Source organism: Bombina bombina, chromosome 3 (genome assembly GCF_027579735.1).
Source record: "Bombina bombina isolate aBomBom1 chromosome 3, aBomBom1.pri, whole genome shotgun sequence".
In the NCBI taxonomy this organism is placed as follows: domain Eukaryota; kingdom Metazoa; phylum Chordata; class Amphibia; order Anura; family Bombinatoridae; genus Bombina; species Bombina bombina.
In genome coordinates, this window is record NC_069501.1 from 100,578,378 (window position 1) to 100,688,377 (window position 110,000).

The 110,000-nt window shown below is 38.9% G+C and overlaps 1 protein-coding gene across 4 annotated transcripts; it reads left to right on the top strand.

The window, feature by feature from the left end:
* The first annotated feature begins 13,876 nt into the window (after positions 1 to 13,876).
* On the top strand, positions 13,877 to 94,031 carry PIGP (phosphatidylinositol glycan anchor biosynthesis class P). 4 transcript variants are annotated; one of them, XM_053705938.1, is made up of 6 exons: positions 17,978 to 17,998; positions 21,794 to 21,955; positions 69,068 to 69,157; positions 78,828 to 78,900; positions 92,469 to 92,587; positions 93,327 to 94,031. In XM_053705938.1, exons 2-6 carry the CDS (start codon positions 21,811 to 21,813, stop codon positions 93,464 to 93,466), a joined length of 567 nt encoding a protein of 188 aa, XP_053561913.1. In that variant the 5' UTR covers positions 17,978 to 17,998; positions 21,794 to 21,810; the 3' UTR covers positions 93,467 to 94,031. The 4 variants fall into 4 exon arrangements, with proteins under 4 accessions (XP_053561916.1, XP_053561915.1, XP_053561913.1 ...); XM_053705941.1 differs by lacking the exons at positions 17,978 to 17,998; positions 21,794 to 21,955 and adding an exon at positions 13,877 to 14,195; XM_053705940.1 differs by lacking the exon at positions 21,794 to 21,955 and having other exon boundaries at positions 17,909 to 17,998.
* Positions 94,032 to 110,000: the final 15,969 nt, after the last annotated feature.

The window sequence follows — 110,000 nt, forward strand, 5'->3', positions numbered from 1 at the left end:
TACATATATATCTCTCAAATGGCAGCAAACTTGCTGACACTCAATTCAATATCAAAAAATGTTTCCCTATAATATGTGACAATACACACCATATTAAAAATGGCGTGAATGAATATAGAATTACATACATATTACTACATACAACAAAGTTTATAAAAAATGTTGTGTCACAAATAGAGAGATCATTCTTGATTGACAGCAATAAGACCAAGTGGTCATATCAATGTGGACTACGTGTACCAAACCAAGTTCCCAATTGGAACTAGGTTCTAGGACCAACAAAACTGACCACCCATCTAGTAAGTATCCCAGAGATGTTAGGGTTATATTACATAGGGCAAATGTGCCCTTAAGGTTCCTTTTTTATTTACTTGTATATAGTTCAGATATATATTTCAAGTATATATATTTTTCTCCTCTCAAATGGACAGCTCAACACAGAGAAGTCAAAAATCAACAACTGGAAACTAAATACACAATTAAATATAGATGTATTTAAGTTTCCCATATAGAGAAACTTAGTTAAATTATTTCCAATAGTTAATTAAATCGTACTCTGAGTTTAGCCCCTTGGGTACCCTAGTTTTTAATTTAAAAACCCAAAACATTTCACGTTTGCCCAGAATTTTATCCCTGTCACCTCCCCTGAGGGGGGATTTGATATATTCAATGGCTTGCCATCTAAAGGTGTCATTTCTTTTGTGATGTACATTCTTGAAATGTTTAACAAAGGGGGTAGTAGCCTCGACACATGTAATGAGGTAGATAACATAGGAGGATGTACAGTTGAGGCAGGACTGGATCTTAAACTCCTCTCCTGTGACTAATGACCGGAACGTATCTGAAAAGATACAAAACTCACACGGTCTGCACCTGCCGCATCTATACATCCCCCTATGTATATATATATATATATATATATATATATATATATATATATATATATATATATATATATATATATATATATATATATATATATATATATATATATATAAATTAATAATAATTAATAATAATTTAAAGGAATGTTGTTGCATGCTTTTATTTTTGTTTCAGATCTGATAAATAAAAATGTGGAATTGTTTTTTCAGCAAGACATTACAGTCAGAGAAGGAGGTTATAAATGAGAGAACAATGTTCATAAAGTTCCTTCATTACTTACCAAGACGCATCTATTTTTAACAAGTCCAGTAAAGCTGGAAAATTGTGAGCAAAACACTCCGTCCATTGTTGAGGAATTGCTAGAATAAAATAGATAAAAATAAATACATGAGGAGACAGAAACAGAGAGCAGAAAAACAAACCAAACAAAAACAGACACTGAGCACAATTCACTTTGAACATTGTAAGAAGTACCCACAGTTGTGTTTGACCTGAAAGAGTCAAAGTTGTCACATTTGGAATCTTTGGGGGTCGCTTTATTAAAGGCTTTGTAAGCCTTTTGACCCACTACAGCTGCAGGTTCTCACAAGAGAACCTGCATGCCGTATTTAACAAGCAGCGGTCATCAGACCGCTGCTTCCCTAATCTTTCGCCACCTCTAAAGTGGCAAAATTCAATCTCTGCGGTCTCATCCGACCGGGGAGATTGACAGCTCCTGGCCGCGCACGATTGGCTGTGCGCGGGCGGGATTGCATGCAAGCGCAAAATAGCGCTAGTGTGTAATGCTGAATTCCGCCATGGGAATTCAGCAGGCCAGAGGCAAACTGTGACGGACAGGGGCGCGTATGTGCCCCCCTGTCCGCCTCAGCTTGATAAATCGCCCTCTTATTCTTTTCAAATACAAACTCCATCACCAGAGACAGTGCTGGATATTTCTGATGCCTAAAAGTGTTTGTTTTGAATACATACAAACTACCATTCCTAATCTACAAATAAAGATGGCTCATGTGTTTGATATAATTTTTTAATCACAAAACAGAGCAATAATATTATTGTAATTTTGTTATATCTTTTTGCGCACCAGATATACAAAACTATAGATCCCACATGCCATATTCACTGAAACACATTGCCAAAGCGTCTACTCATCAATGCAAGACTGCCCTGATGTGGGGGTGTTCTAAAAGAAGTTGTATACCACATAGGAATGCGCGACCTACGTCACTTCCAGTGACGTGAATCAGCTTCTGGAGGTTTGTGGTGCTCTGTGCGCATGCGCAAGAGGCCCAACCTCCTCCAAACAGCTGTTTAAGGCGACATGTTAGAACAACGGGTCAAGGAATTCTATGGGCCGTGCCGCGCATGCGCACACGGCCCTACTCTTCACTCATCAGACAAGGCACTAGCGGCACACTGGACCCTATTGGATGTACAGCCACTGACTTCACGGACCAATCAGATAATGCAGTAACGCTTTTTTGCTATGTATTATCTGATCGGTCCGTAGTTCGTTTGATTTGCCCGCCTCCATTCAATTTCCAAAGTGTTCCTTCACACGCCGCCGACTTGCCTTAAGGGGGTTACAGGGGGTGCTGAAGGGGCTTATGTAGGTTACCCCTTCTGTAACCTACATAAGCCCCATCAGTACCCACTGTAACCCCCATAAGCACCCCCTGTATAACTTACGTAAGCACCATCAGCACCCCTTGTAAACCCCATAAGCACAACCCCCCCTCCCCCGGGCACGGCAAGTCAGCGGCATGTGATGGAACAATTTGGAAATTGAATGGAGGTGGGCAAATCAAACGGACTACGGACCGATCAGATAATACATAGTAAAAAAGCGTTACTGCATTATCTGATTGGTCCGTGTGTCAGTAAAGTCCGTAAAGTCTCCCTTCTTCAATTCAATGTTAGAGTATTCCTAAAGAATTCTATTATCAAATTTTCTTCGTTCTATTCCTATCTTTATTTAAAGAGCAGGAATGTAAAGCTTAGGAGCCGGACCAATTTTGGTTCATAACCTGGGTTACGCTTGCTTATTGGTGGTTAAATGTAGCCACCAATAAGCAAGTGCAATCCAGGGTTCTGCACCTAAAATGGTCCGGCTCCTAAGCTTTACATTCCTGCTTTTTAAATTAAGATAGCAAAAGAACAAATTGATAATAGGAGTAAATTAGAAAGTTGCTTAAAATCGCATGCTGTATCTGAATCATGAAAGAAAAAAAATAAATAATACATTTTAAAACTAAGCAACTGGTAGAACAGATTATTGGAAGCTCATTAAAGGGACACTGAACACATTTTTTATTTTGTGATTCAGATAGAGAATGCAATTTTAAACAACTTTCTAATTTACTCCTATTATCAAATAGTCTTCATTCTCTTGGTATCTTTATTTGAAAAGCAAGAATGTAAGTTTAGATGCCGGCCCATTTTTGGGTAACAACCTGGGTTGTACTTGCCGATTGGTGGATAAATTCACTCAACAATAAACAAGTGCTGCCCAGTGTACTGAACCACAATTTGACTGGCTCCTTAGCTTAGACGCCTTCTTTTTCAAATAAAGATAGCAATAAAACAAAAATAATAGGAGTAAATTAGAAAGTTGCTTAAAATAGCATGCTCCATCTGAATCGCGCAACAAAAAATATGGGTTCAGTGTCCCTTTAATGAGCTTCCAATAATCTGTTCTACCAGTTGCTTAGTTTAAAATGTATTATTATTGCTATTATCATTAGGTATTTGTAGAGCGCCAACAGATTCCGCAGCGCTAAAGTATAATAAATTGCTCATTTCGGTTTATCTTTGTATGAGATAGCGGTTTCAGAAACCAGAACAGCTGAGCTAGCTCTGGCAAGAGATCTTATTAACTTGTCACACAAACACAAAGGCTCATCTCTGAGATAATTATAATGAACATTTTACCACTACCCCTCTCTCACCCCTACTGGGAGTTTCATTTATTTAGCTAAATCTTATTTACATATCTTTTATGTATCCATTTCTGCAGTCCTGAAATTTTCAGTATAGGCGGCAGTTTCAACAGGCAAAAACAGCTGCTTCAAAAGACCAAAATAAAAGGTAACAGAGCTATTTGTATACACCTTAACGACCAAGGATGTACAGGGTACGTCCTACAAAAAATGTCAGTTAACGACCAAGGACGTACCCTGTACGTCCTTAGGGGTTTGAAGCGGTGGAAGCGATCCTGATCGCTTCCAGCCGCTTTCATGGTATTGCAGTGATGCCTCGATATTGAGGCATCCTGCAATACCATTTTTTTTTATTTTATTTTTTTACACACCGATGCAGAAAGAGCCACTCTGTGGCCCTCTCTGTACCGGCAGCGATGGTGCCGATCGTTGGTGGGTGGGCGCCCCATCGTTACTTAACATCCGGTTCCTGTATTTGGAATGTGCACGCCGGGTGTCAGGAGCATGTGGGGGGTGCGCCCATGCGTAACAATTACAACTATCAACTTGAAAATGTAAGCGGGAGAGGGAGAATAAATGATAACCAAAGGCTCTGGGAGGGGGGTAGGGTATTGAGGGGGAGCAGCTACACTTCAGAAAAATTATAGGTAGTGGGGGATCCATCACAGCTGAATATATATTTTTAAAAAAATTAAATAAAAAAAAAAAACCTTTTATTTTAGTACTGGCAGACTTTCTGCCAGTACTTAAGATGGTGGGTTGGGGGAGGGAAGAGAGCTGTTTGGAAGGGATCAGGGGATGGGATGTGTCAGGTGGGAGGCTGATCTCTACACTAAAGCTAAAATTAACCCCTTCACTGCAGGGCATAATACAAGTGTGGTGCACAGCGGCATTTATCAGCCTTCTAATTATCAAAAAGCAATGCCAAAGCCATATATGTCTGCTATTTCTGAACAAAGGGGATCCCAGAGAAGCATTTACAACCACTTGTGCCATAATTGTACAAGCTGTTTGTAAAAAAAAAAATTCAGTGAGAAACCTAAAGTTTGTCAAAAAGTGAACAATTTGTATTTATTTTTTGATCGCATTTGGCAGTGAAATGGTGGCATGAAATAACAATTTATGCTTACCTGATAAATTTATTTCTCTTGTAGTGTAGTCAGTCCACGGGTCATCCATTACTTATGGAATATATCTCTTCCTAACAGGAAGCTGCAAGAGGATCACCCAAGCAGAGCTGCTATATAGCTCCTCCCCTCACATGTCATATTCAGTCATTCGACCAAAGCAGACGAGAAAGGAGAAACCATAGGGTGCAGTGGTGACTGGAGTTTAATTAAAATTTAGATCTGCCTTAAAGACAGGGCGGGCCGTGGACTGACTACACTACAAGAAAAATAAATTTATCAGGTAAGCATAAATTATGTTTTCTCTTGTTAAGTGTGTTCAGTCCACGGGTCATCCATTACTTATGGGATACCAATACCAAAGCTTAAGTACACGGATGATGGGAGGGACAAGGCAGGAACATTAAACAGAAGGAACCACTGCCTGAAGTACCTTTCTCCCAAAAATAGCCTCCAAAGAAGCAAAAGTGTCAAATTTGTAAAATTTTGAAAAAGTGTGAAGTGAAGACCAAGTTGCAGCCTTGCAAATCTGTTCAACAGAGGCCTCATTTTTAAAGGCCCAGGTGGAAGCCAGAGCTCTAGTAGAATGAGCTGTAATCCTTTCAGGAGGCTGCTGTCCAGCAGTCTCATAGGCTAAACGTATTATGCTACGAAGCCAAAAAGAGAGAGAGGTAGCCGAAGCCTTTTGACCTCTTCTCTGTCCAGAGTAAACGACAAACAGGGAAGAAGTTTGACGAAAATCTTTAGTTGCCTGCAAATAGAACTTCAGGGCACGGACTACGTCCAGATTATGCAAAAGTCGTTCCTTCTTTGAAGAAGGGTTAGGACACAGTGATGGAACAACAATCTCTTGATTGATATTCCTGTTAGTAACTACCTTAGGTAAGAACCCAGGTTTAGTACATAGAACTACCTTGTCTGAATGAAAAATCAGATAAGGAGAATCACAATGTAAGGCAGATAACTCAGAGACTCTTCGAGCCGAGGAAATAGCCATCAAAAACAGAACCTTCCAGGATAACAGCTTGATATCAATGGAATGAAGGGGTTCAAATGGAACGCCTTGAAGAACGTTAAGAACTAAGTTTAAGCTCCACGGCGGAGCAACAGTCTTAAACACAGGCTTAATCCTAGCTAAAGCCTGACAAAAAGCCTGAACGTCTGGAACTTCAGCCAGACGTTTGTGTAGAAGAATAGACAGAGCAGAAATCTGTCCCTTTAACGAACTAGCAGATAAGCCCTTTTCTAAACCCTCTTGTAGAAAGGACAATATCCTAGGAATCCTAACCTTACTCCATGAGTAACTCTTGGATTCGCACCAATATAAATATTTACGCCATATCTTATGGTAAATTTTTCTGGTAACAGGCTTCCTAGCCTGTATTAAGGTATCAATAACCGACTCCGAGAAGCCACGCTTTGATAGAATCAAGCGTTCAATCTCCATGCAGTCAGCCTCAGAGAAATTAGATTTGGATGGTTGAAAGGACCTTGTATTAGAAGGTCCTGCCTCAGAGGCAGAGTCCATGGTGGAAGAGAGGACATGTCCACTAGGTCTGCATACCAGGTCCTGCGTGGCCACGCAGGCGCTATCAGAATCACCGAAGCTCTCTCCTGTTTGATCTTGGCAATCAAACGAGGAAGCATCGGAAATGGTGGAAACACATAAGCCATGTTGAAGACCCAAGGGGCTGTCAGAGCATCTATCAGCACCGCTCCCGGGTCCCTGGACCTGGATCCGTAACAAGGAAGCTTGGCGTTCTGGCGAGACGCCATGAGATCCAGATCTGGTTTGCCCCAACGATGAATCAGTTGAGCAAAGACCTCCGGATGAAGTTCCCACTCCCCCGGATGAAAAGTCTGGCGACTTAGAAAATCCGCCTCCCAGTTCTCCACGCCTGGGATGTAAATCGCTGACAGGTGGCAAGAGTGAGACTCTGCCCAGCGAATTATCTTTGAGACTTCCAACATCGCTAGGGAACTTCTGGTTCCCCCTTGATGGTTGATGTAAGCCACAGTCGTGATGTCCGACTGAAATCTGATGAACCTCAGAGTTGCTAACTGAGGCCAAGCTAGGAGAGCATTGAATATTGCTCTTAATTCCAGAATATTTATTGGGAGGAGTTTCTCCTCCTGAGTCCATAATCCCTGAGCCTTCAGGGAGTTCCAGACTGCGCCCCAGCCTAGAAGGCTGGCGTCTGTTACAATCGTCCAATCTGGCCTGCGAAAGGTCATCCCCTTGGACAGATGTGGCCGAGAAAGCCACCATAGAAGAGAATCTCTGGTCTCTTGATCCAGATTTAGTAGGGGGGACAAATCTGAGTAATCCCCATTCCACTGATTTAGCATGCACAATTGCAGCGGTCTGAGATGCAGGCGCGCAAATGGTACTATGTCCATTGCCACTACCATTAAGCCGATTACTTCCATGCACTGAGCTACTGACGGGTGTGGAATGGAATGAAGGACACGGCAAGCATTTAGAAGTTTTGATAACCTGGCCTCTGTCAGGTAAATTTTCATCTCTACAGAATCTATAAGAGTCCCTAGAAAGGGAACCCTTGTAAGTGGTAATAGAGAACTCTTTTCCACGTTCACCTTCCACCCATGCGACCTCAGAAATGCCAGAACTATCTCTGTATGAGACTTGGCAGTTTGAAAACTTGACGCTTGTATCAGAATGTCGTCTAGGTACGGAGTCACCGCTATGCCTCGCGGTCTTAGTACCGCCAGAAGTGAGCCCAGAACTTTTGTAAAGATTCTTGGAGCCGTAGCTAATCCGAAGGGAAGAGCTACAAACTGGTAATGCCTGTCTAGGAAAGCAAATCTTAGGTACAGATAATGATCCTTGTGAATCGGTATGTGAAGGTAGGCATCCTTTAAGTCCACTGTGGTCATGTACTGACCCTCTTGGATCATGGGAAGGATGGTTTGAATAGTTTCCATTTTGAATGATGGAACTCTTAGGAATTTGTTTAGGATTTTTAAGTCCAAGATTGGTCTGAAGGTTCCCTCTTTCTTGGGAACCACAAATAGATTTGAATAGAATCCTTGCCCGTGTTCCGTCCGCGGAACTGGGTGGATCACCCCCATTAGTAAGAGGTCATGTACACAGCGTAGAAACGCCTCTTTCTTTATTTGGTTTGCTGATAACCTTGAAAGATGAAATCTCCCTCGTGGAGGAGATGTTTTGAAGTCCAGGCGATATCCCTGAGATATGATCTCCAACGCCCAGGGATCCTGGACATCTCTTGCCCAAGCCTGGGCGAAGAGAGAAAGTCTGCCCCCCACTAGATCCGTTTCCGGATAGGGGGCCCTCTCTTCATGCTGTCTTAGGGGCAGCAGCAGGTTTCTTGGCCTGCTTGCCCTTGTTCCAGGACTGGTTAACTTTCCAGCCCTGCCTGTAACGAGCAACAGCTCCTTCCTGTTTTGGAGCGGAGGAAGTTGATGCTGCTCCTGCCTTGAAGTTACGAAAGGCACGGAAATTAGACTGTTTGGCCTTTGATTTGGCCCTGTCCTGAGGTAGAGCATGGCCCTTACCTCCCGTAATGTCAGCTATAATTTCTTTCAAGCCGGGCCCGAATAAGGTCTGCCCTTTGAAAGGAATATTAAGCAATTTAGATTTAGAAGTCACGTCAGCTGACCAGGATTTAAGCCATAGCGCTCTGCGCGCTTGGATGGCGAATCCGGAGTTCTTAGCCGCAAGTTTGGTTAAATGTACGACGGCATAAGAAACAAATGCGTTAGCTAGCTTAAGTGCTTTAAGCTTGTTCATAATTTCATCCAATGGAGCTGTGCGAATGGCCTCTTCCAGAGACTCAAACCAGAATGCCGCCGCAGCAGTGACAGGCGCAATGCATGCAAGGGGCTGTAAGATAAAACCTTGTTGAACAAACATTTTCTTAAGGTAACCCTCTAATTTCTTATCCATTGGATCGGAAAAGGCACAACTATCCTCCACCGGGATAGTGGTACACTTAGCTAAAGTAGAAACTGCTCCCTCCACCTTAGGGACCGTCTGCCATAAGTCTCGTGTGGTGGCGTCTATAGGAAACATTTTCCTAAATATGGGAGGAGGGGAAAAAGGCACACCAGGTCTATCCCACTCCTTGCTAATAATCTCTGTAAGCCTTTTAGGTATAGGAAACACGTCAGTACACACCGGTACCGCATAGTATCTATCCAACCTACATAATTTTTCTGGAATTGCAACCGTGTTACAATCATTCAGAGCCGCTAATACCTCCCCTAGCAATATGCGGAGGTTCTCAAGCTTAAATTTAAAATTAGAAATCTCTGAATTCAGTCTCCCTGGATCAGATCCGTCACCCACAGAATGAAGCTCTCCGTCTTCATGTTCTGCAAACTGTGACGCAGTATCTGACATGGCTCTCACCTCATCCGCGCGCTCTGTCCTTAACCCAGAGCTATCGCGCTTGCCTCTTAATTCTGGCAATTTAGATAATACTTCTGTCATAACAGTAGCCATGTCTTGCAAAGTGATTTGTAAGGGCCTCCCTGATGTACTTGGCGCCACCAAATCACGCACCTCCTGAGCGGGAGGCGAAGGTACTGACACGTGAGGAGAGTTAGTCGGCATAACTTCCCCCTCGTTGTCTGGTGATAATTTCTTTACATGTAAAGATTGACTTTTATTTAAAGTAACATCAATGCAATTAGTACAGAAATTTCTATTGGGCTCCAGATTGGCCTTTAAACATAGTGAACAAAGATTCATCTGTGTCAGACATGTTTAAACAGACTAGCAATGAGACTAGCAAGCTTGGAAATACTTTTCTAAATAAATTTACAAGCAATATAAAAAACGCTACTGTGCCTTTAAGAAGCACAAAAAGCTGTCACAGTTGAAATAACAATGAACCAAAATAGTTATAGCAACCAATTTTTCACAGTAAATGTATTAAGTTAGCAAAGGATTGCACCCACCAGCAAATGGATGATTAACCCCTTAATACCCATAAACGGATAACAATTTAATAATTAACGTTTTTCTCACAGTCAAAACACACTGTCACAGGTCTGCTGTGACTGATTACCTCCCTCAAAATGAATTTTGAAGACCCCTGAGCTCTCTAGAGACGATCTGGATCATGGAGGATGAAGTAGACAGATTGTGACTGAATTTTTACTGCGCAAAAAAGCGCTAAAATAGGCCCCTCCCACTCATATTACAACAGTGGGGAAGCTCAGATAACTGTTTCTATGCAGAAAACAAAGATGGCCATGTGGTAAAAATCATGCCCCAATAAATTTTATCACCAAGTACCTCACAAAAAACGATTAACATGCCAGTAAACGTTTTAAACATACATTTGAAAAGTTATGAAGTGTTATTAATAAGCCTGCTACCAGTCGCTTTTACTGCAGTTAAGGCTCATACATTATTTCAGTATTAACAGTATTTTCAGAGTCAATTCCATTCCTTAGAAAAATACATTCAGTGTACACACACTCATCAGACTAATACCAGTCGCTATCACTGCATTTAAGGCTGAACTTACGTTACATTGGTATCAGCAGTATTTTCTCAGTCAATTCCATTCCTCAGAAAAATAATTTACTGCACATACCTCATTTGCAGGGGGGCCCTGCATGCTATTCCCCTTTTCTGAAGTTACCTCACTCCTCAGATGAGAACAGCCAGTGGATCTTAGTTACGTCTGCTAAGATCATAGAAAACGCAGGCAGATTCTTCTTCTAATGCTGCCTGAGAACAAACAGCACACTCCGGTGCCATTTAAAATAACAAACTTTTGATTGAAGAAATAAACTAAGTTAAAAAACACCACAGACCTCTCACAGCGACCTATCTTTAGTTAGGCTGCAAGAGAATGACTGAATATGACATGTGAGGGGAGGAGCTATATAGCAGCTCTGCTTGGGTGATCCTCTTGCAGCTTCCTGTTAGGAAGAGATATATTCCATAAGTAATGGATGACCCGTGGACTGACTACACTTAACAAGAGAAATACCAAAATGGGCCTAGATCAATACTTTGGGTTGTCTACTAAAAAAAATATATTTACATGTGAAGCGATATTCAGGGATTCCTGACAGATATCAGTGTTCCAATGTAATTATCGCTAAATTTGAAAAAAAAAAAAATGGTTTGGAAATAGCAAAGTGCTACTTGTACTTATTGCAATATAACTTGCAAAAAAAGCAAAGAACATGTAAACATTGGGTATTTCTAAACTCAGGACAAAATTTAGAAACTATTTAGCATGGATGTTTTTTGGTGGTTGTAGATGTGTAAGATTTTGGGGGTCAAAGTTAGAAAAAGTGTGTTTTTTTCCATTTTTTCATCATATTTTATTTAAAAAATTATAGTAAGATAAAATGAAAATAATGGTATCTTTAGAAAGTCCATTTAATGGCAAGAAAAAAACGGTATATAATATGTGTGGGTACAGTAAATGAGTAAGAGGAAAATTACAGCTAAACACAAACACAGCAGAAATGTAAAAATAGCCCTGGTCCCAAACGGTCAGAAAATTGAAAAGTGGTCTGGTCACTAAGGGGTTAAAGGAATAGTCTAGTCAAATTCAACTTTCATGATTTTGATGGAGTATGCCATTTTAAGTAACTTTCTAATTTACTCCTATTATCAATTTTTATTTGTTCTCTTGGTATCTTTATTTAAATTTAAGCTTAAGAGACGGCCCATTTTTGGTTCAGAACCAGGGTAGCGCTTGCTGATTGGTAGCTACACTTAGACACCAATCAGAAAGTGCTACCCAGGTGCTGAACCAAAAATGAGCTGGCTCCTATGCTTACATTCTTGCTTTTTCAAATAAAGTTACCAAGAGAACTAAACCAATTTGATAATAGAAGTAAATTAGAAAGTTGCTTAAAGGGACAGTCTACACCAGAATTTTTATTGTTTTAAAAGATAGATAATCCCTTTAATGTCCATTCCCCATTTTTGCATAACCAACACAGTTATATTAATATACTTTTAACCTCTGTGATTATCTTGTATCTAAGTCTCTGCAAACTGCTCCTTTATTTCAGTTCTTTTGACAGACTTGCAGTTTAGCCAATCAGTGCCTGCTCCCAGATAACTTCACGTGCACAAGCACAGTGTTATCTATATGAAATACGTGAACTAACACCCTCTAGTGGTGAAAAACTGTTCAAATGCATTCTGAAAAGAGGTGGCCTTCAAGATCTAAGAAATTAGCATACGAACCTCCTAGGTTAAGCTTTCAACTAAGAATACCAAGAGAACAAAGCAAAATTGGTGATAAAAGTAAATTGGAAAATTGTTTAAAATTACATGTTCTATCTGAATCATGAAAGTTTATTTTAGCCTAGACTGTCCCTTTAAATTCGTCTGCTCTATCTGAATCACAAAAGTTTAATTTTGACTAGACCATTCCTTTAATACAGTTTGAGACAAACCTGGACGCAAGTGCACCCCTTCGGCCTTAAAAATAGGACTTGGCAGCCTAGGTTAAAACCCTAAGACACCCATGGGTGCTGCCCACTTACCCTCCCAAGCCAACAGGTGCAGTAGTCAACCGAATCTAAATTTGAGCCAAATACAGCTGGATACTGTCTAGGCCACTTGGCTGAAAACTACTATTCCCAGAATTGCCAACCATGTACGGTGGTTCTGCTGCACAGCTCCCCGATATGATCTTAGCCTCTTCTACTGTATACAGTGGTCCTTTCTCCTACTTTTGAAAGACTCATGATGCTTATTCTTGGATACTGCTCCTCATCTAACTAAGCTGCTGGGAGAGAGGGTAAATAAATAGGGCAGAGTATTGCCTTTTTGTTAGCCATCGGGTTAACTGTTCCAGTTTAGCAGCTATAGGCCTGCTGTGTGTCTGTCCTCAGTGTGGGAAGAGTTGCTTTACAGACCACAGAAGTTTGATTTACAGTTTATTGGTGGTGGTGGGTGGGCTTGTCTGGGGCTGCTCAGTGCTAGGCTGCTGGATTTTTAATTAACAACATTCTAGTATCTGTAATACAGTGATTTTTGTCCATGCAACAGTGAGCCTGTGATCTAATAATGCTAAAATGAGCGGCTCAAATCTAAAATTTGTTGTGAGTTTCAAATTATTAAGTTAAAGGGATAGTAAACCCAAAAAATATTTTTAACTCATGAAAAACTTCTTAAAATAATAAATACATTTGCAATTGGTACCTTTGTAAAGTTTTCCTTCCATTTTTTGTAATTTCAATTGGAAACTTAGTACTGCGCCAAACCCATTTTTTAACCATTATATGGGGCCTGTTACGATGTTCTACCTAGGTAGAAACATCATGGCAGCCCGCATGCGCATTACAACTATTTTATGAGCAACGCATGCGCAGACTCGCCCCCCAGTCTCCAGCAGTTTACTGACAGGAGCACAAGTTCTTTCAAGCAGGCACGGGCTAATCAGGGTATTATAGTCACATCACAGATTTTGTTCACAGAATCTTATGATTTGCACTATGTGACTCTCTTGATGCCGGGAGATGAGAATCTCATCTCCCGGCATCAAGAGAGTCACAGAGTGCAAATCATAAGCATCGCTTAGAGGGGCAGCCTCACACTTGCAAATGAGACATTTAGGAGAGCAGCGTGTATACTAGTATTCTTCCCTGCCTGTGATGAAGTCCATCTGTGTTTAAGACGTTAAATACGGCAGTGAGTTTGAGAGCTATGTTTATTTAACTGTCGGGCTCATCTCCCCCCTCCCTCTGGCTGTTTTTGCTTGATTAGTGACAGTGAGAGCCCCGTTTCCACATGAAAGCAAAAACAGCCAGAGGGAGGGGGGAGATGAGCCCGACAGTTAAATAAACATAGCTCTCAAACTCACTGCCGTATTTAACGTCTTAAACACAGATGGACTTCATCACAGGCAGGGAAGAATACTAGTATACACGCTGCTCTCCTTAGTGCAGGGTTTAAGTGTAGGACAGAAGCAGCTTGTAAAGTCTTGCACAGCTCTCATCATAAACTTGCATCGTGAAGTGTGGAGTTCCTGTTTATATTGTTCCCTGTCTCCTCTTACTTGCCGGTTTTCAACCAATAGGATCAATAAGCTTTAAACAGCTGTGCTTTAATGTCAGTACTGCGCATGCGATGCTGACAATCTAATATTTAAATTAAGGGGCACAGCAGCTTTGCCATTGGTTGGGGGGCGGATGCTGGATAATATGAGCCATGCCTCATTTCATGGGCAGTCATTACCGCACATTTTATGACAAATTATCCTTTAAAATTAAGGTATGTAAAAGCTTAATTTAATGTAAAAACTATTTTAAATGATTACATTTATAATAGTTATTATAATAATATATTTTAATTATGTTCACATGGAAATCAATTTCTAACCCTTTAATATAACTGACATTCTTGATTGCCTTTAGATCAATTAATACAGATAGACAATGCTGTCTAATGATTTCACACATACAGAGTTCTTACTATAATGGATATTATTGGTCAGCAAGATGATGTTAATTCGAAAGATCCTAGATATTAGTAATGTTTTTGATTTTTTAAAGAGCACATGTATTTATCAAATTATATTTTATTTTGCCACATAGGCATTAACACATTGTGTGTGTGTATATATATATATATATATATATATATATATATATATATATATATATATATATATATATATATATATATATATATATAATGTAATTGCTACAGCAAGTAAAATGAATCATTGAGATACAAATTGAAGGAACAGAAAACGCCAAAATTTTCTTTCATGATTTGAATAAAAAATACAATTTTAAAACAATTTTCCAATTTACTTCTATTACCAAATTTGCTTAATTCTCTTGTTATCCTTTGCTGAAGTAACAGCATTGCACTGGCAGCTAGCTGAACACATCTAGTTAGCCAATCACAAGAGACAAATGTGTGCAGGAACCAATCAGCAGCTCGCTCCCACTAGTGTAGGATATATGCTCTATCTAAATCATGCCAGTTTAATTTTGCCTTTCCTATCCCATTAAAGGGAAGAAAATGTTACAGTACACAGACCCTTTTAATTATACCATTATCATCCTAGAGGAATTAAATACATTTACAATGACAGAGACAAACAGTCAGACAACAAAAAAACAAAAAGGAACCTGAAATACAAGATTGCTAAAATTGTGGAGTAAGCAGCTGTTCAGCACAGGGCAGCAACAGGCTAAGCGCTATATTAAGAAATGTGAGTGATCATCAAGACACATGAATCACCTCCTAAATAATGTTAGACTGGTTTAACCCTTTCACTAAAGTCCTAAAAGAACATTTTCTTCTTAAAAGGATAATAGAAGTACATTGGAACGTTATTTAAAATTGTAGGCACTATCTGAATCATGAAAGAAAAAAAATTGGGTTTCTTGTCCCTTTAATGCCTTTCCAATGACTTGTTAAACCAGCTGCAAATTTTAAAATGTATGGGAATTTGCTCCATTAGATTTAGTTATATATAAATATTAATTTTTTTTTATTAAAGGGATACTAAACCCAAAAATTTTCTTTCATGATTCAGATAGAGAATACAAATTTAAACAATATTACAATTTACTTCTATTATTTATTTTGCTTCATTTTTTAGATATCCTTAGTTGAAGAAAAAGCAATCCACATGGGTGAGCCAATCACGCAAGGCTTCTATGTGCAGGAACCAATTAGCAGCTACAAAGCCTATCTAGATATGCTTTTCAGCCAAGAATATCAAGAGAATAAAACAGATTATATAATAGAAGTAAATTAGGAAGTTGTTTAAAATCGTATGCACTTTTTAAATCATGAGAGAAAAAATGTGGGTTTCATGTCCCTTTAAGTAGCTATTTCTTCTAATTGAAACCAGAACCCAATCAAATGGGATGAGCTTGCAGGGACAGCAAACGTCATTAGCTTATCTCTCTATATATACACAAAATCACCCTTATCTTGTCTCACTGTATAAACAATAAGAACAATACCTAATCAACAATGATCTAAAGCTCTCTGCTCAGGCGGCATTATCTTATAAGTGTAAGTACTTCAAAGTCCCTCAAATATGTAAATTTTATCTACCAATACAAAAAGTTATGGGTGTGATGGGCATAAACATACATTGTAATAGAACGCTCCAAAAAAGGTCCATCTGTGTCAGAGTTTTTGATCATCAGCCCATTAGAAAGAACAATGGCAAGACATTTTACTGTCTATACGACCCACCAACACAGAGAGTGGTTCTTCTAAACTTTGCCTATATAGCTTTTCTGTTACTAGTATTAAAGGGATACTGAACCCAATTTTTTTTTCTTTCGTGATTCAGATAGAGCATGCAATTTTAAGCAACTTTAATTTACTCCTATTATCAAATTGTCTTCATTCTCTTGGTATCTTTATTAGAAAAGCAAGAATGTAAGTTTAGATGCTGGCCCATTTTTGGTGAACAGCCTGGGTTGTTCTTGCTGATTGGTGGATAAATTCATCCACCAATAAACAAATTGCTTTCCAGGGGCTGAACCAAAAAAATAGCTTAGATGCCTTCTTTTTCAAATAAAGATAGCAAGAGAACGAATAAAAATTGATAATAGGAGTACATTAGAAAGTTGCTTAAAATTGCATGCTCTATCTGAATCACGAAAGAAAATTGGGTTCAGTGTCCCTTTAATGTATAGGCATTTTCAGTACAGGCGGGGATACAATGGGCAAAATGAGTAATTTTATTTAACAAAATAAAGGTTAAAGTGCTATATGTAAACACACACTCCAGGTAACAAGGATCATTTTGAACACATTAAAGGGATAGTCTAGTCAAAGATAAACTTTCATTATTCAGATAGAGCATGCATTAAGCAACTTTCTAATTTACTCATCAATTTTTCTTCATTCTCTTTGTATTTTTGTTTTAAAAAGCAAGAATGTAAGCTTAGAAGCCGGCCAATTTTGGTTCAGCACCTGGGTAGCGCTTGCTGGTTGGATAGCTACATTTAGACACTAATCAGCAAGCGCTACCCAGGTTCTGAACAAAAAATGGGCCAGCTTTTAAGCTTACATTCCTGCTTTTTAAAATAAAGATACCAAGAGAATGAAGAAAATTGATAATAGGAGTGAATTAGAAAGTTGCTTAAAATAGCATGCGCTATCTGAATCATGAAAGTTTAATTTTGACTATCCTTTTATTACCCTACCCCAGTTTTGCATAACCAACAATTATATTAATATACTTTTTACCTATGTGATTACTTTGTATTTAAAGATCTGCAGTTTGCCCCCTTATTTCAGCTGTTCTTACTGACTTAAACTTCAGTGGTGACTCATAAATAACTCCACATGAGTGAGCACAATGTTATCTACATGGCACACATGAACTTTCTCTGTGTAGCTTTGATTATTTTTTTTTATGCACTGAAATAAGAGGTGGCCTTCAAGGGCTAAGAAGTTAGCATATGGGCATTTCTATGTTTAGCTTTCTATAAAGAATACCAAGAGAACAAAGCAAATGTGATGCTAAAAGTAAATAGAAAAGTTGTTAAAAATTACACGATCTATCAAACGCCTTTATTTTCCTAACTATACTGGCACTTTCAGGGAGATGGGAACCACTTAGTTGTGAAGCTTACCCATAAGACTTAAATGTGTACATGAAAAGTCTAGGCGGAAACCCGCTTTAATAGAAGAAGCAAATAGTGTCCCACTGCTACTGTTTCCTAATCACGCACATTTTAGTGCCCAAGTGACTGCTGCCATAACACATGAGCAAAAGTATGAAACTTTACTTGACCACGTGACACTGCAATTCGTGAACGTACCTGCGGCTCATCCACACCGCTCCCTCTGGCTGCTGTGACTACAATTTCTGGCCGAGACTTTCCCACCAGCTACTGCGAGCGCTCGGTGATGACGTCACGAAACATAGCACCACCTGGGAACTCACTACAGGACCACCGTCACGTGGGAGATGACGTCACTAAGTCAAATTAATTCAAATCAGGGTGAGGTGTGGAACGCAAAGTGCGCGTCTCGCGTTTAATGACGAGTTTCTCTGCATATATGAGCCGGAAGTGGATAATTTCGAGGTTAGTACGGAAGTCGTGACATATTTTTGTACTGTTATCTGGTTTTTATCGCTTTCGTGTATTAAATATTTTTTCTCCGTGTCTATCACTTGCTAGGTTTGTTAGGATTTTTTTTTAAATTAATAGAAAGTATTAGTTTCTAACAATAAACTAATTGAGGTGCTATTATTGTTGGCATAAATACGGATGCTTCTGTAAGGCTCCTTTGCATAAAATATTGCTTCGTTAGTTCGTTTTATTGTAAAATATATTTTATATATTCTAAGTCGCTAAAGGGACATTATATTAAAAATATATTTCTATTCAGATTAATGTAATTAATAAAGTTGTCTGGAAATGCCTAATTCTTATATTAAAGGGACAGTCAAGTCCAAAAAAAACTTTCATGTTTCAAATAGGGCATGTAATTTTAAACAACTTTCCAATTTACTTTTATCACCAATTTTGCTTTGTTCTTTTGGTATTCTTAGTTGAAAGCTAGACCTAGGAAGGCTCATATGATAATTGCTAATCCCTTGAAGGCCGCCTCTAATCACATGCTTTTGTATTTGCTTTTCACAGCAGGGGAGAGCTTGTTTAAGTAAACCCTATAGATAACATTGTGAGCACGCCTGTGAATTGTGGCAGACACTGCACTAATTGGCTAAATTAAAAGTCAATAGATAATAAATAAAATGTCATGTGATCAGGGGGCTGTCAGAAGATGTTTAGATACAAGCTAATCACAAAGGTAAAAAGTACATTAATATAACTGTGTTAGTTATGCAAAACTGGGGAATGGGTAAGAAAGGGATTATCTATCTTTTAAAACAACAAACATTCTGGTGTTGACTGCCCCTTTAACCCCTTAATGACCGGACCATTTTTCAATTTTCTTACCCTTAATGACAATGGCTATTTTTACATTTCTGCGGTGTTTGTGTTTAGCTGTAATTTTCCTCTTACTCATTTACTGTACCCACACATATTATATACTGTTTTTCTCGCCATTAAATGGACTTTCTAAAGATACCATTATTTTCATCATATCTTATAATTTACTAAAAAAAAAATATGAGGAAAAAATTGAAAAAAACACACTTTTTCTAACTTTGACCCCCAAAATCTGTTACACATCTACAATCACCAAAAAACACTCATGCTAAATAGTTTCTAAATTTTGTCCTGAGTTTAGAAATACCCAATGTTTACACGTTCTTTGCTTTTTTTGCAAGTTATAGGGCACTAAATACAAGTAGCACTTCGCTATTTCCAAACCACTTTTTTTCAAAATTAGCGCTAGTTACATTGGAACCCTGATATCTGTCAGGAATACCTGAATATCCCTTGACATGTATATATTTTTTTTTAGAAGACAACCCAAAGTATTGATCTAGGCCCATTTTGGTATATTTCATGCCACCATTTCACCGCCAAATGCGATCAAAAAAAAAAAAAGTTCACTTTTTCACAAAATTTGTCACAAACTTTAGGTTTCCCACTGAAATTATTTATAAACAGCTTCTGCAATTATGGCACAAATGGTTGTAAATGCTTCTCTGGGATCCCCTTTTTTCAGAAATAGCAGACATATATGACTTTGGGGTTGCTTTTTGGTAATTAGAAGGCCGCTAAATGCCGCTGCACACCACACGTGTTTTATGCCCAGGAGTGAAGGGGTTAATTAGGGAGCTTGTAGGGTTAATTTTAGCTTTAGTGTAGTGTAGTAGACAACCCCAAGTATTGATCTAGGCCCATTTTGGTATATTTTATGCCACCATTTCACCGCCAAATGCGAGCAAATAAAAAAAAATCGCTAACTTTTTCACTATTTTAAGTTTCTTACTGAAATTATTTACAAACAGCTTGTGCTATTATGGCAGAAATTGTTGTAAAAGCTTCTCTGGGATCCCCTTTGTTCATAAATAGCAGACTTATATGGCTTTGGCGTTGCTTTTTGGTAATTAGAAGGCCGCTAAATGCTGCTGCGCACCACACGTTAATTATGCCCAGCAGTGAAGGGGTTAAATTAGGTAGCTTGTAGGGAGCTTGCAGGGTTAATTTTAGAGATCAGCTTCCCACCTGACACATCCCACCCCCTGATCCCTCCCAAACAGCTCTCTTCCCTCCCCCACCCCACAATTGTTCCCGCCATCTTAATTACTGGCAGAAAGTCTGCCAGTACTAAATAAGAGTTTTTTTTTTTTAAATAAAAATAATAAAATATTTTAGCTGTGATGGACCCCTGCCTTAGCCCCAACCTCCCTGATTCCCCCCCCCCCTCCAGCTCTCTAACCCTCTCCCCTACCTAATTACCGCCATCTTGGGTACTGGCAGCTGTCTGCCAGTACCCAGTTTGGCCCCAAACCCCCCCAAAAAGTATTTTTATTTAATTTTTTAACTTTAAAACTATTTCTGTAGTGTAGCAGCCCCACTACAATACCCCCACCCCCTCCCAGATCCTTTTATATTTGATTTTTTTTTTTTTTAACTTTTTCTCCCTTTCTGCCTGATTCATTGGTGTCAGTGTGGCTGTGTGCACGTGCACATGCATGCGCGCCCCGTGCACGAGCCCATGCACGTGCACCCTTGTGCACGCACGCTTACTCTCACACCCGGACAGTGCACTACCAGACACTGGCACCATTGCTACCGGTGCAGAGAGGGCCACAGAGTGGCTCTCTCTGCATCGGAGGCTTGTAAAGTGGTATTGCAGGATGCCTCCATATCGAGGCATCACTGCAATACCCTCAGAGCTGCTGGAAGCATTTGTGATCGCTTCCAGCACTCTGTTAGACAACTGACGTACCAGGTACGTCCATTGTCATTAACTGCTAGTTTTTGCATGACGTACCTGGTACGTCAGTTGTCATTAAGGGGTTAATGTTGGCATTTTAAAATGCCTGAATATATTCGAAATTCTCATATATTTATGAAAAGTGGTGCATGTAATAGTCACTGGTTTTTTTTCAATTTGTAGGTTGCGAGGTCGCAAAAAAAAAAAGCGATATTGTTTGGAGGGAAAATTGAAACATTTATTGTTCTTGCCATAATGACTTTATCGTGGGTTAGAAATCACCCACAACAAGGCGTGGAACCTGAATAATAATAAGCAATTAAATAACTAAAAAGGTATATACAGATTTATAAAAAAAAGTAAAATAATTTAAAAAGTGCATTTGAAATAAGTGTATAAAAAGAACAAAGATAAGCTAAAAAAAAACGGACAATCTTCCTCAATGAAAAAGAGCCAAAGATGAGGCAGAATAAAAATAACTTTAATATGTAATGAATAAACAATCACATAATTTATTTATTCTGTTATAATACAATAAAACCATTTACCGGTGGCTAAAGTTAAAGTGCCATAAAACAGGTTGAGATCTGTGCATATCCTAAAAGGGCTAATTAAAGTGAAAGTAAATCCTAGTGTTTTACAAACGCTAGGGTTGACTATTGAAACAAATAAAGGGCACTTTCATTCATGAAGTATAAGATACTTCATGTAGAAAGCTCCTTTATTTGATTCAATCGATCGCCGCTCTTAACTCTTACAGCAGCCCACGGCTAAAAAAAAAATTTTTGGCTAAGAGGTGACGTTTTCACCTCTTAGCCAATAGCCGTGCGGTAAATCCGGCTTGGCGCCGCATTAAAAATTTGTTTTAAAATTGCTGCCAAGTATTTTAAATAATTTGAAAAAAAAAAAGCAAAATGACTTACATAGCCATGCTGTCTAGAGTAGGCTGATCCACCCCTATCAGTGTTTAGCTTCAGAAACACAGGCATTGTATTTCACAGCTGCTTATTTGCTTCTAGGTGTGCCCCAGCAGATAATGACTGTGCAGCTCTGCATTCTACCAAACAAAGACAGATATAGATACAGCCATAGAAGGAAATATCTGGGGGGAGTTAGAGCTTTACAATTCGGAAACTTAAAAGCAAGGGTTAATGACGAGGCACTGCAGTATAAATTTGCAGGTAAAGTAATTAAAGTACATATTTTATTATTTTGTCTCTATCTCAACTTGTTTTATGTCCCTTTTGAGATTGATAAATAAAGTGAAAACAATATTTCTGCAAGAAAACTAGATCAGCCATTTACTTGGCATCGCAAAAAAATATGATCCAAAAATGTCTCAAGAATTTTGATAAATACTGGTGACATTTTTGACTTCACACATTGCGAACTATTGCGGAAATAATCGTGACTTTTTACACACATTTTTTGGGGGCTTAATAAATTTTGCCCATAGTGTTGCTGTGTAACCTCTTTACCCTTAACATAATCACAGAAGACATTTGGTGGAGTTGCACACTTGCCTTGTGGCTCTCTTACAGACATGGCTGGATTGGCCTACCAAGACACCAAGAGATTTCCCTGTTGGCTGCTTGAGGCTGACCAACTACAATTTAAAGGGACACTGAACCCAAATTTTTTCTTTTGTAATTCAGAAAGAGCATGCAATTTTAAGCAACTTTCTAATTTACTCCTATTTTCAAATTTTCTTCGTTCTCTTGCTATCATTATTTGAAAAAGAAGGCATCTAAGCTTTTTTTTGGTTTTAGTACTCTGGACAGCACTTTTTTATTGGTGGATGAATTTATCCACCAATCAGCAAGGACAACCCAGGTTGTTCACCAAAAATGGGCCGGCATCTAAACTTACATTCTTGCATTTGAAATAAAGATACCAAGAGAATGAAGAAAATTTGATAATAGGAGTAAATTAGAAATTTGCTTAAAATTTCGTGCTCAATCTGAATCACAAAATATTTTTTTTGGGTACAGTGTCCCTTTAAGGTGGTTGTGCTACTGTTCAGACGATGCAGCTGTATCATTTCTCTTGTTTTCTCCTCTGAGCTATACTTAAAGGGACATGAAACACAAAAAAAATATTTCATAATTCAGATAGAGAGTATAATTTTAAACAACTTTCTAATTTACTTCCATTATCTAATTTGTTTCATTCTCTTGGTATCATTTGTTGAAGGAGCAGCAATGCACTACTGGTTTCTAACTGAACACATGAGCGAGCCAATAATAATCATTATATATCTGTAGCCACCAATCAGTAGCTAGAACCTAGGTTCTTGCTGCTCCTGAGCTTACCTAGATAAACCTTTCAGCAAACGGTAACAAGAGAAGGAAGCAAATTAAATAAAATTGGAAAGTTGTTTAAAATTGTGTCTAAATCATAAAAGAAACATTTTGTGTTTCATGTCTCTTTAAGGTCAAAGTATTTCCTTGTAAGTTTTCTTTCCTAGACCATGTAACATTTTGTAGTCCTCTTTTGAATGGTCTCTAGTGTTTAGTTAAGTCACAGCGTGAGACAGTATGACACATTGTTTTGCAGATCACACTATGAATAATTATGTTTACACTGTGAAAGAGTATGAAAGAATGAAATTGAGTTATAGGGTGCCTATATAACAACAATCTGGCATTGTAGTCAGAGCAAACTAATATTATTTAATTCCGAAAAAAATATTGGTGGAAGGAGTATCCCAGTAATCCCCTTGAGAAAAATGTGCATTCTATAGACTTAAAGTGAATGTAAATTTTGATGCTAAAGTGCCCGGTTTTTAAAAATTCTATTAAAAACAGGGGCACTTTAATTCATCAAAATTTACATTTCACTTGTGTTGTGAAAAAAAAGCTTACCTTTTAAACTTGACAGCAGCTTCAGCTTCCTCCGGTCGTCGCAAGCCATTTCTGATGTCAGAAATAACGTATAGGTCATCCTCCAATCACTGCTTCCCCCTGGGGGAATCAGTGTTTGATTCAACGCTGTGATTGGAGGAAGCCTGATTCCTCATTTTAGTCCCAGGAAGAGACTTTGCGACAGGTGGAGGAAGCTGGAGCTGCTGTCAAGTTTAAAAGGTAAGTGTTTTTTTTTTCACAGCACGAGTGAAGGGCTTTTTGCGGGGCATTGCCCCAAAGTAATCAGCTCTTTTACCTGTAAAAGAAAATACAAGACCCCCCCCCAACATTACAGCCCACCACCCACACACCCCTACTCTAAAACCCACCCGATTCCCCACCTTAAAAAAAAACCTAACACTACCCCATTGAAGATCACCCTACCTTAAACCGTGTTCACCCACCCGGTCAATGATGGGCCAGAAGAGGACATCCGGACCGGCAGAAGTCTTCCTCCGATCGGGACAGAAGAGGTCCTCCATCCAGCAGAAGTCTTCATCCAAGCGACATCAACTCTATTGGCTGATCCAATCGGATTGAACTTCAATCCGATTGGCTGATTAAATCAACCAATCAGATTTTTCCTACCTTAATTCCGATTGGCTGATAGAATCCTATCAGCCAATCGGAATTCGAGGGACGCCATCTTGGATGACGTCATTTAAAGGAACCTTCATTCGACGTTAGTCGTCGGGGAGAAGAGGATGCTCCGCGTCGGATGTCTTGAAAATGGACCCGCTCTGCACGGGATGGATGAAGATAGAAGATGCCGCTTGGATGAAGTCTTCTGCTGGATGGAGGACCTCTTCTGCCCCGATCGGATGAAGACTTCTGCTGGTCCGGATGTCCTCTTCTGGCCCATCGTTGCCCGGCTGGGTGAACACGGCTCAAGGTAGGGTGATCTTCAATAGGGTAGTGTTAGGTTTTTTAAGGGGGGATCGGGTGGGTTTTAGAGTAGGGGTGTGTGGGTGGTGGGTTGTAATGTTGGGGGGGTCTTGTATTTTCTTTTACAGGTAAAAGAGCTGATTACTTTGGGGCAATGCCCCGCAAAAAGCCATTTTAAGGGCTGGTAAAAGAGCTGATTACTTTTGTAATTTAGGGTAGGGAATTTTATTATTTTGGGGGGCTTTTTATTTTATTAGGGGGCTTAGATTAGGTGTAATTAGATTAAAATTCTTGTAATATTTTTTTATTTTTTGTAATTTAGTGTTTGTTTTTGTAATATAGTTTAGTTTATTTAATTGTATTTTAGTTTAGATCATTGTAGGTAATTTATTGATAGTGTAGTGTTAGGTGTATTTGTAATTTAGGTTAGGATTTATTTTACAGGTAATTTTGTAATTATTTTAACTAGGTAGCTATTAAATAGTTATTAACTATTTAATAGCTATTGTACCTAGTTAAATTAAATAGAAAGTTGCCTGTAAAATAAATATAAATCCTAAAATAGCTACAATGTAACTATAAGTTATATTTTAGCTATCTTAGGGTTTATTTTATAGGTAAGTATTTAGTTTTAAATAGGAATAATTTATTTAATTATACTAATTTTATTTAGATTTATTTAAATTATATTTAACTTAGGGGGGTGTTAGGGTTAGACTTAGGTTTAGGAGTTAATAACTTTATTATAGTGGCGGCGACGTTGGGGGCGGGCGATTAGGGGTTAATAATAATAGGTAGGTGGCAGCGACGTTGAGGGTGGCAGTTTAGGGGTTAATAAATATAATTTAGGTGTCGGCGATGTTAGGGGCAGCAGATTAGTGGTTCATAGGTATAATGTAGGTGGCGGCGATGTCTGGTCGGCAGATTAGGGGTTAAATAATTTTATTATAGTGTTTGCTATGTGGGGGGCCTCGGTTTAGGGGTTAATAGGTAGTTTATGGGTGTTAGTGTACTTTGTAGCACTTTAGTTAAGAGCTTTATGTTCCGGCGTTAGCCCATAAAACTCTTAACTACTGACTTTTTTTTATGCGGTAGGAGTCTTGGAGGTAGAGGCTGTACCGCTCACTTCTTCCAAGACTCGTAATACCGGCGTTAGGCAAATCCCATTAAAAAGATAGGATACGCAATTGACGTAAGGGGATTTGCGGTAGCCAAAAGTCGCAGAAGAAAAGTGAGTGGTACACCTGTACCTGCCATACTCGTAATACCAGCCGGCGTTAAAAAGCAGCGTTAGGACCCCTTAACGCTGCTTTTTAAGGCTAACGCAGAACTTGTAATCTAGGCAAAACTTTTTCTTTCATGATTCAGATAGAGAATGCAATCGTAAACATAATGCTGCCCTCTAGTGGTCTTGCTAATGTATAACATTCTTGCAAAACTGCTGCCGTATAATACTGCAGACACATTATTATCATTATTATTATTATTATCGTTTATCTGTATAGCACCACAAAATTCCGTAGAAAAACATGTGATAATAGAAGTAAATTGGAAAGTTGCTTATAATTGTATGCTCTATCTGAATCATGAACAAAGGGTTTTATGTCCCTTTAATGTTATTTATTGAACTGTAAGTGGGCCCTGATCATCAGGATTCTTAAAACATTACTTTCTGCTCTTTGCTCCCCTTTTTAAGATATGTTTTTAGAACTCAGCTAGATTTTAGGAGCCAACATGTTTTTGGTTTCTGAGATGTGTAGGAGTGCATATGATATATAACAGGACTAAACAAACACAGGATCCTAGGAGCCACAGGCACCTGGAATTTTACCCCTAGCTCCTAACTTTTTGGGTTATTCTCGATTAAATCTATATACAAATTCCACTGCTTGGCTACTAAAAATATTCCTGGCTCCTAAATAATTTTGCTGGCTCCAAAATTTTAAACATATTTATCAATCCCTGATTTATTGTCTTTGTAAATCACAAACTGATTTTGTAGCTTTATAAATGTTGTACAATAAATAAAGACAAGGAAGGTTGAAGGTAGATTATTATCATTTATTTGTATATCGCCACAAAATTCTGTAGCGCTGGGTACAGAGATAGGGGTATACAATGACAAGGATTTGCGATAAGATACAAAAACATAATAGAGTAAACAAATCTAGTACAGGTGGAAGAGTACCGTCTACAGGTTGAGGGTGCAGAGTCATGAGGTTTGGGGTAGCTTGTCACGTGGATTGTAGTTGCAGCAGTGAGTCAAGGCGGGAGAGGGACATAGAAATAATATGAGTGGCGAGACGTAGGTCATTGGTTGATTGAAGAGGATGGGTCGGGGAGTATTTTGAGATGCTAGGGAAAGTATAGTTGGGAGTGAGGCTGTTGAGTGCTCTATAGGTTATTTTGAATGTTATTGTTATCATATATATATATATTGGATTCCCTTTGTTGCCGATTCCTGCCTGTTTTCCGGTCCTTCTATTGGTTTAGCCTTGAACTGCCATACCGCTGGATTCCCTACCTGTTGCTGCCAAAGACTACCCTGCCTATTGTGAGTACCGCTTACCTCATTTTGAGAACTTTCTCTGCTCTGGGATATTCTCTATCATTCCAGCTTGACACCGGGATAAGAAGACTACTGGCCAAGTTTGGTCTGATAGTGGAATATCCCACGAGATTTACAGAACGTACCTGAGGAAGTTCTGATAGAGGAATCCAGGAGCAGGTATCGGCACATCCTTACGTATATCCTTTACTGATATGGTCTGGATTTTGTGAACAGGCTTGTCGAGAGATAGGCACGGGTGCCACAAGGAGAATACCTTGAAAGGTCAGAGAAATCCAAGAGTCAGCCAGGAAAACCATCCACCAAGGGATTATAACAAAAGAAGTCCAGAGTCCAGGCCAGATGTAAAGCAACAGATCCAGAAAAAACTCCAAAGGGGTCTGGTTAGGAAGCAGAGTCTCAGATAACAGCCAGGGGTCCCGAAGCCAGAGGAACTGATAAAGCACATTCTGAGGGACTCTGGGTGTGTTTGTTGCTGTTCTTCCTTGCTGCTGCTTTGAAAGTGGGCATGAAGCTGACTGGGGCCCAGGTTACAAGAGCTTGTCAACTGGCCAATCACAGGCAGAATGGAAAGCCAGTAATGGGCTACAAGAGGTGTGAGCTTAGACAAATATAATAAATAAGATCACTTAGTTTTGCTTTGTAGATAATACATGCTCTCAACACAGGTGTGTATTGCAAGATACAAGCTTCCATAACAATCTGAAAAACTTTAAGTATGTGTACGTGCACTTTTTTTTTAGAGATCCATTTAGTCGTCTTGCTTCAGCAGGTAATTAGGTCAGGGTTTTATAGGAAAACAATAGTCTTGGTGTTTCCTCTTACGGTAGATAAGAGTTCAGTCTACAGTAACTGACAAAGCTAGCGTTCCTATTGTATAAGCCAGGTTAGCAGGCTGTGGTGTGTCCATTCCTCCATCGTCAGACGGCACTGGAGCTTTCTAGGAACTGGGGCTCATGGAGGGGTATTGGCTGTATTACTGTCTAAGAAAGGCTTCATGGGAGAATATGAGCTGTGCAACCTATAAAATATGTAGTGCTTTACACAAACTATTTTATGGGTTATAGATAACATGATTTAAAAAAAAATAATCTTTCATGATTCAGATAGACGTAATTTGGAAAGTTGTATGCTCTATCTTCTAATTAGCTTACTTCTCTTGGTATCCTTTGCTGAAAAGTATGCCTAGGAAGGCTCAGGAGCAGCAATACAGTACTGATAACTAGCTGCTGATTGGTGACTGCCCATATATTCCTCTTGCCATTGGCTCAGCATATATGTTAATCTAGCTAACAGTAGTACTTTGCTACTCCTTTAACAAAGGATACAAAGAGAACGAAGCAAATTTGATAACAGAAGTAATTTGGAAAATTATTTAAAATTCTAGGTTCTATCTTAATCGTGAAAGAGAAAATTTTGGGGTTTTGTGTCCCTTTAAAGAAGGTTGATATCCCTTTGCTTTTATTATTTTAGTAAGTACAGTAGTATTAGTTTAAAATAAATGTGTACATAATGAAAGCTGTGCTGCCTCCCAAATAATTCTGTCTCTTAGGTTTTGTGGGTTAATGTTTTACAAATCAAGTTCTCACTCAAATGCAAAAATCCATGGAAACTCCTGATTTCAGCTCTCTTCTCAGAAAAATGAACATTTACTTTTGGATAAGGTGGGGTCTTATTTTTTCTGTTTGCACATTGAGAGACTCTATACGTGTTGCAGTCATATACCAACCCCCTGGCTCCTTAACTCAATTTCTAGATCACTTGGCTGCCTGGCTGCCTTATTTCCTTTCTTCAGACACCCCTGCCATCATTCTTGGTGGCTTTAACATCCCTCTTGACAATCCCACTGCTTCATCTGCAAAACAACTTCTGCAACTCACTTCCTCTTTCGGTTTGTCACAATGGACTGATTCTCCCACTCACACAGACGGTCACTCCCTTGACCTGATCTTTAGCTATCGATGCACCCTCTCAAACTTCACAAACTCCTGCTTTCCTCTTTCTGACCACCATCTCCTTACTTGCAACATATCATCCCTCCCTACAACTCTCCCTCCTTCTACTCCACACACCAAACTTCACAGAAGCATTATGTCATTAGATCAGCAACAGATTGCCAATTCCCTCAAACCTCTCCTCTCATCCTTCTCCTCCTTTTCCTGCCCTGACCAATCTATCTACCACTATAATTCCACCCTTACATCCGTCCTTGACATCCGTCCTTAACAATCTGGCCCCTCTTACTATAGCTCGGAAATCACACACTCATCCTCAGCCCTGGCATACTCCTCTGACACGGTACCTATGCAGATGTTCCCGTACTGCCGAGTGGCTCTGGAGAAAATCTCGGAGTTCAGCTGATTTTCTTCATTACAAATTCATCTTGAACTCCTACTATTCTGCCCTTAATCTGCATAAGCAACACTACTTCTCTACTCTTCTCTCTAATCTTTCTTCAAACCCAAAACGGATGTTCTCCATTTTCAGTACTCTTCTCCGCCCTCCCCCACCTCCTAATACAACTTCTCTGTCTGCTCAAGATTTTGCCAGCCACTTCATCTATAAAATCGACTCTATCAGAAACGAAATCAGCTCTCAACATAATTCCATTCTCTCACCCCTCAAATGCTCTCAATCAACCACAACCCACATAACCTTAAACTTAGCTCATTCTCCCCTGTTACTGAGGAAGAAGTTTCAGCACTTATACTGCGCTTACACCTCATTACCTGTCCCCTTGACCCTATACCCTCACAGCTACTCCCCTCCCTCTCTGCTACCATTACCGCTATACTCTCACCTCAGCACCGGTATATTTCCCTCATCTCTGAAACATGCACTAGTCACACCTATCCTCAAAAAACCTTCCCTTGATCCTACCTCCCCATCCAACTACCGCCCTATTTCCCTCTTATCTCTTGCCTCAAAGCTTCTTGAAATACTAGTATATGTACGCCTATCCCATTTCCTTACATCAAACTCCCTCCTTGACCCACTGCAATCTGGATTTCATCCCCATCACTCCACAGAGACAGCAATTGTTAAGGTTACCAACTACCTACTTACAGCAAAATCAAAAGGCCACTTTTCTCTGCTTATCCTCCTTGATGTGTCCACAGCCTTTGACACTGTTGACCACCCTCTTTTGCTCCAAATCTTCCAATCCTTCAGCATCTGTGACACAGCCCTCTCGTGGCTCTCTTCCTACCTGTACCTTTAGTGTAGCCTTCTCTGCCCCGTCACCACTTTCTTTCGGAGTACCACAAGACTCTGTCCTCGGTCCCCTTCTCTTCTCAATCTACACGTCATCACTAGGTTTCCTAATAAAGTACCACGGTTTCCAATATCATTTGTATGCCGACGACACCCAAATCTACTTCTCTGCACCAGACCTATCTCCTTCCTTGCTAACCCATGTCACTAACTGCCTTTCTCACATCTCTTCCTGGATGTACTCTCACTACCTCAAACTAAATCTCTCCAAAACTGAGCTCCTTATTTTCTCCCCTTCTTCAAAACTCTCCACCCCCAATCTCTCTATAACTGTCGACTACTCCATCATTACCCCTACCCCGCATGCCCGATGTCTCTGGGTCACATTTGACTCAGATCTTTCTTTCACTCCTCACATTCAGTCCTGCCGCTTCCACCTTAAAAACATCTCTAAAATTAGACACTTTCATACACAAGACACAACTAAGATTTTAATCCACTCTCTCATCCTTTCCCGTCTCGATTACTGCAACTATGTCCTCTCTGGTCTCCCCACCTGCCACCTAGCTCCTTTACAATCCATAATGAATGCCTCTGCCAGGCTCATCTTCCTTACACGTCGCTCTTCATCTGCTGCACCTCTCTGCCAATCCCTTCACTGGCTTCCTCTAGGATCAAACACAAAATTCTCACTCTGACATACAAAGCCCTCAACTGCACTGCTCCCCCCATATCGTAGACCTTGTCTCCAGATACTCTCCCTCCCATCCCCTTCGCTCTGCTCATGACCTCCTACTCTCCTCCTCTTTTCTTACCTCATCACACTCCCTTTTACAGGACTTCTTCAGACTGGCTCCCATCTTGTGGAACTCTCTGCCTCACTCCACAAGACTCCCCCCTAGTTTTGAAAGCTTCAAGCGCTCCCTAAAGACTATACTGTTCAGGGATGCATACAACCTACCCTAACCTTTCCTAATACCAGTTCCTCTCCTACACTGCAATCCCCTGAACCCTCTTAGCATGTAAGCCTAAAAGTCCAGCTGTTTGTAGATCACCTTCTTAAGCGCTGACTACAACAGTGCAACTCATGGCAGGACCCTCTACTCATTTGATCCATATAATTGTTTTGTTGTACTCCGCATTTGTTTATAGGGCTGCGGAATCTGTTGGTGCTCTACAAATAACCGATAATAATAATAACAGGACAGTGTTTGTCTCAAATTTCCAGTAAAAGAACTGAAACCAGGATGTATCTACTGATGTCTGTTTGAGTAAGAACTCTTAGGGTTTGATGATATAAACATCGCCAGCTCAAACCTAGTTTTTCTCGCCGACTCTCGCAGGGCTGCCCTGGTGGAATGATCGTAAAAAAGGGGCAGTCCCTGCGAGTGGCGAAATGGCTCCTATTGAAAGTAATGGATTTTGCTGGATAAGAACACTTCGCTCCTTAGAGCGAAGTTAGCTGGTGGCGCACTTTAAAAATTAAATCCTGCAGTCAATATAAATCACATTATGCTGTTTTCTGCATAGAGCATCTTACATTCACCTATATTTTAGTATGCATTTGTTTTTCTATTGGGGTTATAGAAGTATTCATATTGTTTTGAGAAAAGTTTGCCACCTTTTAGTTGGTCAAGAAAAAACTGTGAGATCTGCAGAGTTGTATAGAATAACCCTGGGATTACAGAGACATTTTCATATACACCCATGTTCAGCCCATTTTATAAAAAATGATTACACTCTGCATTTTGTATTTATAAGTACACATTTCTGTGTGATTTTTACACATCCAGTCAGTGTACTACGATTTACGCTGTGCATATTTAATACAATTTATTCCTGTGTAAATTACATACAAATTTTAGGTTTTTGTTAAAATATGATTTTTGATGCACCTTAACAATACAATTTTTAAGACAAATGGAAATAAAAAGAAGGCGCCTCTTGGTGCAATAAAATTTCACAATATAGAATTCTTTCTTCTTTGCGGAAAATAATATACTCCCAAGTGGAGCAGCACCAAACGTGCTGATTGAAGCAGACTGTGATCTCACAGTGTCTCAGCTCACTGAACCAGGGTGTGGAGTCTGCTACTCCCAGCTGGGCTCAATCAGCCTCATAGGAATGATGATGTGAACACAAATGGTTTTAAACAAGTAAAACACCATTTATTAAAAGCATGTTAAAATCTTATAGAGCTAATCAGCATATCTAGCTCTTAAAACAGGTACGCAACGCGTTTCTCAGTCTTGCTGGCTGTTTCCTCAGGCACAATATCTAAAGGTATATATATATTATATAGTGTAGTTCATTAACAAATCTAGACAGGCCCAGAGGCTTGTTTTCCCACAGAAAACCTCTGCATTACATTGTTTCCAATGCAGCAAAGGATTCTGGGTAAGATATGCAAATTAAGTACACAATGACACACCTTTTTACTTCAGTCTGCTTTTCAGCAGGTTCCCTTTACGCCAAAGTATCGCTGTTCACACAGCTTATAAACTTAGCTAGGGTTAGTGCAGTGATTCATAACCATCCCAGGACAGACTGTTTCGTGGTTTTTGCCACTCATCAGCTGGGAGAAGGTTAGAATCACTGCTGGGTGAAGTTCATTCCAGGCAGGATACAACAACATTTTAAATTAGGGGGAGATAAAAGGCGAGTTTAAAATCCTCCACTACGCACAAAATATAGAAAAAATAACTCATTGTGTAGTTCATTAACAAATCTAGACAGGCCCAGAGGCTTGTTTTCCCACAGAATATATATATATATATATATTGTGAGGGAAGGGGTTTACATTAGCAGGCGCTTATAGAGAGCAATTTTCCCCTGCAACTTAAGAGTTAAATCTGTTGGGTCAGTTTCACAGCTGCTCCCTATTAAGTTAGCTCAGGCCTTTATAAGCAGCTCTCTAGGAACTGTATGTGTCTCAGGGAGAAGGCTGTTTTCCAGAGTGAAAGAGAGGCTGGAGACCAGTTAGCATGGCTGACTGCCTGTAAAGAGACACACCGGTGAGACAAACTTGTTTTGATTTGTTTTGTATTTTTCTTATGGGAAAGCATATATATATAGTTAGGCTCCTGACAGGAGTAGGCTTTTTATTTGTGTGCTTTGTTTTGCTGGCTGCTTTGGAGTTGCTGTATTTAAAGAGACAGTGCACCTGTTATGTTAAAATACTTATTTTACTTTTTTTTTTTGCTTTTCCTCTGAATAAAACTGTTTGAAAATACAGTTACCATGCCATTGAGATTGTTCTTCCAGTGACCTTGCCACAATATATACTGTATGTGTGTGTGTGTGTATAATAAATATAAATATATACATACATATATACATACATACATCACTACAGTTTACTAGTCAGGAGTTAAAAGCTACTAGCTCAGAGGGAAAAAGTTAGTAGTGCACTCAATGTTAAAAATAAGAAAAAGTGAAATTTCTTAGTTGTACGCTGCAATTATAAGTCACACACATACACTCACCTGCCACTTTATTAGGTACACCTTGCTAGTACCTGGTTGGACCCCCTTTTGCCTTCAGAACTGCCTTAATTCTTAATTCAGCATTTAAACGATGCTCAATTGGTACTAAGGGGCCCAAAGTGTGCCAAGAAAATATCCCCCACACCATTACACCACCAGCGTGAACCGCAGGATGGATTAATGTTTTCATGTTGTTTACGCCAAATTCTGACCTTATCATCTGAATGTTGCAGCTGAAATCGAGACTCATCAGATCAGGCAACGTTTTTCCAATCTTCTATTGTCCAAGTTTTGGTGAGCCTATGCGAATTGTAGCCTCAGTTTCCTGTTCTTCATTGACATGAGTGGCACCCAGTGTGGTCTTCTGCTGCTGTAGCCCATCTGCTTCAAGGTTCGACGTGTTGTGCGTTCAGAGATGCTAGCCTGCATACCTTGATTGTAACGAATGGTTATTTGAGTTACTGTTGCATTTCTATCATCTCGAACCAGTCTGCCCATTAATATCAATAAGGCATTTTCGTCCACACAACTGCCGCTCACTGGATATTTTCTCTTTTTCGAACCATTCTCTGTAAACCCTAGAGATGGTTGTACGTGAAAATCCCAGAAATGCTCAGACCAGACCAGCTGCCACCAACAACCATGCCATGTTCCAAGTCACTTAAATATCATGTGAGGTTATAAACCTAATATTCTCTACATGTGTCCTCTTATATAAAACAAAAAGAACCTAATTATTCTGAAGATAAAAATTATACCTTTTTATTTAAACAACGATACTAAAAATTAAAAATTCCAAGACCAAAAAAGCAAAGTGCGGCCGCACAAACATATGCTAATAAAAGAACAAATGCAATTGATACAACTGCTGAAAGCACAAATATATACTGGTACATGAACAGATACAATTGATATAACTAAAACAGGATAACAATATACTATATAACAATTAATCGGTGTTGATCATTAAAAAAGGATAAAAGTTCATTTGAGAGTCAAATGTTAAGTATACAAATCTTGTTCGTTAGTGAAGGAAAATTTCCAATATCTGTGTCAGCTGGATCCGAGGCCTTTGAGTACTGTAGGGCCCCCTCAGAACAGACGTTTCCAGGTTCTGTTAATGGGAGAAAGGACTCCTTAATGCAAAGTCTACAGCTGTAACGCTTAAGCGTATATCCGTACTTACATATGGGTTAGCTTTATCCAGCGAAGATCTAAGTGTAGATACGATATAATATGCAGACCTCTCTTCTGTAACACAGCTCCTGCAGCCCAACACCGAGCAGTGACAGCGTGAGAGAGATCCTGACCAAACAGTGACGTCACAAGATCGCACTAACACCCATAAACTACCTATTAACCCCTAAACCGAGGCCCTCCCGCATCGCAAACACTAAAATAAAATGAACTCCTAATCTGCCGCTCCGGACATTGCCGCCACTATAATAAACATTAACCCCTAAACCACCGCACTCCCTTCTCGCAAACACTAGTTAAATATGATTACCCCCTAATCTGCCGCCCCTAACATTGCCATCACCTACTTATATTTATTAACCCCCTAATCTGCCGCCCCCAACGTCGCCACCACTATACTAAATTTATTTACCCCTAAACCTAAGTCTAACCCTAACACCCCCTAACTCTTTCTCTCTCTTTCTCTTTCTCTCTCTCTCTCTCTCTCTCTGTCACGCCCAGGCCCCTCCCACATCGCACCCAACCGGCCACGCCCACTCCACCACACGCTGACGCCAGATGCCAGGTCAGTTGGAAGGCCAGGTGTGTTTGTCCTTGCGTGTAGTCTCTACTGCGCATGACAGCTTCGAACAAACACACTTGGCCTTTTATTATATAGGATTCCCCCTTTTTTAGAAATAAAATTACTTTATTGTTTCTGAATCTAACAGGAAAATACGGTACACTAAATTGCTTCCAGCTAAAAACACTCAAAGAGTTGGATAGTCTTTGTGGTTGAGCTAATTTAGCCCATTTTAAGGTTTATTTCGTAATGGCCGAGCTTTCTTTATTTCAAAGACGGAATTAATTTATTTGTTCCAGGGCCCAATAAACCTGGGCTCCAGCAATGGCTCAAAAATTGCCCTTGGTGGTGAGACACTTGATTCTCTATTTTCATAAGCAATACTGTCTGAGTTTGATTGTAAAATGCACCTTTAAGCCATGCATCCTCTCTTTTTTTTCTTCATTAATTGTGTAGCTGTTAAGCAGCTGTATAAGAGTGTGCATAGGCTCAGGAGCGAGCTTGTGTCTTGAGCAGTTTAGAACAGCAGTGTTTGCAGCAATGTGCACTCTCGTAATCCACCTCAGTTTGCTATTAGAAAAGGAGCCCCATTTCAACAAAGAATACAAGTTAAACTTGATAATACACATCATTTTTCTTAAAGGGACAGTCAACACCAGAATTTTTGTTGTTTTAAAAGATAGATAATCCCTTAATTACCAATTCCCCAGTTTTGCATAACCAACACTGTTATAATTATACACGTTTTACCTCTGAAATTACCTTGTATCTAAGCCAATCAGAGCTGTCTCCATGGTAAATACACGTGCCTGAGCTCAATGTTATCTATATGAAACACATAAACTAATGCCCTCTAGCGGTGAAAAACTGCAAAATGCATTTAGATTAGAGGCGGCCTTTAGAGGCGGCCTTCAAGGTCTAAGAAATTAGCATATGATATTAAAATTAGATGCCCTATTTGAAACATGAGCGTGTTTTTTTTGGACTTGACTGTCCCTTTAGGTGTACACTGCCATTTAAACTCTTGTGTGTCTGGCTCCTCAATATTCAGTCTGACTTTTAAGTTAAATAAAGATTTTTCAAATCCTGTTCTTATCCAATTACCAGTCAGAAATGCAATGCAGTTTTCTGCAATAAAAAAAGGAAATCTGTGGTTATGATTCCTTTATTCTGGTTTTACCAACTCCAGTCTTGTTTTTCTGATTAAAATTGACTGATAATTCAGTGTACAGATGTCCTTTTATTCAGAGATTTCTAATGCTTTTGCCCATGGCCCAGGTAAATGAGTTGACCTGACCAAGGTCAGTAGAGAAGCTGACATTGAGGCTTAATGACAGGACCTGCCAGACCATAGGGGTAAAAGCTCGGTGAGCCTTTCAGTTCTTTTGTACTTCTGACAAAAAGTACCAAGTAAAAGTGAGAGAGTTGAAGAGTTTGTAGAGCCCATTAGGGGTTTTCAGCAGTCTTTGCTCTGAGTGATCTTATCAGCAGCTTCTCCAGTAAGTCAATAGATTATCAGTATGGCAGGCAGCTAGGGCAGCGTCACAGAGATAGGCAGATAATGCACATTCCCCACAGCTAGTGTCACTATGAAATATTGTAGATGGAAGCAGCAAAGGGAACCAGATTCACATCTTGTGTCCTGCAGCAATGACGCTGCCTTTTAGTGACCTTTAGCCTGGGAAAAAAAGTAACCCATTTCTCACAGTAACTCAGAGGGTCTCCAGCTTCAAAGACACAAACTACCTCCAAGCGTAGATCCTTTAAAAGGATGATCAATAATGACAAATTCGTGTCATCTAAGTAGTCTTAATGAGGAAAAATGCCAGTGTTTGTAAGAAGGTGATAGCACAAAGTCCCCATGTAAAGTAACCCTTATTTAAGTACCGTAGCTGTGAAAACGTTAGGCAGAAACTTTATTATTGTATGATGTGCCACGTTATGAATCTTACAGTTTGTTGTTAGAAAATAACCACTTGAATTTGTGGTTTTTCATATTAGTTTGTGTTTTCAACTTGCAATATATTATATGTATATGTATGTATGTGTGTGTGTGTGTGTGTGTATGTATGTGTGTATATATATATATATATATATACACACACACACACACACACACACACACACACACACACACACAATTTGGTTTAGCACACCTTACAAAAAGTTTATATACACATCTTTGGGAGTGCTGTCAATATAACCTAGTAATTACACAAACAAAAAGCTATTGGCTCACATCCATTTTCAAAAGCGCAACATATTTTTTTGAACTGCTTTAAAAACTTGCCTGCAAACAACATCAAGGGACAACTATTCTTTTTAAATAAAATTGGGCTCTTAGTCGCACAATATGGCCATATTTTGCTTAGACAGTCACCACTTACAAGGTGCCCCAATATAGACTGGTCCTAACACTACAGTCCTTTGCATCGGAGGGCTGAATAATTCCTGCTTTTACTCTTCATAATAGAATGAAACTCCCTGGCTTAATATTCACAACTCTATTCCCTGATTATGTTTTAATATAAATACAAAATTTGGTTTAGCACACCTTACAAAAAGTTTATATACACATCTGCCAATATGCCCCAATAATTACACAAACAAAAAGGTATTGGCGCACATCCATTTTCAAAACAACAACATATTGCCGAATGCTGCTGTCAGACAAAATATTCGGCATTCGTTGCTACCCGCAAACAGCGGATACACATTGTACATTGTATATTACATTGTATTAGGGCCAGAGAATGAGTTCGGGTTTAGGTCATAAGACAACCAGCCATGTGGTGAGTTACAGATCTTCCAATACAGCAGCAAATACTTCATTTTCACATTGCCTCCAGACCTTCTGTCATCACAAGCAAGTGACACTCATTTTGTAGCCCTCCTCTCTCATGTCTTATACAGGTCACATAACAGTAGGAGGCTGTCAGTGTTGGTAAAGGTTGACTGGAGTTCATTTGCCTTATTTACTGCATATAATGCACCATATGACTTACAGTATCTCTGCCAGCGTGGGAGCAAACTGATCAATATTGTAGGCATATTTGCATAATATGTATAACTGCATGTCAAATTTAAGCCTTATGTCCTATCTATCTCCATATAGTTCACTTTTTGATGAAAATTAATGTAAAACTTAAAGTATGTAGCTAAAATGGGAGTAAAACCAATTAATTTACTCCAAAGTAAAATAACAATAAGGATCACAGGGTTTTTTTGAGTTTTTTTGGTTTTTTTTTTTTTTAAAAGTTAATGGGACGTAACAAAAATAAACATGCTCTAATTCATCATCTAATTTAAAGTGAAAAAAATAAACTAGGGCTGCAACTAACAATTATTTTCATAATCGATTAATCGGCGGATTATTTTTTCGATTAATCGGATAAAAAGAGAATCAATAATAGTTTCCTATATTTTAAATAAAATCCACATAATGAGTGTTACAAATATAAACCTAAGACTAAAACTTTACATTAACACAACTGTTTCTTCAATTTTTAAGCAGCAGAGCACAGTTTTATAATTAAACAAAACCAAAAATTGTTTGAAAAGAGGTAGAACTAGAAAGAGTTAGACTATCACTGTTAATAACATTCTGTTATTCACTCTTTCAGAAACTTTGAATTGAAATGCAAAAATCTCAACATGTCCACATGCTTCTGGCTAAGGCTGGTTCTCTGTTTGCAGCTATATTTCCTGCAGCAGAGTAAAGGCTGTTGAGGTGTATAAGTAGGGTTTTGCCAATTTCACCAAAGTGGGATATTTATCTTTGTTAGCTCTTCACCAATGCTAAGTGTTTTCTACCTTGGCAAGGGGCCTCTCAATAAAGTGACTTCATTCTAACATAAACATATCTTGAATATCTATATGCAATGGTAAATAACCAGCTATATGGTTAGGGGAAATATCTAGTCCGCTCTAAAAATAACGGATATATACTTATAAAGGTTGAATCTGGTACATACTATCACAATTTATTAAAAACAAAATCAAAAGCGCTAAGGACTGTATATCAATAACAGGACAAAGCCTTACACATTTATTTATACAGTACATATAATCAGCAATAGCAAGCAATACGCTAATAATTGTGCAAACAGATAATAGTGCACATCAATTTAAATAACTCCTATCAATCTAGGGGCAAGGTGTAAACAACAAGCTTGGCACTATATCATGAAAAGCATAGTTCCAAATCACCTGATTTAATATAAACAATCCAAATGATGACTATTATATCTGGGTTTCACGTAAGCCAGGGGTAGTTGTAACCGTATACTGTCCTGAAAAAGTGAAGAGTAGACGTCTGTAGACGTCCTTTAGGCTAAGGACATAACCATAAAACACAATACCATATGCAGGAGTTCATTGGAGTGAAGCAGCTCGTGCTGTGCACAGACCAACTAATTGCAAACCAACTAATCGATTATGAGATTCGTTGACAACTATTTCCATAATCGATTATGACGATTAGTTGCAGCTCTAATAGAAACATAGATATTGACGGCAGATAAGAGCCATAGGCCCAGCAAGTCTGCCCGACCTTACCTAACAGTATAAACTTATCTAGTTCGTAGGATAGCCTTATGCTTGTCCCAGGCATTTTTAAACTCCCCCACAGTGTTTGTTGCTACTACCTCTTGAGGAAGTTTATTCCATAAATCAATCACTCTTTCTGTAAAGAAGTGCTTCCTCAAATTACTCCTGAATCTACTACCCTTTAGCTTGAGCTCATGACCCCTTGTTCTTGAATTTTCCATTTTATGTAAAATACCCACAGCCTCAGTTTTACTAAACCCTTTAACGTACTTAAAAGTTGCTATCATATCACCTCTTTCCCTTCTCTCCTCTAAGCTATACATATTTAGGTCATTGAGCCTATCCTGGTAAGTTTTATTTTTTAGACCATGTACCATTTTGGTTGCCCTCCTTTGCACAGATTCAAGTTTGTTAATATCCTTCTGAAGATATGGCCTCCAGAACTGCACACAATACTCAAGATGAGGCCTAACTAATGATCTATATGGTACTTATACTCAATGCAGTATAAGTACATAATAAAAAGACAATGCAATAGCACTTACTCTGAATTTCAAATAAGCAGTATATATATATTTTATTATTATTTTTTTCTGACAAATTTATTTTTTCTCCCATTTTCCAGCAGCCTGTATCATGTGACAGACATCAGCCAATTACAGACTAGTATACATATACCCTGTGAGCTTGTGCACGTGTGAATATAAAAAGACTGCAAAATTTGATAATGGAAGTAAATTAGAGTATTAAAACTACATGCTCTTTCTGAATCATAAATATTTATTTTTACTTGCATGTCCCTTTAAGCTCTAGACTCAACAATATTAGTAAAAAAAAGTAAATGAAGGGCACTCATTGATTAAAATCAATGTATACGCTAAAATATATAAATAATCACTATTTAATGTTCTTATACATTTCTCCGCCTGCAACACATAGTCCATTGTAGTGTAAAATGACAAATCGCACTGTAGCCAATCGTAAAGCGCCCCCTTTGCTGAGCTTAAAGAGACATTAAACCCAATTTCTCCAACATAGGTGTGTCCGGTCCACGGCGTCATCCTTACTTGTGGGATATTCTCTTCCCCAACAGGAAATGGCAAAGAGTCCCAGCAAAGCTGGTCACATGATCCCTCCTAGGCTCCGCCCACCCCAGTCATTCTCTTTGCCGTTGCACAGGCAACATCTCCACGGAGATGGTTAAGAGTTTTTTGGTGTTTAAATGTAGTTTTTATTCTTCAATCAAGTGTTTGTTATTTTAAAATAGTGCTGGTATGTACTATTTACTCTGAAACAGAAAAAAGATGAAGATTTCTGTTTGTAAGAGGAAGATGATTTTAGCAGAAGTTACTAAAATCGATTGCTGTTTCCACACAGGACTGTTGAGATGAAGTAACTTCAGTTGGGGGAAACAGTTGGCAGACTTTTCTGCTTAAGGTATGACTGGCCATATTTCTAACAAGACTATGTAATGTTGGAAGGCTGTCATTTCCCCTTATGGGGACCGGTAAGCCATTTTCTTAGTTAAATAAAAGAATAAAGGGCTTCATAAGGGCTTAAAAAACTGGTAGACATTTTTCTGGGCTAAAACGATTGCTTTGTTAGGCATATTTTGCAGATTCTAACTATTAATGGTTATTATAATCTTGGGGATTGTTTAGAAAAACGGCAGGCACTGTGTTGGACACCTTTTTCAGATGGGGGCCTTTTCTAGTTATAGACAGAGCCTCATTTTCGCGCCAGTAATGCGCAGTTGTTTTTGGAGAGCAAGGCATGCAGATGCATGTGTGAGGAGCTAAGAATCACTGAAAAAGCTTATAGAAGGCATCATTTGGTATCGTATTCCCCTCTGGGCTTGGTTGGGTCTCAGCAAAGCATATAGCTGGGACTGTATAGGGGTTAAATGTAAAAACGGCACCGGTTCCGTTAATTTAAGGGTTAAAGCTCTGAAATTTGGTGTGCAATACTTTTAAGGCTTTAAGACACTGTGGTGAAATTTTGGTGAATTTTGAACAATTCCTTCATACTTTTTCACATATTCAGTAATAAAGTGTTTTCAGTTTGAAATTTAAAGTGACAGTAACGGTTTTATTTTAAAACGTTTTTTGTGCTTTGTTGACAAGTTTAAGCCTGTTTAACATGTCTGTACCATCAGATAAGCTATGTTCTATATGTATGAAAGCCAAGGTGTCTCCCCATTTAAATTTATGTGATAATTGTGCCATAGTGTCCAAACAAAGTAGGGACAGCAATGCCACAGATAATGATATTGCCCAAGATGATTCCTCAAATGAGGGGAGTAAACATGATACTACATCATCCCCTTCTGTGTCTACACCAGTTTTGCCCACACAAGAGGCCCCTAGTACATCTAGTGCGCCAATTCTTATTACCATGCAACAATTAACGGCTGTAATGGATAACTCTATAGCAAACATTTTATCCAAAATGCCTACTTATCAGAGAAAGCGCGATTGCTCTGTTTTAAACACTGAAGAGCAAGAGGCCGCTGATGATAACTGTTCTGACATACCCTCACACCAATCTGAAGGGGCCATGAGGGAGGTTTTGTCTGAGGGAGAAATTTCAGATTCAGGAAAAATTTCTCAACAAGCTGAACCTGATGTTGTGACATTTAAATTTAAATTAGAACATCTCCGCGCACTGCTTAAGGAGGTATTATCTACTCTGGATGATTGTGACAATTTGGTCATTCCAGAGAAATTATGTAAGATGGACAAGTTCCTAGAGGTTCCGGTGCCCCCCGACGCTTTTCCTATACCCAAGCGGGTGGCGGACATAGTAAATAAAGAGTGGGAAAGGCCCGGCATACCTTTTTGTTCCCCCCCCTATATTTAAGAAATTATTTCCTATAGTCGACCCCAGAAAGGACTTATGGCAGACAGTCCCCAAGGTCGAGGTGGCGGTTTCTACTCTAAACAAACGCACTACTATTCCTATCGAAGATAGTTGTGCTTTCAAAGATCCTATGGATAAAAAATTAGAGGGTTTGCTTAAAAAGATTTTTGTTCAGCAAGGTTACCTTCTACAACCAATTTCATGCATTGTTCCTGTCACTACGGCAGCGTGTTTCTGGTTCGAGGAACTAGAAAAGTCGCTCAATAAAGAATCTTCGTATGAGGAGGTTATGGACAGAGTTCAAGCACTTAAATTGGCTAACTCTTTTATTTTAGATGCCGCTTTGCAATTAGCTAGATTAGCGGCGAAAAATTCAGGGTTTGCTATCGTGGCGCGCAGAGCGCTTTGGCTAAAGTCTTGGTCAGCGGATGTGTCTTCCAAGACAAAATTGCTTAACATCCCTTTCAAGGGTAAAACATTATTTGGACCTGATTTGAAAGAGATTATTTCAGACATCACTGGGGGAAAGGGCCACGCCCTCCCACAGGATAGGTCTTTTAAGGCTAAATATAAGCCTAATTTTCGTCCCTTTCGCAGAAACGGACCAGCCTCTAATTCTACATCCTCTAAGCAAGAGGGTAATACTTCACAACCCAAACCAGCCTGGAGACCAATGCAAGGCTGGAACAAGGGTAAGCAGGCCAAGAAGCCTACCACTGCTACCAAAACAGCATGAAGGGATGGCCCCCGATCCGGGACCGGATCTGGTGGGGGGCAGACTTTCTCTCTTTGCTCAGGCTTGGGCAAGAGATGTTCAGGATCCTTGGGCGCTAGAAATAGTTTCTCAAGGTTATCTCCTGGAATTCAAGGAACTACCCCCAAGGGGAAGGTTCCACAGGTCTCAATTATCTTCAAACCAAATAAAAAGACAGGCATTCTTACATTGTGTAGAAGACCTGTTAAAGATGGGAGTGATTCATCCAGTTCCAATAAGAGAACAAGGGATGGGTTTTTATTCCAACCTGTTCATAGTTCCCAAAAAAGAGGGAACATTCAGACCAATTTTGGATCTCAAGATCCTAAACAAATTTCTCAAGGTTCCATCGTTCAAAATGGAAACTATTCGAACGATCCTACCTACTATCCAGGAAAATCAATTTATGACTACCGTGGATTTAAAGGATGCGTACCTACATATTCCTATCCACAAGGAACATCATCAGTTCCTAAGGTTCGCTTTTCTGGACAAGCATTACCAGTTTGTGGCACTTCCATTCGGATTAGCCACTGCTCCAAGGATTTTCACAAAGGTACTAGGGTCCCTTCTAGCGGTTCTAAGACCAAGGGGCATTGCAGTAGTACCTTACTTGGACGACATCCTGATTCAAGCGTCGTCTCTGTCAAAAGCAAAGGCTCATACGGACATCGTCCTAGCCTTTCTCAGATCTCACGGATGGAAGGTGAACAAAGAAAAAAGTTCTCTGTCCCCGTCAACAAGAGTTCCCTTCTTGGGAACAATAATAGATTCCTTAGAAATGAGGATTTTTCTGACAGAGGTCAGAAAATCAAAAATTCTAAGCTTTTGTCAAGTACTTCATTCTGTTCTTCGTCCTTCCATAGCGCAGTGCATGGAAGTAATAGGATTGATGGTTGCAGCAATGGACATAGTTCCTTTTGCACGAATTCATCTAAGACCATTACAACTGTGCATGCTCAGACAGTGGAATGGGGATTATACAGACTTGTCTCCGACGATTCAAGTAGATCAAAAGACCAGAGATTCACTCCGTTGGTGGCTGACCCTGGACAATCTGTCACAGGGAATGAGCTTCCGCAGACCAGAGTGGGTCATTGTCACGACCGACGCCAGCCTGGTGGGCTGGGGTGCGGTCTGGGAACCCCTGAAAGCTCAGGGTCTATGGTCTCGGGAAGAATCTCTTCTCCCGATAAACATTCTGGAACTGAGAGTGATATTCAATGCTCTCAAAGCTTGGCCTCAACTAGCAAAGGCCAAATTCATAAGGTTTCAATCAGACAACATGACGACTGTTGCATATATCAATCATCAGGGGGGAACAAGGAGTTCCCTGGCGATGGAAGAAGTGACCAAAATAATTCAATGGGCGGAGGATCACTCCTGCCACTTGTCTGCAATCCACATCCCAGGAGTGGAAAATTGGGAAGCGGATTTTCTGAGTCGTCAGACATTTCATCCAGGGGAGTGGGAACTCCATCCGGAAATCTTTGCCCAAATAACTCCATTATGGGGCATTCCAGACATGGATCTGATGGCGTCTCGTCAGAACTTCAAGCTTCCTTGCTACGGGTCCAGATCCAGGGATCCCAAGGCGACTCTAGTAGATGCACTAGTAGCACCTTGGACCTTCAACCTAGCTTATGTATTCCCACCGTTTCCTCTCATTCCCAGGCTGGTAGCCAGGATCAATCAGGAGAGGGCTTCGGTGATCTTGATAGCTCCTGCGTGGCCACGCAGGACTTGGTATGCAGACCTGGTGAATATGTCATCGGCTCCACCATGGAAGCTACCTTTGAGACAGGACCTTCTTGTTCAAGGTCCATTCGAACATCCGAATCTGGTTTCCCTCCAACTGACGGCTTGGAGATTGAACGCTTGATTTTATCAAAGCGTGGGTTTTCAGATTCCGTAATAGATACTCTGATTCAGGCTAGAAAGCCTGTAACTAGAAAAATTTACCATAAAATATGGAAAAAATATATCTGTTGGTGTGAATCTAAAGTTTTCCCATGGAACAAGATAAAAATTCCTAAGATTCTATCCTTTCTACAAGAAGGTTTGGAGAAAGGATTATCTGCAAGTTCTCTGAAGGGACAGATCTCTGCTTTATCTGTTTTACTTCACAAAAGGCTGGCAGCTGTGCCAGATGTTCAAGCATTTGTTCAGGCTCTGGTTAGAATCAAGCCTGTTTACAGACCTTTGACTCCTCCCTGGAGTCTAAATCTAGTTCTTTCAGTTCTTCAAGGGGTTCCGTTTGAACCCTTACATTCCGTAGATATTAAGTTATTATCTTGGAAAGTTTTGTTTTTGGTTGCAATTTATTCTGCTAGAAGAGTTTCAGAGTTATCTGCTCTGCAGTGTTCTCCGCCCTATCTGGTGTTCCATGCAGATAAGGTGGTTTTGCGTACTAAGCCTGGTTTTCTTCCGAAAGTTGTTTCCAACAAAAATATTAACCAGGAGATAGTTGTACCTTCTTTGTGTCCGAATCCAGTTTCAAAGAAGGAACGTTTGTTACACAATTTGGACGTAGTACGTGCTCTAAAATTCTATTTAGAGGCTACTAAAGATTTCAGACAAACATCTTCCTTGTTTGTTATTTATTCTGGTAAAAGGAGAGGTCAAAAAGCGACTTCTACCTCTCTTTCCTTTTGGCTTAAAAGCATTATCCGATTGGCTTATGAGACTGCCGGACGGCAGCCTCCTGAAAGAATCACAGCTCACTCCACTAGGGCTGTGGCTTCCACATGGGCCTTCAAGAACGAGGCTTCTGTTGACCAGATATGTAAGGCAGCGACTTGGTCTTCACTGCACACTTTTGCCAAATTTTACAAATTTGATACTTTTGCTTCTTCGGAGGCTATTTTTGGGAGAAAGGTTTTGCAAGCTGTGGTGCCTTCCGTTTAGGTGACCTGATTTGCTCCCTCCCTTCATCCGTGTCCTAAAGCTTTGGTATTGGTTCCCACAAGTAAGGATGACGCCGTGGACCGGACACACCTATGTTGGAGAAAACAGAATTTATGCTTACCTGATAAATTACTTTCTCCAACGGTGTGTCCGGTCCACGGCCCGCCCTGGTTTTTTTAATCAGGTCTGATGAATTATTTTCTCTAACTACAGTCACCACGGTATCATATGATTTCTCCTATATATATATTTCCTCCTGTCCGTCGGTCGAATGACTGGGGTGGGCGGAGCCTAGGAGGGATCATGTGACCAGCTTTGCTGGGACTCTTTGCCATTTCCTGTTGGGGAAGAGAATATCCCACAAGTAAGGATGACGCCGTGGACCGGACACACCGTTGGAGAAAGTAATTTATCAGGTAAGCATAAATTCTGTTTTATTTTCTTTCAGGGTTCAGATAGAGAATACCATTTTAAACAGTTTTCAAATTTACTTCTATTATCTAATTTGCTTCATTCTCTTGATATTACTTCCTGAAAAGCATATCTAGATAGGCTCAATAGCTTCTGATTGGTGGCTGCACATAGATGCCTCATGTGATTGGCTCACCCTTGTGCATTGCTATTGGTATCTAAAGAATGAAGCAAGTTAGATAATAGAAGTAAATTGGAATGTTGTTTAACCCCTTAGTGACCAGAGCACTTTTCCATTTGTTGACCGTTTGGGACCAAGGCTATTTTTACATTTCTGCGGTGTTTGTGTTTAGCTGTAATTTTCCTCTTACTCATTTACTGTACCCACACATATTATATACCGTTTTTCTCGCCATTAAATGGACTTTCTAAAGATACCATTATTTTCATCATATCTTATAATTTACTATTAAAAAAATTATAAAATCTGAGGAAAAAATGGAAAAAAAAACTATTTTTTCAAACTTTGACCCCCAAAATCTGTTGCACATCTACAACCACCCAAAAACACCCATGCTAAATAGTTTCTAAATTTTGTCCTGAGTTTAGAAATACCCAATGTTTACATGTTCCTTGCTTTTTTTGCAAGTTATAGGGCACTAAATAAAAGTAGCACTTTGCTATTTCCAAACCACTTTTTTTCAAAATTAGCGCTAGTTACATTGGGACACTGATATCTGTCAGGAATCCCTGAATATCCTTTAACATGTGTATATATATATATATATTTAGAAGACATCCCAAAGTATTGATCTAGGCCCATTTTGGTATATTTCATGCCACCATTTCACTACCAAATGCGATCAAATAAAAAAAAATGTTCACTTTTTCTTCTGTTAAGTGTGATCAGTCCACGGGTCATCATTACTTCTGGGATATTACTCCTCCCCAACAGGAAGTGCAAGAGGATTCACCCAGCAGAGCTGCATATAGCTCCTCCCCTCCACGTCACTCCCAGTCATTCTCTTGCACCCAACGACTAGATAGGATGTGTGAGAGGACTATGGTGATTATACTTAGTTTTATATCTTCAATCAAAAGTTTGTTATTTTAAAATAGCACCGGAGTGTGTTATTATCTCTCTGGCAGAGTTTGAAGAAGAATCTACCAGAGTTTTTGTTATGATTTTAGCCGGAGTAGTTAAGATCATATTGCTGTTTCTCGGCCATCTGAGGAGAGGTAAACTTCAGATCAGGGGACAGCGGGCAGATGAATCTGCATAGAGGTATGTAGCAGTTTTTATTTTCTGACAATGGAATTGATGAGAAAATCCTGCCATACCGATATAATGTCATGTATGTATACTTTACACTTCAGTATTCTGGGGAATGGTACTTCACTAGAATTACACTGTATGAAATACATAAAGCTGTTTAATAACTAGAGATTATGTTTAACGTTTTTGCTGGAATGTAAAATCGTTTTCATTTGCTGAGGTACTGAGTGAATAAATGTTTGGGCACTATTTTTCCACTTGGCAGTTGCTTAATCTGTTTTCTGACAGTTTCTGTTCTCCCTCACTGCTGTGTGTGAGGGGGAGGGGCCGTTTTTTTGGCGCTTTTACTACGCATCAAATATTTCAGTCAGCAACTCATTGTATTCCCTGCATGATCCGGTTCATCTCTACAGAGCTCAGGGGTCTTCAAAACTTATTTTGAATTGAGGGCCCCCGATCCGGGATCGGATCTAGTGGGGGGCAGACTTTCTCTCTTCGCCCAGGCTTGGGCAAGAGATGTTCAGGATCCCTGGGCGCTAGAGATAATATCTCAGGGATACCTACTGGACTTCAAATACTCTCCTCCAAGAGAGAGATTTCATCTGTCAAGATTGTCAACAATCCAGACAAAGAAAGAGGCGTTTCTACGCTGCGTACAAGAGCTCTTGTTAATGGGAGTAATCCATCCAGTTCCACGATCGGAACAGGGACAGGGGTTTTACTCAAATCTGTTTGTGGTTCCCAAAAAAGAGGGAACTTTCAGACCAATCCTGGACTTAAAGATCCTAAACAAATTCCTAAGAGTTCCATCGTTCAAGATGGAGACTATTCGGACAATTTTACCTATGATCCAAGAGGGTCAGTACATGACCACTGTAGATTTAAAAGATGCTTACCTTCACATACCGATTCACAAAGATCATTACCGGTACCTAAGGTTTGCCTTCCTAGACAGGCATTACCAGTTTGTGGCTCTTCCATTCGGATTGGCTACAGCTCCAAGAATCTTCACAAAGGTTCTGGGTGCTCTTCTGGCGGTACTAAGACCGCGGGGAATCTCGGTAGCTCCATACCTAGACGACATTCTGATACAAGCTTCAAGCTTTCAAACTGCCAAGTCTCATACAGAGTTAGTGCTGGCATTTCTAAGGTCACATGGATGGAAGGTGAACGAAAAGAAAAGTTCACTCGTTCCACTCACAAGAGTTCCCTTCCTGAGAGATTCTGTAGAAATGAAGATTTACCTGACAGAGGACAGGCTAACAAGACTTCAAAGTGCTTGCCGCACCCTTCACTCCATTCAACACCCGTCAGTGGCTCAATGCATGGAGGTAATCGGCTTAATGGTAGCGGCAATGGACATAGTACCCTTTGCACGCTTACACCTCAGACCACTGCAACTGTGCATGCTAAGTCAGTGGAATGGGGATTACTCAGACTTATCCCCTTCTCTGAATCTGGATCAAGAGACCAGAAATTCTCTTCTATGGTGGCTTTCTCGGCCACATCTGTCCAGGGGGATGCCATTCAGCAGACCAGACTGGACAATTGTAACAACAGACGCCAGCCTTCTAGGTTGGGGTGCCGTCTGGAATTCTCTGAAGGCTCAGGGACAATGGAGTCAGGAGGAGAGTCTCCTGCCAATAAACATTCTGGAATTGAGAGCTGTTCTCAATGCCCTCCTGGCTTGGCCCCAGTTGACAACTCGGGGGTTCATCAGGTTTCAGTCGGACAACATCACGACTGTAGCTTACATCAACCATCAGGGAGGGACAAGAAGCTCCCTAGCTATGATGGAAGTATCAAAGATAATTCGCTGGGCAGAGTCTCACTCTTGCCACCTGTCAGCAATCCACATCCCGGGAGTGGAGAACTGGGAGGCGGATTTCTTAAGTCGTCAGACTTTTCATCCGGGGGAGTGGGAACTTCATCCGGAGGTCTTTGCCCAAATACTTCGACGTTGGGGCAAACCAGAGATAGATCTCATGGCGTCTCGACAGAACGCCAAGCTTCCTCGTTACGGGTCCAGATCCAGGGATCCAGGAGCAGTCCTGATAGATGCTCTGACAGCACCTTGGGACTTCAGGATGGCTTACGTGTTTCCACCCTTCCCGTTGCTTCCTCGATTGATTGCCAGAATCAAACAAGAGAGAGCATCAGTGATTCTAATAGCACCTGCGTGGCCACGCAGGACTTGGTATGCAGACCTGGTGGACATGTCATCCTGTCCACCTTGGTCTCTACCTCTGAAACAGGACCTTCTGATACAGGGTCCCTTCAAACATCAAAATCTAACTTCTCTGAAGCTGACTGCTTGGAAATTGAACGCTTGATTTTATCAAGACGTGGGTTTTCTGAGTCAGTTATTGATACCTTAATACAGGCTAGGAAACCTGTTACCAGAAAGATTTACCATAAGATATGGCGTAAATACCTATATTGGTGTGAATCCAAAGGTTACTCTTGGAGTAAGGTTAGGATTCCTAGGATATTGTCTTTTCTACAAGAAGGTTTAGAAAAGGGTTTATCTGCTAGTTCATTAAAGGGACAGATCTCAGCTCTGTCCATTCTGTTACACAAACGTCTGTCAGAAGTTCCTGACGTCCAGGCTTTTTGTCAGGCTTTGGCCAGGATTAAGCCTGTGTTTAAAACTGTTGCTCCACCATGGAGTTTAAACCTTGTTCTTAATGTTTTACAGGGCGTTCCGTTTGAACCCCTTCATTCCATTGATATAAAGTTGTTATCTTGGAAAGTTCTATTTTTTTTTTTTTTTTTTTTTTTTTTTTAAGTTTTCAAAAAAGTTTATTGAGAGTAAAACAAGTACATACATTCAAAATGCAAGAAATAAAAATGAGTTACATTGTTGACTCGCTTCACAGTTGAAGTAATACAGGGGTATAGGGGAAGGGAGGGGAGGAGAAATGGGAGAATAATCAATTAAGGTTACAATGGTTACAAGGATAAGCATATTATCTGGGTCAAAGAGCAGTTCTAAGTTACATGAACATAATTTTACATGGACCGATTAATTTTGGACCTCCTGAGTGGTTGGAGTTTTAGTCTGTATGTAAGTTTCCCACATAAAGGTCATTTGGGCATATGTGTCCATAGTTTTGTTTTTCATGTAATGGTATTCTTCTAAGGAAAGGGTGCGATGACACTCTAATTGCCATTGTGCTAGGGAAGGGACTTTATTTGATTTCCAGTTTCTAGCTAGTATGATTTTAAAGCTATTGCTTAAAATATGGAATAGTTTTTTGGAGGGGGTGGGGAGTTTGTTTGGGATCTTATTAAAAAGCCACATACATGGATCGGGGGGGATGGGTGTACCTAAGATTGAGCTAGATTCCTTAGCAATCAGTGCCCACGTGGGGGATAATTTGTCACATTGCCACCATATGTGGGACATGTGGCACTCAGCTGAACCACATCTCCAGCACTGTGCTGATTTGAGTTTGTAGATCTTTTTGCATCTTTCTGGGGTCAGATACCATCGCTGCAGGATTTTGATATTGAGTTCGATGAATTTACAGGAAATTGAAGTCTTTTTAATATTGTTAAAAATTTGTAGGGCTTCTGTATATGTAATCTCTGTTCCTAATTCGGAATTCCATCTATCTATATAATATGGGAGCGAACCGTGTGGTTGTTGTGACAAGATTGTGTGTGTGATGGACAGTGCGTGCCTGGTCGGAGTACTTTTATGGCAGAGGGATTCTAGGGGTGTTAGTGATCTGGTCATGTTAGAAGTTTGTGGGTGGGTTGTAATGTATGAGTGACATTGTCTGTAGAAGAGCCAGTCTTTGAAGACTAGAAACCCTGTGGATATTAGTTCCTGTCGTGTGGGAGAGTGCTGTTCGTTTCCCATATGGTATATCTGTAAGGATCGGAGGGGGGTACTGGTAAGTCTGTTTGATAGTGGGAGGCCCGGGTGGAACTCAGTATTGTGAGTCAAGGGTGTTAGTGGGGAGAATTTGGTCGAAATATTGGGGTATTCAATTAGCATTTTGTCCCATGCTTTATACGTTTCCAGAGTAATTTGCGAGGGGGATTTTAAGAATCTTCCTCGGTCCTTTGGTGTCCAGCATAATTGGCCTAAGTGTTGGGTTTGTGATAGGTCGTGTTCTAATTGGACCCATAGTTTGTTGTCTAAGTTACTGTGCCAATCTATAATGCGCTGCAAGAATGTAGCTTGTCTGTACCTGTGAAAGTCTGGAACCCCGAGGCCTCCCATAGTTATGGGTAGGAGCATAATTTTTTTGCTGATTCTTGCTCTGTTATTGAACCAAATAAAGTCCAATACATTTGACTGTAATGTATTCATGAAACTCGGTGGGAGTGGGATGGGCAAGGTCTGAAAGAGGTAGAGAATTCTAGGGAGGATGATCATCTTAACAACATTTATTCTTCCCAGCCAGGAGATATGTGTTTTTTTCCAGGATGAGAGATCCGTTATTATTTTGGAGAGGAGGGGTTTGTGATTTATGGCAAATAAGTGGTCCGGGGTTGGAGTTAGGTGAATACCCAAATATCGGAGTGATGTGGGCTGCCATCTGAATGGACATATTGGTTTGATTGTGTCTAAATCTTCCTGGGGGAGATTTATGTTCATGATTTCCGACTTTTTCTTATTAATCAAGAAGTTAGATACGACTCCGAATTCGTCTAGTAGTTGGAGAATATGAGGAATAGTGGTAAGTGGGTTTGTGATACAGAACAGGACGTCATCTGCATAAAGCATTATTTTGTGGTGTGAATTTTGAGTTTGTATGCCTGTGATTAGTGGTTGATTACGAACTTTGTGGGCTAGTGCTTCAATCGCACAGGCAAATAGGAGTGGGGAGAGGGGGCAGCCCTGTCTGGTTCCATTGGTGATGTGAAAGGGGGCAGATAGGGACCCGTTTACTCGTACCCTGGCTGTGGGGGTGGTGTACATGGCAAAAACCCTGCTTGTAAATTCTTGCCCCAGGCCCATTTTTAATAGTACCGCTCTCAGAAACTGCCAACCGACGCGGTCAAAGGCTTTTTCCGCGTCGGTCGACAAGACCAAGAGCGGAATGTTCCTAAGTTTGGCGTGTTCTATCAATTGGGTTGCCCTGATCGTATTATCCTTAGCTTCTCTTGCTGGGACAAAGCCGACTTGATCTTTGCCAATTAATTGTGGAAGGACGGTGTTTAGTCGGGTGGCTAAAATCTTGGCATAAATTTTTAAATCTGTATTTAGTAGGGAAATTGGTCTGTAGTTTTCTACACGCTCGGGGTCTTTCCCAGGTTTCGGTATTATGGAAATAATAGCCTCCAGGTTCTGTGTGGGGAAAGGGTTGTCTGACGTAATTGAGTTAAAGAGGGTCAGTAGGTGTGGAGATAGGATGTCTGTGTATTTCTTGTAATAATAGTTTGTGTAACCGTCTGGGCCTGGGGCTTTATCAGTGGGAAGGTCTGTTATGGTCTTTCGGATTTCCAGTAATGTAAAGGGCTGTTGGAGAAGAGTTAATTGCTCTTTCGCTACTTCAGGGAAGTTTATATCTGATAAAAAGCATTCAATACGTGATGCAATGTCAGTCGGGGTGTGAGTGTGTTGGTTTGGGGATGTTGCAGTAAGGTTGTATAGGTGGTCGTAGTAAGATCGGAATGATTCTGCTATGTTGGAGGTATCATGATGTGTTTTATCAGTGGTTTTGATCTTAAGAATATATGTGCGGTTGGATGTGCGTTTCAGTTTGCGGGCAAAAAGTCTGCTACATTTATTTTCCCCTTCATAGAATGATTGTTTTAATTTAAAGGCTAGTCTTTTACATTCCTTGTCTAGTAGATTTGTTGTGATTTGTTTACTTTCCTGTAAGGCTTTAGCTATTTGTGTGTCGGTAGGCTTTTTTTTGAGCTGTATCTCCAGCTCATTCATCTTGTACAGGGAGTCCTGTAACAGGAGTCTCTGTTGTTTTCTATGGTGAGATTGCATACTCATTAATTCCCCTCGTATAGTCCCTTTGTGTGCTTCCCATATGTTATGAAAGTTTGGCACTGAGCCAAGATTAATATCAAAGAATTCTTGTATAGCTTTCTGTAACTTATCCGTGTATTGTGGGAGGTCTAAAAGTTCTTCATTGAGTTTCCAAGTATAGGTGGAGGGAGAAGCTGAGGGCCAATGAATGATGCATGATACTATGGAATGATCTGACCAGGATGTTGATAGGATCGAGGATTGTGTGGCATATGATAGGGAGGTGACGTCGGTTAGGATGTAATCTATGCGGGTGTAGCGTGAGTGTGGGTGCGAGAAAAAGGTAAAGTCTTCTACATCTGGGTGGTGTATCCTCCACACATCATGGACGGCTAGGTCCCTCAGTTTTTGTCTTATAGAGGCTATGGTTCTGTGTGGTGTAGATGAGGTGTGGTTGGAGTTATCCTTAAAGGGATCTAGAGTGATGTTAAGATCGCCCCCTAAGATTAGCATACCTTTAGTGACTTCTAAAATTTTATTTGTCAGGGAAGATATAAATTTGTCTTGGGCGGTATTGGGGGTGTATGCGCTTACTAAGGTTGTTGTTGTGTTATAAAGTTTGCCCACTAAAATTAAGTATCTGCCTTCTGCGTCTTTATGGGAATCTAGCAGCTGGAAGGGTATCCCCTTCCTAATTAAAATTCCCACACCGTTAGTTTTGGAGGTGTTAGAAGAATAATATGAGGGGCCATGCTTATATAGAAAGGTTTTGGGTTCGTGGCCCTTTAAGAAATGGGACTCTTGTATAAATATTATATCGCCTCCTTTACTTTTGAGGTCTCGAATAACTATATTCCTTTTGTGAGGGTTGTTTAGGCCCTTTGCATTAATGGACAGGAAAGTTAACGGTCTACTGACTTTTACATTGTGAGTCATTATGTGTTACTATATGGCATATATGAAAACATAATTTGGGTCTTGTTTGGGGTCTATCTGGTTCATATGTGTGTTCTGATGGGGAAAAAAGTGAGGTTGAGTATTGTCTGGATCTGTGTAAATTCCTTGTGTGAGTATACCAAAATAAGCAGTTAAGTACTTGTAGTAACCTTTGGGGGATAAGGTGGTTGGTCAAGGGGGAGGGATGGTAAAGAACCATAATGGTGACTGAAATTGCTTTCATTTCAGTCGGAGGTTTTACAACAGAGAGGACTTAGTTGTTTTAATAAAACAAAATAACAGTGCAAACATATAAGTTAAGAGTTGCATACTTAAACCTTCAAAGAGAAAAATTAAATGGTAAATTGACCTGTACAGGTCAGAATACGGGTGGTTAATTCTTCACCACAGTCAAAACTATGAATTGTAGATTAAGCTATGTAAGAACATTGTAAATGTAAATAAGTACAAAAGTAACAAGGAATGCATAATTAACTTTAGCAAAACAAAACAGATTAAACATGACAACAATAGTTCGTCTAGATCGTAGATGTAATCTCACCCACTGTAGAAATCAAGATAAAATGACAGTTCTGTCAGTCTCCAGTAGTAGCTGGAGAGGTGTAGGAGTGTTCTTTCCGTTTCTTGTTAAGAGACTGGACTTTAGTCCAGGATGTCTTCTGCAGAGTGGTAAGATGTGAGCGCAGAGTGGGGGGTTGAAAGTCGTCGGAGGAAGATGGAGGTCCCGGGGGTTTCAGGGGGATTCCCAATCCTTTAGAAAGTTTATCCAGGTCCTGAATACCTTTGTAGATGAGTATCGTCCCTTCATGTGGGACTATTAGGCTGAATGGGAACCCCCAGCGATACTTGATATTTCTATCCTGTAGAACAGAGGTGATGAAGCGAGCTTCTTTTCGTTTTTGAATAGTACTTGGGCATAGATCTGGATATATTTGTAAATCATGATCCAAGTAAGAAATCGTGTGGGAGGACCTTGCTTTTTGCCAAATAGTTTCTCTGTCGTTGAATTTAAGAAATTTGAGAATGACGTCTCTGGGAGGTGCATTGGGGGGGGGTGGGGGTCGGAGGGATCTGTGGGCTCTTTCAATTTCCCATGGTGGGGCTTGTTGGTCGCCTACAATCTGACGAAAGAGGCTTTGTAGATATTCCATCAGATCAGCAGCTTTTATAGCTTCTGGGATCCCCCTAATACGGAGGTTGCTTCTCCGCCCCCTATTTTCTAAGTCCTCTATTTTCTCTTGCATGGTCTCAATTTGATCTTCTTGTGCATTTACTTGACTGTGTAATAAACTAATTACTTCAGATGTTGTGTCCTGTGTTTCTTCTATGTCTACTATTCTTTCGCTCATTTCTGTCATGTTTTTTCGCAAAGATGTTAGCTCTTTTGTTATAAGAGTTTTAAGTGAGTCAAAATCTTCCTTTGATGGGAGTTTGGCAATGTCCTGTTTTAGTTGTATCAGATAATCTGCTGCAGGAGTGGGGTCAGTGGGAGCATTGTTATCCGAGGAGTCTGTGTCTTGCACTTCTGGTGAGTTAGCGTGAAAAAAGGAGCTGACCAGAGTATTAGCTTGGGTCTGGCTTTTAAGGTTTTTGTCCCCTTTATTTTTATGCTTGGTCGTCATTTTTGTTTGTATTCTTATGATGGTGCAATGCTTAGTTAGGAAGAAAAAAAAAAACGTAATGTGGGCCCTGGAGGCTCAAAACTTCCTGTGTAGTGGCTCTCGGTTCTTCAGGCGTGGCAAATGTGAAGCTGTGGTAATGAAGATTAAATGCGGAGCGCTTTGTTAGTTCACATGCATTCCTGAGTAGTTTCTTATCATGTATTTAATAGTTCTTTGCTGTCCCCATATTCTCAAAAGTGGCGTAGGTATGAGTGTATATCTACAGTGTGCATCTTGGTCCGCTTCAGTGCGACTATGTTTTTTGATGATTAGGTACTTTTTCCTTCTAGCGTGCTTTCTTACTGAACTCCTACATATTCACAATGTGTTTGTTAGTTAACTCACATGCTGCTGTTGTTGTTCGTTGCCGCGGGAGTACCAAGATGGCGGCGGCACTGTGCGGAGCGGAGTTTTCACTGCGGTTGTTCAGGAGAGCCCGAGCGCTCCCAATAGCCTCATTAGTATCTTTGTGGTCTCTGAGTGTTTAGTCGCCTGTTTTTCGTAGTGAAGGGTGAATAGCACCTGTTTGAACCGAAGTTTGTCCTTCTATTGTACCGGAGCTGTGTGACTACGCAGCCATTTGCCTGCCCGGCCAAGCCCCGCCTCTGGAAAGTTCTATTTTTAATGGCTATTTCCTCGGCTCGAAGAGTCTCTGAATTATCAGCCTTACATTGTGATTCTCCTTATTTGATTTTTCATTCGGATAAGGTAGTCCTGCGTACTAAACCTGGGTTCTTACCTAAGGTAGTTACTAACAGGAATATCAATCAAGAGATTGTTGTTCCTTCTTTATGCCCAAATCCTTCTTCAAAGAAGGAACGTCTACTGCACAACCTGGATGTAGTCCGTGCTCTAAAATTTTACTTACAGGCAACTAAGGAATTTCGACAAACGTCTTCTCTGTTTGTCATTTACTCTGGGCAGAGGAGAGGTCAAAAAGCTTCCGCTACCTCTCTTTCTTTTTGGCTTCGTAGCATAATTCGTTTAGCTTATGAGACTGCTGGACAGCAGCCTCCTGAAAGAATTACAGCTCATTCTACTAGAGCTGTGGCTTCCACTTGGGCCTTCAAGAATGAGGCCTCTGTTGAACAGATTTGCAAGGCTGCAACTTGGTCTTCGCTTCATACTTTTTCCAAATTTTACAAATTTGACACTTTTGCTTCATCGGAGGCTATTTTTGGGAGAAAGGTTCTTCAGGCAGTGGTTCCTTCTGTATAAAGAGCCTGCCTATCCCTCCCGTCATCCGTGTACTTTTGCTTTGGTATTGGTATCCCAGAAGTAATGATGACCCGTGGACTGATCACACTTAACAGAAGAAAACATAATTTATGCTTACCTGATAAATTCCTTTCTTCTGTAGTGTGATCAGTCCACGGCCCGCCCTGTTTTTAAGGCAGGTAAATATTTTTTAATTTATACTCCAGTCACCACTTCACCCTTGGTTTTTCCTTTCTCGTTGGTCCTTGGTCGAATGACTGGGAGTGACGTGGAGGGGAGGAGCTATATGCAGCTCTGCTGGGTGAATCCTCTTGCACTTCCTGTTGGGGAGGAGTAATATCCCAGAAGTTATGATGACCCGTGGACTGATCACACTACAGAAGAAAGGAATTTATCAGGTAAGCATAAATTATGTTTTCACAAATTTTTTCACAAACTTTAGGTTTCTCACTGAAATTATTTACAAACAGCTTGTGCAATTATTGCACAAATGGTTTTAAATGCTTCTCTGGGATCCCCTTTGTTCAGAAATAGCAGACATATATGGCTTCTACGTTGCTTTTTGGTAATTAGAAGGCCGCTAAATGCCACTGCGCACCACACGTGTATTATGCGCAGCAGTGAAGGGGTTAATTAGGGAGCATGTAGGGAGCTTGTAGGGTTAATTTTAGCTTTAGTGTAGTGTAGTAAACAACCCCAAGTATTGATCTAGGCCCATTTTGGTATATTTCATGCCACCATTTCACCGCCAAATGCGATCAAATTAAAAAAAACTTTAAATATTTCACAATTTTAGGTTTCTCACTGAAATTATTTACAAACAGCTTGTGCAATTATGGCACAAATTGTTGTAAATGCTTCTCTGGGATCCCCTTTGTTCAGAAATAGCAGACATATATGGCTTTGGCGTTGCTTTTCGGTAGTTAGAAGGTCGCTAAATGCCACTGCGCATCACACGTATATTATGTCTAGCAGTGAAGGAGTTAATTAGGTAGCTTGTAGGGAGCTTGCAGGGTTAATTTTAGCTTTAGTGTAGAGATCAGCCTCCCACCTGACACATCAGACCCCCTGATCCCTCCCAAACAGCTCCCTTCCCTCCCCCACCCCACAAATGTCCCCGCCATCTTAAGTACTGGCAGAAAGTCTGCCAGTACTAAAATAAAAGTTTTTTGGGGGTTTTTAGTTTTTTTTTAAAAAAATTAAAAATTCTTCTGCTGTGTAGGACCCCCCTTAGCCCCCATTAGCCCCAACCTCCCTGATCCCCCCCCCCCCGCCTTTATTGTGCACCATATTGGGTACTGGCAGCTGTCTGCCAGTACCCAGTTTGAAAAATAATAATGTATTTAATTTTTTTTATTTTATTAAATATTTTTGTAGTGTAGCTGCCCCCCCCCTCAACATCCAACCCCCCACCCTCTCCCAGATGCCTTGATTTGAAAATCCCACCCTCCCCAGTCCTCTCTCCCACCCTCCAGATCTACAGCATATTGATGCTGTTTGCATTGATCTCACGTGCACGCGCGTGCACGGCTCTCGTGCACACGCGCGCACCCGCACAAGATCCCTCCTCCACCAATAACTGCCCACCCGCCTCCCTGGATGAGCTCCCACCCACCAACGGTAATGGCTATCGATAGCCGATGCAGAGAGGGCCACAGAGTGGCTCTCTCTGCATCGGATGGCTAAAAACAGTTATTGCAGGATGCCTCAATATTGAGGCATCACTGCAATAACATGAAAGCAGCTGGAAGCTATCAGGATCGCTTCCACTGCTTTCAAAGACCAACGACGTATGGGGTACGTCCTTGGTCATTAACTGCATTTTTTTGCAGGACGTACCCCATACGTCGTTGGTCGTTAAGGGGTTAAAATAGTATTCTCTGTCTGAATCATGAAAGAACATTTTTGGGTTTAATGTCCCTTTAAATACATAGAGTTGTGGTGTCACTACTGTTAAAATGACAGGCTTTTACAAATCAGAGCATGTCATTTTTTTCATTATGGCCCTTGAAATACTTTCAAATGTGGAGGTTACACTGCTTGAATCATATCCTATAGCCACAGATAGTGTCTTCATAGCCACACCAGCTGATGACCTTGCAGTGACCATTCTGCTGGGCTAAGTTGCTGATTAACTGAGATGAACTTTTGCTGACTTCATATCCATCCAGCTCTCAGCAGTCAGCGATTCATTTGTAATCTATGTTGTGTGTTTTTAGTTCAGCTTGAGTGAAAACTACAACAAGCCTACATTTTCTCTAAAGTATTGTCAGCTTTCTATTTTTAAGAGACAGTTTATTTGTACCTGTAAATAAGGATTTATTACTTTACTTTACTTAAACTTTTTTTAATACATTTGAAAAATATCCAAAACTGTCAAAACAGTAAAAAAAATAATTGGGAAGTGAATGACCAGCTAAATTATTGGATTTCAGATAGAAACGTTACAAAACTTAAAGTGACAGTTTACCATTACATTTTTCTCCCCTTTAATTTGTTCCCAAATATCCATTTTACTAGCTGGGGTTTAATAAATTGTTTACAAATAATAGTTAATTTACCTTTTTTATATCGTCATTTGAAATAGCTGATTTAGCTGGTGGTATCTCTCCCTACACTGAAAGTTTCACAGAACTACCCTCTAGTCTGCACCAAAAATACCCCTTTAACATAACCCTTAAACACAATTGGCAAAACTCTTTATAAAAACACAGAACTGTTATAAATTCTACCAGTAAGGAATAACTTTCTCTTTGAAAATATAGTTTAAAGGGACAGAAAACACCAAAAATGTTATGGTTTAAAAAAGTTAGATAACCCCTTTATTTACCATTCCACAGTTTTGCACAACTAACACTGCTATATTAATATACTTTTTACCACTGTGATTACCTTGTATCTAAGCCACTGCAGAATGCTCCCTTATCTCAGATCTTTTGACAGACTTGCATTTCAGGCAATTAGTGCTGCCTCTTAAATAACTCCATGAACTTGAGCACAATGTTATCTATAAGGCACACATGAACTAACACCCCTAGCTGTAAAAAACTGTCAAATGCATTCAGATAAGAGGCTGCCTTCAAGGGCTTAGAAATTAGCATATGAACCTACCTAGGTTTAGCTTTCAACTAAGAATACCAAGAGAATAAAGCAAATTTGATGATGATGAAAGTAAATTGGAGAGTTGTTTAAAATGACATGCATATCTGAATCATGAAAGTTTAATTTGGACTTTACTGTCCCTTTAAGTATAAGGCAAAGGCAAAACTTAAAGGGACAGGAAACCCCAAATATTTAATTCATGATTCGGATAGAACATACAATTTTAAACAATGTTCACTTTTTCTTTTATTATCAAATTAGGCAATAAGCCTGCCCAGAGGGCAGTCTATTTAAAAAAAAAAAAACTACAACCCCCAAAGCTAAAATTACAAAAAATATAAAATATAGGAGGGGGCCTCAGCTAAGATGGCTGCTTGAGTCCAGAGCTCCATAGCGTGGGCAGCAGTAAAACATAACTTAGGTCAGTTTAAGGGATCTCCAACTGTTCAGACCGCTTGATATGTGAAACGGAGACTAAGAGGCACACATAAATGTAAGCTGAGGTGCTCTGCAACATCTGGACCCCAACCAAGACTCGGAGGTGCGTGGCAACGATCGCACTGCAGCATGAATGGCGCAGTTTAAAAATTTACGGACACAGCCTCTCCGGGTGCAACGCTGAGGAGTATGTGAGTTACTCTTTTGTTAGACCGCTTGCAGGGTGACTTTAGCGGCTCTTTCCTCCACTTTATACAGGGCCATTCCGGGTATCTTACAGCACAACCCACATACTGAGGGCCTCGGCTATGGGAGGGTAAAAAAAATAGTGAATTTGTTTACTCATTATCCTAGCCTGCAATACTCACCAAACGTTTATTAAGGACTGTCATATCTCTATACAAGCTCTATACGAATCTCTTCTCATTCTTTTCACCACCCGCTAAGTCTTATAGCCATCTTGACTACTTTTTTACAAACCAGGCAGGGCTTACATACTTATCAGACTCGACTATTAAGTCTACCTCCTGGTCAGACCACTCGGCAGTGTTGCTGAAGCTAAAATGGCCTAAAACTAGATCTAATAATTGTATGTGGAGGTTGGACGACTCCCTATTAAATACCCTGAATTTAGTAGAAACACTTTCTAATTCACTCCGAGAATTTTTCAAAATTAACTCAACCCCAGACGTTAGCGACTTTACCATTTTGGAAACACATAAGTGTTACATGAGGGGGGAAATCATTAAACATAAGACACAATATAAAAAAATTGCACGTCAACAGTATCTCAAACTCACTACCCATATATCTGATTTAGACCTCCGACATAAAAAAGAAAAAAGACCCCTCTGATCTGGACTTATTGCGGGACCTACAAACACATAGACTTAAATTAAAGAAAATGCTGTCCCAAGAGCAGCAAACCATTGTTCAAAAATTCCAACAAAAAAAATTTTATGAAGGGAATAAACCGGGAAAACTATTAGCCAGGGCCTTGGGAAAAAAACAGCTCAAATCTCTTGTGCACGAACTCACTACTCCGCAAAAAAAGAAGGCTTATACTACACCCAACATTATAAAACAGTTCCACGACTATTACTCCTCTCTCTATAACCTCTTCCCCCCTGGTAGATCCACCCAAACAGGATATAGACATTCATTCTTACCTATATAACTCTATTCTACCTACTTTAAATGCTGAACAATCTAAAGATCTTGACTCTCCCATTACATTGCTGGAATTAAACCAAGCAATGAAAGATATGAAAGCAGGCAAAAGTCCAGGTCCCGATGTGTTCACCTCCAAATATTATCAAATTTTTAAAGATATTTTGGCCCCCCATCTACTCACCCTATTTAATACAGTGGGAATGGATAACCCTTTCCCTCAGAACATGGTAGAGGCTTATATCACGGTAATCCCCAAACAAGGAAAACCTCTAGACACTCCATCTAATTTTCGGCCCATTTCTTTATTAAACGTAGATATCAAGCTGTATGCTTCAATATTGGCATCTTGCATAAATAAGATTCTACCAAATTTAATCCACACTAACCAAGTAGGTTTTACACCACTTCGTGAGGCTAGAGATAATGCTACCAAGATCATTAACCTATTAGACCACGTCAATTCGCAGAAACTCCCGATGATACTCCTATCAATAGACACAGAGAAAACCTTTGATAGGCTTAACTGGCAATTCCTGAGGGCTACTCTGTCTAGGTTTGGGTTTTTTAACAACCATGATAGCAAAGATATTTGCCTTATATCAATGTCCTACGGCCAAAATACACCTAAATAATTCTCTCTCATCTCCTATAAATATCAAAAACGGTACAAGACAGGAATGTCCTCTATCCTCACTGCTGTTTGTGATGGCAATGGAAACATTGGCAACGAACATACGAAACAACCCCGGAATAAAGGGAATCGAGATAGACAAAATTCCCTACAAGTTAGCATTATATGCAGACGACATCTTGCTTACCCTTACTTCCCCAAGAGACTCCCTGGCTGCCTTAACTAGGGAATTCTCAACATATAGTTCATTGTCAAACTTTAAAATTAATTACTCGAAATCTGAATTCCTTAGCCTAAACATCCCCGCCTCCGTTACGCAATCAATACAAGCCCACTATCGGTATCAATATAAACCCAAATCCATAAAGTACCTAGGTATACAACTCACTGACAAGAATACAAGAATGACCTGTTGTACTCTTTTTAAATTACCTTCCTTTACTACAAAATGTCAGACAAGACCTACGGGAATGGGAAAAAAAACCTTTATCATGGATAGGTCGCATTGGTTCTATTAAAATGACTATACTCCCCAAAATTTTATATATTTTCCAGGCATTACCCATTCATATTCCTGATCACTACATACATACTCTACAGAAAACAATAAATGCATTTATTTGGTCTAAACACATGGCCAGATTTTCAGCTAAAACTATGTACATGCCGAAAGACAAAGGAGGATTGGGGGTCCCTAATCTTGAGTATTACCGACTGGCCATACATATGGTTAGAATTATTAATTGGTGTAAAAACGAGGAAGATAAGGAATGGACTCTACTAGAACGTTGTTTAGCAAATTCTTTTAACCTGGGTAGCCTTTGCTGGTCTCCCCTGAAACAGCTAAAACTAACTAACACTACATCTCACTCGACTGTCGAAAGCCTTAGAGTATGGGGAAAGCTGACAAAAAACATAACATCCCTAACCACGACTCCATCACCACTAACACCAATACTACTCAATACATTCTACAATATTCGTAGGCTTTCTAACCAAGATAAGTATAGCACAGTGTACTCTTTACTTCCCTACTACACCATTCTCAATAACGGTACATTCTGCCCTAAAACAGATCTGTCGGATAGAGGCATATCTCATTTCGACAACTGGTACACATATTTCCAGCTAAACCATACCAACATCTCCCACCCTAAGAGAAATAAGATAACTAGGAATCTAACACCCTATGAACACCTATGTTACCAAAAAGCCAACATTAAAGGTAACCTATCTAAGTCTTACAAACTACTTCTACAACATCATTCACGTACTCTCCCAACATACACAAAAAAAATGGGAGGGAGAGATGGATATTAGAATTACAGACAAGGACTGGCTGCAAATTATTGCACAAATGTCCTCATCAGCTTCCTCCATGAGGTTTAAAGAAACCAACATGAAAATACTTAGTAGATGGTATTATATGCCCCACAGAGTAGCACAAATATTTCCTAACTCTGAGAGTGACTGTTGGAGAGCATGTTGGAACGGCATATCATATTTGGTGGACATGCTTTATTATCAGTAGTTACTGGAAAGCCATAATTATAGAAATATCTAAGCTCCTACATTTTGATATTCCTAATGACCCTTTGACATGTCTTTTCAATAAACCGACTAAGTTGGCATGTGGACTACACACTAAGCTGTTGATTCTTATGTTCAACTGTTCCAAACAACTAATCCCCAAACTATGGAAAAGCACTAGTGCTCCTTCCATTGCTGACTGGTCCTCCTCAGTAACTTTAGCAATCTCGCTCGAAAAATACCATTATTTTAAGATTCGTAAAATAGAGGACTACTATTCCATTAAGTTTATCTGGGAAGAATGCATGTACACTGACAAGACATGAACAATCCCCTTTGATATTATCGTATTTACTGATTGTTCTCTCATGTCGGCAATCTCATTGTTTTATTATTGAAGTGTTTTCATTTCTGCTGTCATTTTGTATTGTTTGCACTTTTCAATAAAAAAAATAAAAAAAATGTAAAATTACAGAAAAAAAATAAACAAAGCTATCCAAAATAAAAAATGTAAACCTAAACTAATACCCCTATAAAAAATCCCCCCAAAATAAAAACACCCCTAATCTAATACTAAACTACTAATAGCCTTTAAAAGGGCGTTTGTAGGGCATTGCCCTAAGTTAAAGTGAATGTAAATTTTGATGCTAAAGTGCCCGGTTTTTAAAAATTTGATTAAAAACAGGGGCACTTTAAGTCATCAAAATTTACATTTCGCTCCTGTTGTGAGAAAAAAAACGTACCTTTTAATCTTGACAGCAGCTCCAGCTTCCTCCACCCGTCGCAAATCCTTTTCCTGGGTCTAAAATGAGGAATCCAGCTTCCTCCAATCACGGCGTTGAATCAGACACTGATTCCCCCGGGGGGGGGAGCCGTGATTGGAGGATGACCTATCCATCATTTCTGACATCAGAAATGGCTTGCAATGACCGGAGGAAGCTGGAGCTGCTGTCAAGTTTAAAAGGTAAGTATTTCTTCACAACGAGTGAAATGTAAATTTTGATGAATTAAAGTGCCCCTGTTTTTAATGGAATTTTTAAAGTAAAAACCCCCGACCCACCAAACCCCCAAAATAAAAAAAACCTAACACTAGAAAAAGCTAAACTACCCATTGCCCCTTAAGGGGCATTTGTATGGGCATTGCCCTTTAAAAGTGCATTCAGCTCTTTTCCAGTCCATTAAATCCCTAATTTTAAAAATAAAAAAATCCTAACACTAAGCCCCAAATAGGTACTCATCGTTCCTGAAGTCCGGCGGAGAAGGTCTTCTTCTAGGCGGCTCCATCATCTTCTAGCTTCATCCGAAGCAAAGGCGGCGCGGAGAGAAAGTGCGGAGTTGTGGGTCCTCACCGAAGGCGTGGAGCTCTCTTCCCCGACGCATAAGATTTCAGTAGCTCTCATCCTATTCGCTGATTTCAAAATTTCAGCCAATATGAATGCAAGGTACCCCGATCCGCACCGCCTTCGCTCCGGATGAAGATAGATGGAGTCGCCTGGAAGAATACCTCCGCCGGACTTCTTCTAGGCGGCTCCATCATCTTCTAGCTTCATCCGAAGCAAAGGCGGCGCGGAGAGAAAGTGCGGAGTTGTGGGTCCTCACCGAAGGCGTGGAGCTCTCTTCCCCGACGCATAAGATTTCAGTAGCTCTCATCCTATTCGCTGATTTCAAAATTTCAGCCAATATGAATGCAAGGTACCCCGATCCGCACCGCCTTCGCTCCGGATGAAGATAGATGGAGTCGCCTGGAAGAATACCTCCGCCGGACTTTAGGAACAGTGAGTACCTATTTGGGGCTTTGGTTTAGGCTTTTTTATTTTAAATATTTTTTTTTAATTATTTTTTATTTTTTTAGATTAGGGTTTTTTGGGCTTGAAAAAGAGCTTTTAAGGGCAGTAAAAGAGATGAATGCCCTTTTAAGGGCAGTGCCCATACAAATACCCCTTTTGGGGCAATGAGTAGCTTTAGGGGTTTTTTTTAGTGTTAGTTTTTTTTATTTTGGAGGGTTTGGTGGGTGGGGGGTTTTACTGCTAGGGGGGGACTAAGTATTTTTTAGAGGTAAAAGAGCTGTTTAACTTGGGCCAATGCCCTACAAAAGGCCCTTTTAAGGGTTATTGGTAGTTTAGATTAGGTGGTGTGTGTGTGTGTATATGTATGTATATGTATGTGTGTGTATATGTGTATATATATATATATATATATATTTATATGTGTGTGTGTGTGTATATATGTATACATTTTTTTTATTTATTTTTTTATAATTTTGTTTATTTTTTTCTGTAATGTTAGTTTTTTCTATTTTTTGAAATTTAATGTTAGTTTTTTATTTTAATTGTAATTTAGTTGTAATTGGGGTTAATTTAGGGGGTGTTAAGTTAGGGGGGCTTAGTAATTAGTGATTTGTGTTGTGGGGGGTTTGGCTGTTTAGAGGTTAATAGGTTAAAAAATTAGGTTGATTGGGATGTGGCTGTTTTGCGGTTTAGGCGTTAATGGGTTAATTAGGTTTATTGCGATGTGGGGCTTGGCGGTTTAAGAGTTAATAGGTTTATTGCGATGTGGGGGTTTTGTAGTGTAGTGTTAATAGGTTAATTAGGTTTATTGCTATGTGGGTGGTTGACGGTTAAGGGGTTAATATTTTAATTGTTATATGCGGATTAGGGGTTAATTACTTTATTGTTAGCGATGTGGGGGTTGACAATTTAGATGTTTGTTAATACTTCGTGCGGGAGGTTATTTTTTGTTTGTTATACTTTGTGCGGGCGGTTACGTGTTTTTAAGTTATTTCATGCGGTTGCGTGTTTTTTTTTGGGGGGGGGGGTTTAAGGCTTTGGGTTTGCCAACGCTGCATCCAGGTGGATTCCGGAAATGGCAGGGTGGTGAAAGAGTGGATCCAGGTAGATTCTTTTGGCTGCCTCGCACAGCCAACGTTCTTTTGGCTGCCTCGCACAACCAACATTCTTTTGGCTGCCTCGCACAGCCAACATTCTTTTGGCTGCCTCGCACAGCCAACTTTCTTTTGGCTGCCTCGCACAGCCAACATTCCTTTGAGGATGCGTGGGAACTGGCGAAACCGACAGACGCGTTACAAATGCGATTATAGTATAGATATGCTTCATTCCCTTGTAATCCTTTGCTTAAGGAACAGCATTGCACTATTTGCAGCTAGGTTAGTACATCTAGTTAGCCAATCACAAGAGACAAATGTATGCAGGCACCAATTGCCAGCTAGATCCCACTATTGTAGGGAAACAAAACCCAATTTTTTTCTTTAGTGATTCAGATCGAGCATGCAATTTTAAGCAACTTTCTAATTTACTCCTATTATAACTTTTTCTTTGTTCTCTTGCTATCTTTATTTAAAAAAAACAGTAATATAAGCATAGGAGCCGGCCCATTTTTGGTTCAGCACCTGGGTAGCGCTTGCTGATTGGTGGCAATTTAATTATACAATATAATGTGCAAAAAAGATTCACTAAGGATTATGTTTATAATTTATCTATATTAAAGGGACATTGAACCCAAATTTTTTGTTTTGTAATTCAGAAAGAGCATGCAATTTTAAGCAACTTTCTGATTTACTCCTATTATCAATTTTTCTTCGTTCTCTTGCTATCATTATTTGAAAAAGAAGGCATCTAAGCCTTTTTTTGGTTTCAGTACTCTGGACAGCACTTTTTTATTGGTGGATGAATTTATCCACCAATCAGCAAGGACAACCCAGGTGGTTCACCAAAAATGGGCCGGCATCTAAACTTACATTCTTGCATTTCAAATAAAGATACAAAGAGAATGAAGAAAATTTGATAATATGAGTAAATTCGAAATTTGCTTAAAATTTCATGCTCAATCTGAATCACGAAATAAATTTTTTGGGTACAGTGTCCCTTTAAATACATTTTTGATTGTAACTGTTTTTTAAAAAAATATACTATTGACCAGAGAGCGATACTTGTTCAACACCTTTAACCGTCTGATATGGACTGACTTTTGTGATACAGCAGCATCAAAATCAGAACAAGCTTTTCTAACAATAAATACATTATGTAATATTAATATTTTATTATCTATATCTTTAGATTTCAGAATGGTTGAGAACTCCCCTTCCCCTCTGCCGGAGAGAGCTATATATGGATTTGTCCTTTACTTGGGATCTCAGTTTGTATTTTGTAAGTATAATAAAAAAAAATCTGACTTTTTCTGTAATATTATTGTAATTATACTGCAAGAATGTGATTGTGTTCTGCAAAAACTATTTTTTTTGTTTGTTTTTTGTTTTGTACCATTTTAACAATGTGCTTGAATAGTGTTAAAGGGTAAGCAGTGGTAAAATAGAGTTTAGAAACTGCAAACAATAGATGGCAGATTAGCTGAAAACAGGATGCAAGCAGGCCAAGGTATACTTATCACCTGAAGACTTGATACTAGACTGCTAGAATATAACGGTGTAGAAACAAAAACTGGTAGCTCCGTTCATCAAACGGAACAAGAAGTTCTGCAAGGCCAGGTGAAATTAAGTGAACTGTTGCAGTTTTCTAACAGAGCAGGCCATCAAGCAGGATAATACACAGGTATTCAGTCAGCAAGAGGTTAAACGGTAGCATTTTTTGAAATGAGTCATACACAGGTATTTAAACAGATTGTGAGGGTACAGCAGTACAGAACAGAGCAGGCAGATTCATATGTGGAGCAAACGGGTACAAGCAGAGTTCTAATCCAAAGGAAGGTTAAAGGGACAATGAACCCAATTTTTTTTCTTTCATGATTCAGATAGAGCATGCTATTTTAAGCCACTTTCTAATTTACTCCTATTATCAATTTTTCTTCATTCTCTTGGTATCTTAATTTGAAATGCAAGAATGTGCGTTTAGATGTCGGCCCATTTTTGGTGAACAACCTGGGTTGTTCTTGCTGATTGGTGGATAAATTCATCCACCAATATTAAAGTGCTATCCAGAGTTCTGAAACAAAAAAAAGCTTAGATGCCTTCTTTATCAAATAAAGATAGCAAGATAAAGAAGAAAATTTGATAATAGGAGTAAATCACAAAGTTGCCTAAAATTGCATGCTCTATCTGAATCAAAAAAGAAAAAAAAATGGTTCAGTGTCCCTTTTAAGAGGCATCAGGTTGTCATACATGGTTTTGTTATCAGAAATTACCATCACACCCAGAGCACAGACAAACTAATTTAATTCACGGCCCAGTGCAGTGAATGAGAACTTCTTAAAAGACCACAATGGTCATTGTGAGATTGCTGCACTTTGCTAAAACTGCAGATTAGACTTTGTTTTCATGATGGTTGTTATAAATCCTTTAATAAAAACACTTGAAATTACTGTGGTTTTCTATGTTTCCTTCTGTCATGTGTTGTTTTTTTAACCTCATCTTGCTGTTCTAGCATTTACAAAGCGAAGATATTTTTTTTATTTTCTTGTCTATTGAAATGGCTTTGGAAACACATACATGGTTTATTTGCTAGGAGTTTTGGTCATTGGCCGCATTTGCCATTGATTGGCTATGTCGCAATAACAGTAGAACAGACTGTATACGTTTTTCAGACTTCAGATGATTTATAGCCTATTTTTATGTGTGGTAGCTGTTTTCAGTTTATATTCTCAAGTAATAAGTTCTAAGCTATTTTTCTCCAACATAGGTGTGTCCGGTCCACGGCGTCATCCTTACTTGTGGGATATTCTCCTCCCCAACAGGAAATGGCAAAGAGCCCAGCAAAGCTGGTCACATGATCCCTCCTAGGCTCCGCCTACCCCAGTCATTCTCTTTGCCGTTGTACAGGCAACATCTCCACGGAGATGGCTTAGAGTTTTTTAGTGTTTAACTGTAGTTTTTATTATTCAATCAAGAGTTTGTTATTTTAAAATAGTGCTGGTATGTACTATTTACTCTGAAACAGAAAAGAGATGAAGATTTCTGTTTGTATGAGGAAAATGATTTTAGCAACCGTTACTAAAATCCATGGCTGTTCCACACAGGACTGTTGAGAGGAATTAACTTCAGTTGGGGGAACAGTGAGCAGTCTCTTGCTGCTTGAGGTATGACACATTCTAACAAGACGATGTAATGCTGGAAGCTGTCATTTTCCCTATGGGATCCGGTAAGCCATGTTTATTAAGATAGTAAATAAGGGCTTCACAAGGGCTTATTAAGACTGTAGACTTTTTCTGGGCTAAATCGATTCATATATTACACATATTTAGCCTTGAGGAATCATTTAATCTGGGTATTTTGGTAAAATTATATCGGCAGGCACTGTTTTAGACACCTTATTCTTTAGGGGCTTTCCCTAATCATAGGCAGAGCCTCATTTTCGCGCCGGTATTGCGCACTTGTTTTTGAGAGGCATGACATGCAGTCGCATGTGTGAGGAGCTCTGATACATAGAAAAGACTTTCTGAAGGCGTCATTTGGTATCGTATTCCCCTTTGGGCTTGGTTGGGTCTCAGCAAAGCAGATACCAGGGACTGTAAAGGGGTTAAAGTTAAAAACGGCTCCGGTTCCGTTATTTTAAGGGTTAAAGCTTCCAAATTTGGTGTGCAATACTTTTAAGGCTTTAAGACACTGTGGTGAAATTTTGGTGAATTTTGAACAATTCCTTCATATTTTTTCGCAATTGCAGTAATAAAGTGTGTTCAGTTTAAAATTTAAAGTGACAGTAACGGTTTTATTTTAAAACGTTTTTTGTACTTTGTTATCAAGTTTATGCCTGTTTAACATGTCTGAACTACCAGATAGACTGTGTTCTGAATGTGGGGAAGCCAGGGTTCCTTCTCATTTAAATAAATGTGATTTATGTGACAATGAAAATGATGCCCAAGATGATTCCTCAAGTGAGGGGAGTAAGCATGGTACTGCATCATTCCCTCCTTCGTCTACACGAGTCTTGCCCACTCAGGAGGCCCCTAGTACATCTAGCGCGCCAATACTCCTTACTATGCAACAATTAACGGCTGTAATGGATAATTCTATCAAAAACATTTTAGCCAAAATGCCCACTTATCAGCGTAAGCGCGACTGCTCTGTTTTAGATACTGAAGAGCATGACGACGCTGATGATAATGGTTCTGAAATGCCCCTACACCAGTCTGATGGGGCCAGGGAGGTTTTGTCTGAGGGAGAAATTTCAGATTCAGGGAAAATTTCTCAACAAGCTGAACCCGATGTGATTACATTTAAATTTAAGTTGGAACATCTCCGCGCTCTGCTTAAGGAGGTATTATCCACTCTGGATGATTGTGAGAATTTGATCATCCCAGAGAAACTATGTAAAATGGACAAGTTCCTAGAGGTCCCGGGGCTCCCAGAAGCTTTTCCTATACCCAAGCGGGTGGCGGACATTGTAAATAAAGAATGGGAAAGGCCCGGTATACCTTTCGTCCCTCCCCCCATATTTAAAAAATTGTTTCCTATGGTCGACCCCAGAAAGGACTTATGGCAGACAGTCCCCAAGGTCGAGGGAGCGGTTTCCACTTTAAACAAACGCACCACTATACCCATAGAAGATAGTTGTGCTTTCAAAGATCCTATGGATAAAAAATTAGAAGGTTTACTTAAAAAGATGTTTGTTCAGCAAGGTTACCTTCTACAACCAATTTCATGCATTGTCCCTGTCACTACAGCCGCGTGTTTCTGGTTCGATGAGCTAGTAAAGGCGGTCGATAGTGATTCTCCTCCTTATGAGGAGATTATGGACAGAATCCGTGCTCTCAAATTGGCTAATTCTTTCACCCTAGACGCCACTTTGCAATTGGCTAGGTTAGCGGCTAAGAATTCTGGGTTTGCTATTGTGGCGCGCAGAGCGCTTTGGTTGAAATCTTGGTCAGCTGATGCATCTTCCAAGAACAAACTACTTAACATTCCTTTCAAGGGGAAAACGCTGTTTGGCCCTGACTTGAAAGAGATTATCTCTGATATCACTGGGGGTAAGGGCCACGCCCTTCCTCAGGATCGGTCTTTCAAGGCCAAAAATAAACCTAATTTTCGTCCCTTTCGTAGAAACGGACCAGCCCAAAGTGCTACGTCCTCTAAGCAAGAGGGTAATACTTCTCAAGCCAAGCCAGCTTGGAGACCAATGCAAGGCTGGAACAAGGGAAAGCAGGCCAAGAAACCTGCCACTGCTACCAAGACAGCATGAAATGTTGGCCCCCGATCCGGGACCGGATCTGGTGGGGGGCAGACTCTCCCTCTTCGGTCAGGCTTGGGCAAGAGATGTTCTGGATCCTTGGGCACTAGAAATAGTCTCCCAAGGTTATCTTCTGGAATTCAAGGGGCTTCCCCCAAGGGGGAGGTTCCACAGGTCTCAGTTGTCTTCAGACCACATAAAAAGACAGGCATTCTTACATTGTGTAGAAGACCTGTTAAAAATGGGAGTGATTCATCCTGTTCCATTAGGAGAACAAGGGATGGGGTTCTACTCCAATCTGTTCATAGTTCCCAAAAAAGAGGGAACGTTCAGACCAATCTTAGATCTCAAGATCTTAAACAAGTTTCTCAAGGTTCCATCGTTCAAAATGGAAACCATTCGAACAATTCTTCCTTCCATCCAGGAAGGTCAATTCATGACCACGGTGGATTTAAAGGATGCGTATCTACATATTCCTATCCACAAGGAACATCATCGGTTCCTAAGGTTCGCATTCCTGGACAAGCATTACCAGTTCGTGGCGCTTCCTTTCGGATTAGCCACTGCTCCAAGGATTTTCACAAAGGTACTAGGGTCCCTTCTAGCGGTGCTAAGACCAAGGGGCATTGCAGTAGTACCTTACTTGGACGACATTCTGATTCAAGCGTCGTCCCTTCCTCAAGCAAAGGCTCACACGGACATAGTCCTGGCCTTTCTCAGATCTCACGGATGGAAAGTGAACGTGGAAAAGAGTTCTCTATCTCCGTCGACAAGAGTTCCCTTCTTGGGAACAATAATAGACTCCTTAGAAATTAGGATTTTTCTGACAGAGGCCAGAAAAACAAAACTTCTAAACTCTTGTCGGATACTTCATTCCGTTCCTCTTCCGTCCATAGCGCAGTGCATGGAAGTGATAGGTTTGATGGTAGCGGCAATGGACATAGTTCCTTTTGCGCGCATTCATCTAAGACCATTACAACTGTGTATGCTCAGTCAGTGGAATGGGGACTATACAGACTTGTCTCCGAAGATACAAGTAAATCAGAGGACCAGAGACTCACTCCGTTGGTGGCTGTCCCTGGACAACCTGTCACAAGGGATGACCTTCCGCAGACCAGAGTGGGTCATTGTCACGACCGACGCCAGTCTGATGGGCTGGGGCGCGGTCTGGGGATCCCTGAAAGCTCAGGGTCTTTGGTCTCGGGAAGAATCTCTTCTACCGATAAATATTCTGGAACTGAGAGCGATATTCAATGCTCTCAAGGCTTGGCCTCAGCTAGCGAGGGCCAAGTTCATACGGTTTCAATCAGACAACATGACGACTGTTGCGTACATCAACCATCAGGGGGGAACAAGGAGTTCCCTGGCGATGGAAGAAGTGACCAAAATCATTCAATGGGCGGAGACTCGCTCCTGCCACCTGTCTGCAATCCACATCCCAGGAGTGGAAAATTGGGAAGCGGATTTTCTGAGTCGTCAGACATTGCATCCGGGGGAGTGGGAACTCCATCCGGAAATCTTTGCCCAAATCACTCAACTGTGGGGCATTCCAGACATGGATCTGATGGCCTCTCGTCAGAACTTCAAGGTTCCTTGCTACGGGTCCAGATCCAGGGATCCCAAGGCGACTCTAGTAGATGCACTAGTAGCACCTTGGACCTTCAAACTAGCTTATGTATTCCCGCCGTTTCCTCTCATCCCCAGGCTGGTAGCCAGGATCAATCAGGAGAGGGCGTCGGTGATCTTGATAGCTCCTGCGTGGCCACGCAGGACTTGGTATGCAGATCTGGTGAATATGTCATCTGCTCCACCATGGAAGCTACCTTTGAGACGAGACCTTCTTGTTCAAGGTCCGTTCGAACATCCAAATCTGGTCTCACTCCAGCTGACTGCTTGGAGATTGAACGCTTGATCTTATCAAAGCGAGGGTTCTCAGATTCTGTTATTGATACTCTTGTTCAGGCCAGAAAGCCTGTAACTAGAAAAATTTACCACAAAATTTGGAAAAAATATATCTGTTGGTGTGAATCTAAAGGATTCCCTTGGGACAAGGTTAAGATTCCTAAGATTCTATCCTTCCTTCAAGAAGGATTGGAAAAAGGATTATCTGCAAGTTCCTTGAAGGGACAGATTTCTGCCTTGTCTGTGTTACTTCACAAAAAGCTGGCAGCTGTGCCAGATGTTCAAGCCTTTGTTCAGGCTCTGGTTAGAATCAAGCCTGTTTACAAACCTTTGACTCCTCCTTGGAGTCTCAACTTAGTTCTTTCAGTTCTTCAGGGGGTTCCGTTTGAACCCTTACATTCCGTTGATATTAAGTTATTATCTTGGAAAGTTTTGTTTTTGGTTGCAATTTCTTCTGCTAGAAGAGTTTCAGAATTATCTGCTCTGCAGTGTTCTCCTCCTTATCTGGTGTTCCATGCAGATAAGGTGGTTTTACGTACTAAACCTGGTTTTCTTCCAAAAGTTGTTTCTAACAAAAACATTAACCAGGAGATAGTCGTGCCTTCTCTGTGTCCGAAACCAGTTTCGAAGAAGGAACGTTTGTTGCACAATTTGGATGTTGTTCGCGCTCTAAAATTCTATTTAGATGCTACAAAGGATTTTAGACAAACATCTTCCTTGTTTGTTGTTTATTCTGGTAAAAGGAGAGGTCAAAAAGCAACTTCTACCTCTCTCTCTTTTTGGATTAAAAGCATCATCAGATTGGCTTACGAGACTGCCGGACGGCAGCCTCCCGAAAGAATCACAGCTCATTCCACTAGGGCTGTGGCTTCCACATGGGCCTTCAAGAACGAGGCTTCTGTTGATCAGATATGTAGGGCAGCGACTTGGTCTTCACTGCACACTTTTACCAAATTTTACAAGTTTGATACTTTTGCTTCTTCTGAGGCTATTTTTGGGAGAAAGGTTTTGCAAGCCGTGGTGCCTTCCATTTAGGTGACCTGATTTGCTCCCTCCCTTCATCCGTGTCCTAAAGCTTTGGTATTGGTTCCCACAAGTAAGGATGACGCCGTGGACCGGACACACCTATGTTGGAGAAAACAGAATTTATGTTTACCTGATAAATTACTTTCTCCAACGGTGTGTCCGGTCCACGGCCCGCCCTGGTTTTTTAATCAGGTCTGATAATTTATTTTCTTTAACTACAGTCACCACGGTATCATATGGTTTCTCCTCTGCAAATATTCCTCCTTAACGTCGGTCGAATGACTGGGGTAGGCGGAGCCTAGGAGGGATCATGTGACCAGCTTTGCTGGGCTCTTTGCCATTTCCTGTTGGGGAGGAGAATATCCCACAAGTAAGGATGACGCCGTGGACCGGACACACCGTTGGAGAAAGTAATTTATCAGGTAAACATAAATTCTGTTTTGTTAATATAATCAAATGGTATACAAATATAATTTACATTAGAATATGTCATATCAAATAGACCACTTTAAAACAATATGCAGACCCCTTAAAAAAAAAAATGATGCAAGATACATTATTTTTTAGAAAGAAAAAAGGTTCCAGGCATGAATCCGTAAAATAAAACAAAGTCTTTATTGAAGCAATTAAAAAGAGGTCATGGAGACATCACAACCAGATATCAGCAGAAAAATGCGGTCTTACACGTTTCGGCTACAGATTGCCGTAATCATAGACCATGATGCACAACAGATGCAATGCACTATTTAAAATGCTAATACAAATGTTGTTGGTTCAAAGATGAACTCTCCCCCCTCCTGATACAAGTGGTTAGAACAACTTTAACCCTTTCAGTATATCTAAACAGAGTTAGAAACAAATAATGTCAGTTAATACCAAATATAGTGAAAAACATTGAATAAATGGTTAAGTTTCAAAACACACATCAATATGTATTTAGTTATGTTACTTTTTTAACACATGACTGGTTATACACAAAGTAACTGTTAATGATGTTAAAAATTGTTTGCTAAATAGAAAGTACAAAAATATATATACATAAAATCAGACGGATGACAAGAATCATGGCATGACAAAAATGTACTATATATAATATATCAACATATGGTGAGCATAAAATGCAATGAGTATAAATCATTCACAAAAATTGATTATATTGTTCTCGGCATTAAAACCATTTGGTTCTAAAGTGCATAGTTTATTAATCCAAAAGACTTCCTGTCTCGTCAGCACATCCCATTTGTAACTACCTCTCATGGGGCTTCTAATAACCTCAATGGCCTTCCACTTAAGGTGAATGTAAATTTTGATGCTAAAGTGCCCGGTTTTTAAAAATTCGATTAAAAACAGGGGCATTTTAATTCATTAAAATTTACATTTCACTCGTGTTGTGAAAAAATACTTAACTTTTAATCTTGACAGCCGCTCCAGCTTCCTCCGCCCGTCGCAAAGCCTCTTCCTGGGTCTAAAATGAGGAATCCGGCTTCCTCCAATCACGTCTTCGAATCAGACACTGATTCCCCTAGGGGGGAAGCTGTGATTGGAGGATGACCGATCCATCATTTCTGACATCAGAAATGGCTTTGCGACGACCGGGGGAAGCTGGTGCGGCTGTCAAGATTAAAAGGTAAGTATTTTTTCACAATGAGTGAAATGTAAATTTTTATGAATTAAAGTGCCCCTTAATCTAATTTTTAAAAACCGGGCACTTTAGCATCAAATGTTACATTCACTTTAAAGGAGCCAACATTGCTCTTGTGTATATCAAGGAAATGTCTGGCGAGTTCCAAACATCTTTTATTATTTGTGATGTACCCCAAGTGTTTACGAATTCTGGTACGAACATCACGGGTAGTCATACTCACGTACTGTTTCAAGTGCTGTGTGCACTGAATGAGGTAAATCATACATTTGGATGAACAGTTTATACACCCTTTAGTGTTAAAGGTCTGTCCTGTCACATATGAGGAAATACTCAGGCCAGTGCTCAAATGTTTAAATGAATTACAATTCTTGCCACACCTGTAGGTACCATTATGAGTTAACCATGGACTCTCACTACTCTCACTCCTTAATGTGCTAGGGGATACAAATATTACCAATAGTTATATTCCTTGCATAAACAAATCTGCAACCATCTTTAAAGGTATCTTTCAGCAATTCATCGCCTTATAAAATAGGAAGATACTTTTTGACAATGTTGCATATTTTGTAATATTGTGAGGAATATTTGGTTACAAATGTGGGTAACCTCAGTTTCAGAGTTAGAGCCTTTGTCATAGGAGGTAGAGAAATTGGAGAGGGAATCATCATCTGTGGTTTCATTATCTGGATTAGAGACGGTGACCCTTCTCTTTCCTTTCCTATTTCTCCTTCTCCTTCCACGATTGCTTCCCTAATGAAATGACTCACTGAACATCAGTCTCCCCCTGATTTTCTATGCGTGTCCATAAAGGTCTACATCTATGGGGGTTCTGCCAGATAAATACTTGTTCAGTGGTAATAGTCTTTCTGACCTCTGAGGAATTTCACATGTTTCATCTGAATGATTTCTTTTTTATGTGTTTCTATCACACCCTGTAATATATATATAATTGATACCCCTTTAGCTTTCTACAATGTCAGTTCATCCTTAAACTCAAGGTAAACTGTTAAAATCCCATTTTTCAGAGGTATTGATTTATCTGTTCTAAACCCTACCCTATCTGCTTTATGTTTATACCAGAACTTCCTTTTATATCAGTAATGTTATCCTCTCATTTTTGCATTGTAGTTCTTTATCTGACTTGGGCTTATGTTCCAGAATCCTGGTTACACTCATTGGGACTCACATACTGGCCCCAAAAGTAAGTACACTTTGCATGCAATGTAAAATAATGTAAAATTGCTCCTGATTCACAGAAGATTTAGGCCTCTAGTTATCAAGCCGTCAACCTCAAATACGCTGGAATTCCGCATCGTATTTGTGACGAGGCTGATTCGCCTAAGTTATCAAGCCCTTTACACCGGCAAAAGTAGAATTTTGTGACGTAAGCTTCGATCCGCCGGACTCAGTCCGACACAGATCGATTCTTACGTCACTCCAGATGTTCCGCACACAAGTTCGGCACAATCTGACTACTTTTGCTAGTTATCAAAAAACTAGCAGGTACGCTCGGCACTTTTCCGGCCCAGCGTACCTGGTTTTCAAACCGCTGCCCTGGAGGCGGCAGATCCCATAGGAATCAATGGGAGTCTCACCATAGCGAAAGTTCATGTTCGCTGCTGCCCGACATCCCATTGATTTCTATGGGAGCTGTCTACACCTAACACCCTAACATGTACCCCGAGTCTAAACACCCCTAATCTGTCCCCCCCCCCTACACCGCCGCAACTAAATACATTTATTACCCCCTAAACGGCCGCTCCCGGAGCCCACCGCAAGCTACATTATACATATTAACCCCTAATCTGTCCCCCCTACACCGCCGCAACTAAATAAAGTTATTAACCCCTAAACCGCCGCTCCCGGACACCGCCGCAACTATAATAAATGTATTAACCCCTAAACCGCTGCTCCCGGACCCCGCCGCCACCTATATTAAACTTATTAACCCCTAATCTGCCCCCCCTACACCGTCGCAACCTATAATAAATTTATTAACTCCTATCCTGCCCCCCCTACACCGCCGCAACTATAATAAAATTATTAACCCCTAAACCTAAGTCTAACCCTAACACCTCCCTAACTTAAATATTAATTAAATAAATCTAAATATTATAACTCTTATTAACTAAATTAATCCTATATCAGCCAATCGGAATTAAGGTAGGAAAAATCTGATTGGCTGATCCAATCAGCCAATCAGATTGAGCTTGCATTCTATTGGCTGTCCCGATCAGCCAATAGAATGCAAGCTCAATCTGATTGGCTGATTGGATCAGCCAATCAGATTTTTCCTACCTTAATTCCGATTGGCTGATAGAATCCTATCAGCCAATCTGAATTCAAGGGACGCCATCTTGGATGACGTCACTTAAAGGAACGTCGTTCAGTCGTCGGTGGAAGAAGATGGCTCCACGTAGGCTCGTCTGAAGATGGCTCCGCTCCGGATGGATGAAGATTGAAGACGCCGCCTGGATAATGACTTCAATCGGATGGAAGACTTCTTCAGCACCCCTTGGATAATGACTTCTGCCGCTCCGGATCTCCTCTTCGGTTCCATCGGTGGTCGGCTGGCTGAAGACGGCTAAAGGTAGGGTGATCTTCAGGGGGGTAGTGTTAGGTTTATTTAAGGGGGGTTTGGGTTAGAGTAGGGGTATGTGGGTGGTGGGTTTTAATGTTGGGGGGGTTGTATTTTTATTTTACTGGCAAAAGAGCTGGTTTCTTTGGGGCATGCCCCTCAAAAGGCCCTTTTAAGGGCTGGTAAGGTAATTGTGCTGGTAACTTTTTAATGTAGAATAGGGTAGGGCATTTTTTTATTTTGGGGGGCTTTGATATTTTATTAGGGGGCTTAGATTAGGTGTAAGTAGCTTAAAATTGTTGTAATATTTTCGAAATGTTTGTAACTTTTATTTTTTTTATTTTTTGTAACTTAGCTTTTTTTTATTTTTTGTACTTTAGTTAGTTTATGTAATTGTATTTAATTGTAGTTATTTGTAGGTAATTTATTTAATTAATTTAATGATAGTGTAGTGTTAGGTTTAATTGTAACTTAGGTTATGATTTATTTTACAGGTAATTTTGTATTTCTTTTAGCTAGGTAGTTATTAAATAGTTAATGACTATTTAATAACTATTCTAACTAGCTAAAATAAATACAAAGTTACCTGTAAAATAAATATAAATCCTAAAATAGCTACAATGTAATTATTAATTACATTGTAGCTATCTTAGGGTTTATTTTACAGGTAAGTATTTAGTTTTAAATAGGAATAATTTATTTAAGTATAGTGTAGTGTTAGGTGTAATTGTAACTTAGGTTAGTTTTTATTTTACAGGTTAATTTCTCTTTATTTTAACTAGGTAGCTATTAAATAGTTAATAACTATTTAATAGCTATTGTACCTAGTTAAAATAAATTGAAATTTGCCTGTAAAATAAAAATAAATCTTAAGATAGCTACAATAAAATTATTATTTATATTGTAGCTATATTAGGGTTTATTTTAAAGGTAAGTATTTAGTTTTAAATAGGAATAATTAATTTAAGAAGAGTTAAATTTATTTAGATGTATTTAATTAATATTTAAGTTAGGGGGGTGTTAGGGTTAGGGTTAGACTTAGGTTTAGGGGTTAATAATTTTATTATAGTGGCGGCGGTGTAGGTGGGGGGCAGGATAGGGGTTAATAAATTTATTATAGGTGGTGACGGTGTAGGGGGGCAGGATAGGGGTTAATAAGTTTAATATAGGTGGCGGCGGGGTCCGGGAGCGGCGGTTTAGGGGTTAAACAATTTATTTAGTTGCGGCGGGGTCCGGGATCGGCAGGATAGGGGTTAATAAATTTATTATAGGTGGCGGCGGTATGGGGGGGGCAGGATAGGGGTTACTAGGTATAATGTAGGTGGCAGTGGTCTCTGGGAGCAGTGGTTTAGGGGTTAATACATTTATTATAGTTGCGGCGGTGTCCGGGAGCGGCGGTTTAGGGGTTAATAACTTTATTTTAGTTGCGGGGGGTATAGGGGGTAGAACAGTGTAGTTTAGTGTGGGTGCTTAGTGACAGCTTGTCAATAAAGCTGTCAAAAAGCTGAAGAGCAGCGAGATCGGATGAGTGATAACTATCACAGTCCGCTGCTCATCGCCCCGTACTTGGTGCGCGGCTTTTTGACAGATTTATTGATAACTTTGGGGAGATTTTTCAGGTCCGCGGCGGCGATGGTAGGCGAGTTTAGGCAGGCATATTGGGCCGGCGAAGGCAGGTAAGTAGACAGGTTGATAAATAGAGGCCAAAGAGTGTACACAAATATATCAAGGTGAACATTCCCAATGTAATAACATATGAACTGCATTAAAGAGATTTGTCAAACCAAAGAGATGTCTCCATTTTTGTGAATCCAAGATACATAAACCACTATTTCTACAGGCCTCACATGCAAAGTTCTTTAGTAGCATCTAGAATACATCCAGAAAAAACAGTGCTCTCTCAGGAATGAATACTAGCTCGATAACTTGTTAGGTTGTTCTTTGGCAATTTACCACCTGGGAGCAGCCTCTTTTAGCCCAATAATGTTTTCACAGAGAACTTTCCTAAAGTAGGCACAAACTTTGTTCACTTAGGCCAATATACAGCCCTGGTTCCCTGTGACTGGTGAGGATCAGTGAATGTCACTTGTACACAGTCACTAATGTAGAATGCACTTGAGAGTGAAATGAGTTTGGATCAGACAGGTTGTTTTGTTTTATTTTTTTAAGTAAATCAAGCTGCGGTGAACTATCATTTGCTTAGCTGGCCTAGTCTCCTCTACAATAAATCATAGGTTGACAATTTAAATTTTGGAGCAAGCAAGAATGATGAAGAGCTACTCACAAACGTTTTAGAAGCAAGTCTAGATTTTTATATATATATATATATATATATATATATATTTATATATATATATATATATATATATATATATATATATATATATATATATATATATATATATATATATATATATATCTGAAGAACAGGCTTACAATTTTATTGAGTTGGTTGTTCATTCCTGTGAATGCGCTTCTGTGTGTGTGTGTGTGTGTGTGTGTGTGTATATGTGTGAGTGTATATATATATATCCCTGCACATTCTTAAAACGTAACCCTGCGCTGTAATTGATAATGTTTTAGTTCATATTTTACAGCACGGGAGCAAACTAACGGCTAGATTATGAGTTGTGCGTTAGGCTGAAAAAGCAGCATTAACAGGTCCTAACGCTGCTTTTTCCCTACCGCTGCTATTACGAGTCTTGCAGGATTAGGGGCACCGCACACTTCTTTGGCCTTACCGCAAAACGACTTATGTAAACTTTGTAAAGTCTTTTTTTCTATGGGACTTCTATAGCGCTGATATTACGAGTCTGTCCTGGCAGGCCAAAAAGTGAGCGGTACACCCTACCCCGTCAAGAGTCTTGGTACAACACCGTAACATAAAACTCATAACTAAAGTGCTAAAAAGTACGCTAACACCCATAAACTACCTATTAACCCCTAACCCGAGGCCCTCCCGCATCGCAAACACTATAATAATTTCTTCTGTTAAGTGTGATCAGTCCACGGGTCATCATTACTTGTGGGATATTAACTGCTCCCCTACAGGAAGTGCAAGAGGATTCACCCAGCAGAGTTGCTATATAGCTCCTCCCCTCTACGTCACCCCCAGTCATTCTCTTGCACCCAACGACTAGATAGGATGTGTGAGAGGACTATGGTGATATATTTAGTTTTTATATCTTCAATCAAAAGTTTGTTATTTTATAATAGCACCGGAGTGTGTTATTCCTTCTCTGGTAGAATTTGAAGAAGAATCTACCTGAGTTTTTCTATGATTTTAGCCGGAGTAGTTAAGATCATATTGCTGTTTCTCGGCCATCTGAGGAGTGAGGTAAACTTCAGATCAGGGGACAGCAGGCAGATTAATCTGCAAAGAGGTATGTAGCAGTTTATTATTTTCTGACATGGAATTGATGAGAAAATCCTGCCATACCGTTATAATGTAAACTCAGCCTTGAATGCAGTAGATGTAGCTGATATCAGGCTGTCATGTATGTATATTTTACACTTCAGTTTTCTGGGAAATGGTACTTCTCTGGCTTTTAAACTGTATACATAGACTTAACCAATTTTGCAGGGACTTGCAATAGGTTTTAAATGACAATTAATTATTGAGGTAAAATGTTTTTTTGCTGGCATGTAAAAACGTTTTTTTCTCTGAGGTACTGGGTGAAAAAATGTTTTGGGCACTTTTTTTCCACTTGGCAATAGTTTTGATTTAAATTAGAGCAGTTCACTGATCCCTCTCACTGTTATGTGTGTGGGGGAGGGGCCATTTTGGTGCTTTCACTATGCATCAGAAAAACTCAGTCAGAGGTTCATTTTCTTCCTGCATGATCCGGTTCATCTCTACAGAGTTCAGGGATCTCAAGAGTCTTTTTTGAGGGAAGTAATCATACAGCAGAGCTGTGCTGATTGTATTGACTGTGATATAAAAAACGTTTATTTGTGTATTTTTTTTCTGCTGCCTGGGTTAGTTATTTGCTGAGGGGAACAATCCTTTGCTAAAACTGTATATTCTGACAAAGATTGATGCTATAACTTAATTATTTTATCTGTTATAATATTTTTCTGTGCTTCTTAAAGGCACAGTTCGTTTTCATATTATTTGTAAATTACTTTGAAAAGTATTTCCAAGTTGCTGTTTATTTGCTAGTGTGTTAAACATGTCTGATTCAGAGGAAGATATATGTGCTATATGTGTTAATGCCAAAGTGGAGCCCAATAGAAATTTATGTACTAAATGTATTGATGCTACTTTAAAAAATAGTCAATCTGTACAAATTTGAACATATTTCACCAAACAACGAGGGGAGAGTTATGCCGACTAACTCGCCTCACGTGTCAGTACCTGCATCTCCCGCTCAGGAGGTGCGTGATATTGTAGCGCCGAGTGCATCTGGGCGGCCATTACAAATCACATTACAAGATATGGCTACTGTTATGACTGAAGTTTTGGCTAAACTACCAGAACTAAGAGGTAAACGTGATCACTCTGGGATGAGAACAGAGTGCGCTGATAATGCAAGGGCCATGTCTGATACTGCGTCACAGTTTGCAGAACATGAAGACGGAGAGCTTCATTCTGTGGGTGACGGTTCTGATCCAAATAAACTGGACTCAGACATTTCAAATTTTAAATTTAAGCTTGAGAACCTCCGTGTGTTACTAGGGGAGGTATTAGCGGCTCTGAATGATTGTAACACAGTTGCAATCCCAGAAAAAATGTGTAGGTTGGATAAATATTTTGCGGTACCGACGAGTACTGACGTTTTTCCTATACCTAAGAGACTTACTGACATTGTTACTAAGGAGTGGGATAGACCCGGTGTGCCTTTCTCACCCCCTCCTATATTCAGAAAAATGTTTCCAATAGACGCCGCCACACGGGACTTATGGCAAATGGTCCCTAAGGTGGAGGGAGCAGTTTCTACTTTAGCTAAGCGTACCACTATCCCAGTGGAGGATAGCTGTGCTTTTTCAGATCCAATGGATAAAAAATTAGAGGGTTACCTTAAGAAAATGTTTGTTCAACAAGGGTTTATATTGCAACCTCTTGCATGTATTGCGCCTGTCACGGCTGCAGCAGCATTTTGGTTTGAGTCTCTGGAAGAGACACTTCAATCATCCACACTAGATGACATCACACACAAACTTAAATTCCTTAAGTTAGCTAATTCATTTATTTCAGATGCCGTAGTACATTTAACTAAACTTGCGGCTAAAAATTCAGGATTCGCCATTCAGGCACGCAGAGCTCTGTGGCTAAAATCCTGGTCAGCTGATGTTACGTCTAAATCTAAATTGCTTAATATTCCTTTCAAAGGGCAGACCTTATTCGGGCCCGGCTTGAAAGAGATTATTGATGACATTACAGGAGGTAAAGGTCATGCCCTGCCTCAGGACAAGGCCAAAGCCAAGGCTAGACAGTCCAATTTTCGTTCCTTTCGTAATTTCAAAGCAGGAGCAGCATCAACTTCCTCTGCACCAAAACAGGAAGGAGCTGTTGCTCGCTACAGACAAGGCTGGAAACCTAACCAGTCCTGGAACAGGGGCAAACAGGCCAGAAAACCTGCTGCTGCCCCTAAGACAGCATGAATTGAGGGCCCCCGATCCGGGACCGGATCTAGTGGGGGGCAGACTTTCCCTCTTCGCCCAGGCTTGGGCAAGAGATGTTCAGGATCCCTGGGCGTTAGAGATCATATCTCAGGGATACCTTCTGGACTTCAAATCCTCTCCCCCAAGAGGGAGATTTCATCTGTCAAGGTTGTCAACAAACCTAACAAAGAAGGAAGCGTTTCTACGCTGCGTACAAGATCTTTTATTAATGGGAGTGATCCATCCAGTTCCGCGGTTGGAACAAGGACAAGGGTTTTACTCAAATCTGTTTGTAGTTCCCAAAAAAGAGGGAACCTTCAGGCCAATCTTGGATTTAAAGATCCTAAACAAATTCCTAAGAGTTCCATCGTTCAAGATGGAAACTATTCGAACAATTTTGCCCATGATACAAGAGGGTCAGTACTTGACCACAGTGGATTTAAAGGATGCTTACCTTCACATACCGATTCACAGAAGTCATTACCGGTATCTAAGGTTTGCCTTTTTAGACAGGCATTACCAGTTTGTAGCTCTTCCATTCAGACTGGCTACGGCTCCAAGAATCTTCACAAAGGTTCTGGGCACTCTTCTGGCGGTACTAAGACCGCGAGGAATTTCAGTAGCTCCGTACTTAGACGACATACTGATACAAGCTTCAAGCTTTCAAACTGCCAAATCTCATACAGAGATAGTACTGGCATTTCTAAGGTCGCATGGATGGAAAGTGAACGAAGAGAAAAGTTCTCTCTTTCCACTCACAAGAGTTCCCTTCCTGGGGACTCTGATAGATTCTGTAGAAATGAAGATTTACCTGACAGAGGACAGGTTAACAAAACTTCAAAGTGCATGCCGTGTCCTTCATTCCATTCAAGAGACCAAAAATTCTCTTCTATGGTGGCTTTATCGGCCACATCTGTCCAGGGGAATGCCATTCAGCAGGCCAGACTGGTCAATTGTAACAACAGACGCCAGCCTACTAGGTTGGGGCGCTGTCTGGAATTCTCTGAAGGCTCAGGGACTATGGAATCAGGAGGAGAGTCTTCTTCCAATAAACATTCTGGAATTGAGAGCAGTCCTCAATGCTCTTCTGGCTTGGCCCCAGTTAGCAACTCGGGGGTTCATCAGGTTCCAGTCGGACAACATCAGGACTGTAGCTTATATCAACCATCAGGGAGGGACAAGAAGCTCCCTAGCAATGATGGAAGTATCGAAGATAATTCGCTGGGCAGAGTCTCACTCTTGCCACCTGTCTGCAATCCACATCCCGGGAGTGGAGAACTGGGAGGCGGATTTCTTAAGTCGTCAGACTTTTCATCTGGGGGAGTGGGAACTTCATCCAGAGGTCTTTGCCCAAATACTTCGACGTTGGGGCAAACCAGAGATAGATCTCATGGCGTCTCGACAGAACGCCAAGCTTCCGCGCTACGGGTCCAGATCCAGGGATCCGGGAGCGGTCCTGATAGATGCCTTGACAGCACCATGGACCTTCAGGATGGCTCATGTGTTTCCACCTTTCCCGATGCTTCCTCGATTGATTGCCAGAATCAAACAGGAGAAAGCATCAGTGATTCTAATAGCGCCTGCATGGCCACGCAGGACTTGGTATACAGATCTGGTGGACATGTCATTCTGTCCACCTTGGTCGTTACCTCTGAAACAGGACCTTCTGATTCAGGGTCCTTTCAAACATCAAAATCTAACTTCTCTGAAGCTGACTGCTTGGAAATTGAACGCTTGATCTTATCAAAGCGTGGTTTTTCTGAGTCAGTTATTGATACCTTAATACAGGCTAGGAAGCCTGTTACCAGAAAGATTTACCATAAAATATGGCGTAAATACCTATATTGGTGCGAATCCAAAGGTTACTCTTGGAGTAAGGTTAGGATTCCTAGGATATTGTCTTTTCTACAAGAAGGTTTAGAAAAGGGGTTATCCGCTAGTTCCTTAAAGGGACAGATCTCAGCTCTGTCCATTCTGTTACACAAGCGTCCTGATAGATGCCTTGACAGCACCATGGACCTTCAGGATGGCTCATGTGTTTCCACCTTTCCCGATGCTTCCTCGATTGATTGCCAGAATCAAACAGGAGAAAGCATCAGTGATTCTAATAGCGCCTGCATGGCCACGCAGGACTTGGTATACAGATCTGGTGGACATGTCATTCTGTCCACCTTGGTCGTTACCTCTGAAACAGGACCTTCTGATTCAGGGTCCTTTCAAACATCAAAATCTAACTTCTCTGAAGCTGACTGCTTGGAAATTGAACGCTTGATCTTATCAAAGCGTGGTTTTTCTGAGTCAGTTATTGATACCTTAATACAGGCTAGGAAGCCTGTTACCAGAAAGATTTACCATAAAATATGGCGTAAATACCTATATTGGTGCGAATCCAAAGGTTACTCTTGGAGTAAGGTTAGGATTCCTAGGATATTGTCTTTTCTACAAGAAGGTTTAGAAAAGGGGTTATCCGCTAGTTCCTTAAAGGGACAGATCTCAGCTCTGTCCATTCTGTTACACAAGCGTCTGTCAGAAGTTCCAGACGTTCAGGCTTTTTGTCAGGCTTTGGCCAGGATTAAACCTGTGTTTAAAGCTGTGGCTCCACCATGGAGTTTAAACCTTGTTCTTAACGTTTTACAGGGTGTTCCGTTTGAACCCCTTCATTCCATTGATATAAAGTTGTTATCTTGGAAAGTTCTATTTTTAATGGCTATTTCCTCGGCTCGAAGAGTCTCTGAGTTATCAGCCTTACATTGTGATTCTCCTTATTTGATTTTTCACTCGGATAAGGTAGTTCTGCGTACTAAGCCTGGGTTCTTACCTAAGGTAGTCACTAACAGGAATATCAATCAGGAGATTGTTGTTCCATCCTTGTGCCCAAATCCTTCTTCGAGGAAGGAACGTCTTTTGCACAATCTGGATGTAGTTCGTGCCCTTAAATTTTATTTACAGGCAACTAAAGATTTTCGACAAACGTCTTCCCTGTTTGTCGTTTACTCTGGTCAGAGGAGAGGTCAAAAAGCTTCTGCTACCTCTCTCTCTTTTTGGCTTCGTAGCATAATTCGTTTAGCTTATGAGACTGCTGGACAGCAGCCTCCTGAAAGAATTACAGCTCATTCCACTAGAGCTGTGGCTTCCACTTGGGCCTTTAAGAATGAGGCCTCTGTTGAACAGATTTGCAAGGCTGCAACTTGGTCTTCGCTTCATACTTTTTCCAAATTTTACAAATTTGACACTTTTGCTTCCTCGGAGGCTATTTTTGGGAGAAAGGTTCTTCAGGCAGTGGTTCCTTCTGTATAAAGAGCCTGCCTATCCCTCCCGTCATCCGTGTACTTTTGCTTTGGTATTGGTATCCCACAAGTAATGATGACCCGTGGACTGATCACACTTAACAGAAGAAAACATAATTTATGCTTACCTGATAAATTCCTTTCTTCTGTAGTGTGATCAGTCCACGGCCCGCCCTGTTTTTTAAGGCAGGTAAATATTTTTTAAATTATACTCCAGTCACCACTACACCCTTGGCTTCTCCTTTCTCGTTGGTCCTTGGTCGAATGACTGGAGGTGACGTAGAGGGGAGGAGCTATATAGCAACTCTGCTGGGTGAATCCTCTTGCACTTCCTGTAGGGGAGCAGTTAATATCCCACAAGTAATGATGACCCGTGGACTGATCACACTACAGAAGAAAGGAATTTATCAGGTAAGCATAAATTATGTTTTTTTTAACCCCTAAGCTGCCGCTCCAGACATCGCCGCCATTATAATAAACATATTAACCCCTAAACCGCCGCACTCCCGCCTCGCAAACACTAGTTAAATATTATTAACCCCTAATCTGCTACTCCTACTACTACATTACTCTATAATTAAATAAATTAACTAAATTAACAACAATTAAATAAATTAAATTAGCTAAAGTACAATAAAAAAAAACTAAATTACAGAAAATAATAAACAAATTACAAGATATTTAAACTAATTACACCTAATCTAATAGCCCTATCAAAATAAAAAAGCCCCCCCCAAAATAAAAAAAAAAACCCTAGCCTAAACTAAACTATCAATAGCCCTTAAAAGGGCCTTTTGCGGGGCATTGCCCCAAAGTAATCAGCTCTTTTACCTGTAAAAAAAAATACAATCAGCCCCCCAAGAGTAAAACCCACCACCCACACAACCAACCCCCCAAATAAAATACTAACTAAAATAACCTAAGCTCCCCATTGCCCTGAAAAGGGCATTTGGATGGGCCTTTCCCTTAAAAGGGCAGTTAGCTCTTTTGTGGCCCAAATCCTAATCTAAAAAATAAAACCCACCCAATACACCCTTAAAAAAAACTAACACTAACATCCTGAAGATTGACTTACTGTTCTGAAGACCGGACATCCATCCTCAAGGAAGCAGCAGAACTCTTCATCCAACCGGGCTAAAGTCCTCAACTAAGCCGGGAGAAGTCTTCATCCAAGCCGGGCAAAGTGGTCCTCCAGACGGGCAGAAGTCTTCATCCAGACGGCATCTTCTATCTTCATCCATCCGACGTGGAACGGGTCCATCTTCAAGACATACGACGCGGAGCATCCTCTTCAAACGAAGTCTTCTTACTGAATGACGGTTCCTTTAAGTGACGTCATCCAAGATGGCGCCCCTTAGATTCCGATTGGCTGATAGAATTCTATCAGCCAATCGGAATTAAGGTAGAAAAAATCCTATTGGCTGATGCAATCAGCCAATAGGATTGAACTCGCATTCTATTGGCTAATTGGAACAGCCAGTAGAATGCGAGCTCAATCCTATTGGCTGATTGCATCAGCCAATAGGTTTTTTTCTACCTTAATTCCGATTGGCTGATAGAATTCTATCAGCCAATCGGAATCTAAGGGGCGCCATCTTGGATGACGTCACTTAAAGGAACCGTCATTCAGTAAGAAGACTTCGTTTGAAGAGGATGCTCCGCGTCGTATGTCTTGAAGATGGGCCCGCTCCGCGTCGGATGGATGAAGATAGAAGATGCCATCTGGATGAAGACTTCTGCCCGTCTGGAGGACCACTTCGTCCGGCTTGGATGAAGACTTCTCCCGACTTCGTTGAGGACTTCGGCCCGGTTGGATGAAGACTTCTCCCGCTTCCTTGAGGATGGATGTCCGGTCTTCAGAACAGTAAGTCGATCTTCAGGGGGTTAGTGTTAGGTTTTTTTAAGGGTGTATTAACTAGGTAGAATAGTTACTAAATAGTTATTAACTATTTAATAACTACCTAGCTAAAATAAATACAAATTGCCTGTAAAATAAAAATAACCCCTAAGCTAGCTACAATGTAACTATTAGTTATATTGTAGCTAGCTTAGGGGTTATTTTATAGGTAAGTATTTAGTTTTAAATAGGAATGATTTAGTTAATGATAGGAATTTTTTGTTAGATTTATTTTAATTATATTTAAGTTAGGGGGGTTATGGTTAGACTTAGGTTAAGTGGTTAATACATTAAGTATAGTGAGGGCGACGTTGGGGGCGGCAGATTAGGGGTTAATAAATGTAGGTAGGTGTCGGCGATGTTGGGGGCAGCAGATTAGGGGTTCATAAGTATAATGTAGGTATCGGCGGAGTCCGGAGCGGCAGATTAGGGGTTAATAAATATAATGTAGGCGTCTGAGATGTCGGGGGCGGCAGATTAGGGTTAATAAGTGTAAGATTAGGGGTGTTTAGACTCGGGATTAGTGACTTGTACGCTGCTTTTTGGCAGGTGTTAGACTTTTTCTCAGCCGGCTCTCCCCGTTGATTCCTATGGGGTAATCGTGCATGAGCACGTACGACCAGCTCACCGCTGACTTAAGCAGCGCTGGTATTGGAGTGCGGTAATAAGCAAAATTTTGCTCAACGCTCACTTCTTGCCTTTTAACTCTGGGTTTGTAAAAACCTGTAATACCAGCACTGCATGTAAGTGAACGGTGAGAGAGAACTGCTCGTTAGCACCGCACAGCCTCTAACGCAAAACTCGTAATCTGGCCGTAAGTAAATATACAATGAGTTTTCTTAGACAAACAAAAATATCTATAGTAGAATATGCAATCAGTGTGTAATGCTCCCTGAAACAAAAATCTTTTATTTCAAGGGACATAAAACCCCAAGTTTTTCTTACACGATTCAGACAGGGCATGTAATTTTAAACAACTTTCTAATTTACTTCTATTATCACATTTTCTTCATTCTCTTGGTATCCTTTCTTGAAAAGCTGGGGAGCGTTCACGTACCTGCAGCCCTATATGGCAGCAGTTTTGTAGGAATGTTTTACATTTGCACGAGCACTAGATAGCACCACTTTTTATTGCCATGGAACGCTTCAGACATGTGCACGCTACCTACCTAGGTATCTATTCAACAAAGAATACCATGAGAACAAAGCAAACTTAATAACAGAAGTTAATTGGAAACTTCTTTAAAATTGTATGCTCTATCTGAATCACGAAAGAAAAATGTAAAAAGTTATTTTCGTCCTATTATATCTCATTGCCAGATAATAGTTTTTTTCCAGCTGTCTAGAACTCATTTGAGTTGAATAATTTAACATGTTTAATCCTTTTTTTATTTTTTTTATAGGTATTGGGCTGTGGCATTGCCTATGTATCTCGTTGTTACATTAGCCATTGCCTATTTATTTCTATTTGGTGTGAATATGATCAGCACAGCACCTTTGGACTCCATAAACACTGTGACTGGTAATTTCCTATTATTATTATCATCATCTTTATTTGCAGTGCAACAACAGATACTGCAGCTATAATGGCAGAGCAACTTATAAATACAAAACAGGAAAGGCAGACTGTGCACAGCTACAAAAGAATAGTAGCTACTCACTATGTTACTGTTTTAATAGCTTATAGGTGCCAGATACTGAGGCTCCGCCTCTTTGTACTGGGACGGCCATCTTGGAACTCAAGTATTCTCACAGCCTGTGACAGAAGCTGTGCACACTCACAAATCGGTAATATTGTCCACTTTTTTACAGCTGTATAAAGGGCTTCAGGTTAGTGGTCATGAGCTTTACATTTTTATTTCTTACAGTTTTACAGCAACGCAATAATATAAAGCGATGCATCAGAAATGTACAGCTTTTGCTTTGTATCATGCACACTAACCTGAAGCACATTAAACAGCTGTAAAAAAATAAAACAGGCAATATTACTGATCTGTGAGTGTGCACAGGGTGTGAGAATACCTGAGCTCTAAGATGGCAGCCCCTAGTACAAAGAGGCGGAGCTTCCGTATCTGGCAAATTTTTAAGCTATTGAAACAGGAGAACGGATTTGAAAAGAAACTGCTTCAGGAACAGGATGAAATGCAATAACATAGCGAGTAGTAACAATTCTAGGGGTAGTTGTGCCCAGCAGTTTAATAGGTGTTGTTTATTTTTATAAATTAAATGTACCTAATATAATGTATCCTGTTTTCCTACAGATACATATGCAAAAAATCAACAATCCAAAGAATCACAAGATGATGCAATTCCAGCGCTAAAAGATCTTCCAATAAGTGAAGTCAATAAAATGTTTTTCCTACCAGGTGGAGCCTATGACACCAGGGACCATTTCTTTTAAAAAGTGTTTGTGGGGATTTTTTTTTATTTTAAAAGGACAAATTATTGTATTTATTTTGACATTTTTTCATATTTAAATTGTGGTTTGTTTGTTTTTTAAAATGTGTTCTGTTTCATAAGGTATTGATGGTGAGGAGAAGTCTGGGGAGATTAAAATCAAAGTGATACTCCTTAAAGGAACATATTACTTAAAATGTTTTTATTGTGTATATGAAAAAGCAGCAAATATGTTTATTTTCACTTGAAAAATAAAAAAACAGATACTGTAACACATCTTGAAAAATTCTACTTTTGATGGAACAGAGAAATGTTTTGAGTATCATGTCCCTTTAAAAATAATTTCTAGGCAACTTTTATGGACACATTATTTCTATGGAAATGTAATTACTGCGTTAAGTTTTTCTTGTTTCCTTAATTTTTGGAACAAATGTATTCATTATATTACACATGAATATTAATTATGACAAGTAACATAAAAGATAGAATGAAAAAAAATATGTATAGTAAATATTGACATATTCTTGTACTTATATTCTTCAGCCATTAAAATCATCGATTTTACAGCAGATGTTTTCTCTTTTTTTCCTATGACATGCTCAGAGCAGGCGGACAGGTTATGTAGCAGCGTTCTTTGTGACCGCTGCTTCATAACTGCTCGCCAGAAAAACAGGGCATCAAGCTCCATTCGGAGCTTGATACATATGCCCCCAAGTCTCTATCCCTGCACTGTATAGAACGTCTATAGTGTGATATTCACCATGCTTTAGGTTAAAGGGACAGTCTGCTCCAGAATTTTTCTTGTTTAAAAAGATAGATAATCCCTTTATTTACAATCCCCAGTTTTGCATAACCAACACTGTTATATTAATATACATTTTACCTCTAATTGCCTTGAATCTAAGCCTCTGCAAACTGCCCCCTTATCTCAGTTCTTTTGACAGACTTTCATTTTAGCCAATCAGTACACACTCATAAGTAGACCGCTGCTACTCTGGCTTTTTTTGCTTGTGTACTATTGTGAAGCACATTTTATTTGCCTGAAATAAATGCTAAGATTTAAACTTTGCCTGGAGCCCCGCCACGCTTTTTTTTTTTCTTGTTTTCTCATGGTTGCCTTGGTGTCAGACTCTCTGGAAGTCTGGAGCGGTTAGTGGGACGATTTGTTTGAGAGGGAGGAGGAGCCAGGAGAACTGCACGTATTTTGCACTGCACGTTGGAGGTGTGCCGCAGCGGAGGAGCTGCATGTCTGTCCAACATCAGAGTCATCAGAGGATCAAGCTAATCAGGACGCCAACATTGCCAGTAAGGTACTGACTTGAGAACTGTGTTATGGCTGAGACGCTACTCTGTAATCGGTTCCTCCTGCGTTAAGGGCTATATCACTTGAGTGCTTGTAAGGGTATTTTTTTCTTTATATATTACTCTCATAAGTAACTCCACGTGCGTTAACACAGTGTTATTTATATAAAACACATGAACTAACGCCCTCTAGCTGTGAAAATCTGTCAAATGTATTCAGATAGAAGGTGGCCTTCAAGGGCTTAGAAATTAGCATGAGTCTACCTAGGTTTAGCTTTCAACAAAGAATACCAAGAGAACAAAGCAAATTTGATGCTATAAGTAAATTGTAAAGTTGTTTAACATTACATGCCCTATCTGAATCGTGAAAGTTTAATTATGACTAGACTGTCCCTTTAAAATTAAGTTTTTGGAAATGTTCATAAGACTTTCCTCAAAAAAACATTTTGTTTCTTCTGTAAAATCAGTACTGCAACACAAGAAGTAAGTCACACACTTGGTGTCTCTATCCAAGCTAGAGACACTGGTCTAGTGGTAAATGTACTTTAAATAACTTCACCAGAAAAAGAAAGTTTCAGTGTACTTACCTAAAAGTGATTCTCACTAGAAACAAACGTGCGAGCGCTATTGCTCCTGGAATGACGTCCCCATAGTAAAAAAAACAATTGCTTTTATTTCAGGTGGTGTAAGATTATTCTCTTGCAGTAAACCAGGATGCTAAAAGGACCATTAAATGCAATAGAATTGCATAATTATCAAGTGCATAATAAAAAGAGTGCAATAGTATTTATTCTGAATTTTAAATGAGCAGATTTTTTTTTTTTTTTATATAACTAATTTAAAAACTGATTTCAATTAGCCCGGCCCCCCTTGATTCATGTGACAGCCATCAGCCAACCACAGACTCCTATACATGCTCATTAGTAGCTGAAATCTGTTCCAAGAAAAACCCATGGATTAATCAAATCTCTTTGGGGGTTTTCTTGGGACATATCTATATACTCATTTCTTGAATGAATATGATAAAATGTCATTTTAATCTTCAGATGTTTATTACATTTTTTGTGAGTTTGTTTATCTTCCTCCTTCCTTGTTGACTCATTTCCCAAATCTACAAGAATGTGTTCAATCCGAGCATCTTCCAATGATAATTGTTGATAACAAATATTTACTTCCCCCATTTTTTGAGGCAGTACATTATTTATCTCAGATGTATCTTGCTTTTATCGTGTGGGTAGGCACCCCTGCAATGTATGCTCACGTTGTTTGACAGGTTCAAATTAACAGTAACTGGTCCATATAAATTGTATTACAGACTAGATTGTTGTTCCAGATGTGTTATCTACCTTATCATTTGTAATATATGTAAAACAAGAAAAAAACATGATAAAAACGCAATGCAATAGCACTTAGGGCCTGATATTCAAAACCTACCAGCTCAGGTAAGATATTCTAAGATCTTGTTGGTATGGTGAGGCCCTTAACCCTGATATATGTAATAACTGTTATATGTAATGACTGTTATATGTAATGACCGTTATATGTAATGACCGTTATATGTAATGACCGTTATATGTAATGACTGATATATGTAATGACTGATATATGTAATGACCGTTATATGTAATGACCGTTATATGTAATGACCGTTATATGTAATGACCGTTATATGTAATGACCGTTATATGTAATGACCGTTATATGTAATGACTGATATATGTAATGACTGTTATATGTAATGACTGTTATATGTAATGACTGATATATGTAATAACTGTTATATGTAATAACTGTTATATGTAATGACTGTTATATGTAATGACTGTTATATGTAATGACTGTTATATGTAATGACTGATATATGTAATGACTGTTATATGTAATGACTGTTATATGTAATGACTGTTATATGTAATGACTGTTATATGTAATGACTGATATATGTAATGACTGATATATGTAATGACTGTTATATGTAATGACTGTTATATGTAATGACTGTTATATGTAATGACTGTTATATGTAATGACTGTTATATGTAATGACTGATATATGTAATGACTGTTATATGTAATGACTGATATATGTAATGACTGTTATATGTAATGACTGTTATATGTAATGACTGATATATGTAATGACTGATATATGTAATGACTGTTATATGTAATGACTGATATATGTAATGACTGTTATATGTAATGACTGTTATATGTAATGACTGATATATCTAATGACTGTTATATGTGATGACTGATATGTGATGACTGATATATGTAATGACTGATATATGTAATGACTGTTATATGTAATGACTGATATATGTAATGACTGTTATATGTAATGACTGATATATGTAATGACTGTTATATGTAATGACTGTTATATGTAATGACTGATATATGTAATGACCGTTATATGTAATGACCGTTATATGTAATGACCGTTATATGTAATGACTGATATATGTAATGACTGTTATATGTAATGACTGTTATATGTAATGACTGTTATATGTAATGACTGATATATGTAATGACTGATATATGTAATGACTGTTATATGTAATGACTGATATATGTAATGACTGTTATATGTAATGACTGTTATATGTAATGACTGATATATCTAATGACTGTTATATGTGATGACTGATATGTGATGACTGATATATGTAATGACTGATATATGTAATGACTGATATATGTAATGACTGTTATATGTAATGACTGATATATGTAATGACTGTTATATCTAATGACTGATATATCTAATGACTGTTATATGTGATGACTGATATATGTAATGACTGATATATGTAATGACTGATATATGTAATGACTGTTATATGTAATGACTGATATATGTAATGACTGTTATATGTAATGACTGTTATATGTAATGACTGATATATGTAATGACTGTTATATGTAATGACTGTTATATGTAATGACTGATATATGTAATGACTGATATATGTAATGACTGATATATGTAATGACTGTTATATGTAATGACTGTTATATGTAATGACTGATATATGTAATGACTGATATATGTAATGACCGTTATATGTAATGACTGTTATATGTAATGACTGTTATATGTAATGACTGTTATATGTAATGACTGATATATGTAATGACTGATATATGTAATGACTGTTATATGTAATGACTGTTATATGTAATGACTGTTATATGTAATGACTGTTATATGTAATGACTGTTATATGTAATGACTGTTATATGTAATGACTGATATATGTAATGACTGATATATGTAATGACTGTTATATGTAATGACTGTTATATGTAATGACTGATATATGTGATAAATTTCTACTTATTCACCTTGTCAGATAAATCTATGGGATATCATAAGTAGTAGTACTTTAAGCAATAATTGAATTCAATAGCGTAAGAGCAGAGACCACAAGAGAATGGGTATGCTCACAAAAAGCTTGCTTTTATGTACTATTTGTAAATACGTGAATAAAGGTATATTACAATGTAACTTTTAATTTAAAAGAAGCAGCAAAAATAGTTGTAAGAACTGCTTGATGACTGATATATGTAATGACTGATATATGTAATGACTGATATATGTAATGACTGTTATATGTAATGACTGATATATGTAATGACTGTTATATGTAATGACTGTTATATGTAATGACTGATATATGTAATGACCGTTATATGTAATGACTGATATATGTAATGACTGATATATGTAATGACCGTTATATGTAATGACCGTTATATGTAATGACCGTTATATGTAATGACTGTTATATGTAATGACTGATATATGTAATGACTGATATATGTAATGACTGATATATGTAATGACTGTTATATGTAATGACTGATATATGTAATGACTGATATATGTAATGACTGATATATGTAATGACTGTTATATGTAATGACTGTTATATGTAATGACTGTTATATGTAATGACTGATATATGTAATGACTGATATATGTAATGACTGATATATGTAATGACTGATATATGTAATGACTGATATATGTAATGACTGATATATGTAATGACTGTTATATGTAATGACTGATATATGTAATGACTGATATATGTAATGACTGTTATATGTAATGACTGTTATATGTAATGACTGTTATATGTAATGACTGATATATGTAATGACTGATATATGTAATGACTGATATATGTAATGACTGTTATATGTAATGACTGTTATATGTAATGACTGTTATATGTAATGACTGATATATGTAATGACTGATATATGTAATGACTGATATATGTAATGACTGTTATATGTAATGACTGTTATATGTAATGACTGATATATGTGATAAATTTCTACTTATTCACCTTGTCAGATAAATCTATGGGATATCATAAGTAGTAGTACTTTAAGCAATAATTGAATTCAATAGCGTAAGAGCAGAGACCACAAGAGAATGGGTATGCTCACAAAAAGCTTGCTTTTATGTACTATTTGTAAATACGTGAATAAAGGTATATTACAATGTAACTTTTAATTTAAAAGAAGCAGCAAAAATAGTTGTAAGAACTGCTTGTTAAACACACACATTAAAAGCACACCGCAAGTGTAAATATATGAGGTAAATAGTGACTTATGTTGACATAAGTATTTAATTAAATAATAGTACTAGAGAGAGGATACTGATAGAATTATTATGACACCAATGGGTACTGTGCCTTTAAGTACGTTTGATCTATCCCTCAGCTTATATTGTCAGCTTTGTTCTGTTATTTATACTCAACATAGTAGCACCACTAACGGTGTCACCACTCCTAGTGATACTAAGAGATTACCAATAAGTATACCAAACGCTAGAAAAGAATTTTTAACCTAGTTCAACATTAGCATCTAATATATTTAACAACAACTGGAGGGCAGTTAAAATACAAAGAATCCCCTGACGCAGTCGCGTTTCACGTACACTTCCTCAGAGGGGTACGCGTGGCTGCCAAGTGAGCTCTCTTATGACATGGTGGGTACATGCCCCCTAATGCTGATAGGTTGCCAGCTTCTGTGTTAATAGGCTACTAGAGGTGTCAGTCAAGACTGCTGTGATGTCACATTACTTAAATTTTCGTTGCAAAGGAAAATAGCATCTATTTCCTATTTTGCAGCTCTCGATTAGGAATTTTGAGTGTATAAACAAAAACCAATTCTAATTTACAATCGCCACTTGTGATTCTTTGTATTTTAACTGCCCTCCAGTTGTTGTTAAAAATATTAGATGCTAATGTTGAACTAGTTTAAAAAAATGATTGTACTGCAATTGTTTTTAGCGTTTGGTATACTTATTGGTAATCTCTTAGGCCTCGATGATTGAAAGCTGGTTTTTAAAATGATATGATGTAAAGATGTTCGCACAGGAGTGCGAATATAATATCGGAATGAATGAAAGTGTTCGAAATTGATTGCGTGTATGTATTCGAAATGGGCGTTTTTTCGTCATTCGACATACGCTGCGAATGGTTTTTTTGGTTTGCGTAATGTTAAATACCCACTTCGTATGTGTAATTCTGTATTCGTAATTTTTTTAAAAAGTGTCTATTGATCAATTGTATTATCAACTTTGAACTTAGAAATTCAGATTTGTATATTATAAATATTAAATGTCCAAAACTCATGTATTATTTCTGACTTCTGTTTATTTTGAAATAAAAAGAAAATTAATACAATTGCATTCATAAGTAAAGCAATGCAATGCAATGTAATTATACAGTTTTAAATCAAAAATAATTATTAATCATGTGTTCCCTCACACTGGTGTTTACAGCAGGGTCCTGTGAAGAAAATTCATTTTGAATTATTCCATGTTCATCATCATAATCCACATCAATATCTAGATTATTTTCAATGGCTAAATTATGAAGCATACAACACAAAGTTATTATGTCTGCAGCCTTTGTCGGTTGATATTTTAATGCTCCTCCAGTTTTATCAATACAACGGAACCTACTCTTAAGAAGTCCAAATGTACGTTCAATAGCTGATCTTGCTTTTGAGTGTGCGTCATTGAACTTCATTTCTTTTCTGTTTGCTGGTTTGGAGACAGGTGTGATTAACCATTTGTAACATGGGTGTCCTGCATCTCCTGTTGGATGTATGATTTATGGTTAGTATTACAAATAATTAATTTTATGTATTAGGCAATTAAACATCTTAGTACATAACTTACCAAGTATCAAACCATTTCCACAAATTCCTGCATTCATATCTTCATAAAGGAGTGATTGCTTTAGAATATACGAGTCATGTGCACTCCCTGGAAAAGCTGACAATAGAGAAATAATTTTGTATTTGTGGTCACATACAACTTGAGTGTTTAGAGAGTGCCACCCCTTTCTGTTAAAATATGTTTCTGGATGATCAATTGGTGCACAAATTTGTATGTGTGTGCAGTCAATACATCCTACAGTATTTGGTATTCCATAATGTTCATAGAAATATTCCTTAATTATATTTTTTTCATTTTCAGTCATTGGAAATTTTATAAATCTGTCAATATTTTTCTTGAAAACATTAGTTACCTGGTTAAGAAACCTGGAAAAAGCACTTTGTGACACACCTGTAATAGAACTGGTGGTATGTTGGAAAGAACCCGTTCCCAAAAAATGAAGTGTGGTCAATAATTTAACAATTCCTGGTATTGCTCTATTTCTCCTTGTTCTAGGATCCAAATCATCTTTAAATAATTCATAAAGGGTAATTATAACTGATTTGTTAAATCGAAATCTTTGAAATACAATATCATCAGGCATGTCACTTAAAAATTGTCTTTCTCTGTATGTTCTGGGCCTGTATACCCTGTGTGTCCTCATGGTTGTTGTTTCTGAAATTAATCCTTGAGATTGTTGAACATCATTTTCATTCAAGATTTCTATCCTATTTGTATGATGTGTTATCAACCTCCTTCTTCTCCTTTGAAATCTTCTATGTTGAAATAATGTATAATATATATATTCTGCCATCTGTAATAATAAATATTAAATAGAATTGTAAATTAAATATTTTATTAAATTTAAAATCATATATTTCGAAATAATTTTCGTAAACTTACCTTCGTAAATATAATTTCGCGCACTTTTTTGAAAATTACGTCAAAATATTTATAGTCTCCCTAATTGCTTATTACGACGCTCTTTGATCACGTAATTTTTGATCATTGCACATTTTGTAATAAAGTTTTGCAGTGAAAACATACGCAATCATCCTTCGCTATTTCAATATAAACTTCGTAAATGTGTGAATATTCGTAACTGCAATCGTTACGTAATTTGACATTATAAAAGTCCACTTTTTATGGCGCGAAATTCTCTATGCTACTTTCAGGAGTAAACTTAAAATTCGATTTTCATTTCCAATAGAAAAATAAGTGTATTTAAATTACGAAAATATTAACAATGGTAAGTACATATAATCCACCATATTATATATATTTATTGTATATGTTATTTTACATTTACTTTTATTTATTTAAAGAAATATGACATTTAATGGTAATATTATTTTAATAAAAAGACATTTAAAATGTATTCATAGGTTCTACCAACTGGAGTATCATCACAAAATAGTGAGTCTGGTAGAAACCCTGCATTCACAGAAGATGAAAATCTGGTATTAGCACAGCAAATGCAAATGTATTATGATAAACTGTTTGGATCCATGGCTGCAAAAACTTCTAATTTTGAAAAGAATTCAATATGGGAAAAAATTTCTAAATCTGTATCAGCTGTAGGTGTTAGGCCCAGATCAGTGACCAAATGCAAAAAAAGATACTCTGATTTAAAAATTAAAGTTAAAGCAAAAATGGGAAAAGAAAAAACTGAAAGAATGAAAACAGGTGGTGGAACATATGTACCAATCACATACTCTGATTCTGAAAAAATAATTAGAGAATTAATCCCAGCTGCAATGGTTTCTGGAGTTCCTGGACTTACTAATATTGGTGTAAGAACAGGTAATTTTTATTTTGTTTCTGGATAATGTAATTTTAAATATGTATGTGAAATAATAAATATAAAATAAACCAAAAAACATTTTTTTTTTTAGTGGCAGAAGAACAAAATGAAAGCTCACAAGAAAATCTTGAGACACCATCATTGGATCTTAATGAATCTAATATTAATGAAAATGAAATGTTGGATAATTTAGAATGTAATATAACTAATAAAGAAATAAGTATTGAAAGTGAACTACCACCCAACAATATATCATCTCAAAATGAAATACCAATAAATGTAGTGTTGGATTTATCACAAGCCACATTTTCAAATAGTAACATAGAACAGGAGGAGGAAAACAACATTAGCAATGAAGCTGAACATACAATAATTTTTTTACAAAATGAAAATTATTCATTACCATCAGAAAATGAGAACAATCCTGAGGACAATGAATTTTATAAGGATGTTGGTGAATTTAGTTATAAATTAATACAACATAATGATTTATTACGCGACAGACTTGAGATTATGAATAACACAATGCTTGAATTTAAGGAAGAAATAGTTAAACAAAATCATGCTATTAAAAATTTAAATGATTCTGTTGAAAAAAGTAATACACATTTGGAACACATTAGTGAGTCCTTAAAATCAATAGCTCAGTCAATGATTTTATTATGTCAAAAAAATGATTGTACTAATACTCCTTTAAATTTAAATGTTAGGTCTTCAGAAAATCCTGAAAATTTAAATTCATTTGTAACCGAATCAACCAATTTAGGTAATTCAGATATTGATGGAATACATTCTGATGTTATAATTTCTGATGGAAAAAGAAAAGGACATCAGAATTCTGATGGTAATCTTCAAGCTAGTAAAAAACCAATAAGAAAATATAGAAAAAGAAAATAAATTTAATATGTGTATATTATTATTCTTTGAGTTAAACATAGTAATTTAAAATAAATGAAGATAAAAAACTTGTAAAATATTTGTAACGTTTATTTTTGATAAATATTAAAGGGACAGTGCACACAAATATGCAGACACATGTGTATTATAAACTAATATAAGTAAGAACATGATTTGATAATGATATATACATCCATGTTCAATAATTATATATTCATACTTGTGAACACCCCACACTGAAATCATAAATCAAATGACGTCCCTTTAATACATGTGTGAAAATATGTAATGTGTTGTATGGTGTATAAATCTAACAAATAAAAAGACCAATTGTAAACATTCTTTTTATTAACTTTCTAAATAACAAACCAAAAAACAAACATAAGATATTAATGTGGATGATAAAATGGTCCACCACGTGTTTTAACCCCAGAATAAAATGCCCTTCCCTCCCACCTTCTTTCTCGGAACATTAGAGCACGCTGTTCTTTTTGATTTTCAATCACTCTGGTTAAAAGTCTTCTTACTTTTTGATTGTGAAGTCTTTTTTTTTTTTAAATTGTGAAGCATAGAGTCTTTTAAAATGGTGAGATTGTTGTTGATATTCTCTATCAAAAGACACATTTTATTCCATTTATTCTCTTCCATTTTTCCTGTTAGACATAAAACAAATATCATATTAAACTACATTAAAATTGAATTGCACTAAGCACATATTTAAAATATTGTTATGATAAAGAAAAAAAGAAAAAAGGAATTGATAGTTCATGTGTTAAAAATAAAAACTGTGACAATTTTATTTTTACATTTAAATTAAAAATGCACACACATATAAGTGACATTCTTTATTAACATACAAATTAACATGGTAAGGTGTAAATGAATACATACCTTGTTCATGTGGTTGAGAATCTTCTCCATTGGCAGCATCAACCACATTTGTACTAATTGCATTTTCATCATCTTATAAAAAAATAAAATTAAATTATTTAGAAACATATTCATATATTAATTTCTATATTACAAGTATTGAAAATAAAATATTGTGCATCCATTAATGTATAACAAATCCCTTTTATGGAGGCATAATTAATAACCATCCATTACAAGTGCTTTTCACATTATTTACAAATCTGAAGAAGGTTTTTGGGGTTAAACTTAGCAGATGTAAGGAGATATCCTAACATGTTATAGATCAGGGGATTTACATATTGGTCTATAGGGAACTTTGTCATATAAAAAAAGGAATATATATTAAAAGAAATACAACGCTTAAAGGGACAGTTTACGCAAACATTTTCTCCCCTTTAATTTGTTCCCAATGATCCACTTTACCTGCTGGAGTGCATTAAATTGTTTACAAGTAGCTCCTTTAACCTTATATTGGCATTTGAAATTGTTAATTTAGCATGTGGTATCCCCACCTATTCTGAAAGTTTGTGGCCGCGCGTACCAGCTATAGATAAGCTTTGTAAACACAGCCAGCAGAAGAAATTACACTCCCAGTGTGATAAAGCAGAGATAAGGTAATAAAATGTTGATTTTCCATTGTTCTCTCAACGTACTGGTGATTGTTTTAAGGACAGATATAAGATAAAGAAGCAGGTATATGTGCACAATGTGATACAGTAATGAGATCTGATTATACCTACAAGCTCAACCTATTTTATTAGGCTGTGGCTTCAAAACACAAAATCAGAGCTTTAATATACAGAAATAAACCTTAAAAAGCTAATTTTCATACATTTTTTACTCTGCAGTTGGTAAAAAAAGCAATTGTAAACACATAAAGGGAAAAACTATTTTACAGTATACTGTCCCTTTAAAGGGACACTGAACACACTCATAGAACATGCAATTTTAAGAAAATATCTAATTTACTCCGATTATCAAATTTTCATAATATTCTTGCTATCTTGATTTGAAAAAGAAGGCATGTAAGCTAAGGAGCCAGCAATTATTTTGGTCAGCAGTTGTTTATTTGTGCGTGAACTTATCCAACAATCAAGAAGAACAACCCAGGTTGAATGCCAAAAACCTACATTATAGCTTTTTGAAGAAAGATAGCAAGAGAATGTATAACATTTGATAATAGGAGTAAACTAGAAAGTTGATTTTAATTGCATGCTGTATCTTATTCACAAATTAAAGAATGTGGGTTCATTGTCCCTTTAAATTGATGTTTAAATTTACATGCTAAATGATTATAAAATAAAAATATCCACATATATACCGGTAATGATGAATTCAATATTTTGAATTGCTGGATTTTCAAATTGTTCACTTCCACATGCTGCCTCAGTGCTTTCAGCAAGTAATGCTGGTGATGTATTAACTTCTTGCACTAAATTAAAATAAACTTGATGTAATTTTTTATAAGGAACATGATATGTTAACTAAATAAATTAAAATAAAAAAAAAATTACCTTCATCCACATCCTCAGAATTATTTTGCTGTGAAACATCACTTTCTGGGCCAACAGAGACATCTACATGTTCTTCACACAAGGGAGAAGTCTGGGAAGATGATGCTGAAGTCGACTGTTGCTCAATGTCCACATTAGGGTTTACAGACATTAAAAGTTTAATAAATATTCTTTCATATTTTAAAAATCGCCTCCTCCTCTTATTCTTTCTTTGAACTTTCCGTTTAATGTCTGCAACCCTTTTGCGACATTGAGCAACAGTCTTTATATGTGTGGCATTTAAATTAACCATTTCAGCAATATCTTCCCAGATTGCATCCCTTGTCTTTAAACTAGTGTCACGCCTCTGTGGTCCAAAAAGCATGTCATAGTTTGGCTCCAGAGCAGATACAAGGATTTCATTCTCCACAACTGTAAACCTCTCAGCAACCATTTTCAAATATCTCATCAACTGCCTCACAGAATAAAATATGATATCTATATAAATATACATGTAACCAGAGTAAAATGTAAAATACGCTGTGATTGGAGAATATTAAGGAAGTACTCATAAATATGCGTACATAAATGTATTGCAAAGTATTATGGTAACAGAAATAATATAACAATAAATATGATTGGTTAACAAATATTGCACATTGAACATTGTTTAAAACATATACGCAATTTCGTAATAAGACAAATGAGTGAAAATATCTAAATAAAGAGCGTAAAAATATTTATTGTACGATTTCAATAAAAAAGAATAACAAAATATAACCAGAACAGTAAAAGCAGAATTCATTGCGAAGGAGAGTTTCATTGCGAAGGAGAGGGCGTAAGATGGGCGTTCCATGGGCGTAACCTGAGTAAATCTCGCAAGTTTCACAGATATGTTACGATGATATAAAAATATACGCCATACGAATCGCACATTCAACTCACATACATATCTCGCCAGACATCCTTTGGCGAAATAACATGAATAACATTATTTACAATATTTATTTCATTTTAAAAATAATACGATATAACGTATTTAGACAATATACTATAACTGTAGTTTTACATTTTGAAATATGCAAACACAAACTGAAATAAAGTGAATCATTAAAATTACGAAGCGACGCAATGATATATGGAAACCCATTTCGAGGTTCGTGAAATGATATAAGGAGGCGAAGTCTATAGTTTACTATGGACAGCTTATCGCGTAACGTATTGTTTACAATGGACTGCCCACTTTATACGATAATTACGCAAGGCGTGAAATTTGCGAGAGTTGCGAGTCAGAAATACACATTTCTCGCCGCAAATTACGAACTTTCAATCATCGAGGCCTTAGTATCACTAGGAGTGGTGACACCGTTAGTGGTGCTACTATGTTGAGTATAAATAACAGAACAAAGCTGACAATATAAGCTGAGGGATAGATCAAAAGTACTTAAAGGCACAGTACCCGTTGGAGTCGTAATAATTATATCAGTATCCTCTCTCTAGTACTATTATTTAATTAAATACTAGTTTCAACATACGTTATTATTTACCCATTCTCTTGTGGTCTCTGCTCTTACTATATTGAACTTAACCCTTTCATGTCTGGTCTAAAATGTCTACATCAGAACATCGTTCCAATGTAAACAAATTTAAATCACGCGATCGTGCATATGATTGCGAGATTTCAATGATGCTAGACACGCCCTCCATGCCGTGATCCTAATCTGTAAGCGCCCTTGGCTTCAGTACAGCCAAACGGCTAAGATGTTCCATGCAGTTAGGACAGCATGGAACGTCCTAACGGCAGCAAAAGGTTTGGAAATGTTTATGTTGCAATATAGTGTTCTTTATGTGAAAGAGACTCTTACATTACAATACAAGGTCTAAAAAAAATCCCAAAGATTTTGTGTGATTTCTCTCCATTCCGATGAGGTTTTGAATATTAGGGCCTTAATATGAACTTCACATGAGTAGTAGATTTTTTTCTGACAATTTTCAAAGTTATATCTATTTCCACTCCTGTATCATGTGACAGCCATCAGCCAATCAATAATGTATGTACGTTTATTCTATGAATTCTTGCACATGCTCAGTAGGAGTTAGTGACTAAGAAAGTGTAAATATAAAAAGACTGCACATTTTCTTAATGGAAACAAACTGGAAAGTTGTTTAAAGTTGCATGCTCTATCGAAATCATGAACGTTTGATTGTCCCTTTAAGTTATGGGAATTAGTGCACAATTTTCCAAACTAAGTTACATAAAAATGGTGCAAAATAAATAATGAAAATATATTACAAAGTTGTTTCATTATGCATAGCTAAACATATACAAATCTCAAGGTGTTTACTGTCCTTTTTAATGTGTTTGCATTGACTTGTTATACCAGCTGCAAGATATACAATGTATGAGAAACTACTTCTTTAGGTTTAAATTTGTATATGAAATAGTTGTTTTTGTTCTTTGAAACTGCAACCCATTAAGGGCCAGATTACAAGTGGAAAGATATTTAACGCTCACGCTCGCATGTTCACTCCGCTAGAAGTAAGCTTTTTGCGCGCCAGGTAGCGCTCATATTAGAAAGAAAAATTTTTTGGCTTGCATGCTAACCCGATGTTTGCAAAAAGCCGAACTTGCAATAACTTATTACCCCATAAAATAACCTAACACCCTACATGCGAACCTGAGATATATATATATATATATATATATATATATAGATTTATCAAAGGCTAGGCGAACTCTGTATGTGCTTCACCTGTAACTGCACCCCAGGTCGCCTTCGGAGAAGCGCACAGATGCACTTGAATTTATCAAAAAAATAGACGTAACTTTGCGCAGGCGAGCTGGGGCGTAATAATGATAAATTTTATCTGTCGGAAAAAGCATTTACTCCCTTTTTACTTCCTATTTATCACAGTACATCCCAATAAATATTTACGCCGCCATGTTTTGATTATTAAAAAAGCGTTTTTTAGGTAACTATTTAGCTTATATTTATATTATATAAAGTTTCTTTTCTGTTTTTGGCATATGATAATTTAAAATAGCAAAAATAATTATATCATATCAATATATAAATATAAAACTGTTAGTACCCATATGCGCCTGTGGAAGCGCAAATTTTTGGTGATAACAGTCTCTTCTTGGCGCTAAGCCTTTGAAAAAATTGTTAAAAGAAGAAAGTACTGCCTCACAAGATGTTAAAGCATGTATTATAATGGTGTTCGCAACAGTCTGTATGGCGAAATATACAACACGCAATTAAAGCCAAAATTTCAGTTTCCTATCATTATTATCGGTTATTTGTAGAGCGCCAACAGATTCCGCAGCGCTATAAAAAAAGGCGGAGACAACAAAACAATTATAGGGATCAAATGGGTAGAGGGCCCTGCCAAGAGTCGCACTGTTGTAGTCAGCTCTTAAGAAGGTGATCTACAAACAGCTGGACTCTTAGGCTTTCATGCTAAGGGGGTTCAGAGGATATCAATGGAGGAGAGGAACTGGTATAAAGTAAGGTTAGTGTAGGTTGTATGCATCCCTGAACAGTAGAGTCTTTAGGGAGCGCTTGAAGCTTTCAAAACAAGGGGAGAATCTTGTGGAGCGAGGCAGAGAGTTCCACAAGATGGGAGCTAGTCTGGAGAAGTCCTGTATACGGGAGTGTGATGAGGTAACAAGAGAGGAGGAGAGTAGGAGGTCATGAGCAGAGCGAAGGGGACGGGAGGGAGACTATCTGGAGACAATGTCTGGGATATAGAGGGGAGCAGTGCAGTTGAGGGCTTTGTATGCCAGAGTGAGAATTTTGTGTTTGATCCTATAGGCAAGAGGAAGCCAGTGAAGAGATTGGCAGAGAGGTGCAGCAGATGAAGAGCGACGTGAAAGGAACATGAGTCTGGCAGAGGCATTCATTATGGATTGTAAAGGAGCTAGGCTGCAGGTGGG

Bases quoted from the DNA above. Each gene is read 5' to 3' on its own strand.
- PIGP (XM_053705938.1), top strand. From the start codon at position 21,811: ATGACTGTGCAGCTCTGCATTCTACCAAACAAAGACAGATATAGATAC. The intron at 21,956-69,067 runs GTAAAGTAATTA...CTATATCTTTAG, and splicing joins ACTGCAGTATAAATTTGCAG to ATTTCAGAATGGTTGAGAAC. The intron at 92,588-93,326 runs GTAATTTCCTAT...GTTTTCCTACAG, and splicing joins CTCCATAAACACTGTGACTG to ATACATATGCAAAAAATCAA.